General features: G+C 45.3%; 5 protein-coding genes across 10 annotated transcripts in view; 4 read left to right on the forward strand and 1 right to left on the reverse strand.

The window, feature by feature from the left end:
• Positions 1-3,345: 3,345 nt before the first annotated feature.
• On the forward strand, positions 3,346-21,297 carry reps2 (RALBP1 associated Eps domain containing 2). The gene is made up of 18 exons (XM_034531252.1): positions 3,346-3,525; positions 8,541-8,664; positions 9,782-9,960; positions 10,204-10,282; positions 11,216-11,304; positions 11,418-11,559; positions 11,670-11,733; positions 12,367-12,541; positions 12,631-12,672; positions 12,774-12,852; positions 14,041-14,115; positions 14,749-14,794; positions 14,892-15,028; positions 15,626-15,687; positions 15,765-15,857; positions 17,744-17,937; positions 18,386-18,491; positions 21,157-21,297. Exons 1-18 carry the CDS (start codon positions 3,346-3,348, stop codon positions 21,223-21,225), a joined length of 1,935 nt encoding a protein of 644 aa, XP_034387143.1. The 3' UTR covers positions 21,226-21,297.
• A 6,946-nt stretch (positions 21,298-28,243) lies between these two features.
• nhsa (Nance-Horan syndrome a (congenital cataracts and dental anomalies)) lies at positions 28,244-74,225 on the forward strand. Its single transcript, XM_034531509.1, has 9 exons — positions 28,244-28,722; positions 56,702-56,854; positions 58,493-58,620; positions 62,588-62,644; positions 64,258-64,453; positions 66,003-66,134; positions 67,046-69,637; positions 69,852-69,975; positions 70,055-74,225. Exons 1-9 carry the CDS (start codon positions 28,443-28,445, stop codon positions 70,674-70,676), a joined length of 4,284 nt encoding a protein of 1,427 aa, XP_034387400.1. The 5' UTR covers positions 28,244-28,442; the 3' UTR covers positions 70,677-74,225.
• Positions 74,226-78,233: 4,008 nt separating this feature from the next.
• zmp:0000001174 (retinoic acid-induced protein 2) lies at positions 78,234-87,107 on the forward strand. Its single transcript, XM_034531217.1, has 2 exons — positions 78,234-78,346; positions 84,400-87,107. Exon 2 carries the CDS (start codon positions 84,478-84,480, stop codon positions 86,041-86,043), a length of 1,566 nt encoding a protein of 521 aa, XP_034387108.1. The 5' UTR covers positions 78,234-78,346; positions 84,400-84,477; the 3' UTR covers positions 86,044-87,107.
• Positions 87,108-90,253: 3,146 nt separating this feature from the next.
• LOC117729811 (sex comb on midleg-like protein 2) lies at positions 90,254-104,681 on the reverse strand. 3 transcript variants are annotated; one of them, XM_034531184.1, is made up of 15 exons: positions 104,571-104,681; positions 99,833-100,271; positions 99,461-99,535; positions 99,186-99,256; positions 98,722-98,956; positions 98,544-98,632; positions 98,201-98,444; positions 96,704-96,996; positions 96,522-96,615; positions 96,221-96,424; positions 95,911-96,072; positions 95,694-95,822; positions 94,371-94,586; positions 94,162-94,295; positions 90,254-92,431 (listed from the first exon to the last, which is right to left on the reverse strand). In XM_034531184.1, the coding sequence occupies exons 2-15, from the start codon at positions 99,852-99,854 to the stop codon at positions 92,306-92,308; spliced, it is 2,094 nt and encodes a 697-aa protein (XP_034387075.1). In that variant the 5' UTR covers positions 99,855-100,271; positions 104,571-104,681; the 3' UTR covers positions 90,254-92,305. The 3 variants fall into 3 exon arrangements, with proteins under 3 accessions (XP_034387075.1, XP_034387074.1, XP_034387073.1); XM_034531183.1 differs by having other exon boundaries at positions 94,162-94,292; positions 94,371-94,589; XM_034531182.1 differs by having other exon boundaries at positions 94,371-94,589.
• Positions 104,682-114,399: 9,718 nt separating this feature from the next.
• Positions 114,400-132,500, forward strand: part of LOC117730092 (cyclin-dependent kinase-like 5) — a 34,265-nt gene continuing 16,164 nt past the window's right edge. For 3 of the 4 annotated variants that reach the window (XM_034531603.1, XM_034531600.1, XM_034531602.1), the window contains exons 1-5: positions 114,400-114,564; positions 116,338-116,536; positions 118,017-118,051; positions 131,189-131,234; positions 131,328-131,464. In XM_034531603.1, the coding sequence (XP_034387494.1) occupies positions 116,473-116,536; positions 118,017-118,051; positions 131,189-131,234; positions 131,328-131,464 (282 nt within the window). In that variant the 5' untranslated portion in view covers positions 114,400-114,564; positions 116,338-116,472. The remainder of the gene's footprint in view (positions 114,565-116,337; positions 116,537-118,016; positions 118,052-131,188; positions 131,235-131,327; positions 131,465-132,500) is intronic. The other variant, XM_034531601.1, reaches the window with a different exon arrangement.

Raw genomic sequence — 132,500 nt, forward strand, 5'->3', positions numbered from 1 at the left:
TGCTTCATACTTCCAGTCAGCTTCTTCCCTCTGTGGCTTCGTGGTAGTTCAGGAGAAACTGGTTTTCTTTTGCATAGCGTGGTTTATAACGTCATAACCTGCATAGTTTATGGCTCTTATACTGAGATTCATACCACGTATGGTCTGAAACAGCTCGCTAAACATAACTTAGTCACTAGCGTCCATTTTGTTTACTGCCAATCCCTGAATCAATATAAAGTATTGAGTCATAGTTCTCGCGGTACCTACGCTTCCTGAAGGCAACGTTGAGGCAGGTCCTCAGCCTTCACTGTTATGCTGCGTTCACACCAAAAGCGTTGCGAACGCTTTTGGTGTGAACGCAGCATAACACGCTGTCACTCATGACACCACGCCCCTTTAGTTGACACCACGCCCCTTAGTTGATACCACGCCCCTTTAGATGATACCACGCCCGTGTAGTTGAAACCACGCCCGTGTAGTTGATACCACACCCCTTTAGTTAATACCATGCACCTTTATCTGATACCACGCCCCTTTAATTGAAACCACACCCCTTTAGTTGATACCAGGTCCCTTTATTTGAAACCACGCCCCTTTAATTGAAACCACACCCCTTTAGTTGATACCAGGTCCCTTTAATTAAAACCACGCCCGTGTATTTGATACCACGCCCCTTTAATTGAAACCACGCCCGTGTATTTGATACCACGCCCCTTTAATTGAAACCACACCCGTGTAGCTATAAAATCTGCTACTGAAGAAAGAGAAAATATATTTTATTCAACAACAAAAAAACGGAACTGAATCTAAATTATATTTAAACCAACTTTTCATACACTTATTTTTATTTCGAATAGACGATCTCAACAAACGGGAGTAAAACACTGTATATTATAATTTTTCATATTTTGGAGCAGACTTTTACGCATTTATTTTGTTAGTGAGCTTCCGTATTTCTCACTTTTCCAGTTGAACCTCAGACTGCACTTCCTACCCTGACCAGATGGTGGCAGCAGAGGCCTTGATTTAATGAAGACACTAACGATGAGCAGCATTCATCATCTTAAATGTTCCTAAACACATAATGCACAATTCATATTTTATATATATTAAAAAAGAATACTATCAGACAATTAAACAGCACAAATGTATGGAAACTTTATAATGAACTAGTACCTCATAATAGGGACTTATTATCTCATAATTATGTCTTACTACCTCATATGACTTACTATCTCATAATTAAACTTAGTAACTCATAATAATGACACACTGTCACATAATTATAACTTATTACCTCATAATTATGACTTTGTATCTCTTTAGTATGATATCATAATTGTGAGACGTCATCATTTGGACCCTCTCATAAAGTGGTCTCCTCATCATGTGGACCCTCTCATGAAGTGGTCTCCTCATCATGTGGACCCTCTCATAAAGTGGTCTCCTCATCATGTGGACCCTCTCATGAAGTGGTCTCCTCATCTATGTGGACCCTCTCATAAAGTGGTCTCCTCATCTATGTGGACCCTCTCATAAAGTGGTCTCCTCATCATGTGGACCCTCTCATGAAGTGGTCTCCTCATCTATGGGGACCCTCTCATGAAGTGGTCTCCTCATCATGTGGACCCTCTCATGAAGTGGTCTCCTCATCTATGTGGACCCTCTCATAAAGTGGTCTCCTCATCTATGTGGACCCTCTCATGAAGTGGTCTCCTCATCTATGGGGACCCTCTCATGAAGTGGTCTCCTCATCATGTGGACCCTCTCATGAAGTGGTCTCCTCATCTATGTGGACCCTCTCATAAAGTGGTCTCCTCATCATGTGGACCCTCTCATAAAGTGGTCTCCTCATCTATGTGGACCCTCTCATGAAGTGGTCTCCTCATCTATGGGGACCCTCTCATGAAGTGGTCTCCTCATCATGTGGACCCTCTCATGAAGTGGTCTCCTCATCTATGGGGACCCTCTCATGAAGTGGTCTCCTCATCTATGTGGACCCTCTCATAAAGTGGTCTCCTCATCATGTGGACCCTCTCATAAAGTGGTCTCATCATGTGGACCCTCTCATAAAGTGGTCTCCTCATCTATGGGGACCCTCTCATAAAGTGGTCTCCTCATCATGTGGACCCTCTCATAAAGTGGTCTCCTCATCTATGTGGACCCTCTCATGAAGTGGTCTCCTCATCATGTGGACCCTCTCATAAAGTGGTCTCCTCATCTATGTGGACCCTCTCATAAAGTGGTCTCCTCATCTATGTGGACCCTCTCATAAAGTGGTCTCCTCATCATGTGGACCCTCTCATAAAGTGGTCTCATCATGTGGACCCTCTCATAAAGTGGTCTCCTCATCTATGGGGACCCTCTCATGAAGTGGTCTCCTCATCTATGGGGACCCTCTCATGAAGTGGTCTCCTCATCTATGTGGACCCTCTCATAAAGTGGTCTCCTCATCTATGGGGACCCTCTCATAAAGTGGTCTCCTCATCTATGTGGACCCTCTCATAAAGTGGTCTCCTCATCATGTGGACCCTCTCATAAAGTGGTCTCCTCATCATGTGGACCCTCTCATAAAGTGGTCTCCTCATCTATGTGGACCCTCTCATGAAGTGGTCTCCTCATCATGTGGACCCTCTCATAAAGTGGTCTCCTCATCATGTGGACCCTCTCATGAAGTGGTCTCCTCATCATGTGGACCCTCTCATAAAGTGGTCTCCTCATCATGTGGACCCTCTCATAAAGTGGTCTCCTCATCATGTGGACCCTCTCATAAAGTGGTCTCCTCATCTATGTGGACCCTCTCATAAAGTGGTCCCCTCATCTATGTGGACCCTCTCATAAAGTGGTCTCCTCATCATGTGGACCCTCTCATAAAGTGGTCTCCTCATCTATGTGGACCCTCTCATGAAGTGGTCTCCTCATCATGTGGACCCTCTCATAAAGTGGTCTCCTCATCATGTGGACCCTCTCATAAAGTGGTCTCCTCATCATGTGGACCCTCTCATGAAGTGGTCTCCTCATCATGTGGACCCTCTCATAAAGTGGTCTCCTCATCATGTGGACCCTCTCATAAAGTGGTCTCCTCATCTATGGGGACCTAAAAGACAACGCTGCGCTCTGGCGCCCCCAGCCGGCTCCGCTCGGTACTGCTACAACCGGCCATACCGGGGCAGTGGGAGTGGAGCCGAGCACCCGGATCTCTCTCCCCGGGAGGTGATCCCGCCCCGCGCCGCTGCCGAACGCCTCCGACTGGAACCACGAGCCGGTCTCCGGTGCGCCGGCACGCATCGACCTGTGCGCCGCTAGTGATTCCCCTCTCCAGCGGCGGTGCCCTCCATGCGTCAGCCCCCCTCCTCCTCCTCCATGGAGCCGGAATCCGGTGCGGCGGCGGCGGGCAGCTTCATCTCCCTGAGCGAGCACGAGCAGCGGTTCTACGCCGGGCTGCACAGCCGGTGCCAAGCCGACGCCTCCGGGACGCTGTCGACCGGCAAAGTGTCGGAGCTGCTGGCGGCGTCGCAGCTGCCGCCGGAGTCCCTGCGCAGGGTGAGTGTGAGCGGCGTGGAGGAGCTGCGGGAGGGGGGGTGGAGGTCTAGAGAGGAGCCTTCTGATGGGGCTTCTGGTGCATGGGGGAGAGAGAGAGAGAGAGAGACCCTGAACGCATGTGTGGCCCTGCAGCATTTCATTGGTTTGAGGTTCTGCGTCGCCTTCAGGCCTGCATATGCATGTTTTATACAAAGTTATGTTTAATGTTCTATGAACAAATATTGAATGTTCTATGAACAAATATTACAATCCAAACAAATGCTTTTTTTCATTTCAGTTTTACTTCATAATTTGGCAGCGAGTTGACGATTTGTCTGAAAAAAGAAACTCAATTGTTTGTGTTTTGTTATTTTCGTTAATATTCTGTTCACGTTGTGGTTCAGCTTACTTGAACATTTTAAGGCCGTCGGTTCCCTGATATTGTTCTCGTGACATGAACAGATGGATTATGAGGATAGCTTGTTTTTCATTTAGCATGACTCAGATCTTTACGTTATTTATTTATTTATTTTATAGTGAATCTTAGTAAATATTGAAGTTAACTGAGCTCAGCTTCACTGAACTTTCTCTACAAAGTTATTTTCAGCTAAATTTTAATGTAGAGACGCCTTATACGCCCCCTGGTGGTCAGGAGAGAGAATGCAGCTTTAACACATGACGCATAGACTTCTATACAACCAGAGGAGTCGCCCCCTGGTGGTCAGGAGAGAGAATGCAGCTTTAACACATGAAGCATAGACTTCTATACAACCAGAGGAGTCGCCCCCTGGTGGTCAGGAGAGAGAATGCAGCTTTAACACATGACGCATAGACTTCTATACAACCAGAGCTTAATGTCTGTTTTGTGGGACAGATGGTCTCTAAATCCTAAGTGATTTACAGTGATTTAAAACTGAGTAAAGTCCTCACAGATTAGAAGCTGAGACCAGGAAACATTGTGATGGTCATCCATCAAAGTAGTTCTGTCTATCAGATACATAGTTTACACTCCGTGCTGCTGTATTATTATTATTATTTCACTGCAGCTGTTGTTCTCCATCCCGGTGACCTTTAAAGGTGGACTAAAGAGGAGACGATGACACATTAAGAGTTCAATGCAAAAGCATTAAAAAAGAGAATGAATGGAAACCAATGGGTCAAGGAGCTGAAACAGGGTCCAATAACTTTAATCTATTTTATCATAAAAAGTATAATTCAAAGCTGGAAAACTGTAGGATTCCAAAATACATTTCACTTCCCGGTCTCATGGAGAAGTGTCCCTTCATGTGAGGGCTGAGCAGCCCAGAACCAGCGAGTCACGGCCGCTCTGCTGACTCATCACATGGGGATCAACAGCGCGGCCCTCGGCCCCGTTGGCCCACCGCGGCCCCATTGTGTGTCCGTGTGGGCGGCAGGAAGTTTGGCATCGAGCAGCCGCGCTTTCCTTCCTGCCCGGCCTGGACCGCCGCCACGCGGGGGTGATTGACACGCCGAGCTCTGGAGCTGCAGGATGTCTGCAGCATCGCTCCGTGACCTCTGGGTTGACCTCTGGGTTGACCTCTGGGTTGACCTCTGGGTTGACCTCTGGGTTGACCTCTGGGTCATTGTGTCACGGTCTCACAAACGCTGCGTTTCCTTCCTCCGTGTGTGTGTGTGTGTGTGTGTGTGTGTGTGTGTGTGTGTGTGAGAGTGTGTGTGAGAGTCTGTGTGTGTGAGAGTCTGTGTGTGTGTGTGTGTGTGTGTGTGTGTGTGTGTGTGTGTGAGTCACGGTTCCCTCTAAAGCGAGCAGCATCTTTACGTCATCGTGTCGGCAGTTAAATCTGTTGTTGTTGTTGTTGTTGACTTCATGGACGGCGAACGGGTCCCATAGTGATACTAATAACAACAACGTGTTTATTTATGCAGCGTCTATAAAAAGAGACGAAGCAGAAGTGAGGAAATAAAACGACAGAACGGGAAGAACCATGTGGTCAAATATTAACTTTAATAAAACGGAACAATAAGTGAGAGAATTAAACCGACAACCTTAATTTTAAATTATTTTAATTTAAACAAAAATAAATCAAAAGCAGTAAAAAAAGTGAAGTTTAAGAAGTGATTTAAATGTAAACAATAGATGAGACGATAAAACAAATCGATACAATAAGAACAACAAAAATAATGATAATAAATAAAAGCACATTTGGAGGTCGAGGCCTCCAACGTGACCTTCAGGTCTTTAAACACGTCGACGATGTGGAGGAACCGGTCCGGCTGGAGGAGGCGGGGCTTATCCAGGACACGCAACACACCTTTGATCTACTCCTCGGGGTTTAAGCAGAAGTAACGTCTCTTAAAGCGACATGAGCGCCCTTTAACCCCAATGCATCATGGGTATCAGCAGCACTTCTGTCGCTCGCATTTTCATAAAGCAGATCATTTTCTTTTTGGTAAAACTGGACTTTAAAACTTCTTTTATGTTTGTTTGTTTTTGGCCCTTTTTATGTCTTTTTATTTAGTGGAGAACTGGAGGAGATGAGGGGATGAGGAGATGAGGAGATGAGGGGATGAGGGGATGAGGAGATGAGGGGATGAGGAGATGAGGAGATGAGGGGATGAGGGGATGAGGAGATGAGGGGTTGAGGAGATGAGGAGATGAGGAGATGAGGGGATGAGGAGATGAGGGGATGAGGAGATGAGGAGATGAGGGGATGAGGGGTTGAGGAGATGAGGGGATGAGGGGATGAGGAGATGAGGAGATGAGGGGATGAGGGGATGAGGGGTTGAGGAGATGAGGAGATGAGGGGATGAGGAGATGGGATGAGGGGATGAGGAGTTGAGGGGTTGAGGAGTTGAGGGGATGAGGGGATGAGGGGATGAGGGGATGAGGAGATGAGGGGATGAGGAGATGAGATGAGGGGTTGAGGGGATGAGGGGATGAGGAGATGAGGAGATCTTTAGATCTCATTTAGAGCTCCTTTAGGACCTCCTTTAGGACCTCATTTAGACCCCCTTCAGACCCCCTTCAGACCTCCTTTAGGACCTCCTTTAGACCCCCTGTAGACCCTCTTTAGAGCTCCTTTAGGACCTCCTTTAGACCCCCTTTAGGACCTCCTCTAGACCTCCTCAGAGGGTTCATTGTGCATCCTTTAGGACCTCCTTTAGACCCCCTTTAGGACCTCCTCTAGACCTCCTCAGAGGGTTCATTGTGCATCCTTTAGGACCTCCTGTAGACCCACTTTAGGACCTCCACTAGACCTCCTCAGAGGGTTCATTGTGCATCCTTTAGGACCTCCTTTAGACCCCCTTTAGGACCTCATCTAGACCTCCTCAGAGGGGGTTCATTGTGCATCCTTTAAGACCTCCTTTAGACCCCCTTTAGGACCTCCTCTAGACCTCCTCAGAGGGTTCATTGTGCATCCTTTAGGACCTCCTTTAGACCCCCTTTAGAACCTCCTCTAGACCTTCTCAGAGGGTTCATTGTGCATCCTTTAGAACCTCCTGTAGACCCACTTTAAGACCTCCTGTAGACCCACTTTAGGACCTCCTCTAGACCTCCTCAGAGGGTTCATTGTGCATCCTTAAGGACCTCCTTTAGACCCCCTTTAGGACCTCCTCTAGACCTCCTCAGAGGGTTCATTGTGCATCCTTTAGGACCTCCTTTAGACCCACTTTAGGACCTCCTCTAGACCTCCTCAGAGGGTTCATTGTGCATCCTTTAGGACCTCCTTTAGACCCCCTTTAGGACCTCCTCTAGACCTCCTCAGAGGGTTCATTGTGCATCCTTTAGGACCTCCTTTAGACCCCCTTTAGGACCTCCTCTAGACCTCCTCAGAGGGTTCATTGTGCATCCTTTAGGACCTCCTTTAGACCCCTTTAGGACCTCCTCTAGACCTCCTCAGAGGGTTCATTGTGCATCCTTTAGGACCTCCTTTAGACCCACTTTAGGACCTCCTGTAGACCCACTTTAGGACCTCCTCTAGACCTCCTCAGAGGGTTCATTGTGCATCCTTTAGGACCTCATTTAGACCCCCTTTAGGACCTCCTCTAGACCTCCTCAGAGGGTTCATTGTGCATCCTTTAGGACCTCCTTTAGACCCACTTTAGGACCTCCTCTAGACCTCCTCAGAGGGTTCATTGTGCATCCTTTAGGACCTCATTTAGACCCCCTTTAGGACCTCCTCTAGACCTCCTCAGAGGGTTCATTGTGCATCCTTTAGGACCTCCTTTAGACCCACTTTAGGACCTCCTGTAGACCCCCTTTAGGACCTCCTCTAGACCTCCTCAGAGGGTTCATTGTGTGACCACGGGACCTCCTTGAGCTGCTGATCCCTCACTTCCTGTTCCTTTCACTGCTTCACTTTTACACATCAGCTGTTTGTGGTGAGGTCATCACGTGTTAAAGATTACCCAGAGAAACATAATATCTGCATTGTTTTGTCTGCTGTGTTTATGACTTAAGAACAGGTGAAACAAGGTTTTGACAGGATATTTCTAATTATTATTTTTTTTCAACTGTGAAAAATGTGTCTGGAAAAGTTTGACCAGGGAAAAACATGTAAATAAATTGTTCATGCGTGAAGCAGTATTGTGTGTTTGTTGTTGTAATACTCGTTTCTACCACTAGAGGCTGAAGCGCACCTCCATGTTTGAGTTTAGAGAGAAATTAAAGAAAACATGAATCCTTCTAGTTTTATGTAGAAGTGGTGCCTCTTGTGGCTGAAATGAGTATTACAACAACAAACACAAACGTTTCACCATGTTTCAGAGAAAAGGAAAACACACTTTCTGGATAACGAAAGATGAGATTTGATTTAAAGTAAATAGTATTTAATATGCGGTGGCAGATTAGTTTGGAGCTTGTTTTGTTTTTTAACTTCCAACTTGGACGGAAACAAATATGAACGACATTCAGAGAGATTAATCTTTAAACTGTATTTAAATCATAAACACGGAGAAGAAAATAACAATTATTTATTGAGTTAAGAGTTAAGAGTTTCTTGAAAGATGGAATAGTTTACATGATATTCTATTCTATTCCTTCTTCTCTCCTCCAGGTGACGGAGCTCTGTGGAGCGAAGCGTCTCGGCTTCTTCAACACGCCGCAGTTCTTTGTGGCCCTGAAGCTGCTCGCAGCCGCCCAATCAGAGCTGCCCATCCACCTGGAGAGCATCACGGCCAGTAAGGAGGGGGGGGGGAGGAGCATCAGGCCAGTAAGGAGGGGGGGGGAGGAGCATCAGGCCAGTAAGGAGGGAGGGGGGAGGAGCATCAGGCCAGTAAGGAGGGAGGGGGGAGGAGCATCAGGCCAGTAAGGAGGGAGGGGGGAGGAGCATCAGGCCAGTAAGGAGGGAGGGGGGAGGAGCATCAGGCCAGTAAGGAGGAGGGGGGGAGGAGCATCAGGCCAGTAAGGAGGGGGGGGGGAGGAGCATCAGGCCAGTAAGGAGGGAGGGGGGGGAGGAGCATCAGGCCAGTAAGGAGGGAGGGGGGAGGAGCATCAGGCCAGTAAGGAGGAGGGGGGGAGGAGCATAAGGCCAGTAAGGAGGGAGGGGGGAGGAGCATCAGGCCAGTAAGGAGGGGAGGGGGGGGAGGAGCATCAGGCCAGTAAGGAGGAGGGGGGGAGGAGCATCAGGCCAGTAAGGAGGGGGGGGGGAGGAGCATCAGGCCAGTAAGGAGGAGGGGGGGAGGAGCATCAGGCCAGTAAGGAGGGGAGGGGGGGAGGAGCATCAGGCCAGTAAGGAGGAGGGGGGGAGGAGCATCAGGCCAGTAAGGAGGGGAGGGGGGGAGGAGCATCAGGCCAGTAAGGAGGGGGGGAGGAGCAGGAGGAGGATCTAGAGCAGAAGGAGGCTCCTCCCCAGAGCGAAAGGGGATCAGGAGATTATCCCAACGTGCAGGATTTGGTCTAATCTGGATCATGAGGAGACGCAGTCACACCAGAACCTTGAGGGAGAACCTGCTTTCCACCTGGAGGATTATTATTGAAGACCCGGTGCCCTTTGACCCCTGATGTCCGTGTGCTCCTCCTGCCCTTTGACCCCTGATGTCCGTGTGCTCCTCCTGCCCTTTGACCCCTGATGTCCGTGTGCTCCTCGTGCCCTTTGACCCCTGATGTCCGTGTGCTCCTCCTGCCCTTTGACCCCTGATGTCCGTGTGCTCCTCGTGCCCTTTGACCCCTGATGTCCGTGTGCTCCTCGTGCCCTTTGACCCCTGATGTCCGTGTGCTCCTCCTGCCCTTTGACCCCTGATGTCCGTGTGCTCCTCCTGCCCTTTGACCCCTGATGTCCGTGTGCTCCTCCTGTAGATCTTCCGCTGCCCCGGTTCACCGGGCTGAAGAACGAGCCGGAGATGCGATACGCTGTCGTCCCGCCGAGTGCCGACGGCCAGGGGGCTCAGACCGGGACCGGGACCGGGACCGGGACCGGATCCGTCTCCTGGACTCCAGCGGACCGGAGACACCCGGAGGACCACGTGGACAGGAAGGTGAGCTCGGGGGGGGTCGACCTCATTCCAGCCGCAGCAGAAAGGCCTCGTTGTTGTGAGATTAGAGGCTCCTTCAGGGCTCCAGACCGTAGACCTCATGAAACCTCCATGTGGGTTCTGCTCAGCAGATTAGAAAACCAGTTGAACCAGTAGATTAAACCACGAGCCCTCCCAGTCTTTGTTAAAGAGATTCAAGTGACCTTATTGTGTTTTTAAGGGTTATATTATTTTTGTTCCCTGAAGGAACCGCGTTCTCCACCTCGATCCCCATCGGCGTACCGATGCTACCCGTACGGCCAGCAGAGGACCGACGCCCTGACCGGTAGGACCACGCCCACTACAGCAGCCTTCCTCTTCCTCTTCCTCTTCCTCACATTAGATCTGAACGTAAAGAACGCTGCTCTCTCTCTCTCTCTCTCTCTCCCTCTGTCTCTCTCTCTCTCTCTCTCTCTCTCTCTCTCTCTCTCTCCCTCTCTCTCTCTCTCTCTCTCTCTCTCTCTCTCTCTCTCTCTCTCTCTCTCTCTCTCTCTCTCTCTCTCTCTCTCTCTCCCTCTAACTCTGTCTCTCTCTCTCCCTCTCCCTCTCTCTCTCTCTCTCTCTCTCTCCCTCTGTCTCTCTCTCTCTCCCTCTCTCTCTCTCCCTCTGTCTCTCTCTCTCTCTCTCCCTCTGTCTCTCTCTCTCTCTCTCTCTCTCCCTCTAACTCTGTCTCTCTCTCTCCCTCTAACTCTGTCTCTCTCTCTCTCCCTCTAACTCTGTCTCTCTCTCTCCCTCTCCCTCTCTCTCTCTCTATAAGCACATGTTTCAGTTCAGGTCACAATCATAGTGTTTAAGTCTCAGTTGTCTTCTTCCCTCGTTCCCTCCTTCCCTCCTTCTCTCGTTCTCTCCTTCCCTCCTTCCCTTCTTCCCTCCTTCCCTCCTTCTCTCCTTCTCTCCTTCCCTCCTTCCCTTCTTCCCTCCTTCTCTCCTTCCCTCCTTCCCTCGTTCCCTCGTTCCCTCGTTCCCTCGTTCCCTCCTTCCCTCCTTCCCTCGTTCCCTCCTTCCCTCCTTCTCTCCTTCTCTCCTTCCCTCCTTCCCTCCTTCCCTTCTTCCCTTCTTCCCTCCTTCTCTCCTTCCCTCCTTCCCTCCTTCCCTTGTTCTCTTCTTCCCTCCTTCTCTCCTTCCCTCCTTTCCTCCTTCCCTCCTTCCCTTGTTCTCTTCTTCCCTTCTTCCCTCCTTCCCTCCTTCCCTCGTTCCCTCGTTCCCTTGTTCCCTGCAGCCTATGAGAGCAGGCCGTCCTCTCGGTCCATGGTTCCCCCAGAGCAGAACTCCTCTCCGGGCCGCTACGGGAGCAGAGCCGCGACGAGGGTAACGCCCCAAATCCTGAAGCTCCGCCTTCACAGTAGACGGCTGTCAGCTGTTCATGATGATTTCTGTATGTCTTCCCTCCTTGCCTCCTTGCCTCCTTGCCTCCTCCCTAGACCTCCTCGTCGGAGAGGCTGGACCAGCAGGGCCTCGTGGACTCTCCTGACGACGCCCCCTGGAGGATCACAGAGGAACAGCTGGAGTATTACACCAATCAGTTCAGGAGCCTGCAGCCCGACCTGGGGGCTCTCATCCGGGGTATGGGACCCCGCCCCCCCCCCCCCCTCCCCCGCCCACCAGCCCCCCTGCTGATGCTTCTATTTATTATTATTTTATTAATATTTTAAATCACATTCTTTCTACTAAAGGAACCATCGCCAAGAACTTCTTCACCAAATCTAAGCTCCCCATTCCAGAACTTTCCCACATTTGGTGAGTGTCTCAATCACACTTTATTTACACAAATTAATATTTAACACAAGTTTTCTAAAACAATGATGTCATAATAAGCAAATGAGGCATTACTAATTTGCTGAATTTAGGAGAAATCTAGGGACATATAAAGAGAAAGTAGTCAAATAAAGATTTTCTTTCAAGGCAATTCATATTTTTACTAAAAATTAAATACCAAATTAAACAGATTGTTTAATATAAATTTTGAATCTAAAAAAATAATCGGCTCCACTTTCATCTTTTCCAGATATTATAACATTTTCTAAATTGATTTCCTTTGAAGGAAGTTGAGGTAAAACTGATATTTTCCTATAAAGTCTCTAACTTTGCAGAAATTATTCAGAATTGTTCTTTTCCAATAAAATTATTGAATAAATTGGCAATAAATTGTCTTTTGGTTATTGCACGACAAAGACTGATCTAATGTATCTATAAATAAAAACAATTAGCTAAAAAATAAATATATATATTTTTACTGACATTAACTACCAAATTAAACACGTTGTATATAAATAAAGGAAATGATGGACCCACGTCCTGAAGCACCATTCTTTGTAGATGTTTTAAATATTATTATATTATTATTCTAATAATCTAGTGTTTCCTTTGAAGGGAGCTGAGCGACGTGGACCGAGACGGAGCGCTCAGCTTCCCCGAGTTCTGCGTGGCGTTCCACCTCATCGTGGCGCGTAAGAACGGGTTCCCCCTCCCGGAGCGCCTCCCCCCCACGCTGAGGACCGGCCTCCTGCAGTCGGACCGGGACCAGGACTCGCCGGACACCCCCGAGGTGAGGCAGCGGGGGGTCCTGAAGGTTCTGCGTGTTCTGCTTCAGGTGGAAGGTTCTTCAAGGTGGAACTCTCGTTGTTCTCTTTGCAGAGTCTGGAGCCGCTCATCGTGTTCGAGGAACCGAGTCCCGCGGTGAGGAGCTGCTGCAGTTCCTGCTCGCTGCCCGCAGGGGGCAGCAGCTCCACCTTAAAACAGTCTGCTTGTTGTCTTTGTTTGTTTGTTTGTTTGTTTAGAATCGGAGCGCCGTCGAGCGTCTCCAGCCAGATCCGACCTCAACGACCCGGGATGTGAAAGAGGAATCACGTAAACAAGGTAAACATCATGTAAACTTCACATAAACAATGTAAACATCATGTTAACCTCACGTAAACAATGTAAACATCATGTAAACTTCCCGTAAACAATGTAAACATCATGTAAACTTCACGTAAACAAGGTAAACATCATGTAAACAAGGTACACATAATGTAAACAAAGGTAACCATCATATAAACATCATGTAAACAAGGTAAACATAATGTAAACAAGGTAAAAATAATGTAAACATAATGTAAACAAGGTCAACATAATGTAAACAAGGTAAAACATAATGTAAACAAGGTAAAACATAATGTAAACATCAAGTAAACAAGGTAAACATCATGTAAACAAGGTACACATAATGTAAACAAAGGTAACCATCATATACACATCATGTAAACAAGGTAAACATAATGTAAACAAGGTAAAAAATAATGTAAACATAATGTAAACAACGTCAACATAATGTAAACAAGGTAAAACATAATGTAAACATCACGTAAATGAGGTTAACATAATGTAAACAAGGTAAACATCATGTAAACAAGGTCAACATAATGTAAACAAGGTAAAACATAATGTAAACATCAAGTAAACAAGGTAAACATCAGCGACGGCCTGTCGAGTTTATTAAGACATAAACTAGAATACTAGCATATTTCTAAAAACGAATAGAAATAGAATAATCACCTCCTTTAAAAGCTTGTTGTCGAGCAAATTCAGTGAAGTTAAGAGTTATTTATTAATTAGTAGATACAGAAGTTATTTGTGTGTGTTTCTGTCAATGTATTACTTACTTTACTAATTACTTTTTATATATATGTATATATAAATATTATGTATATATATTTATTATATATATATATATATATAATATATATATAGTATAATATATATATTTATATAATTTAATATATACAACTATTATATATATATATTTAATTATAATATATATATATATATATATATATATATATATATATATACATATAGTAGTATATCCAACTTTATTTTAATAAACTAAATGTGTTCTTTTCCTGTCTAAACACTGACCTTCTCTGTGTGAACTGGTTAATAACTATACTCTCTAGTCTACAACTCTTTGAGTCTGTGTGTTCAGTTATTAACGTAGAAACACAGACTTCGTCTTCTTCATAATGAAACCACGACTCGGCGTCCATGTTTGTTTCTCCTCTGCAGACGTCGGCGTGAAGACGGCGATGTCGTCTGCAGAGAAACGGATTCTCCATCTCGGGGCCTTCACCGAGCGGCCAGGTGGGAAGACTCGTCCGTCATCACGTTATTGATCCCGATGTGGGATCAATAACGTGATGACGGACGTAACAAATACAAGAAACCAGACTAAATAAACAATATAATCACCGGTCACATATTTATTCATCAGCAAAGTAGTAACATTATATTATATGAATACAAAAGATATATAATTACTACTCTCTCTCTCTCTACATATATATATATATATATATATATATATTATTATAATAATTTAAATATGCAGCATTCTGTAACTGTCGGGTTATTATATTATTGTTATTGTTATTATTATTATTCCTATTATTATCCAGAAGTTACCCGAGAAATAAACTGTTAAAACATTTTTTTGTAAAATGACGGATTAAAAATGAGTGAAAAGTAAAATGAAAAAAGAATGACAATTAATTTCAGTATTTAGCTGAAGGAAAAAAAAGGTCATTTCTCCTGAACGTCCAGCAGATGGCGCTCTGCTGCAACGCTTCACCTTCACTCCGGTTCTATATTTGATGAGATCAGGTTTAACCCCCGAGCTGCAGAAGGAGAAGATGAGGGTCACGTTTCAGGAGGTGCTTCTCATTTTAAAGACCTAAAGTCTGACTTGTTGGTGTCTCGTATCTGTCGTCACAACAGAGCCTCAGGACCTGGACCCACACATGAGGACGAGAACTAGACCGAGGTAAGACCCCCCCCCCCCCCCCAATTATTCCAGTCCTCTGAACTCATTTAAAACCTGTTGTTTGTTTTTTCTTCGACCCGTGTGACCTCTGGTCCAGGTCCTACTCCAGCACCTCTGTAGAAGATGCAATGAAGAAGGCAGAGGAGCCTCCCACCCCCCCACCTCGACCCCAGAAGACCCACTCCAGAGCCTCCTCGCTGGACCTCAACAAGCTCTTCCAGCAGGGAACTCCAGGTACGACAAGGAGACCACCTCCGGTTCTTCAAAGGGTCTCCTCTGGTTGTATAGAAGTCTATGCTTCATGTTAAAGCTGCATTCTCTCTCCTGACAACCAGGGGGCGACTCCTCTGGTTGTATAGAAGTCTATGCTTCATGTGTTAAGGCTGCATTCTCTCTACTGACCACCAGGGGGCGACTCCTCTGGTTGTATAGAAGTCTATGCTTCATGTGTTAAAGCTGCATTCTCTCTCCTGACCACCAGGGGGCGACTCCTCTGGTTGTATAGAAGTCTATGCTTCATGTGTTAAAGCTGCATTCTCTGTCCTGACCACCAGGAGGCGACTCCTCTGGTTGTATAGAAGTCTATATAAAATGACTCTACTCAATGAATCTGTTCGTACGGGAGGTTCTCAGATGAACTTCCTGTGGCCACAGTTCTTCTTTCACGGGTAACCAGAAAGGGGAACTGAAGCTGTTCGGGTGTCCGTCAGAGTCCGATCATGAAAATGTGGGCGATTTATTCGTGTTTTTAAAGAGTGAGAACCGACTGCCGAGAGGACCATGGAGGTGAGCCGCTGTGGTTTACTCTGTGATGTTTGGTCTTGTTTTTAGGCATAAAGAGCGGATGGCTGCCGCCTCCTCCTGCCCTCCCTCCTCGACCATCAACCTCACAGGTGAGCCCGGTTGCATCGCCCAAAGTATAAATGTCTCTGAGTCCGCGATGAGTGAAAGTCCTCTCGTCTCTCGTCAGGTTTCTCACTTCATCGTCGGCGTTTCAGAGAAAACTCCCCAGAAAAAAGTGCAGCAGCCAAACTTTGCTGACTTCAGTCACTTCAGAGAAGAGGTGAGCGCAAACATTGAGTTGTGTTTTGCAAATGAAGCGACTTGTCGCTCTGAAACAGGGAATTATAAGCAGGAAAATGAAAAGCTCCCGTCCAGATTCTCTAGCTACCCGAAAAATCACATATCAAGCAAGATATGTTTGACCCAATACCTTGAAACAGATATGCAATATTACAACTTCAAAGCTTCATGTGTTAAAGCTGCATTCTCTCTCCTGACCACCAGGGGGCGACTCCTCTGGTTGTATAGAAGTCTATGCTTCATGTGTTAAAGCTGCATTCTCTCTCCTGACCACCAGGGGGCGACTCCTCTGGTTGTATAGAAGTCTCTGCTTCATGTGTTAAAGCTGCATTCTCTCTCCTGACCACCAGGGGGCGACTTGACTTTATTTTTTTCCCACTGTACTTTACTGTATTCTACTTTACTTTACACCTATTTGCCTAACTAATGGTTCCACCCCTTCCCAGTGATCCCAGCAGGTCAGTCGTTGAGGCACTGGGCAGTCGGCCAGTAACGATGCTGCGTCTTTGGGGTTTTTCTTCTCTTTTTTCCTCTTCCAAAGCAGAACTGAATCCACATCTTCAGTCATCCGAACCCAGCGGGTTCCACTCAGCCGGACCGGCTTCCATCGTATGAATGTATTTATTTCACCTGGTCTGGACTGGCTTCCTGTTGGCGTGTTTCAGTGAAAGGAGCCCGGCAGTAAAGTCCATGTGACCTTCGTCTGACGCGACCACACAGACTGCTGATGGAGCTCCTGTGGTTAAACTACTCAAGGACCTTTTTTAAAAATGTTTCCATGCTGCGGTTGTGTTTCACATGCAGCGGCGCTCTGCATCTCAGGCTCATTATTCGTGTCTGGCAGTGGCGTTGCTCAGCAGAATGGACTTCCAGCGCGGCGTCGGCCTGTTTAAACCATCAGGAAAGACCAGGAATTTCTACTCGCCGCCGCTGTGCAGACGGCGGCGGCGAGTAGAAACGATCGGATCAAATTCACGGAGTCCGACATTAACAGATGGGAAACGATGCCGTGAAGAAGAAGGCCGAGGAGGCGCTGCCCAGTGAGAAGTGCCTTCAACTTTCCAAACGGCTTCATGGGAAATAGTCTCAAAGTGAAATGTATTGGTTTTGAGTTCAGAGACGTGAGTCGTCTGTTTTTATTCGTGTTGCTCAGCACGAAGATAAAGTCAACGGAAAGTTAAACGTGGTGAAAGGAATTAAAGGCATCCACGTCACTGAGGAACAGTCGGAACAAGAGACGTACTCTATAAGATGTTGCTGGTTGTGTTGCCTAAACCCAACTGGTGGTTGTGTTGCCTAAACCCAACTGCTGGTTGTGTTGCCTAAACCCAACTGGTGGTTGTGTTGCCTAAACCCAACTGGTGGTTGTGTTGCCTAAACCCAACTGGTGGTTGTGTTGCCTAAACCCAACTGGTGGTTGTGTTGCCTAAACCCAACTGGTGGTTGTGTTGCCTAAACCCAACTGGTGGTTGTGTTGCCTAAACCCAACTGGTGGTTGGGTTGCCTAAACCCAACTGCTGGTTGTGTTGCCTAAACCCAACTGCTGGTTGGGTTGCCTAAACCTAAGTGTTGGTGGTTTAGTTGTCTAAACCTAACTGTTGGTGGCTGTGTTGCCTAAACCTAACCAACCATGATGTATTTTCTGTGTTTAGTTTCTTTAACCTACCAGTTGGTGTCCCTGTAAACGAAACCCACAGACTGCATTCCAGTATTATTTAACTGCTGTGAGCCCGAATGAAGAACTTGACCTTCAGGTGTTCCACCGTTAACCTCTGGGGCTCCTTTAGAGAGTCCGGAGGTCAGGACTCATTCGTGATTGTGATCTTTAATTGTTCTCTTGCTCGTTTGCTTCTGTCTGTTCTGCAGGAGGAGAGCGGCGTGAAACCAGAGGATCGGGGTCCGCGCTCGAGACTCGGTCCGAGCTCCGAAGACCTGGAGACCGCTTCCAAACAGGTCCCCGACGTGGTTTCTCTCAGCCAGGCGCCACAGAAGCCGGTCCGCAGGAAGTACCACGCGGAGAGCCAGAACCTGGAGACCACGCCCACCAAACCTGCTCAGAAGTCAGTGTGACCCCCTGACCCTAAGATACAAACCAACTGATTGTATTGTGTAAAATGGACCCCAAAGAAAACAGAGAAACAAGAGTGTTACAGCTGCTCTCATCAATATTTGTATTATCACTTTATTGATAGTCAAGTGTCTAAGTGTATTGATTCAGGAAGAGAGGAACACTGATATCGTCCGTTGTAGGTAAAGTCAGCTGATATCAACCTTTCATCTGAATTGACCATTTCCTACCATATCTAAAGACATCAAAACAGGAAGTCAGTGGTTAGTTAAAGCCCGCCTCCTACTCGATTTGATTGGCCAAGTGTGACACCAGCGCTGAACATTGGTGAATGTTTATTAACATGTTTTCCTTTTTAAGTTGTGCTCTTAACAAGTTCCCCTCATGTTTTACTACTTTTTATTTATCCGGACGATTAATCCCAACATTTCGTCTCTCAGGCCGCCGTCCAAACAGAAGCGTGAGATCCAGACGGCGATCCGTAAAAACAAGGAGAGCAACGCCGTGCTGACGCGCCTCAACAGCGAGCTCCAGCAGCAGCTCAAGGTCAGCCGCCTCGTTTCTGCTCGTGCAACCGTCCCAGCATCCTGTGTGTGAACGGGCGTTGGTGGCGGACCACAGCGGCTTCCTGACATTCCCTGACCCGGGGGGGGGATATTATGACAAAGAGATTTTCACCTCCAAAGCGTGACAGCGTAGTGGCGTTCGCGGTTTGAAAGTGTTCCTCGATCACGTGTCAGAAGCTGAATTCTTTTGCTTTCAGCGTTGGCTGTTCTCTCACTCTGGAAAACATTTATGCGTTTGTTCCTTTGCAGTTTATTTGTGAACTTCAGTTCATAGTTGTGCAGAACATAACTCCATAACAGCTGCTAGAAAAGACAACAAGGTCGACAACGCCTGTAATCTGTTATCCACCTTGAAGTAACCTGGTGGTCGAACCAATAATCGAGGCTGCTAATTTGGTAAAAACTAATAAATATTCTGTTGCTGCATGGCCTATTTCTCACTTTAAATATTTTCAGAAACACATTTTAAGTTTGTCGCCCGACGTTAAAGCTAAACATTAGTTTATGGTCTCAATCTCTAGTTTCAAGTCTTCGTGATGTTCATTTAGTAAATTATGGTAATTTAGAGTCAAACAGACCATAAAGCAGGGGATGCTTTAGGGGCGGGGCTACACGGTGATTGACAGGTCGACACCAGAGACGTATACTCTACGTCGCTCCTCCTCCGTCCAAATATGGTCACTTATGTTCTCTGGTTGCAAAAAACAAGATGGCGACGACCAAATCGCCAAACTTGAGGCTTCATAACATCCACAAACCAACAAGAGAGACTACTTCTTATAGACAGTTGGGCCAGAAACGCCCCCCCCGTCACATAAAACCATAAAACCCAGTCATGTAGCGAGTGTAGCGCGACGCTCGGGCCTCAGCGTAGACATCGCGGTGGGACCAACAACCAAAGCTCCCTCTTCATTCCATTGTGGTGACGAACCCTCCAGCTCAACCGTCTGCTCCCTTCAGCCGTCACTCGAAGCCGAACTAATGGCTGTTTGCATTGGCGGGCCGCCCGTGTCTCACGCACTCCCTTTTGGAAACACATGCCGCATGCCGGTCATTCCCCTCGTCGGTGATCCGGCTTTAACCCAACGCGCGGCGAAGGAATAAAACAGTTTAAATGTCCTTTATGTTAATGTCGGCCGTCTTCCGGGACTTCGTTCATCGGCTCTAATTCTGCTGGTTACTCAAAAGCATCCGAGGAATTCTGCAGAGAAAGGCATACGTGTCTTCATATAGACTCCGGCCGTTGGCATTCACAACTGTCTTGTTTAAAATAGAGCTGGTCAGCAGGGTGTGTGAGGAAGGAAAAGCAACAGCTACCTCTTGGCTTTGCTCCACTAACGGGGAAGTTGTGTGTAGAAATAAAGTAGTAGTAGAGTCAGTAGTAGTACTTCTCTGGTTGTATAGAAGTCTATGTTGCATGTGTTAAAGCTGAAGCTGCATTCTCTCTACTGCTCACCAGGGGCGTGCACCTCCAACCCTAACTAGTAAAGTCAGTAGTAACTCTCAATCACCTTGTAGCCCCGCCCCTAAAGCATCCCCTGCTTTATGGTCTGTTTGACTCTAAATGACCATAATTTACTAAATGAACATCACGCTGTATTGAAGAAGACTTGGAACTAGAGATTGAGACCAAAAACTAATGTTTACAATGTTTACTGAGGGAATAAATCAAGAGAAGTAGAGTCATTTATATAGACTTCTATACAACCAGAGGAGTCGCCCCCTGGTGGTCAGGAGAGAGAATGCAGCTTTAACACATGAAGCATAGACTTCTATACAACCAGAGGAGTCGCCTCCTGGTAGTCAGGAGAGAGAATGCAGCTTCAACACATGAAGCATAGACTTCTATACAACCAGAGGAGTCGCCTCCTGGTGGTCAGGAGAGAGAATGCAGCTTCAACACATGAAGCATAGACTTCTATACAACCAGAGGAGTCGCCCCCTGGTGGTCAGGAGAAAGAATGTAGCTTTAACACATGAAGCATAGACTTCGATACAACCAGAGGAGTCGCCCCCTGGTGGTCAGGAGAAAGAATGTAGCTTTAACACATGAAGCATAGACTTCTATACAACCAGAGGAGTCCACACACACCAGAAGAGGCTGTTTTGGGGTGTAATTGACTTTCAGGGTTTCCTCTTCTTAAAAAGCTATTTAAAGGAATACTTCACCCACAAAATGTCATACATCAGTTACTCTCCACGGTGAACGGGGAATAAACAAGAACCATCGGAAAGATTAAAATCTGACAATAACGACAATAATTACAGCTTCTGGTTGTGATCAACGGTGTAGTTTCGGGTTTCAGCGGTACTGATTGTGTGTCTGCCTTGAAAGTGCTTGAGGACAGAGGAGTCTAGGGGGGTTGTTAGGATGGACCCCGAGTATTGTGCCCCCCCCCCCCCCCATGCTGTGTTGAGTCACAAGGTCAGATTCTAGACATGAAATGTCAGCGCTGTACATATTCTACATTCTCACAATAATCCGCTCCATGTGAGCCGGCTGATGGAGTTGTTTTCTCTGCCGCTCTCCAGGGTTCACTGTCGAGGACTCAAACAAACAAACGAGCGAGCGCCCGGGTTCCTCTGGGGTTCCTCTGGGGTTCTAAGGTCGTGTTGTATGTGTTTTCTCTGGTTTTTGGCTGCAGGTGGTTCACCAGGAGAGGGTCACCTTGGAGACCCAGCTGGAGCTCCAGCGGCCTCTGGCCTCCACGTGACGGCGCTGGGAGTCCGGTTCGAGTCCCGTTTCTGTAAAACGGGAACGTTCTTGGTCAGAAGGGTCGACGACGACGTTACTTATACCTTTAATAATGTTCTGCAGGATTAAAACAATATCCTGTCATTTATTTCTCCTCTTTTGACCCCCCCCCCCCCCCATGAATCTTCTCCCCCTCATACATGGAGCAGTTGTTCCTCTCTATGGATATCAAGTGCATTCCATGTGGTCGAAAGCAAGTAACGGTGCTACGGATTAGTTTCTAAATACCTTTTTGCACTTAAAAGATTAAAAGAAAAATGCACATTTAGCTTCGGATTTCCAGCCTTTCCATATGATTGTTGTCACAACACTGAGGACACATGAGGACACTGAGGACACTAACATATGAGGACACATGAGGCCACCGACACATGAGGACACTGACTCATGAGGACACTCAGGACAATGAGGACACTAACTCATGAGGACACATGAGGACACTGACACATGAGTACACTGACTCGTGAGGACACTGACTCATGAGGACACTCAGGACAATGAGGACACTGACTCATGAGGACACTGACAAATGAGTACACTGACTCGTGAGGACACTCAGGACAATGAGGACACTGACTCATGAGGACACATGAGGACACTGACACATGAGTACACTGACTCGTGAGGACACTGACTCGTGAGGACACTCAGGACAATGAGGACACTGACTCATGAGGACACTGACTCGTGAGGACACGTGAGGACACTGACACATGAGGGAACTGGCACATGAGGATACAAGGACATGAGGACACTGACTCGTGAGGACACTGACTCATGAGGACACTCAGGACAATGAGGACACTGAGGAAACTGACTCGTGAGGACACTGACACATAAGCACACAAGAACTTGAGGACACTGGCTCGTGAGGACACTGGCTCATGAGGACACTGACTAATGAGGACACTGACTCGTGAGGACATGTGAGGACACTGACTCGTGAGGACACCAGCTCATGAGGACACTGACTAATGAGGACACCAGCTCATGAGGACACTGACTCGTGAGGACACCGACTCGTGAGGACACTGACTCGTGAGGACACTGGCGATTGTTGACACTGTATTTATTTTGTTGACATTTTTACTTGAAGATTTGCTCCATCTTTAAATGCAGCAAAGCATTATTTTATGTTCATGATCAACGAAGAAGCTCGGGAAATTAAAAGAAATCTTTTCAAGACCAAAAAAAACTCATCTGTCCTCTCTCTAGAAAATGAAATTAAAAGAGCAGAATATTCCTGTTAATGTTTCGCAAGATAGATTTCAACCCGGTCGGATGTGGTTTTGATCTCATCTATGCAAAGATGTGGCTCCGCCTCCGCCTGCTTTAGACCACGAACCCTGGCACGCTTGATACTGCATGTTTGCTAGAATGAGCATCGGACTGTAAAGACAATAATCAAAACTAATCAATAAAGTTGTCTATTTTTATTACGTGTGATTATTTCCGTTGTACCTATTTCATGAGAGACATTCGTCAATAATGTAAAAATGTAACTTAAAGTCGCTCCGACGTGGAAAAAGAGCAACGGGAGAGGAAAGAGTGCACCGAAATACTCCAAGCGGTGTATTTCGTCTCACTTTTTAAGACTCAAAAGAAGGCGGAGCTTAAAGAGCTCCTGGTATCGCTGGAGAACCTCTGAGCAGCTGTGTGTTCTCCCACCAGACACAACAACCCGGGGGTCAAGCGGATCGCCGGCGATGGCCGTGTTCCCAGACCCTCGTCCGCCGCCGCCGCCGGCATCCAAAAATACCCGCTGACACACTTGGCTCCCACTTAGACAATCACACACACACACACACACACTCTGATAGGCCTACTTCTCACTCACTCCAAGTCCTACAAGAAGCCGCTTTGATCGCCATTCAAGGACTTTGATATCCGTCCAGACGTTATTTACAACTCGCCAAGGCGTTAAATCAACTTCCTGGTGTTCAGTTTCGAGGGTTTCGGACTTCAGTCTGACGGAAATAGCTCAAGAACTACTGCAATGAAACTTGGTACACACATTCATGTTCTCCAGAGGATGAACCCTATGGAATTCTGCAATCCCCTTAATTTTCCTTTAGCACCACCAGGAGGTCAACAGTTTCTCTTATCCTGTGAATTATGTCAACATCTAAAAAATGAATAGGCACCAGATTTGGTACAAACATTCTTGTTCTCTAGAGGATGAACCTTATTCACTTATGTGATCCCTTGACTTTTCTTCTAGTGTTATCAGCATGTTAAACATTCTTATCCTGTGAATTATGCACCAAATTTGGAGCAGACATTCATTTTCTCCAGATGATTAACCCTAATGACTTTGGTGATCCCCTGACTTTAGACACAAGAGAGAATGCAAGACCTCTGCAACGACTTCACTCGGCAGAACCGGAGGTCAGATTGCTAACGTTAGCATTTAGCTCAAAGCCTCTGCCTCACCGAGCTGTAAACTGTTACAGTTTGCAGGGTTGATATATTTTGCTTCTCATCTTTCCTGGAAATAGCAGCGTATAACTCATATTCAGGATGTGAAGAGCTGCGCAAGGGCTAGATTGAAGATAAGAGAAAAATAAATTAGGTTTTTAAATCCAAAGAAAACAGCTGAACGGTGTTTGAAGGCATTCTGGAATAAAGCGCCACTACTAACATCTGAGAAGACGAACGTAGAGAAACTGAGTTCAGACAAACGGCAACAAGGCGCTGGTACAGCTCCGCCGGGCCACAACCAACCGGCCCGGCGTGTCGGTACGCGCCGCACCGACAGGGCATCTCCTCCCATCTCCTCCCATCCTGCAGGCCTCCATTTCATCTTGTGTGTGCACATTACCTCAGTCAGACTGAGCTATAAATAACACTTAAAAGTGTTTGGCTTGCACTCCAAGATGACAGCTGCACGTGACGAGGAAACTATACGTGTCAGCCATGTGTTGCCTCTAAGTATACGCCTGTTGGGTATAATTGCCGTATGGCCATCTCTTTCACAGTCGGGCAACGTGGTCATTAGCCCGCTGCTGATTCGTCTGGCTGGAGACGTTTGGGGATCTCCGTGGAGGCCGTTGGCTATAGATTCACCGTACGGCTTCTCAGTGACTGTCGACTCCCCCGGTGGCTGAGAGTTAAAGCCGACTCTTCTCACAACAAAGATTATCAGCTTTTGTCCCGTTTCAAGTTCGGCCCTTTTTTTGTTGCGGCTCCATCACTCAAAGATGACGGCATACAGCGTTGGTCTTTTGTCCCCCGGGGGCTTTGCAAAGGTTGCACTTCTGGTGTGGGTATTAGTCAGGCCACAGGAAGGGCTTTTAGGCCGTCACCTCGGCCCATTCTGGCCCCGTCAGCTGCCGGGATTTAGTTGAAACCCTCGTTCAGCAAATGTGAATGAAGCCGGGTTTCAGGAGGAGAGAGAGAGTAAAGATTGACCGACGGGCGGCGAAGGAGGAAAAAAGAAGAGACACGGGGAATCGTTACAGTTTCATCACTGAATATCTCGACTAAAAGTGTGCGAGAAAGGTTGTGTGAAAGCCGGCAGCTCATGATCGATTCATTAACGCTTTGTCTGAACACACGTCCTCCTGCAGCTTTGGGCCAGATACCCCGCATGCTTCTGTCTGGTGGGGAAGGAATGTAAGCGGTCCGTCCCCTCAGACAATGCACCCATATTAATGCCGCCCAACCACCTGTCCAGGGCACATTGCACAATATCTGTGACATAATTTTACAATTTCTATAAATCTCTAAACCTTTTAAAATCTGAAGAAAAAATAGTCCGTCACAGATCCCCACAGCCTAATTTCACATATTTCTTTTTACTTTGAGTACACACTTCCACTACAAAGTACACACTGGTGTGTGCATACAGTTGGGACAGACTACTTCCTCATAACACCTCAAACTTTTATCCTCTCGTTCATACATCTGCTGCACAAAGGACCGCGGGTCAGAATAACCAAAAGAGCACAATGCAAAATGTGACCGGATGTCGTGAAACATCCTGGATTTGACATCCTGTGTGGTACGGTAGTATGGGTACTGGTTTGTCTGTAGTATGGGTACTGGTTTGTTTGTAGTATGGGTACTGGTATGTCTGTAGTATGGGTACTGGTTTGTCTGTAGTATGGGTACTGGTTTGTCTGTAGTATGGGTACTGGTTTGTTTGTAGTATGGGTACTGGTATGTCTGTAGTATGGGTACTGGTTTGTCTGTAGTATGGGTACTGGTTTGTTTGTAGTATGGGTACTGGTATGTCTGTAGTATGGGTACTGGTTTGTCTGTAGTATGGGTACTGGTTTGTTTGTAGTATGGGTACTGGTATGTCTGTAGTATGGGTACTGGTTTGTCTGTAGTATGGGTACTGGTTTGTTTGTAGTATGGGTACTGGTTTGTTTGTAGTATGGGTACTGGTTTGTCTGTAGTATGGGTACTGGTTTGTTTGTAGTATGGGTACTGGTTTGTCTGTAGTATGGGTACTGGTTTGTCTGTAGTATGGGTACTGGTTTGTTTGTAGTATGGGTACTGGTTTGTCTGTAGTATGGGTACTGGTTTGTTTGTAGTATGGGTACTGGTTTGTCTGTAGTATGGGTACTGGTTTGTCTGTAGTATGGGTACTGGTTTGTTTGTAGTATGGGTACTGGTTTGTCTGTAGTATGGGTACTGGTTTGTCTGTAGTATGGGTACTGGTTTGTTTGTAGTATGGGTACTGGTTTGTCTGTAGTATGGGTACTGGTTTGTCTGTAGTATGGGTACTGGTTTGTTTGTAGTATGGGTACTGGTTTGTCTGTAGTATGGGTACTGGTTTGTTTGTAGTATGGGTACTGGTTTGTCTGTAGTATGGGTACTGGTTTGTCCGTTCTGGGCTACCTTTAAATACCACACTGTACCTTTACATGTTATAAACTGTACCATTAAATGCTACACACTGTACCTTTAAATGTTATAAACTGTACCATTAAATGCTACTAACTGTACATTTTAAAAACCACACACTGTACCTTTAAATGCTACAAACTGTAACTTTAAATTCCACACACCATAACTTTAAATTCCCCACACTGTACATTTAAATGCTACACTTTAACTTTAAATACCACACTGTACCTTTAAATGCTACAAACTGTACCTTTGAATGCCAAAGTGTACCTTTAAATGCTACAAACTGTACCTTTGAATGCCACACACTGTACCTTTAAATGTAATAAACTGTACCTTTGAATGCCGCACACTGTACCTTTGAATGCTACAAACTGTACCTTTTAATGCCACACACTGTACCTTTAAATGTTATAAACTGTACCGTTGAATGCTACAAACTGTACCTTTTAATGCCACACTGTACCTTTAGATGCTACAAACTGTACCTTTGAATGCCACACACTGTACCTTTAAATGTTATAAACTGTACCTTTAACTGTACCACCTACTGCAGGGAAAGCGGAGCACGTTCTCCAACAGACTGCTTCAGCTCCGCTTCACAAGGACAGATACAGGAGAACGTTCCTGTTACAGGAGAACATTCCTGATACAGGAGAACATTCCTGCCCACTGCAATAAGACTGTACAATAAATCACATTTGGCCAGATCCTCCTCAAATTGAACATCAATAAAACTTGCACCGCTTTCATTTCATACTTTAGATACGCTGTATACACTTTAATTTTTACATTTCCTTTATTATTTAAATTCTTAAATGTAATATGTCCTGCCCTGCGATTTAATTTTATTGTATTGTATATATGTAAACATGTTTGCTCCTGCTTCAAGAAATTTCCCCGTGGGGATGAATAAAGTAATATCTTATCTATCTTATCTTAAATGCCACACACTGTACCTTTAAAAGACTTATTTAAATCAGTTATTACACTATTTACTCCTTATGGCATGTCACAGAGATCTGAAGTGAACTCACTAAAACGGTACCTTTAAATGCTACACACTGTACCTTTAAATGTAATAAACTCTACCTTTAAATGCTACACACTGTACCTTTAAATGCCGCACTTTACCTTTAAATGCTACACACTGTACCTTTAAATGTTACACACTGTACCTTTAAATACTATAAACTGTACCTTTAAATGCTACACACTGTACCTTTAAATGCCACACACTGTGCCTTTAAATGATACACACTGTACCTGTAAATGTTTAAACTGTACCTTTAAATGCCACACTATACCTTTAAATTCCCCACACTGTATCTTTAAATGCTGCACACTGTACCTTTAAATGTTATAAACTGTACATTTAAATGCCACACTATACCTTTAAATGCTACACACTATACCTTTAAATTCCCCACACTGTACCTTTAAATGCTACACACTATACCTTTAAATGCTACACACTGTACCTTTAAATGCCACACTATACCTTTAAATGCTACACACTATACCTTTAAATTCCCCACACTGTACCTTTAAATGCTACACACTATACCTTTAAATTCCCCACACTGTACCTTTAAATGCCACACTATACCTTTAAATGCTACACACTATACCTTTAAATGCCACACTATACCTTTAAATGCTACACACTATACCTTTAAATGCTACACACTATACCTTTAAATGCTACACACTATACCTTTAAATTCCCCACACTGTACCTTTAAATGCTACACACTATACCTTTAAATGCTACACACTATACCTTTAAATTCCCCACACTGTACCTTTAAAAGACTTGTTTAAATACTATTCTCTCCTTAAGTCAGAGATCTGAAGTGAACTCACTTCCTTGCACACTGTGACGTATTTCCCGTTTCCCCACCACGTGACTTTAACTTGAACGTGATTGTTCAGTTTATTGTATTTTATAGTATATTGTCATTCTTTCCGTGGACTCTGAAGCCAACACGCTCAGCCGCTCGGGGAGTCCTGGTCCAGCCAGACCTGGTACTCCAGTCCGGGTTTCACCGCCGCCCGCAGTCCCTTTTTTAAAAACCACCTCTCGCTGCCGGACCAGTGGAGACCCCAGTCCGCCTCAGTGGAGCAGATGACCCGGCGCAGCGGCCAGGAGCGCAGCAGTCCAGGAGAGGATGGGGGGCATCGGCAGCAGCTGAACCCCGCGGACCCGGACCAGGGGCCGAGGAGGGGCCAGAACCGCTCACTCTTTGGGTCACTTTTTCTTTCTTTTCTTTGGATTTACCCTCCGGTCCTGAACCGATCCGGTCCTGAACCGACGACATGCCGTTCGCCAAACGGCTCGTGGAGCCGCAGCTGCTCTGCAGGCGGCGGCCCGCGGACCCGGAGGCTCCGCCGGTCGAGGACCTGGTCTCCGTGAGTAACGTGGCTCTGTCCCGGACCCTGCGCCAGCTGTCGGACCTGGCCAAGCACGCGTGCTCCGTGTTCCAGGAGCTGGAGGACGAGCTGGCGGCCACCGGCCTGCGGGTCCGCGGGCTGCAGAGCCGGATCACCGGAGTCCAGCAGGGCTGCGCCGAGCTGGACCCGAAGCAGGAGGCAGTGCGTGAGTGGACTTTCTGTCTTACAGTGGGGGGGGGGTTACCTGAAGTTATACATCAAGTTAAACTACTACATTCACTCTTTCATTAAGTCGTTATTATTATTATATGTTCCCACGCTGAGGGGCGTGGTCTACACGGTAGTTACAGGCAGTACAGGTTGGGCTTTAATTGCATTATCTTTTAAATGACATCATTGAGTACACAAATAGAACAATACGTACATAATAATATAGATAAAACATGCAGATATTAACGGGCTTGTTGTTTGTAGTGGCACACGTTGCTTAACATGCTTCAGGAAAACCAAAGTATGTATTTTCTACTGCAAAAGGTAAAATTATGTATGAATGTACGATATAAATATATTGTATACTCCTCTTATTTTTCTTTAAATAATGTTAAGTCTTTAAAAATGAGCTTGATGGCAGAATTAATAAGCGTGAGAACCAAAACTGAATATTCGTCACAGAATTGTTTTGTGGGGATTTCTGCTTTGACGGGGTAATCCATTTTTATTTTACTGATCTTTAAATATAGTATATAACCAGTTAACTCATCTCTTTTTAAACAAACATTTAAAACTATTGTATTATCGTTATTACCTGTGTCTCTCGCTGTGACCTCCATCAATAGTTCACGTGGTTTCTGATATAATATTGATTATAGATCAAAACACAAGTTCTGTTGCTTCTCATGTTGAACTTTGTTTGGCCCACTGGTGAGAATTCATTACCCTGATAACACAGCATGTGGCCTGCCCCCCCCCCCGAGTGACAGGAGGGGGTATTTATGTTTAAACTCTCCAGGAAGCACTTAGGGAACCTGTGTGCCCCCTCCTCCCAGATATCCCCCCCCTAGCTGGGACAAACCCCGGTGGATTCACCCTGTTTTAGTTGAGGTTCAGCAAGTCCATGCATGCCCCCCCCACCCCCGAGTCTCCCCCCATCTCTGGTCTGGTGGTCTGGGACTGGGTTAGTCCGCCTGTAGGTATTTATCAAAAACCAGGACCTGACCCCTCTTAAACCTGGTTTAAGCTGCTAGACGTCTGCAGAGCGTTTCGGAGTTCTTGTTTATGTCGAGATTTGTAGAATCTTTCTTCACGCGGTCATAAAAAGAAGCAGCTGGACATCTCAACACCTGTGCTGCTGGTTTGAGTCCGAAGAGCCGGGACGCAGAACCAGATGAGAGACTTCTGGTTCCACGTACTCTGTTTCTACGTGTCGAGTACTCTGTTTCTACGTGTCTCGTACTCTGTTTCTACGTGTCTCGTACTCTTGTTTCTACGTGTCACTCTGTTTCTACGTGTCACGTACTCTGTTTCTACGTGTCACTCTGTTTCCTCGTGTCACGTTGTCTGTTTCTACGTGTCACGTACTCTGTTTCTACGTGTCGCGTTGTCTGTTTCCTCGTGTCACGTACTCTGTTTCTACGTGTCACTCTGTTTCTACGTGTCGCGTTGTCTGTTTCCTCGTGTCACGTACTCCGTTTCTACGTGTCACGTACTCTGTTTCCTCGTGTCACGTACTCCGTTTCTACGTGTCACGTACTCTGTTTCTACGTGTCGCGTTGTCTGTTTCCTCGTGTCACGTACTCTGTTTCTACGTGTCACGTACTCTGTTTCCTCGTGTCACGTACTCCGTTTCTACGTGTCACGTACTCTGTTTCCTCGTGTCACGTTGTCTGTTTCTACGTGTCACGTACTCTGTTTCTACGTGTCTCGTACTCTTGTTTCTACGTGTCACGTACTCTTGTTTCTACGTGTCACTCTGTTTCTACGTGTCACGTACTCTGTTTCTACGTGTCACTCTGTTTCCTCGTGTCACGTTGTCTGTTTCTACGTGTCACGTACTCTGTTTCTACGTGTCGCGTTGTCTGTTTCCTCGTGTCACGTACTCCGTTTCTACGTGTCACGTACTCTGTTTCCTCGTGTCACGTTGTCTGTTTCTACGTGTCACGTACTCTGTTTCTACGTGTCACGTACTCTGTTTTTACGTGTCACGTACTCTGTTTCCTCGTGTCACGTTGTCTGTTTCTACGTGTCACGTACTCTGTTTCTACGTGTCACGTGGTCTGTTTTTACGTGTCACGTACTCTGTTTCTACGTGTCACGTACTCTGTTTCCTCGTGTCACGTACTCTGTTTCTACGTGTCACGTTGTCTGTTTCTACGTGTCACGTACTCTTGTTTCTACGTGTCACGTACTCTGTTTCTACGTGTCACGTACTCTTGTTTCTACGTGTCACGTTGTCTGTTTCTACGTGTCACGTACTCTGTTTCCTCGTGTCGAGTACTCTGTTTCTACGTGTCACGTACTCTGTTTCCTCGTGTCACGTACTCTGTTTCTACGTGTCACGTACTCTGTTTCCTCGTGTCGAGTACTCTGTTTCTACGTGTCACGTACTCTGTTTCCTCGTGTCGAGTACTCTGTTTCTACGTGTCACGTACTCTTGTTTCTACGTGTCACGTACTCTGTTTCTACGTGTCACGTACTCTTGTTTCTACGTGTCACGTACTCTGTTTCTACGTGTCACGTACTCTGTTTCTACGTGTCGCGTTGTCTGTTTCTACGTGTCACGTACTCTTGTTTCTACGTGTCACGTTGTCTGTTTCTACGTGTCACGTACTCTGTTTCTACGTGTCGCGTACTCTGTTTCTACGTGTCGCGTTGTCTGTTTCTACGTGTCACGTACTCTGTTTCTACGTGTCACGTACTCTTGTTTCTACGTGTCGCGTACTCTTGTTTCTACGTGTCGCGTACTCCGTTTCTACGTGTCACGTACTCCGTTTCTACGTGTCGCGTACTCTGTTTCTACGTGTCGCGTACTCTGTTTCTACGTGTCGCGTACTCTGTTTCTACGTGTCACGTACTCCGTTTCTACGTGTCACGTACTCTGTTTCTACGTGTCACGTACTCGGTTTCTACGTGTCGAGTACTCTATTACCAACAACAGAACCTCCTCATCTGAGTAACAATCGGTGTAAATGGGGCAGTTCAAGGCCCCGAGAGCTTATCAGAAGGGGGGCAGGGGGGCTTTTATTGTGATTCGTCTCTACTGCTTTGGATTCAGCCATCTTGGATTATTGTCGATATCAGATATGGACCCCATTGGTGGGTTCGCCGTGCCGCCCGGCTGTCTGCTGCCGAGCCGTCGGTGGGATATTTGTGTTGTGTGAAGTGTCTCTTTCACTTTAAGTCTTTACCAACAGCACCAGCTGGATGACAGCCGCCGGCCCGTATTATATATACAGTATATATAAATAAAGGATTTCAAAGCTTGTTCAACAATTGGAAGGCTGGAGGAGAGATGCAGCTTTTTGCAGAGCTTTGGAAACAACTTGGTGGAAATATTGTGTTTTGAGAGAAAAAAGGAAAATCTTGTGTCGTCTCACACACACACAGACACACACACACACACACACCCCATTGCTGTCTGTGTTTACGACCATCAGGGCTCCGTAGTGCCGTCCCATGTTCGAGCACTCTGCTGGGTCTTAGGTTACACCGGCCCGGGGTGGGGGGGTGGTGTGGTGTGGGGGGGTGGAGGTTCACCACATTCCTTCAACAGGCTCCAGAGACGGTCTCTCAATCCAAACACAGGAAAGTCTCCACAGAGACGAGGAAGCAGCTGCTCTGAGCTCTGAACATTCAAACAGAATATAAATAATAAGTCGGAATCGTTCTACAGATATTATGTTCTACCGTCCTCTTTCTGACGCTTCAGAGCCGTTCCTCCGGTTTTACCCATCATGCATCAGTCGTCTCACAGGAGAGACTTTATCGTAATAAATAGAAATGTTTTGTTGTTGTTTGTGGAACATAAACCTTTTAATTTACTGACGTGTGCATGATTTACATAACAATGCACACTAATGTTCACCAAGAATCAATATTATCAATATTATTTTTTTAAGATGAAACATTTAAGGTAGAAATGACCAAGTGATGAGTTATTAACCAGCCGCCTGACTGACTTTAATATTCCAGTCTATTTGTAACTGTCACATCGGCTTTAAACTCGTACCCTTCGTGTTGCGCAACACTCAAGAAGCCCGCGGCGGGTGGAGCGACCGGAGCAGCTTCGGCCTTCCTTCCTCTCGTAAGGTGGAGGAAGACCTGCCTCCCCTCTCGTGGTGAAGGCCTTCCTCCCTCTCGTGAGGCATTCGAGCGGCGTCCGTCCTCCACGTGTCTTCATCCTCTTTATGCTCCTCTGCATGGCCCAGGGGTCGGGGTCGGTCGATGGCGGTCGGCGGCTCTGGCTAATGCAGGAATTAAAAGGTTTTTATCAGGAATACAAAATCAATTTAAATGCAGCAGTTTTGCCAAAAGGCTTTTTGTCATCCGTCACCTTTTAAAAACAGAATATACGATTTAAAATGACGACATTCTGCATCTTTTATCCTGTTTATAAACATGCAGGAGCGATAATAACTGAAGAGAGAATATTAATATGACAGCACTGTACTACTTTAAGTACGATGTTAAGCTCATAAAACAGCAGCTTGATCGTTCTGTTCATTATTAAAGACGATGCTGTGAGACAGAAGCAAAAAACATCTAATAAATATTTACATATTTTTTAGCTGCTTCAGAAACAGGAAGAGTGGAAGAACATGAGTGGAAGAACATGAGCGGATGAACGTGAGCGGATGAACGTGAGCGGATGAACGTGAGCGGATGAACGTGAGCGGATGAACATGAGCTGAAGAACATGAGCGGATGAACATGACGTGGATGAACATGAGTGGAAGAACATGAGCGGATGAACATGACGTGGATGAACATGAGCTGATGAACATGAGCGGATGAACGTGAGCGGATGAACGTGAGCGGATGAACGTGAGCTGAAGAACATGAGCGGATGAACATGAGCGGATGAACATGACGTGGATGAACATGACGTGGATGAACATGAGCTGATGAACATGAGCAGATGAACATGAGCGGATGAACATGAGCGGATGAACATGAGCGGATGAACATGAGCTGATGAACATGAGCTGATGAACATGAGCGGATGAACATGAGCTGATGAACATGAGCGGATGAACATGAGCTGATGAACATGAGCGGATGAACATGAGCGGATGAACATGAGCGGATGAACATGACGTGGATGAACATGAGCTGATGAACGTGAGCGGATGAACGTGGGCGGATGAACGTGAGCGGATGAACGTGAGCGGATGAACGTGGGCGGATGAACGTGAGCGGATGAACGTGAGCGGATGAACGTGAGCGGATGAACGTGAGCGGATGAACGTGGGCGGATGAACGTGGGCGGATGAACGTGGGCGGATGAACGTGAGCGGATGAACGTGAGCGGATGAACGTGGGCGGATGAACGTGAGCGGATGAACGTGGGCGGATGAACGTGAGCGGATGAACGTGGGCGGATGAACGTGGGCGGATGAACGTGGGCGGATGAACGTGGGCGGATGAACGTGAGCGGATGAACGTGAGCGGATGAACGTGAGCGGATGAACATGAGCGGATGAACATGACGTGGATGAACGTGAGCGGATGAACATGAGCGGATGAACATGAGCGGATGAACATGACGTGGATGAACGTGAGCGGATGAACGTGAGCGGATGAACATGAGCTGATGAACATGAGCGGATGAACGTGGGCGGATGAACGTGGGCGGATGAACATGAGCGGATGAACATGAGTGGATGAACATGGCGTGGAGCTCCTTCAAAGAGCTGCTGCTCCTCGTCTCTCTTTCATTACCAGAACCGTGAGCAGACCTCTGCAGGTCCAGACAACCTGCCGATGATATCGTACCCGGATAATTACAGAGCGCGTTTCAAAGGCAGCCCGCCCCCCCACACCCCGCCCCCCCAGACAGACAGGGGGACGGCCCAGACCTCCGCTATGGGGATCGGCCCGGGGCCAAACACAACTCCACTCAGGGGAAGTCGAGTCAGACGGAGACAATGGTGGCCATGATTCAATACCATAATAACTAATAAGGCATCTTCTATCGCGATGACATCAGACATCGAGACATCGTGATTGGTCAGAACAAGCTCGCACGCTTATCTCTCATAAAAGATGATTTATTTGTGCACGCGATTTCTGAACGAAATGAGTAAATATTCTGATCTGTTTTAGATTATTGGACTAATCGGTTGAAAGAAGTCAATATTTGACGGTTTCTTTAAACTGGATAAAACAATTTTTGTGGCTTTCGGGAAACAACTTTCTCACATTTTATGAAGAATCTTAATAATCTTCAAACTCTCGTGGTTATTTTATATCAACGATTTATTCATTTATTTATCAGAAAACACGCCCAGTTCGAGATGGAAGCAGCTCATGTGACGTCCTGTTGTTGTTGTTGTTGTTGTTGTCTCCCCCCTCACACACACACACACTCTCACTCTCCACACACATTAGCTCTGCATGCGTCCCGCTCGTTGAAGTAGTTTTCTGCTTGTCAAGTCAAGCATTCCAGAAAGATGGTGACCAGGAAACCACAGCCCCCCCCCCCCCCCCCCCCACACACACACACACACACACAGCCCCCCCCCCCCCCACACACACACACACACACACACAGCCCCCCCCCTCTCCTTTAAGTTGTCCTCGGTGGCTTGTGTGATTAGGGGGAGATGAGAAAGGTGAGAGGGGTTTGTGTGTTTATCAAAGGAGACCCGACACGAGAACTACAAGTCCCTCTGCAGGTCCTCTGGGTTCTTAGGGAACCCATGCTTGAGGGATTCTTCGGGTTCCTGCAGGGGAACCCATGCACGAGGGTTTCTTTGGGTTCCTGCAGGGGAACCCATGCACGAGGGTTTCTTCGGGTTCCTGCAGGGGAACCCATGCACGAGGGTTTCTTCACGCTTCTGCAGGGGAATCCATGCATGAGGGTTTCTTCAGGTTCCTGCAGGGCAACCCATGCACGAGGGTTTCTTCGGGTTCCTGCAGGGGAACCCATGCACGAGGGTTTCTTCAGGTTCCTGCAGGGGAACCCATGCACGAGGGTTTCTTCAGGTTCCTGCAGGGGAACCCATGCACAAGGGTTTCTTCAGGTTCCTGCAGGGGAACCCATGCACGAGGGTTTCTTCGGGTTCCTGCAGGGGAACCCATGCACGAGGGTTTCTTTGGGTTCCTGCAGGGGAACCCATGCACGAGGGTTTCTTCAGGTTCCTGCAGGGGAACCCATGCACAAGGGTTTCTTCAGGTTCCTGCAGGGGAACCCATGCACGAGGGTTTCTTCAGGTTCCTGCAGGGGAACCCATGCATGAGGGTTTCTTCACGCTTCTGCAGGGGAATCCATGCATGAGGGTTTCTTCGGGTTCCTGCAGGGGAACCCATGCATGAGGGTTTCTTCGGGTTCCTGCAGGGGAACCCATGCACGAGGGTTTCTTCGAGTTCCTGCAGGGCAACCCATGCACAAGGGTTTCTTCAGGTTCCTGCAGGGGAACCCATGCACGAGGGTTTCTTCAGGTTCCTGCAGGGCAACCCATGCACGAGGGTTTCTTCAGGTTCCTGCAGGGGAACCCATGCACGAGGGTTTGTTGCTACGCTCCTGGTTTGTTGTTTCCGGGCCCACGGTGAGCTCGGCCTGAGGTGTTTTATTCAATAACATTCTCCAGGAGTCATTACTCTTTATGGAGTGGAGAATGTGGGGGGGCAAGTCATTTACCCCCTGACCTCAAAAGCCTGCTGACCCCCTCCGCCCCCCCCCCCCTTCAAAAACACAAAAGAGCAAACACCCCGCCCTCCATCTTGCTCCTCAATGGGCTTCTAAAGACTTGACCAGCCAATTAGAGAAGATCTACCGTGTGACATGACACGCTAACAATGATTAAACCCTCAAAGTCAAACAGAGGTCGTCACTGAGCCGCGAACCGATAACCAGGGATGGTTTATTACTTCCTCATCCGGCTGCAGAAACAGTCGGGCGGAAACCTTGGATAATATATATATATATGTGTATAAGAAATACTAAACCAATGACAAAAAATGTTGAGCAGTAAATAAATCCTAAATTGATCGATCTCATTTGTGTTGTGCTGTGAATTACAACATTTTTGTTAGATTTAAAAGATTATTTTTGCACATCAAGAAAGTCGCAGTTACTTTTTTACTTTGAGTCACAAAAACAGAAGAGGACGTAGTCATGGTTACGTCAGCCGGTGGTTTGTTGATGCTATGAAGCCTCGAGTTCATCGATTTAGTCGTCGCCATCTTGTATTTTTTTGCAACCAGTGAACAGGAAGTGACCAAATGTGGACTGAGGAGGAATGCAGCTTTAACACATGAAGCATGGACTTCTATACAACCAGAGGAGTCTCCCCCTGGTGGTCAGGAGAGAGAATGCAGCTTTAACACATGAAGCATAGACTTCTATACAACCAGAGGAGTCGCCCCCTGGTGGTCAGGAGAGAGAATGCAGCTTTAACACATGAAGCATAGACTTCTATACAACCAGAGGAGTTGCCCCCTGGTGGTCAGGAGAGAGAATGCAGCTTTAACACATGAAGCATAGACTTCTATACAACCAGAGGAGTCGCCCCCTGGTGGTCAGGAGAGAGAATGCAGCTTTAACACATGAAGCATAGACTTCTATACAACCAGAGGAGTCGCCCCCTGGTGGTCAGGAGAGAGAATGCAGCTTTAACATGAAGCATAGAATTCTATACAACCAAAGGAGTCTGTTGTGTATTTTCAGAATAAAGGTCGGTGTGACCTCTTCATCCAGCAGACATACTCTCCACAACATCTGCTCAGACTGTCTGAACCCACATGTGTCTGTTATTGTTAATACTGAAGCTGAGACTGAAGGCTTATTTAAATAAACACCGGTCCGGTCAGACCGTCGTTCCCGTAGCGTTGAGCTTTACGACCTCGTCACCACATTCCTTCTGCGTGGCAACCCGGAGAAAAAAACATTGACGGCTCGGAGGCCAGTGAAGCTCCTCAGGGCCACCTGCGTGGATCTCCCCTCCCGACTCAGACTCTTGTCTTTTAAATGATATGATCTCAACAACACCCCCCCCCCCCCACCCTCACACACCCTCACAAAGACAGACTTAAGTATTACGCAATGGAATTAGTTTGAAAGGAATTGTTAAGACGCATCTCGGGATTGTTACAGGAAGAGAAGATCAGTGCAATTCTTATGAAGTCATTTATTACATTTGTTATTGCACTTATGAAGTCTATCTGGAGAGATAAAAGATCAGCAGTAGTAAATCCTCCCGTAATAAAGTCCCCGTTGACGGTGAGACTCCCTGAGGGGCGAAGCACTTCAAACAGGAAGGAAACGTGAACTTGTAGTCTTTTCTTTCCGTGCAGGTGTTTGGACACTGGGATCTACTGGAATGTGAGCTCACCTGGGTCAGACTGGTTCGGCCTCTTTTCGTCCGACCCACACAAACAGCAGAAAGAAGAAAAGGAAACACCTGAAGCTGTGAAGACGGTTCTCTCTCCGAGCTCGCACACTAAAGCTGAAACCTTTATTTTGAAGGAAAAGCTTGGGGGAAGCTTTTGAGAGCGAGGTCGGAATACGTTAGCTTAGCATAAAGACATAGCTTAGCATCAGAGCAAACAAACAAGATCAAACAAACAAGATCAAGTACTTTGTTCTTCTCTTCTGCCTCTGAGCTTCTATGTCTCTCTCTCTCTCTCTGTTACACTTTTAATTAAACAGGAAGTGATCACAAATCAATATTGATTTGGAGAAGGGCACAACGGCCCCAGTGCATTCTGGTCGTTGTAGGTCCACCACCTCTTTTCCTCTGGTCATGTAGCACCAATCTGATGAAAAACATGATCTCCTCCTCAACCTCTCCCACGCGTTTCAGAGGAATGGATTCTCACGGGGAGTCGTGACCTGGAGGCCAGGCCATGAACTTGACTCCAGTGAGTCCACGCTCGGTTTACTGGGCTCACTGGGGACGGACGGACTGGGAACTAAACCCAGTTTGATATCCGCCAGTCACAGAGCGACGTCACGCTTCATTTCCAGCCAGACAGTGTTCCATGAATCACTACGGAGTTACCTGGAAACTTAACAATCATGTCTGAAAGGAAGCACAGATATGAACAATCCTCTGGTTGCGTAACAACGAGGCCAAAGGTCGCGTCGGCCTTTTTGTTTTCACGTCTCGTTTCTGTTTCAGTCTGCGTCGGCTCGTACGTCACCGGTTCGTCTAGAGACGTGCTCCTGGAAATAGATTTAGTTCATGGGAAAGGCTGTTGAACAGAACTAATGAGGGGGGGGGGGGGCGGTACCAGCTGATCAGACCCGTCTGTTGGAGCTCCTGCAGGAAGAGTTGCTCGAGTGTGACCACGCGGTCCTGAATGTGTCTTCATGATAAAGATGTTGTTCTGAAACTGTATCTTCTGTGCAGCCGGACGAGACCGGGCCCGAAGCCGGACCACCTCCCAACGTGACCATTAGCATCCCAGTCTTGAACAGAACCGGCTCCATCAAAAGTCTCGCCCGGCCCCCCAGACGACCGCTCTGGAAACCGGAGAAGCACACGAAGTGCAAATAAAACTGCAAAGCGGGCCTTTGAGCGCCCGGCGCCGGTCCGTTCCAGCCACTCGGATCTCTTTTGTGCCGGAGAGCTTCGTGCCAGCTGGCCGGCTGCTGGGAAGTTTTTTTTATTGTGTGACTCATTACCTCCTCCATTGAGGGAACACAAAGCTCGCACTCGCCGTCCTCTCACCTCCGCGGCGGGGTCAAGGTCGCGGAGGGGGGGAAGGGGCCAATCGGTGCGCAGCGATCAGGGTCACGGGACTCCTGTGAATCGTTAGGAAGTGTCTCCGTTCACCCGGTGTTTGCATAGTTACCCCGGCAACGCGGCGGCCATTGATTTGAACGTCCTCAAAGTCTCATTTCGTTCTTTTATGGCCCCTCGTGTTTGTTTGAACTGAACACTGAACGCCTCGTTTATCTCCTCCATGATGTCTTTATTCATTCAGCTCGTTGTTCAGTTGAAGAAGAAGAAGATGTTTTTAGTTTGGTGTGTTTTATTTTGAAAGGGCCTTTCGAGGCGGATCAAAGACTGCTTTATTCTGACGGATCAGAATAACACAATGAAATCAAAAGCACATGCAGGTAGTCGACAGAGAGGCCAGGATGAAGGTGCAGGGGGGGGGGGGGGGGGGGGGGGGGGGGGGGGGGGGGGTAGCTGCTGTGTTGTTCTGGACCTGGAAACATAATAAACCGCATACCGAGGCAGATTACGACGGCTTATCTGAAGCAGCGACCGTTTCTCAGCTTTTCTTTGAGCTCGTCTGTTTTGGATTCCTGGTCTCCGGTAAAAAGCCGAGCTCGCGTCCGGTTCATGTGGGGCGTCGCCGGGGCCATCTGGGACTCTGCAGATGGCCCCGCTCGGTAAAGTGGGCCACGGTTAGGACCCCGTGGTCTACCGAGGACGAGACAATGGAGATTACGGGTGTCTGATCTCTTGGTTTTTAAGGACGGGGGGGGGGGGGGACAGTGCCCTGATTTTTGCATCACAACCACTGTTTTATCCACATCAAGGATGTTGGACACGGTGATGTGATTATATAATCAATAAATCATAAACAGGGGTGCTGGGCAATAATTGTAATTTATTAACGTGAAACCCACCAGACATAAACAAACACATCTAAAGCATCTTTGTTAATCTCTGAGTTATATATGAAAAGAAAGAGCCACCGGACTCCGTTGACAGAAAGGTCATTTCACCTCTCTTATTATTGTAAAACACACCTCCTTGTTGTTTTTTATATGTTTTAAATTAGGACTACATAACCCTTGAGAAGAAACAGACCTCATTCGCTCCCCTCAGAGACACCAGACTCCGTAAAGCCAACTTCTTTCAAACTGGACAGAAACAAAATGAAACTCATCAGCGTCTCTGTTGGTCTTTCCACTGTACCAACAGAGGAAGAGTTTGAATACGCAACGTCATAAAAACTGTTTTTGTGTGTTTAAAGAACTGCTCGTACAGTTTCTGGTGTAAGAATAGAGAGGCGGAGTTATGTCGTGTTGCAGCTCTGGAAGCTTCTCGTGTTCGGAGGCCGTTTGTCCTTCAGCGTCCTTTTGTTGTGTCTTTTTTATAGAGGCTTTGTTTTCTTTTTGTGAGGCTCAAGAAGACGAGAGCGTTGAATAAAACGTGATCGTTCACAGAGCAAATGTTAGCATGTTGGTTCTTCTTCACATTGCCACACCCCGTAAAGACGCCGTAAAGTGGGCGTAACGTTAAGTTGATGTAATGTAAAGTTGATGTAATGTAAAGTTGTTGTGATGTGCCGTGACTTAAAATTTGATGTAATGTAAAGTTGGCGTAAAGTTGATGTAAAGTAAAGTTGACGTAATGTAAAGTAAAGTTGACGTAAATTAAAGTTGATGTAATGTAAAGTTGACGTTAAGTTGATTTAAAGTTGGCGTAAAGTAAAGTTGATGTAACGTTAAGTTGACGTAAAGTCGACGTAAAGTAAAGTTGGCGTGACGTTAAGTTGACATAAAGTCGACATAAAGTAAAGTTGGTGTAACGTTAAGTTGACGTAAAGTAAAGTTGGCATAACGTTAAGTTGATGTAAATTGACGTAAAGTAAAGTTGGCGTGACGCTGACTAAACTTTTCTTTAACCTTTTCATTGATATGTTGTTTTCAGAAAGGACTTTTCTTTTGAAAATACACTTCCTGTTTGACTGCGCTGGCACAGAGTGAAAGCTGCCGAGCAGGAGAAGATGGACCTCTCCGTTGTGGTCGTGGAGAACACTCGCTGAGAGTTCTTCATCTTCTTCCCACAGACTTGTTTTAATGACCTCTGACCCCAGAATACCTGAGAAACGTGATCCAGGATGAAGGTATCCAGTGAGGAGGAGTGATCCACCTTCACGCTCCTGATCCGTGGGGCACCTTTTTGATTCATGGCCTCGTGTGAAGGCCACAGATCTCAAGTTATCGTATCCTGGACTCGGAGAGTGAAGATTTTCATAATAACGAACCGATGAGCGGAGTTACGGTCGGATCCGATTCCTTTGAGATGTTTGGAGCGACACTTTAAACCTTTTGATCGTATCGGATTGCGTCACACGCAGCTCAGATTTCCTGCTGAACAGACGGTTATGAAAGGAAAGGTATCACCATGAACCTTCACCAGATTATTTATTGTATTACAAGTTTTACGAGATGTTGTGTGTAAATATGCAAATGAGGCGTCATGTAATGGTGAATGTAGGATAAATACAGACACAAATAAATGTTTTCCTTCCTCGAGTGTGAAAGAAGACGAGTTATGAAGGAAACATAGATACTCCTGACTGGAGCCTCTTCTGTCTTCTTCTCAGAGCTTCAGCTCTGCTGCAGACAACAAAGCTTCAAATGAAGCGCAGACAGAAGTCAAAGCTTCTTCTGTGACGAGGTCGCCGCGGCGACAGCTGCTTCCTCGCTCTCCCATCTGTGAAATGTATACGCTCGGGGGGCGCGGGCCCTTTTGTTGCTCGGCGGCGGCGGCGCTGACCCCGGGGGTCGGGGGTTCGAATCCCACCGTGGATGAACCCATTGAGCGCTCCGTCTCTGCTCATCAAACGCTTCGATGAGTCGTTGCCCGTCTCCGGCTCTCGGGAAGTCTCTGCAGCTGTCGGCACAGACGGCTTTATTTACCCTTCAAGTCTATTTAGACGATATGCGGCTAAACAGAAGGTCCATAAATCATCTTTACTTCGATACGACTTCCTGCTATTAAAACTGTTATCCTCTTTATCAATGTGTTATCATCTGATGTCATGCAGATTTTAATATTAGTAAAATATGTGTTGAATATTGATGTTGACGCAAAGTTGACATGACGTGTTGTGTACATGGCGTAAAGTTGACATAAAGTTGACATGACATAAAGTTGACGTGACGTAAAATTGCTGTGACGTATTGTTGATGCTGACTTGATGTCAACGTAACGTTGCCGTCTCGGTCCCGGCAGCTTTTATCTCCTCATTCACTTTATGTTTTATCACTAAATATAAATCGGTGTGTTTTTCAGCTCCATCGAGCTTCTATTCCTCCTTTTATTGACTCGCAACTTCTGACGTCTGTTGATGTCTGTTGATGTCTGTTTGAGTCTGTTGATGTCTATTTGAGTCTGTTGATGTCTGTTTGAGTCTGTTGACATCTGTTGATGTCTGTTTGAGTGTTGACGTATGTTGATGTCTGTTGATGTCTGTTGTCTGTTTGAGTCTGTTGACGTCTGTTGATGTCTGTTTGAGTGTTGACGTATGTTGATGTCTGTTGATGTCTGTTTGAGTCTGTTGTCTGTTTGAGTCTGTTGATGTCTGTTGTTGTCTGTTGATGTCTGTTTGAGTCTGTTGTCTGTTGATGTCTGTTTGAGTCTGTTGATGTCTATTGACATCTGTTGATGTCTGTTTGAGTCTGTTGATGTCTGTTTGAGTCTGTTGATGTCTATTGACATCTGTTGATGTCTGTTTGAGTGTTGACGTATGTTGATGTCTGTTGTCTGTTTGAGTCTGTTGATGTCTGTTTGAGTCTGTTGATGTCTATTGACGTCTGTTGATGTCTGTTTGAGTCTGTTGACGTCTGTTTGAGTGTTGACGTATGTTGATGTCTGTTTGAGTCTGTTGTCTGTTTGAGTGTTGACGTATGTTGATGTCTGTTTGAGTCTGTTGTCTGTTTGAGTGTTGACGTATGTTGATGTCTGTTTGAGTCTGTTGATGTCTGTTGATGTCTGTTGATGTCTGTTTGAGTCTGTTGACATCAGTTGACGTCTGCGTGCAGGAAACGTGCTCATCGCGATGAATTCAACAGGTTGCCGGTGACGATCTGTTGCTCGTTGCTCGTTGAGTGAGTTGCCGCGTTGCTCTGACACAAAGACACTTCTCACCTTCAGAAGAGCGTCTCTATGACGCCACGGAGGTCAGGGGTCAGACGGGGCATCTCACATCCAACTTGACTGTGAGGACGTTTTCAGAGTCTCATTTAAAGGTGCAGTGAATAACCTCCCTGGCTCCCCTGGGTGCTGGTGTTTTATGTATCTCCATGACGACGGGGCCTCTTCCTCCTGAGAGCGTTTTCATTTGTTAACATGTTCTCTGTAACCTCTGCAGACGTGTTCCCGTCACGCCGGTCCAGGGATAACCTTTACGGTTCTGGCGTTCCCCGAGCCCTCGGGGTGAAAGAGGGGGGGTGGGGGGACCAGATGTGACCCCGTTGCTCTCCTGCGAGGTCACAGAGCCGTGAAAGGCGTCTCTCCCTTTCATTTCACTCGTGTTTACTGTCGCTTTTCGCACCTCGAACGCGACGGTTTTCGCGCCGAGCAGAGACCTCGTTTCCCCCGGTAAACAAACACACACACACACACACACACACACTACTGGCTCTCATCAGTCACAAGACGAGCAGCAGCCTTGATTACCGATCGACGACCAACGCCAGATTATTTCATCTTTGCTTCTTTCTCGTCTCTGAGAGCTGCACATGCTCAGTGCGAACCGGCTAGCTTGTGTAGCATGAATGAACTTTTCTGTCTTTTCTGATACTTATCGGAACTATCGCTTTCATTTCATTTTTATATAAAAATATCAATTTTTTTTAATCTATCTATAAAAATATATATATTTTTAAATTAAAATATATTTAAAAATAACATTCAAATATAATTTTTTTAATTATTTGTATTATTTTGTCATTGTTTTTCATTTTTGTGCGTATTAATTTAGATGCAGGACAACGAGGAACGTAACCTGTCATGTGACATGAGGGCAAACAATAAGAGACACAAACGAGCGTTATTGACCTCAGACTTTAATCCTAATCGCTCCCCGAGGTGACACACTTCTGTGAAGTCGGTGTCACTGCCGGTGACAAAGACAAAGCATCTGTCTCCGTAATTAATATTCAATCACAAACCAGCGAGAGTGACATCTGGTGCATTGTGGGTCACCGACCTAAGCCACCTTTTAATGTTTTATTCACACACAACACAACTTGCACTCGGAAACAATGTGTTTGTACTTCGATGCATTTCAAAATACTCTGTATTTTATTTATTTTATATTTTACTGTAACAAGTTGTGAAACATAATTTTCTTTCAACATATTTTAATTGAGCTGAGCAGCTTTTATGAATCTTTTAAGTTAAATATGTCTTGTTGGCGTCCTCGTGTCCGTACAGTTAACCCTTTAATATTAGAGGAGATAATTATGAACAAACTGTACTCGGAGATGGTCGCTAGTATTTAAAAACACCGTTAAAAATACATTTTGGGCTTTTTGATGTAAATGTATGTAAGAAATAACACAGAAAAAACTACTTTTTACACAATTTAACGGTGAAAAACTAAAAAAGTGCAAAAGACTTTTTAGTTTTTGCATAAAAACACAAATAATTATGAAATAAAGTATTTTATTCTGAAACATTTTCCTCGATTCGATCGACTTTTAGAGCCGGATGAACCCGAACGAGGAAAATTAAAAATCTTTTGAACCGGACAGAAGATTAAATGCAAATAAATCCACAACGTAAACATCGTCCTTCATTTATTAAACGGTTCCCTCTGGACCTCCACCGCTCCGTCGGAGGAGAAGAAGAAGAAGTTCCACTGGAGGGAAACGGGCTTCATTGGTTTCATCTGGGAATCGAACCGCCGGCTCATCTGCGTTCACGACGTCATCCGGAGGCGGAGAATAAACGCCTTCACCTGGGGTTCAATTACAATGGACGGGTAAAAGAAAAGATGCAGAAATAACTTCACACGGATGCAGATTTGTTGTCGGCTCTGTCGTCACGACGACGACGAGCGGGCGTCGCCGAGCTCCTTCCAGGAAACGTGTCACCAATCGTCACGACGACGTCGTCACTTCGTGCCGTCTTCGTCCGTCCACCGCGGCTCCGTGAGGTCGTAGGAAAACCAGCCGCCTTGGCGTCGGCATCGAACGCCCGGCTCTGGTCCGCCCGACGTCGACCCGCAGACTCAAGACGCTCTTCCACCGCGTTGTGTCTTCAAACGAGTCCGAGTGGCTCGAGCTTCTCTAAAAGCATCGTTGGCTCTCTGCTCACATTCCTGATGCTCGCTCTCCTTCCTGACCACACGAGGAGGAGGAGGAGAAGGAATAGGAGGAGGAGGAACAAGAAGGAGGAGGAGGAGGAAGAAGAAGAGGAGGAGGAGGAGGAGATCTTTGCCCGGTAGTGTTTATTGTGTTTTTGAGGATCCGAGCCGTCTGGCGGTCCGTTGGGTTCCATCAAAAGGAACCGGGTTCCTCGACGACGATGGAACCGACCGCACAAACGAGCCGACGTTCCCGTTCAGAAGCCTCAGAAGAGAGAGAAGGGGGGGGGTCATGTGGAGAAAGGACCTCTTTACCCTCCATGTGGTTCAGGAGGTCCTCCTTCTGGACTCCTTCTACCTGCAGCTCCAGAGTGAAGGAACACCTGACTAGCAATATTTATATTTATTAACTGGTGGTTTTTATCATGAATACTTATATTAAAAAGTGCTAAACCTTGGATGAAGGCATCGTTCAATCACGTTGTGAGGAACGGTCGTGTTCAAAGCGTCCACGACAGCGTACGACAACAACAACAACAACGACAACGCAGCCTTTAGGATCCACGTCCTCCTTTCCTATCTTTCACAATAAAAGCCAGAGACAATCAAACATCCTGCTAGTCGGTCCTCTGCCTGAATAAATATAAATATAATACTAATAATAAGAAGAGTTGCATACTCACATCTATTTTTATTTGCAGTATTTTGCATGTTGTTGTTGTTGTTTATCACCCGGCCTCAAAGAGTGCACCTTGAAGCTCTTGTTTCCTGGATGTTCTCGTCTCAAGAGGCTCAGAGCGTTTCATTTAGAGGACGAGGAGCAGAGGAGCTGTAACGTGGTCCTCCACATGAGGCCCTAGTTTCTTTACTTTCTTTAAGTTTCTTTACTTTCTTTAAGTTTCTTTAAGTTTCTTTACTTTCTTTAAGTTTCTTTACTTTCTTTAAGTTTGTTAAGTTTCTTTACTTTAAGTTTCTTTACTTTCTTTAAGTTTCTTTACTTTCTTTACTTTCTTTAAGTTTCCTTACTTTCTTTAAGTTTCATTACTTTCTTTACTTTCTTTAAGTTTCTTTACTTTCTTTACTTTCCTTACTTTATTTAAGTTTCTTTACTTTCTTTACTTTCCTTACTTTCTTTAAGTTTCTTTACTTTCTTTAACTTTCTTTAAGTTTCTTTACTTTCCTTACTTTCTTTAAGTTTCTTTACTTTCTTTAACTTTCTTTAAGTTTCTTTACTTTCCTTACTTTCTTTAAGTTTCTTTACTTTCTTTAACTTTCTTTAAGTTTCTTTACTTTCTTTAACTTTCTTTAAGTTTCTTTACTTTCCTTACTTTATTTAAGTTTCTTTACTTTCCTTACTTTCTTTAAGTTTCTTTACTTTCTTTAACTTTCTTTAAGTTTCTTTACTTTCCTTACTTTCTTTAAGTTTCTTTACTTTCTTTAACTTTCTTTAAGTTTCTTTACTTTCCTTACTTTCTTTAAGTTTCTTTACTTTCTTTAACTTTCTTTAAGTTTCTTTACTTTCTTTAACTTTCTTTAAGTTTCTTTACTTTCTTTAAGTTTCTTTTCTTCCAACACTTTGACGTCAGCAGACGGTTGTGATCACTGAGCTTGAAGGTCACTCTGGATTCAAATGTTTAAAACACAGAAGAAGAAAGAAAGAAGAAGGAGGAGTAATTGTACCCAGATTGGCTGCTACTTTCTCTCTCTCTCTCTCTCTCTATGTCTCTCTCTCTCTCTCTCTCTCTCTATGTCTCTCTCTCTATGTCTCTCTCTCTCTATCTCTCTATGTCTCTCTCTATCTCTCTATGTCTCTCTCTCTCTCTCTCTCTCTCTGTGTCTCTATCTCTCTATGTCTCTTTCTCTATGTCTCTCGCTCTATGTGTCTCTATCTCTCTATGTCTCTCTCTCTCTCTCTCTCTCTCTCTCTGTGTCTCTATCTCTCTATGTCTCTTTCTCTATGTCTCTCGCTCTCTCTCTCTCTCTCACAAGTTAAAGGAGGAGAGAAGGAATCTCCGGGTTAGGATCCGTGTGATAATCTGGAGTGTGTGTGTGTGTGTGTGTGTGTGTGTGTGCGTGCGTGCGTGTGTGTGTGTGTTGCCGGGCAGGTTGAGCTGCTGGTGTGTTACTGGGGTTTGTGCTGCAGTGATGACTGCACACACACACACACACACACACACACACGTGTTTTCAGAATAAGAGCAAACAACAAAAACTTTTCTTTAAGTGCTGATTCTGTTTTTATTTGTTCTGCGTGCGAGTAAAGAGAATAAATATATTTAGAATGTTTATTTAATATCTTTATTTAAGTAAATATGACGGGAAACGAGGAAACAATCGGAGGAGACAATGAAATCATCTTGCTTGGTTGGCTTCGGTATGGAGGTCAAACCCCCATAAAGACACACACACACGCACACACACACACACACACGCGGCAGAGGGACGAGGATGACCGAACACACACACACACACACACACACTGTAACAATGCAGAGCGACGCCATTGGCTGACAGGCCACGCACTCCCGGCCAATAGCGTCACACGGCTGAGAATGTGCAGCCTCACTTTTTTTTTAAAAACATGAATAAATATTTATATAACCAATCAAAACCATCCTCCTCTCTCAGTGAAGTGGGACTTATTTGTATTTTATTATTTTAAATGCAATGGAACAATCAATAAGCCGTCGAGGGGGGGGGTGTTGTTCTGTCCTGTGGTTTTACCTTCGGTTACATAACGTGGGAGCAGTCTGTGGGGGGATGGTGGTGGGGGGGGGGGGGGGGGGGGGGGAGTCCACTTCAGAGGAAGTTTCTGGGAAGCTGGCTGTGTCTTTGAAACGCGAGAGCTGTGGAGGAAATACCCTGAAACGTGTCTTTAGTGACGAGAGCAGGAGCTACAGGTGGAGAGGGAAACTTACTACGACCTCAAAGGCATCACCGCGGCTTTGTGTCACTCTTATGAACAATTTAAAACCCCAAGAACTGTTACAGTTAACTTTCATGACGTGAAAAAACACTGAAAGGGTGAAAGTTGTAAGACCTGTCAATCACCTGGTAGCCCCGCCCCTAAAGCATCCCCTGCTTTATGGTCTGTTTGACTCTAAATGACCATAATTTACTAAATGAACATCACGCTGTATTGAAGAAGACTTGAAACTAGAGATTGAGACCAAAAACTAATGTTTACAATGTTTACTGAGGGAATACATCAAGAGAAGTAGAGTCATTTATATAGACTTCTATACAACCAGAGGAGTCGCCCCCTGGTGGTCAGGAGAGAGAATGCAGCTTTAACACATGAAGCATAGACTTCTATACAACCAGAGGAGTCGCCCCCTGGTGGTCAGGAGAGAGAATGCAGCTTTAACACATGAAGCATAGACTTCTATACAACCAGAGGAGTCGCCCCCTGGTGGTCAGGAGAGAGAATGCAGCTTTAACACATGAAGCATAGACTTCTATACAACCAGAGGAGTCGCCCCCTGGTGGTCAGGAGAGAGAATGCAGCTTTAACACATGAAGCATAGACTTCTATACAACCAGAGGAGTCGCCCCCATGTGGTCAGGAGAGAGAATGCAGCTTTAACACATGAAGCATAGACTTCTATACAACCAGAGGAGTCGCCCCCTGGTGGTCAGGAGAGAGAATGCAGCTTTAACACATGAAGCATGGACTTCTATACAACCAGAGGAGTCGCCCCCTGGTGGTCAATGGAGAGAGGAGGGTTGATGCTTATTTGCTGAACCAGATCTGATTATCCACTCAACCTGACTATCTGTGTATCAGAGGAGTTTATAGAGATCGTTCCTGCACATCAAAAGGACTCGTGTTTCTTTTATCTGCCCAACCCCCCCCCCCCCCACTATGAAGGCTTGTTTCCTTTACCTTATATAGATAACACTTGGCTCCTTCACGTATGAGCTGAGGCTTGGAGGACTCTCAGGAATACGGCCCTGCCCATAACATCAAGATCAACGAGGCACAGGAGGCCAGTAAAAGAGAAAGAAAAGGGGGAGGAGGGCATCTACAAACGGAGGAGAGGAATTTCTTCATTACTTTCTCCAACTTCTGAAGCGTCATCTGGTTTCCCCCTCAGAGAAAGTCGCCACGCTTGTCGGACTTCTACTTAATATGTGTTGCGCCGCGTAGAGTTCACACATTATCTCACGGCCGTACGCACACACACACACACACACACACACACAGTGTTTTTAATGGATTCCTTGGCTCGGGATTTAAATGCCGACTGGGCAGAGCTCCGCGCCAAGTCCGACCGCAGATTCCTGCAGTGAGATCACAGCAGTGAAGCGTCACCGAGGAGAGCCGAGTCCAACCAGGCGACTCCTCTGGTTGTATAGAAGTCTATGCTTCATATGTTAAAGCTGCATTCTCTCTAGTGACCACCAGGGGGTGACTCCTCTGGTTGTATAGAAGTCTATGCTTCATGTGTTAAAGCTGCATTCTCTCTCCTGACCACCAGGGGGCGACTCCTCTGGTTGTATAGAAGTCTATATAAATGACTCTACTTCTCTTGATTTATTCCCTCAGTAAACATTGTAAACATTAGTTTTTGGTCTCAATCTCTAGTTTCAAGTCTTCTTCAATACAGAATGATGTTTATTTAGTAAATTATGGTCAAACTAAAGATCTCATCCTCAGCTCCCGGTGGTTCTTAGCTCCGCCCCTCTCATGTCACGGCCTCTGCTTTAAAGATCGTTCTGCTTATGGTTCTCAACCTGAGAATAAAGGACTAGAAATTGAACCGTGATCAGAGCGTTTTAAAGGCAACACCCCCCCCCCCCCCCCCCCCCTCTGGAAACTCGATCCGCTCGCAGCCGGAGGTTCAGGACAGGCAGCCGAGGGGACGCCCGTCGGTTGAGTGCAGACCCGGTTCCTGGAAAACAATCTCCCACTTTATGTTTTATTTTTAAACAACAAATCATCAGAAAATCAACATAAACATTCGGTTGAATTAAACAATAATGATTTTAAGCATTAACACATACAGTATATCCTTGTCAGAGGCAATACATTTACTCACACTAATACTGATCCATCCGCTGCAGGAAATAGTCCCTCAACTAAATGCATGTTTTATGGAATTTAGCCATATATATATATATATATATATATATATATATATATATATATATATATTCTCTTATTGGCAAACACATATATAGTTTTTTCTATGATAATAAACTGTGTTATCAGTGCTGAAGGTCAGAAGGTTGAGACACACACACACGTGTCTCTAGATGTTTGTTTGTTCAGCTGCAGAGGAGATCCTCCTCTTCCTCCTCCTCCTCTTACTCTTCCTCCTCCTCTTCTTCCTCCTCTTCTTCTCCACTTCCTTTTCTTCCTCCTCATCCTCTTCCTCCTCCTCTTCATCTTCTTCCTCCTCTTCCTCTTCCTCCTCCTCTTCATCTTCTTCCTCCTCCTCTTCTTACTTCTTCCTCCTCTTCCTCTTCTTCTCCTCCTTCTCTTCCTCCTCTTCCTCTTCTCCCTCCTCTTCCTCTTCTTCCTCCTCTTCTTCTCCTCTTCCTTCTCCTCTTGCTCTTCTTCCTCCTCTTCTTCCTCTTCTTACTTCTTCCTCCTCTTCCTCTTCTTCCTCCTCCTCTTCCTCCTCTTCCTCTTCTTCCTCTTCCTCTTCTTCTTCCTCCTACTCTTCCTCCTCTTCCTCTTCTTCCTCCTCCTCCTCCTCCAGTTAGTTTCCATAGTTCTTTTAGGGGGCGGAGCCTAACGCGCTGGTTATTAATATCACGGCTCGACTCTTCATGAAAACGTTCTCTTTGGTTCTTTGTGACCACACGACGGCGTAGAAACAACGGGAAATATCCTGAAGAGTTTCCACCGTGATAACGTATCTTTTACCACAGACACACACACACACACACACGCACACACACACACACACACACACACACACTTCCTTTAGGGGGGAGATGATTGACAGGAGGAGACGGGTCTCTCTCTTCCTCTGGAGATTCATCTATTAATCATCAACACTATTAAATCATAACAATATGTTTCTTCTTCATGTCTTCTGCTGCTCGTGGTCACATGGTCACGTGATCACATGACGTTCTCTCTGCATCTGGAACAGTCACACACACACACACACACACACACACACACAGACTCCAGATCAGTTACTGCGTCTTCGTCTCTTCTGGCCTGTTTCAGTTCTCAGATGTATCAGATGTTTTGTGTGTCCTCAGTCTCCCGGCAACACGCCACAATAACAAACACGTTGTCGGACGCTTAATCACAACAACAACAATAACAACAACAAGATGCTCTTTGGTGGCGTTCAGGGGCGGTTGTTTATCTGAGTTCTGTGGTCCAAAGTCTCCTTTAACTCAGTTCTTCTCCTTCTCCTTCTCCTCCTCCTTCTCCTCCTTCTTCTTCTTCTTGGCTTCTTGTCGCCATGGAAACATAACTTCTCTCTTCGTGTCTGGACACTTTAGTCTCACCTTTCTTTTCTTTTCTTCTTTTTTTTGAAAGCCGACATATTCCCGTAAACTGATGGAGCAGAAGCCGCTCACATGATCTGTGCTCCTCCTCTTTCTCCTCCTCTTCCTCCTCTTTCTCCTCCTCTTTCTCCTCCTTCTCCTCCTCTTCCTACTCCTCCACCTCCTCCTCCTTCTCTTCCTCCTCTTCCTCCTCCTCTTCTCCTCCTCCTCCTCCTTCTCTTCCTCCTCTTCCTCCACCTTCTCTTCCTTCTCTTCCTCCTCCTCCTCTTCCTCCACCTCGTCTTCCTCCTCTTCTTCTTCCTCCTCCTCTTACACCTCTTCCTCCTCCTCCTCCACCTCTTCCTTCTCCTCCTCCTCCTCCTCCTGGTTTACTCCTTCCTTTAAAACCAGGAGCTCTTACTTTTTTCTCGAGACGCGACGGGAGTGCAGTGAACAAAGGCAGGAGGTCAAAGGTCACACCTTTTCATTTGTGAGACGACGAGACCAGCTGTACCTGGAGGGTATGGGTGTGTGTGTGTGTGTGTGTGTGTGTGTGTGTGTGTGTGTGGGTATGTGTGTGTGGGTATGTGTGTGTGTGTGTGTGTGTGTGTGTGGGTATGTGTGTGTGTGTGTCAGCACTTCAAAGGACCAGAGAAAGCCCAGCAGGAGTCAGCTGGGATGTGAGACTCTGGCAGCCAATCAGGAGGTGGAGCTGTAAAATAAACCCTGTGCTGATTTAAGGGGCAGAGGAATTTTTAGTGTTCTTAGGAGGCTAGTTTCTTTTTACTCTCTCGCTCTCTCTTTATGTATATATGTGTATATATACACAAATGTATAGTTTCCTTAGGCCAGTAATATCATTAGTATTGCTAAAATTATTCTTATTTATTATTCTTATTTCATTTTTATTCTTATTTTTTTAAATTATTATTCTTATTGTAAAACCCTCTTCTCATGATCTGAACACAACACAGCATGCGCACACCGTATCCCACAATGCATTGCGGTAGCGATGACGTCGTTCTCAAACAGACGCTCTGATGTTAAAGTGGAAGTTTACCTTTATCTCGTATATATTATTAATATTATTATTATTATTATACATGTTTTACGTTGACAGGCGACCGAATGAAACGCACCTTTTACTTTGAGTAAAATTACTGATTTTCTTCTGATTTTAAAAACAATAAATATAGAAAATATAAAATAAGTCTGTTCGGTTTTTTACACAATTTTATGTGGGACATTTTTTCCCGTGACCCGGAGTGAATGAGTGACTCTGTGTTTACTGCAGAGGTCACGACGAAGTGTGCGGAGGTCACGGGGTCAACGGGGTCCGAATGACCTCCGACCTCGCAGAGGCCGGAGAACAAAAAGCAACGTTTGATCAGAGTCAATGTGATCAATATTAATCAGTTTGATGAGATTAGACGGATCAATGAGAGAGAGAGGTGTGAGGGGGTCTGAGTGGGCCCCCGGTTCGTGGTATCTGATCCGTGCTCCTTGGGCATGGACCCCCTCCAACATGCCTCTGGACCCCCTCTGGTCCTCCACGGTGGGTTAGGGAGGCGGTCCGCGTTGTTTCAGAGGTTTGAATTAGCGCTCCTTCTCTGCAGACCATAAACAGATTAGTGTGGGGGGGGGGGGGCGAGGCCATCTGGGGGGGGGCATTACGGGAGTAGGGGCAGCAGATGCTACTGTGGAGCTCTGAGGTCAGTGTGGCAGGAGGGGGGGCGGGGCTCTGTGCTCAAGTCACATGGTGGTGTTCGATTCCCCCGAGGCTGCAGAGATGCTTTCACCTCGTCACACGTCTGCACTCTTCCTCCTCAGCTAGTTCCTCAGCTTCCTCCTCAGCTTCCTCCTCAGCTAGTTCCTCAGCTTCCTCCTCAGCTTCCTCCTTAGCTTCCTCCTCAACTTCCTCCTCAGCTAGTTCCTCAGCTTCCTCCTCAGCTTCCTCCTCAGCTTCCTCCTCAACTTCCTCTTCAGCTTCCTCTTCAGCTAGTTCCTCAGCTTCCTCCTCAGCTAGTTCCTCAGCTAGTTCCTCAGCTTCCTCTTCAGCTTCCTCTTCAGCTTCTTCTTCAGCTTCTTCTTCAGCTTCCTCCTCAGCTTCCTCCTCAGGTTCCTCCTAAGCTTCCTCTTCAGCTTCCTTCTCAGCTAGTTCCTCAGCTTTCTCCTCAGCTTCTTCTTCAGCTTCTTCTTCAAGCTTCCTCCTCAGCTTCCTCCTCAGCTTCCTCCTCAACTTTCTCTTCAGCTTCCTCTTCAGCTTCCTCTTCAGCTTTCTCTTCAGCTTCCTCCTCAGGTTCCTCCTAAGCTTCCTCTTCAGCTTCCTTCTCAGCTAGTTCCTCAGCTTTCTCCTCAGCTTCTTCTTCAGCTTCCTCTTCAGCTTTCTCTTCAGCTTTCTCTTCAGCTTTCTCTTCAGCTTCCTCCTCAGCTTCCTCTTCAGCTTCCTCTTCAGCTTCATTCTCAGCTAGTTCCTCAGCTTTCTCCTCAACTTTCTCTTCAGCTTCCTCCTCAGCGTCCTCCTCAGCTTCCTCCTAAGCTTCCTCCTAAGCTTCCTTCTCAGCTAGTTCCTCAGCTTCCTCCTCAGCTAGTTCCTCAGCTTTCTCCTCAGCTAGTTCCTCAGCTTTCTCCTCAGCTTCTTCTTCAGCTTCCTCAAAGTGATGCTGCTGGGTTTTCTCAGACCGGTGTTGGAGAGCTTGAAGGCGTTCGGGGAGATTACAAGGCAGAGGAGTCCTGCTCCACGGCCTGCAGGCTGAGGAGGAGGAGGAGGAGGAGGAGGAGGAGGAGGAGGAGGAGTTGATTGATGGGTGGGCGTCACCTTTTGGGGAAAGTTCACAGGGTGAATCTTAATGAAAGAGAAGACTCGACGTGTTGCTTTGGTCTCGTTGTTCTGGGCCTCCATGTTTTCTTTGGGCAACAGCTGACCCCGTTAACAGCTCTGTCCTCCCCCCATGACTCCTCCCCTCAGGACTCCTCCCCCCATGACTCCTCCCCTCAGGACTCCTCCCCAATGACTCCTCCCCCTCAGGACTAAACGCTGCCTTGTTTACGTTATTGTGAGCGTCGATGCAGCTGCTACAATGTTAGCGTAGCTTAGCATCAAACTCCATTCAGAAAAGAAGCATTTTAAACACTTAAATTAAGTTATTTCTGCATCTTTTTTCATCCGTTTTATTGTAATTTAAATCAAGATGAATGTGTTTATTTGGGGTCGGTGGTCACGGCCTGAGTTTGGCTCAATGGTTGTTGTTGTTGTTGTTGTTGTGGTTGTTGTTGTTGTCGTCAGATGGGCCTTTTATTTTGGCGGTGCTGTCCAAACGCTCCTGATGACTCACTCACCAACAGGAAGTGATCAAAATCAAATATTTTACAGGATATTGAACCTTTATTTCTTTATAACATTTAATCCTTGTTTCTCTACAGGGTTTGTTTAAAGGTAATAAAGTAGTTTATTAATATAAGATAAGAGTGTATAGATGATTCATTTATAATCCCTCCTCTTATATACTAATAAAAGGTCTTGTTTAATAATTAATATTTATCAAACTGCAGATCAAACCAACAGGAAGTAGTTTGAATGTAACCGGAGAGTCTGACCTTTTGTTAATTTAATTATTATTTTAAAATATGTAGTATTTGATCTGATGGAATTGTGATTCTGATCTTTGAGATCTCTGTGTGTGTGTGTGTGTGTGTGTGTGTGTGTGTGTGTGTGTGAAAGTGTGTGTGTGTGTGTGTGTGTGTGTGAGAGACAAAGGAAGAGTTGTTGTTTTTGGGGGAGGGGTTTAGTTCTCGACATAAACGTGATAATTGGTTCTTTACTGCTATGTTTATCTTGTTTATTGCATTCAGCACCTCTTTTTATATTTAATTTCATCTAATTAAAGAAAACAATAATATATATGTGAATAATCACAATTTCAACAACTGTTTTTAATTTTATTTGTTTTATTCATATAAATGTCCATAGAAACATTTTATTTCACTAGATTCTTCCTCAAAACATAAATGGGTATATATTATATATATATATATATATATATATATATATATATATATATATATATATATATATATAAATGGTCTTTTACCTGCAAACGTTCTGCTGATTCTCAGATTTAACGACGTCTGTAACTCGACTCAGTCTGAAAGTCTGACCTGTGGGGGGGTGGGGCTGGGGGGGCGAGACCAGACCAGGTCCTGGTCAGTGTCTAGATCGGGTTACTTTGCCCTGTTGTCTGACTGACAGGTGACAGCAGCACATTAGTGAGCAGGCTCTGTCTCGCTAACAGCTGATCGCTGTTACATTTATTAATAAAAACTATATATTATGAAGCTTTATGCAGAGGGGTTAGTTCACACAGCATTCAGAGACTCATTTATACACATTTATTAATAAAAACTATGTATTATGAAGCTTTATGCAGAGGGGTTTGTTCACACAGCATTCAGAGACTCATTTATACACATTTATTAATAATAGATGTGTTATGTTCCCCCCTCAGCGGTGTCTAACCTGGATGTGGAGAGTAAGCTGACGTCACACTACCGATCCCCGTGGCTCCAGCAGAGGAACGTCCTCCGACCGTCCAGCCGGCCGGCATGCGTGGTGGACCTCCACAGGCAGGCCGGCCTCAGCCTGTGGACCCCCCACCGAGGTGAGGCCCCTGCAGGACACCCTGGTGTTGTTCTGACCCCTGGTGGAGATCTGGAGCTACTGCACTCACTTTATTTATTTTTCTTTTGTGGTTGTTTAAATTACATTTTTTAAGTTATTTTGTTGGTCAGATTAACAGGAATACACTTAAAGGACCAGTACCGATGTTCTGAAGTGTTTCTGTGCGCTTCCTTAAAGGACCAGTACCGATGTTCTGAAGTGTTTCTCTGAGCTTCCTTAAAGGGCCAGTACCGATGTTCTGAAGTGTTTCTGTGAGCTTCCTTAAAGGACCAGTACCGATGTTCTGAAGTGTTTCTGTGAGCTTCCTTAAAGGGCCAGTACCGATGTTCTGAAGTGTTTCTGTGAGCTTCCTTAAAGGGCCAGTACCGATGTTCTGAAGTGTTTCTGTGAGCTTCCTTAAAGGGCCAGTACCGATGTTCTGAAGTGTTTCTGTGAGCTTCCTTAAAGGGACAGTACCGATGTTCTGAAGTGTTTCTGTGAGCTTCTTTAAAGGGCCAGTACCGATGTTCTGAAGTGTTTCTGTGAGCTTCCTTAAAGGGCCAGTACCGATGTTCTGAAGTGTTTCTGTGAGCTTCCTTAAAGGGCCAGTACCGATGTTCTGAAGTGTTTCTGTGAACTTCCTTAAAGGGCCAGTACCGATGTTCTGAAGTGTTTCTGTGAGCTTCCTTAAAGGGCCAGTACCGATGTTCTGAAGTGTTTCTGTGAGCTTCCTTAAAGGACCAGTACCGATGTTCTGAAGTGTTTCTGTGAGCTTCCTTAAAGGGCCAGTACCGATGTTCTGAAGTGTTTCTGTGAGCTTCCTTAAAGGGCCAGTACCGATGTTCTGAAGTGTTTCTGTGAGCTTCCTTAAAGGGCCAGTACCGATGTTCTGAAGTGTTTCTGTGAGCTTCCTTAAAGGGACAGTACCGATGTTCTGAAGTGTTTCTGTGAGCTTCTTTAAAGGGCCAGTACCGATGTTCTGAAGTGTTTCTGTGAGCTTCCTTAAAGGGCCAGTACCGATGTTCTGAAGTGTTTCTGTGAGCTTCCTTAAAGGGCCAGTACCGATGTTCTGAAGTGTTTCTGTGAACTTCCTTAAAGGGCCAGTACCGATGTTCTGAAGTGTTTCTGTGAGCTTCCTTAAAGGGCCAGTACCGATGTTCTGAAGTGTTTCTGTGAGCTTCCTTAAAGGGCCAGTACCGATGTTCTGAAGTGTTTCTGTGAGCTTCCTTAAAGGGCCAGTACCGATGTTCTGAAGTGTTTCTGTGAGCTTCCTTAAAGGGACAGTACCGATGTTCTGAAGTGTTTCTGTGAGCTTCTTTAAAGGGCCAGTACCGATGTTCTGAAGTGTTTCTGTGAGCTTCCTTAAAGGGCCAGTACCGATGTTCTGAAGTGTTTCTGTGAGCTTCCTTAAAGGGCCAGTACCGATGTTCTGAAGTGTTTCTGTGAGCTTCCTTAAAGGGACAGTACCGATGTTCTGAAGTGTTTCTGTGAGCTTCCTTAAAGGGCCAGTACCGATGTTCTGAAGTGTTTCTGTGAGCTTCCTTAAAGGGCCAGTACCGATGTTCTGAAGTGTTTCTGTGAGTTTCTTCTTCTCCAGAGTTTTCACTGCAGCAGATGAAGCATGTGGATAATGTTTCAGATCTCCAGAGGAGACGATCGGGCAGCAGAGAGCGCAGAGTAACCATCTCCATCCCGCCGGTGACCCCGATGCCCTCTCGCCCCCCCGCACCCACCGACCGGCGCCCGGAGAGCCCCGACTCGACGGCGGTGAGGAGACTCACTTCATATTTCGTTTTTAATCAGAATTTTAGGAAGTCAGGGAAGCAGATAAAATGTGGTTCTTTATTCATTATGATATTAATATTTATTTGTGACGAAATATCATTTAATGTTAATGTACTTATTGTAACATTTGACACAGTTCCGTTTAAAAAAATAATAATTCACATTTTATTTAGGACATTTATTAATTTATTTGTTGGTCTTTTATTCCATTTGTTTTTCTGTTTTTTTCTCCTTTTATTTTGGGAATATTTACAGAATAATCTATTTTTTCAGCTTTTGCAATGAATTAAAAAAAAGAAAATAGAAGAAATAAAGACATAAATAAACAGATTTTAACAAAAGAACAGCGTTTTACGGGGGAAAATGTCCTCAAATTGAATTTCCTGATTGGTTTACTTGCCATTACAATTATTTCATTAATGATACCGGTTCTCTGGAGACGAGGGTTCTGCTGGGTTAGGATTACTTTGAGGAATCTTTACTGTGAGGAACCTTTACTGTGAGGAACCTTTACTATGAGGAACCTTTACCTTGATGAACCTTTACTGTGAGGAACCTTTACTGTAAGGAACCTTTACCTTGAGGAACCTTTACTGTGAAGAACCTTTACTGTGAGGAACCTTTACTATGAGGAACCTTTACTGTGAGTAACCTTTACTGTGAGGAACCTTTACTATGAGGAACCTTTACTGTGAGGAACCGTTACTGTGAGGAACCTTTACCTTGAGGAACCTTTACTGTGAGAAACCTTTACTAAACCTTTACTGTGAGGAACCTTTACTGTGAGGAACCTTTACTTTGAGGAACCTTTACTGTGAGGAACCTTTACTGTAAGGAACCTTTACCTTGAGGAACCTTTACTGTGAGAAACCTTTACTAAACCTTTACTGTGAGGAACCTTTACTGTGAGGAACCTTTACTGTGAGTAACCTTTACTATGAGGAACCTTTACTTTGAGGAACCTTTACTGTGAGGAACCTTTACTGTAAGGAACCTTTACCTTGAGGAACCTTTACTGTGAAGAAGCTTTACTGTGAGGAACCTTTACTATGAGGAACCTTTACCTTGAGGAACCTTTACTGTGAGGAACCTTTACTGTAAGGAACCTTTACCTTGAGGAACCTTTACTGTGAATAACCTTTACTGTGAGGAACCTTTACTGTGAAGAACCTTTACTGTGAGGAACCTTTACTAAACCTTTACTGTGAGGAACCTTTACTATGAGGAACCTTTACTGTGAGGAACCTTTACTGTGAGGAACCTTTACTATGAGGAACCTTTACTGTGAGAAACCTTTACTAAACCTTTACTGTGAGGAACCTTTACTGTGAGGAACCTTTACTATGAGGAACCTTTACCTTGAGGAACCTTTACTGTGAAGAACCTTTACTGTGAGGAACCTTTACTGTGAATAACCTTTACTGTGAGGAACCTTTACTAAACCTTTACTGTGAGGAACCTTTACTGTGAGGAACCTTTACTATGAGGAACCTTTACTGTGAGGAACCTTTACTGTGAGGAACCTTTACTATGAGGAACCTTTATTGTGAGGAACCGTTACTGTGAGGAACCTTTACCTTGAGGAACCTTTACTGTGAGAAACCTTTACTAAACCTTTACTGTGAGGAACCTTTACTGTGAGGAACCTTTACTGTGAGGAACCTTTACTATGAGGAACCTTTATTGTGAGGAACCGTTACTGTGAGGAACCTTTACCTTGAGGAACCTTTACTGTGAGAAACCTTTACTAAACCTTTACTGTGAGGAACCTTTACTGTGAGGAACCTTTACTATGAGGAACCTTTACTGTGAGGAACCGTTACTGTGAGGAACCTTTACCTTGAGGAACCTTTACTGTGAGAAACCTTTACTAAACCTTTACTGTGAGGAACCTTTACTGTGAGGAACCTTTACTGTGAGGAACCTTTACTATGAGGAACCTTTACCTTGAGGAACCTTTACTGTGAGGAACCTTTACTGTAAGGAACCTTTACCTTGAGGAACCTTTACTGTGAAGAACCTTTACTGTGAGGAACCTTTACTGTGAAGAAACTTTACCTTGAGGAACCTTTACTGTGAAGAACCTTTACTGTGAGGAACCTGGTCCAGAACCGGTCTCAGTTTAGTCCTGATCCAATCAGGAAATTAACTTTGAGGAAATTTTTAAAGGGCACTACCGCTTTGGTCCACAGGGGGCGCCAGAATCAACACAAAGTCAAAGTCATTTTTGTGACGTTGAGCTCCTCCGTTAAAGGAGATCCAGTCTTCCTGTGGAACGGTTGGTTCCTGGTTTTTAAAGGAGATCCAGACTTCCTGTGGAACGGTTGGTTCCTGGTTTTTAAAGGAGATCCAGTCTTCCTGTGGAACGGTTGGTTCCTGGTTTTTAAAGGAGATCCAGTCTTCCTGTGGAACGGTTGGTTCCTGGTTTTTAAAGGAGATCCAGTCTGGACTTCCTGTGGAACGGTTGGTTCCTGGTTCTTAAAGGAGATCCAGTCTTCCTGTGGAACGGTTGGTTCCTGGTTTTTAAAGGAGATCCAGTCTTCCTGTGGAACGGTTGGTTCCTGGTTCTTAAAGGAGATCCAGTCTTCCTGTGGAACGGTTGGTTCCTGGTTTTTAAAGGAGATCCAGTCTGGACTTCCTGTGGAACGGTTGGTTCCTGGTTCTTAAAGGAGATCCAGTCTTCCTGTGGAACGGTTGGTTCCTGGTTTTTAAAGGAGATCCAGTCTTCCTGTGGAACGTTTGTTTCCTGGTTTTTAAAGGAGATCCAGACTTCCTGTGGAACGGTTGGTTCCTGGTTTTTAAAGGAGATCCAGTCTTCCTGTGGAACGGTTGGTTCCTGGTTTTTAAAGGAGATCCAGTCTGGACTTCCTGTGGAACGGTTGGTTCCTGGTTTTTAAAGGAGATCCAGTCTGGACTTCCTGTGGAACGGTTGGTTCCTGGTTTTTAAAGGAGATCCAGTCTGGACTTCCTGTGGAACGGTTCCTGGTTTTTAAAGGAGATCCAGTCTGGACTTCCTGTGGAACGGTTGGTTCCTGGTTTTTAAAGGAGATCCAGTCTGGACTTCCTGTGGAACGGTTGGTTCCTGGTTTTTAAAGGAGATCCAGTCTGGACTTCCTGTGGAACGGTTGGTTCCTGGTTTTTAAAGGAGATCCAGTCTGGACTTCCTGTGGAACGGTTAGTTCCAGGTTTTTAAAGGAGATCCAGTCTGGACTTCCTGTGGAACGGTTGGTTCCTGGTTTTTAAAGGAGATCCAGTCTTCCTGTGGAACGGTTGGTTCCTGGTTTTTAAAGGAGATCCAGTCTTCCCGTGGAATGGTTGGTTCCTGGTTTTTAAAGGAGATCCAGTCTTCCTGTGGAACTGTTGGTTCCTGGTTTTTAAAGGAGATCCAGTCTTCCTGTGGAACGGTTGGTTCCTGGTTTTTAAAGGAGATCCAGTCTTCCTGTGGAACGGTTGGTTCCTGGTTTTTAAAGGAGATCCAGTCTTCCTGTGGAACGGTTGGTTCCTGGTTTTTAAAGGAGATCCAGTCTTCCTGTGGAACGGTTGGTTCCTGGTTTTTAAAGGAGATCCAGTCTTCCTGTGGAACGGTTGGTTCCTGGTTCTTAAAGGAGATCCAGTCTTCCTGTGGAACGGTTGGTTCCTGGTTTTTAAAGGAGATCCAGTCTTCCTGTGGAACGGTTGGTTCCTGGTTTTTAAAGGAGATCCAGTCTTCCTGTGGAACGGTTGGTTCCTGGTTTTGTTTCATGGAAGTTATTCTTGCTTCTTTAATCTTAAACAGAGTCTTGAATATAAATGTATCAATATTTCTTTATTACATTATATTGTATTACATTACATGTCATTATATTACATTATATATAACATGTCCCCCAGTGTTGTTGTTGTTGTTGTTGTTGTTTGTTCCTGTTCAATATCTCCTTGTTCATTAGTTTTTGGTTGTTTTGTTTTTTAGTTCACCCGCTCATCCTCCCCTACCGAATGTTGCAGCTTCTCCCCCTGGAGCAGAAAGGTAGTGGTTCCTCCCTCCTCCCTCCTACATCCTACATCCTACCCCCTACCTCCTCCCTCCTACCCCCTCTCTCCTTACTCCTACATCCTACCCCTACCCCCTACCTCCTCCCTCCTTCCTCCTACATCCTACCCACTACCCCCTACCTCCTCCCTCCTTCCTCCTACATCCTACCCACTACCCCCTACCTCCTCCCTCCTTCCTCCTACATCCTACCTACTACCCCCTACCTCCTTCCTCCTTCCTCCTACATCCTACCCCCTACCACCTCCCTTCTCTCTCCTCCCTCCTTCCTCCTACATCCTACCCCCTACCACCTCCCTTCTCTCTCCTCCCTCCTTCCTCCTACATCCTACCCCCTACCTCCTCCCTTCTCTCTCCTCCCTCCTTCCTCCTACATCCTACCCCCTACCTCCTCCCTCCTTCCTCCTACATCCTACCCACTACCCCCTACCTCCTCCCTCCTTCCTCCTTCCTCCTACATCCTACCCCCTACCTCCTCCCTTCTCTCTCCTCCCTCCTTCCTCCTACATCCTACCCCCTACCTCCTCCCTTCTCTCTCCTCCCTCCTTCCTCCTACATCCTACCCCTACCCCCTCTGTCCTTCCTCCTACATCCTACCCCCTACCTCCTCCCTCCTCTCTCCTCTCTCCTCCCTCCTTCCTCCTACATCCTACCCCCTACCCCCTACCCCCTCTCTCCTCCCTCCTTCCTCCTCCCTCCTCCCTCCTCTCTCCTCTCTCCTCCCTCCTCCCTCTTCCTCCTACATCATTCCTCCTTCCTGCCTCCTCTCTCCTCTACTCTCCTCTCCTCTCTCCTCACTCCTCCTCCCTGCTTCCTCTCTCCTCCCTGTGTGTGTGTGTGTGTGTGTGTGTGTGTGTGTGTGTGTGTGTGTGTGTGTGTGTGTGTGTGTGTGTGTGTGTGTGTGTGTGTGTGTGTGTGTGTGTGTGTGTGTGTGTGTGTGTGTGTGTGTGTGTGTGATGTAATGATAGGGGTTAACTTCAGGAGTTATTACCCATGATCCCTTGGGTGCTGACATGTTTCACTAAATCGTTGGATGCCCGCTGTGACGTCAATCCCTCGTTTCCTTTCCTTCATCCTTCATCTTTCCTCTCGCCTTGAAACAAATCAGCAAAAAAAAGTTCTCTCCTTTTTCTTTCCTCTGACTGGTCGGGAGAAGTTTCCACGGAAACCAGTTTTCTCTCTCTTGACCTTTCTTTGTGTGCCGGCCTCTGATTGGTCGGCTGGGAACAGAGCGCACAAAGGGGCTGCTGGCTTTAATGGGAGGGAGGGGTGGGAACCAGTTGAGCCTGAGAATCACTCCCAGTGGCACATGTTCCCCTCTGGAGGAACCTCAAGGTAAGAACCGAAGACGCTGAACCGGTGCGTGGGAAGAAACCGGGGGTTCGAGTCCAGAGACTTTCTTTTTTTGGAAACAATATTTCCTTTTTAACTTTCTTTCTGAGCTTTTCCATGTTTCTGTCTCTCTAAAGCTTCTTTAAAACTGAAACTGTAGAAGAAGAAGCGTGTGCACGGATCAATAACACCGCATGTTTCTGGCTCTGCGGCCTCAACGCCGCCTCGCCACCTAACCGAACATCCACCTGTTGCAGGCCGCGCCCCCCGACGCCGTCGATGAGGAGGAGGCGTCTCTGGGCCACCGGCACAAGTCCCCCGTCCCCAACCCCCCCACCACCCTGGACCGGCAGACCAACTGGTCCGGCGCCCTGCCGCTGCCCACCCCGGAGGAGCGAATGAAGACCAGTTCCCTGGTGGTCCCCTCGTGTGTCATCCCCATCAACGTGACGGGTAAGACGCCTTCTTCAGCTCCTCTGGAGGAACGTTGTTGCACACGCCCCTCCCACGTCACGTCCGTTAGCTTAGCTTAGCATAAATGAAACCGGGCGAAACTAAAAAACGACGTCATCTTTTCCTTTAAAAACACGACGTGCTGCTCAGAGCCAGGCTAGCTGTTTCCCTCTGTTTCCAGCATCTATGCTAAGCTAAGCTAGCCGCCGTCCTGCCAACGCTCCGCGTTAAGCGAGAGGAACCGATCTGACGAGCGAACTCTGAGCGCAGGAAGCTAACGAGTTTAACAACATCTCCCTTATCCAGTCGTATGATTACTCCTTCATAAACACGTCCATAAGAGGGATTCGACTTTCAAAAACAAACAGATATTTCTCGTAAAGATGCACAATTAATAAAAATGTAAAAAGCAGAACGTGGCACAATGTGTGTTGGATTAATAAGAAATGAAATACGGTGGCGCTGCGGAGGCGTCCTGTTCTACACACTTAATAAAACATCTTTGCATCATAATCGGTCATAAGAAGCTTCGTCGGCACCGGGCAGCTCTTGGTGTGCAAGTCATGCTTCGTGCCCTTTAGTTCGTCTGAAAAGGCTGAAGCGTCGTTATTTACTGTCGCTGTCCCCGAGTCAAAGGAAGAGTTGTCCTGAGGGGGGCGGGGCGTTGGGGGGGGGGGGGGTGTCCATGTGCATTTACTGCTCTGGAGCTCAGAGGCCTGAGCTGCTGTCACATGAGAGTCACAACGGAGGAAGCATTCGTTTGTTTCATAGTCGTATTAATAACTTTCTGCAGAACACGTGAGAGAGACTCAAAGGAGGAGGAAGGAGGTGCAGCTTTAGTGGAGCATTAGACTCAAAGGAGGAGGAAGGAGGTGCAGCTTTAGTGTGAGAGACTCAAAGGAGGAGGTGCAGCTTTAGTCCAGCGCTAGACTTAAAGGAGGAGGTGCAGCTTTAGTCCAGCGTGAGACTTAAAGGAGGAGGTGCAGCTTTAGTCCAGCGCTAGACTTAAAGGAGGAGGTGCAGCTTTAGTCTAGCGTGAGACTCAAAGGAGGAGGTGCAGCTTTAGTCCAGCGCTAGACTTAAAGGAGGAGGTGCAGCTTTAGTCCAGCGTGAGACTCAAAGGAGGAGGTGCAGCTTTAGTCCAGCGTGAGACTTAAAGGAGGAGGTGCAGCTTTAGTCCAGCGTGAGACTTAAAGGAGGAGGTGCAGCTTTAGTCCAGCGTGAGACTTAAAGGAGGAGGTGCAGCTTTAGTCCAGCACTAGACTTAAAGAAGGAGGAGGTGCAGCTTTAGTCCAGCGTGAGACTCAAAGGAGGAGGAGGTGCAGCTTTAGTCCAGCGTGAGACTCAAAGGAGGAGGAGGTGCAGCTTTAGTCCAGCGTGAGACTCAAAGGAGGAGGAGGTGCAGCTTTAGTCCAGCGTGAGACTTACAGGAGGAGGTGCAGCTTTAGTCCAGCGTGAGTTTAAAGGAGGAGGTGCAGCTTTAGTCCAGCACTCAAAGGAGGAGGTGCAGCTCATCACAGATTCCTCTGGCGTCCCGTCTGTGTTGCAGGCGTCGGCTTTGACAGAGACGCCAGTGTGCGCTGCTCGCTCGTCCACTCGCAGTCGCTGCTTCAGAGGAGGAGGAAGCTGAGGAGGAGGAGGACCGTGGCCGGCGTTCCCCGACAGGTGCAGCGAGATCTGGGTATGTAGCTCCTCTCTCTCTCTAACGGGACGTTCCACTCACAGCTAAACTAAAGGTATTCACGTGTTCTTGAACAACTGAAGCAAAACGCTTCTGATTCCCACGTTTCAGCTCATGAAGATCGTGTTCTTCTCTTGGTCTCTGAAGTAGGTTGAGAGACGTCGACCAGTGAGACGTCTCCTCGGCGTTGTTTTTGGGGCATTTCGTGCTTTTATTAGAAGACAGAGATGACAGGAAATGAGAGAAGAAGAAAGACATGAAAGAAAAGTTACCAGACTGGTTTGAACTGGCAATGTGGTCGACACTTAAATAAGAAGAGATAAGATGAGATGATATGATATGAGAGATATAAGAGATATAAGATGAGATAATATGAGATCAGATATGAGATAAGATGAGATGAGATATGATATGAGATGAGATATGATATGATATGAGAGATATAAGAGATATAAGATGAGATAATATGAGATAAGATGAGATGGGATATGATATGAGAGATATGAGGTGAGATAATATGAGATCAGATATGAGATAAGATGAGATGGGATATGATATAAGAGATATAAGATGAGATAATATGAGATCAGATATGAGATGAGATGAGATATGATATGAGAGATATAAGATGAGATAATATGAGATCAGATATGAGATAAGATGAGATGGGATATGATATGAGAGATATGAGGTGAGATAATGTAGAACTTTCTTTATCCTGAAGCTTCACAGAAGTACAAACGTAATCATATATGAACACTAGAGTAATTATTAAGTGTAAAAGCAGTAATCCTGATACCAGTGGGGAATGAAATATAAATATAGTGATAAATACAACAAAAGATTTCAAACTAATATCAATAATATGAAATAGATCCCAAAGTAATATTGCACATCGTGTCTCCTCCCAGACTCCGACGGCTCTCCTGGCTCCAGAGAGCGAGCGGTGGTCGTTCGCAGTGCCGGCGCCGCGCCCTCCACCGAGGAGCTGGACGGACACCCCACCCGAGACTCCGGCTGCCAGACCGAAGACTTCCTGGTCTCGGGACCGCCGTCTCGGAGGAGGATCAGGTCCCAGAGAGGCCAGGCCGTCTCCCTCTCGGTGGGCGACATCCTGTTCCTGTCGGACGACGCCGACGCCATGTTCACCGCCTCCGTGGGCGCACGCCTGCGCTCCCGGAGTCTGCCCAGAGACGGGAGCCGGGCGACGGACGACGGGCGCAGCGATGAAGACGACGACGAGGAGGAGGAGGAGGAGGACCTGTCGCCCTTCGACGCCGAGGACTTCCTGCCCAGACCCGGGGATCTGATCCTGAAGGACGGAGAGGAGAGCGTGGGCGACCGGGCCGCGTCCGACCGCCAGCTGAAGTACAAGCAGCTGTCAGAGAGTCCGGAACGCAGCTGGATGGCGAGGACCAGGTCCCGGCTGCCCAGGAAGACCGACATGGGCAGCTGCGAGATCTCGTCCAGCTCGGACACCTTCAGCAGCCCCGTCCATTCCGTCTCCGCCGCGGGGGTCCGGATGGACCACAAGGAGGACCACCAGTCCTCGAGCGGGAACTGGAGCGGGAGCAGCTCCACCTGCCCCTCTCAGACCTCGGAGACGATCCCGCCGGCGGCCTCCCCGCCGCTGACGGGCTCCTCACACTGCGACTCGGAGCTCTCGCTGAACGCCGCCGCTCACCACCAAGACGACCACACTGGCTTTCTGCTGGACCACTACCAGGGTCTCAGGACTCAGCGGGCGGGCTCCTTCTCCTCCACGGCTATGGACATATTGGAGGAGGCGGGGGTCAGCGCTCCCATGGAGGAGGAGTGGAATTACCCCGATGTGGAGTCCCGGCGGCCTCGGGACTTCAGCCCTGAGCCCAACCGGGAGGTGGAGAGCAGCCTGGGCTGCCCCAGCTTCACCAGCATGGCCACTTGCGAGAGCAGCTTCTCCGACAAGCCGCCCTCGGAGAAGGCGGACGCCGTCTCGCACTACTCCGTGGACACCGAGGGCTACTACACCTCAATGCACTTTGACTGCGGCATCCAAGGAAGCCGGAGCTTCTCCTACGGCTGCGAGTCGGACTTTGGCGGTCACATGACCCTGGGGCGGCGCTGCCTCTCTTTGAGGAAACCAAAGGCCAAGCCGAGTCCGCCGAAGAGGAGCTCGTCCTTGAGAAAGATATGCAGCGAGGGACACATCCCCGACGACAAAGAACCAAATATGTCTTCTAAGGAGAGGAAACTGCAGCTGGTTTTGTCCAACCCGGTGGTCAAAGAGCCTCTCGTGGTCTGGGGCGTCGAGGGCTTCGCCAATCTGCCCGACTTGGGAGCGTTCGGCGCCACGGACGCTCGTTCGTTTAAGGACGAGGGCGTCGTGCAGTCGGACTACGCAGATCTGTGGCTCCTGAACGATTTAAAGTCCAGTGACCCGTACCGGTCGCTGTCGAACTCCAGCACGGCGACGGGCACAACCGTCGTCGAGTGCGTCAAGTCGCAGGAGAGCTCCGGGTCTCAGTCGTCGCAGTCCGGCTCCAGGGCCACTACCCCTTCTCTCCCGCCGGCGGAGGGAGACTTCAAGCTGCCGTCTCCGGAGAAGCTGACGGGCCTGACCAGCCCCTCCAGCGGATACTCCAGCCAGTCGGAGACCCCGACTTCCTCGTTCCCCTCCGCCTTCTTCCCCGGACCGCTGTCGCCGTCCAGCGGCAAGAGGAAGCCCAAAGTCCCCGAGAGGAAGTCGTCTCTTTCGTCGCTGTCGCTGCAGCCGCTCTCCTCCTCCAGGAGGGACCTGGAGCTGCCCATCATCCCTCCCTCCCACCTCGATTTCAGTGCCCTACCGGGTGTCTGCGTACCCAAGTCCTCGGCGTCCAGGACCCAGATTCAATTCCTTCACCAAAACAAACTCAAACCTCCTGTGTCACCCAAACCCGCTCATCCCATGTTCATCACCCCCACGGCGCTGCAGTCGGTGCAGCTCCGATCCATCGGCAAGGGGCACGAGGAACGCCGCGAGGACAAAAACCCTCCGGCGGTCACCGAGAACTTACCCGGCACACTTCTTCTCTGTGGTAACTCTGCGGAGTTCAGGAGTCCCTCGCATCTGCATCGTCCGCCCTCCGACGGGTCGTGTGAATCCTTGTTCACCTCCAACGAGGAGCTCGCGGTTGAGGAGTGTCGGAGTGAGACGAGGGACTCGCCGGACCGAGAGGAGGTGGCGTCCAGACCGCGGTCGGAGACGTCGGCGGACGGGTACGAAGGAGAGACATGCACAGAGTCGGCAGAAACACCCGAGGCTTTACAGCTGCAAAGAAGTGAGGAAGAAGAAGAAGAGGTGGCGGCTCTCTGTTCATCCAACGGTCCTGATAAAGCACCTTCGTCTGACGGCCAATCGGAGTCGTGGGAGGGGAGTCCAATCGGCGACGAAGGTAGCAGAGAGGAGGAGTGTGAGTCCCCAGGTGCTTCAGCCCAAAGTGCCTCGCAGGACGGCAGGGAGGAGTCCACACCAGTCAGTGGAGGTACGTTGGTGCTTTTAACCCATGACGTCATGGCGCTCGTGGTCCAAGTGCAGCAGAAGTTCCCGACCAATCAGACTTTGAAGTTCTTTAGTCACTGAACAATTCAAAGGTTCCCCTTTGAGTTTGAGCTCTTTCTTGATAAACATCATCCACGGCTGTCGTACACGAGTCCAAAGTGTTTGCAGCTAATTGAAATGTTGATTTGTGTCGACAGACTCAACGGCCGGTGACAACTTGGCGTCTCCTCTGGTGGACGAGTCCCGGCCCGAGGAGGACCACGTGTTCCTGTCCCCCACCAAGGCTCGGACCACCGAGGATCTGTTCGCTATGATTCACAGGTGGGCAGTTTGTTTCTCGGTCCTCTTTTGCCTCTCCGTTTACAGAGAGTCTTGATTTGGATTTCTCCGTTTGTTGCAGGTCCAAGAGGAAAGTGTTGGGCAGGAAGGATTCCACAGAGCCGAACGCGAGGAACCGCCTCGCCGCCGCACCGGGGAACACGCCGCCCGGCAGCACTGGGAGCTCCCCGGTCTCGCTGGTGTCGCCGCCCTCCGCCGTAACCCCGCCGGGCCTGCACAGAGTGTCCGGAGCCATCTTCAGGAGCGCCAAGAAGTCCAGTACCTCCAACGAGGAGTTCAAACTGCTGCTCCTGAAAAAGGGCAGCCGCTCCGAGACCAGCTACCGCATGTCGGCGACGGAGATCCTCAAAAGTCCCGTCGCTCCTAAATCCCCGGCAGACTCCCCGATGGATTCACCCAGACGGCCCGAGGAGCCCGACTCCCCCTTGCAGCACCAGTCGGGACCGGATCGGCTCTCCAGCCCCTACCCCAAAGCCAACGCCGAGGGCTTCTCCCCGAAATCCTTCCCCTCGTCTGCCGCCTCCAGGCAGGGCCGCCCCAGAATCCCGCCGCCTGCCAACAGCAGCCGGTACGGCGCCCGCGGCAGACTGTACCCGGCGCCCATGCAGGCCATCTCCGAGGGCGAGGCGGAGAACTCTGACGGAAGTCCTCAAGACGACCGCTCGCCTCGGGGCTCCACGTAGAAAACGGAGAGAGAGGTATGGAATGGTGTTAGTTTACAGTAAACAAGTTTAAAAAAATGGACCAGAATGAGTTCTAATATATATTTAATAACAGTTTGTTTAAAAGAATAATCATAGTTTGACTAATTTTTAAAGATGTCTCCTTTTGGTTATTCTGTGTTTAAAACTTTAAAACTATTTTATACACGGTATGTATCAGAATTACACTCGTGATATGAACACATGATTGACGAATGCAAACGATAAGCAAACCGTTATTTAATAAAGAACAGGCTTACGTCAGAGTCCTGCACGGGCCGGATTTTCAAGAATAGAAAAGCAGATCTTATCGTAACCGACGCTCTAATAATGGTCATGCGTGTCGGGCGGAGATCGGATATTTTACAACGAAGGAAAATTCCAGAGGTGACCCAGATTCAAATCCTTCACCAAAACAAATGCAGACAAATTAAATGTATATTTTTTTGCTCCTTCTTATGAAATTGAGGAGCACATAATGCGTGAATAATGGATCCATTAAAATGAAATGTTTACTCGTTTAGCGGCTGGCTACTTAGCTAGCTATTCTGCTAATCCCACCACCATGCCATGCTACGGTTGCAGAACATAGAACATGAACTGCTGGACTTTACTTTAACATGTCGCCACACGTCATTGTTTTTAAACTTACCGTTTAATTAGCTTATGCTTATTTATAGTGCTAATGCTAATCACTAGCATGCAGACTATTGCTGTAAAGGGTCTTTTATGGGGACAAAACACCTTATAAACTCTTATTAACGTTTGTGAATTTGAGTTTGTGTGAGGAAAGCTGCCTCCAGATCAGCCAATAGCTAAATACAAGTGCATTAGCCCGTTTAAACCAGTAGGGGGCAGCCGCGATACATATTTACAACACATTGTCGATATTCAAACACTTTGCACTAAAATGTGCAGTTTAGGACCTGCATCCATCACAACACTACGAAATACAGAAAGACAACGTGGTTTGAGGGTTTAGTTACTCTTTAAATAGAACTTTCTGATTATTATTTTTAATAATTCTATTTGATATTAATTCAAAACCTGCCATCCGACCTGCATGTTCTTTAAATCACTCGCAGCCAAACACGGAAATGAAACGAAGACAAAATCCGACCCGGTGCAGAACTTTAAGAAACGTGTATTTAGTGCTTAGTGTTTAGTGTTTAGTTTATGGCACATTACTCAAGCCTTCCTTCAGTATGTTAATGTCCAATCTGCTGTCAGTCTCAGAGTTTTTATCTTGGAAAACTAGAAGAAATATATTGTCTGTATAACTATGTATTCTGTGAATACCTATGCAATTATAGACAGACACAATTTTACAAATCATTTTGATAACCCCCCCCAACTGATTGAGAAACAGCAGTGGAAAAATAAATGTAAAAGCCTCAATGCATCTATTATCTATTCACACGGGTGCGTTTGTATATTTTACTTTTAAAAAGAACTATCGTAAATGAAATCAAAGATGACTCTTACTATATTTTTAAGGATTCTCATGCAATAAGACGAGTAATTAAAGGTCGCCAATCTGAGGAGGCGTTAACATGGGAGATAAAACAAGTGATCAAAGAGTCCGAGGAGGTGCAACACGAGAGCTGTAAGAGAACAAGGAGGTCATGTGTTGGGGTCAAAGGTCATGTCATGGTTCGTGAATTGTTGAAGGAGGCGAGTGGAAAAGTGTTCAGGAGGATCAAATATGATTATTTTACTCAGCCAGAGACAGGAAGTGGTTTTCTGGGTTTGTTTTGTAGAAGATGTTAAATCTGGAGCCGGGTTTTCATCTGTGATGAAGCAGAAGGAAGTTCTGGATTCAGAGACGTGGCATTTGTTGCTTGTCTTGTTTTTTTTGTTTTTCTTATTCCAAATCGAAAATACGACCGGCGCCGGTTTCTGTGTCGCAACAATCGAAATATATTTATTTTTTGTAACCGACACAGAAGCTCCCTCATCTTGGATGAACCCCCAACTTTAAATGCAACAAAATGCTTGTATTATTAATAACAGATAGTTCAGGTAGTTATTTTGTTTATAACAGGAAATGATACATAAGCCAAGAACCGCTATTTTTATGGGGATCATAAGTTAATTGTGTCGTTATCTCAAAACAACATAACGTTGTTGCTTCATGAGCACAAGGCCAGCTAAAGATGACTGAGGTCATCAGCTGACACTAAAACATATAATAATACATATTATATACACACTACTTCCGGTTTTCAAAAAGGATGCAAAACAAAATACACGTATGGAAATGAGATTTATTGGATCATATTTACAAGGAGGATAAAAGATGTTGCTTGTGCCTCTTTAGATATTAAAAAGAAAATACCACAACATTTTGAGGGTAAATGTCTTTCATCTTAGAAATTAAATGACTAATTCCCGATAATGACGGATTTAGTTTTTACCATATGAAGTTGGAGGTGTTCCAAAGTGGAAGTCGCACATCATCTACCAATCATCCAATTAATCTTATTGCCAAATGTGTATTTTGTGATCACTTATTACGATTTTACACAATTTTGATGCCATCTTGAAAACCGTGACGTCAGGATGTCGGAGAAAGCGACGACTCGACCGCGTCCATCGACGCTCGCCTTTAAGTTTGAAGAGGAAACGACAATTCCTCCAGAAAACAAGTCGATTATCTCGGTAAAGAAACAATTACCTCGTTAACTTGAGACGACGGCATGAAGCCGCTCATTGATGCCATTAAAAGATGATGAGGTTGTAGTTGTTGACCTCTTTGTTCTGTCCCACACATTCACAGTTATATGGTAGTAAATGGCGTTTATTGCAGCGATGCTACTCAATCTCTATGCAGACGATTACGCAGTCTCTGTCGCCGTGCCGCCGTACAGGTACGCTGTCAACATCAATAAACATCAACGCTGTAAACATCAATAAACGTCAACGCTGTAAACATCAATAAACGTCAACGCTGTAAACATCACCTTCTTCTCGGGCCCAATGACACTCCTTACTGACGCCCACTGACAGGGTGGACGATATGTCTGAACCTTCATTCCAACCGTTTTGGGGTTTTTTTTGCACTGATACAGTGAAGTTTGTGAAGATGCGTCTGTCTCTCGCTGTACCTGCAGATATTTATAGATTTAAAAAAGCTGTTTTAATAATATCCACACTCTGAGCGGCATTGAACTGTTATTTCTGTGAAGAAAGACTTCTGGTACTCGATGCATTTTCAGATTCCAGACCCAACGGACAGACTTCAGATCTGTTTGGTGTCAGCTTTGTATTTTCTTTTCTTTTTAATGTACAAACTTGTAAATACAATAACTTTTGGAATTGTCACAAAAGGTTGAATTGTTTCTTATGTAAAAAAAACAAAAAACAAACAAGAAAGATGTTTTCAACGTTTACATAGATTTTCAAACCTTTGTATATTTTTTCGAGCTGTGGAACACTTGGTCTTGTATTTATTTTTTAGTAAGCATTGTGGGCATCCCATAGTAAATCCTATCAAAGTGCTCACAGGACAGGTTAGCAAATGTGTTAAAAGATGAATAAATGTGACTCTTTGGCTCAGTTGTTCTTATTTGAAAGGTCTTTTTTTTACAAACATATGGCTGAAAGTAACCTAATACTTTACTTTGTTATATTTGTATTCCACTACATTTATTTGGAGTTACTAGTTACTTTACATACTATGCTTTTACATAAAAATATATCATAACTGTATGAAAAAGGGAAAGTTATGGATCAAATTACCCATCGAATATAAAATAGTAAAACATTTGCTCCATCTCAGGCAGCTACAACAGTAAAATGTGATACCTTAATAATCTAATAATATTTAAAAAAAGATATAACATGGTTGAATTTGTCTACGTTGAGTACTTTCACTTGTTGTCCTTTTTACATTTTAAATATTATACTTGCATCCTTAAAGAATATTTTTAATGCTGGTCTTCTCCTTATTCACGCATGTAGTTACTTAAAGGGACAGGAGCATTTAGTTTTCAGTTGGTTGCAACCTGCATCTTCACCACTGGATGGCGCCAGATTCTACACACTGGCCCTTTAAGAAAGTAAAGGATGGTAATTGTTCCTGGTTCTCTTAAATCAATTGGTTACGATATTATTAAAACTGGATAAGTGGTAAAAAAAACAGTTTGATATTGTCTCATAGATTAATATCCAAAGAGTATTTTTTTACAACTTTCTAAAGAAAGAAATGTTCTATTTTTCTACAGAGGGGTTTGTTCACACAGCATTCAGAGCCTCATTTATACACATTTATTAATAAAACTATACATTATGAAGCTTTATGCAGAGGGGTTTGTTCACACAGCATTCAGATACTCATTTATACACATTTATTAATAAAAACTATATATTATGAAGCTTTATGCAGAGGGGTTTGTTCACACAGCATTCAGAGACTCATTTATACACATTTATTAATAAAAACTATATATTATGAAGCTTTATGCAGAGGGGTTAGTTCACACAGCATTCAGATACTCATTTATACACATTTATTAATATAAACTATACATTATGAAGCTTTATGCAGAGGGGTTAGTTCACACAGCATTCAGAGGCTCAATTATACACATTTATTAATAAAAACGTGGAGAGATTTGCATATTTTTTGCAAAACATTGATTAAAAGGCGACGTTTTGGGTGATATTTATTAGTTATTAATCTGTACATATAAATAAATATTCTGAATCGGCCACTGATTCAAGAGGAAGGTTCCTCAGATGCATGCACAGGAGGATGCTGGGTAATTTAATGCAAATTCAAAGCAGGCGTCTGTCTCTCTTCACTCCTCACTCTTCACTCCTCACTCCTCACTCTTCACTCTTCACTCCTCACTCCTCACTCTTCACTCCTCACTCCTCACTCTTCACTCTTCACTCCTCACTCTTCACTCTTCACTCCTCACTCTTCACTCTTCACTCCTCACTCTTCACTCCTCACTCCTCACTCCTCACTCTTCACTCCTCACTCCTCACTCTTCACTCTTCACTCTTCACTCCTCACTCTTCACTCTTCACTCTTCACTCCTCACTCCTCACTCTTCACTCTTCACTCTTCACTCCTCACTCCTCACTCCTCACTCTTCACTCCTCACTCCTCACTCTTCACTCTTCACTCTTCACTCCTCACTCTTCACTCCTCACTCCTCACTCCTCACTCTTCACTCCTCACTCTTCACTCTTCACAGCTCAGTTATTAACGAGTCTCTTCCAGACGCTCTGGAGAACGGACAAGAAACCGCCTCGTTGTGTCGACCGAGCCGAGAGAAGGAAAGAAAAGAAAGAAAGGAAAGAAAGGAAAGAAAAGAAAAGGTAAACAAAGTGCCTGTTTGGAACAACGACCTCGACTTCGACCCCTATCGCAAACAATAAAAGTCCTTTTTTGTTTGTTATTGTTTTTGTTATTAATGTAAATTATTACATTATTATATCATTCTGCCTCTTTGTCATTTGTTTGGATGCTCCTTTTAGTTTTCTTATGACTGATGCACACAAATAAAATAATGAATACAAATGAATGAGTCTGGCTTGTACAAGTGAATTGTTTGTGAAAATGTAACAATAATAATTATAATTATATAATAAAAAAATATGTAAAAATCATCCCATACTCTTTTTAAGAAATAAAAAAAATCTGCTTAATCCTTCTCCTTTGTCTCGCCAATAATACAATTATTTATTCACACTGTGTTTTATCATTATTGTTTTAATGTTTATGTATATATATATATAAAAATGGTAGTAACATGTACTGTACTCCACGCTAAGTAAAACTTTATAGAAATATGTATATGAAGGTTTACTTAGCCTGGTATATGTATATATTATATATATATATATTAAAATATTATATATATATTACAAAATATATATATATATATATTTTAATATATATAATATATATATATATATTAAAATATATATATATATATATATATTACAAAATATATATATATATATACATTTTTTAATATCTATAAATATTTTTTTCTTTTTAAATATATTTATGTATATATATTTACATATATACAGTATATATATATGTATATATATATTTACATATATATACATCTATATAAGTATATATATATATATGCAAATATATATATATAGGTTTACTTAGCGTGGTATGTATAAATATATAAATAATGTAGCTGACATGGGCATATGGCCTCGTCTCACCTCGTGTGAGTCACCGTGGCTGCATATTATATATATATATATATACATGTACATATATATATACATGTACATATATATATATATGTACATGTATATATATATATATATATATGTACGTATATATATATGTATGTATATATATAATGTAGCTGACATGGGCATATGGCCTCGTCTCACCTCCTCGTGGGGGGAGGAGCGCCGAGAGGAGGTCCCCTCACCAGAGCCCACCGGGCCACCAGGGTGCATTGTGAGGCTCATTACGGAGCATTAAACAGCCTCCCTGTGGAAACAATGAGAGGCCCCCGGGGGCCCCCCGAGGCCGAGCCCCGGGCTGGCTGGGACTGATATGGAGACCCAGGGGATCCTGCTCACCCACAGCTGCCGACTCCCTTCTCCTCTTCCTCGGCCACCAGGGTTACACTGAATGTGCCTCCAGAGAGAGGAGCAATAAGACCTCCCTGTTGCTCCTACTAGGCCCAGCTGTGCATTCACACGTTTTAATATGGGAGACTGTATTTGAGGTTGATCATATTTCTGAGCTTTAAATTCACAAGAAAGATTGAAAAAGATTGAAAAGGAAAAGCCAGAAAAGAAATGAGCAGCGTTTCTTTTATTTCCTGCCTTCATATCCTGTTAATAATCTCGCAATCCCTTACGACTTAACCCGTGACCCCCGGTGGGGGTCCCGACCCTCAGGTTGGGAACCACGGCTGCACTGAGGGGATTTAATTCCCTACGAGGAGGACAGAAGGACATTCTTCCCCTCTGGGAACCATCTTTTTTAAATAAAGTGCTACCTCTCCTGTCTTATTTTCACAACGCGTTTCATTTACAACCATGTGGAGAAACTTTGGTTTTTTTCAACATAAATATTATGTTTATGAGAAAAAAGTAGGTAGAGACACACAAAAACTAATAATATTAAATACATACATACATATATTGTATATATATATATATATATATATGTATAATTAATAAGTAGATGAAGGGCAAAACAGAAGGATACTCATTATACTAATAGTACTAGCAGTATTATACAGCTAGTAGTATAATGATAATAATAATACATTTTATTAATTTAGTACTTTTCTTAACAATGTTACAAAGTGCTTCACAGAAAGAACAAATACGTTCAAACAATAAAAAAATATTATATTTGTACTTTTTAGTTACCTCTGCTATACCTCTGTCTGTTAATGTCACGTGTCCACCTTTAATTATCATTATTTATTAATGTGTGCAGAAGAGGAGGAGGAGGAGGGAGGGGAGGACCCCGCTGACGGAGCTGCGCGCGCAGCTGCAGTCTGGAGTCGCTCTCTCCGTGGAGACCGCAATGAGGAGATAATAAATAGAAGTCTATTCTATCTATTGATGTTAACGCGTTCCGGTTCCCCCGCCGCCGATTACCGAGGAGTGGCGGCCGCACCGGAAAGCTGCCGACGCGCTCGGTGAGTAAACGTGTAAAAAAACGTTGTTTTCACGGCAGAAAGAACGGAATTAACGGATGAAACGGGCTGAGCCGACGCGTTTTCCTCTGATCTCGCCGTCGCCTTTAACACGTTTGATTCCTTCTATCAGCGCGTGGATTCACCGGAGAAATGTTCATGTAGTGGCACGAGCTCGGGTTAAAAAAAAAAAAAAGAAATGCAATTAATTAAATGTATTTTTTATTTTTAATCAGATTTAGAGGTGATAGAGCTGCTGCTGCCTGTCAGCGCGAGCTCTCTTCTTTTTCTTTAATTTATGTATTTATTTTTTACAAAATATATTACGCGCAGTTTAGAAATAAAATTTAATTTAATTTATTAAAAAAGCATGTTATGATATTTGCGTCTTTAAGGATGCCCTTCATGTCGCCGCCGTGCGCATTCACGGCGAACCGGGGGGCTGGTCGAGGGGACCGGATACCGGTGACCGGCTCATAGTACTAATACTACAATAGTACGACTGGTACTACTACTACAATACTAGTACTAGTGTAGTATTATTGAATCTCTCTAGGAAAAGAGCCCAAATATCTTCACATGAACCCGGTACGGTGTGACGTTCAGGGCCCTTTTAGCCGCCTGTGCTTTTGCCTTTTTTTTTTATTGACGTCCCGTCCTCCCATGTGCAGTGACAGCCCTGGTGGAAGGAGGTGGTTCACCCCCCCCCCCAACCAGAAGCACCCTCACACGTGACCTCACCACCAGCTTGTTTACATTGAAGCAGGAAGCCTCCATTGAGAGGTTGTTTTGAACATGCATCACTTGAGGTGCATGCATGTGTTTTAATGTGGTTCAATGTCGCTATTTAAACAAGATTCATCAATGGCAAGTCTTGTTAAACGGGGACGCGTTGTTACGCAATGATGGAGACCATTCCAATAGGCCGATAGGTACTCTATTGATCTGCAGGCGTCTAGACTTCTATACAACCAGAGGAGTCGCCCCCCGGTGGTCAGGAGAGAGAATGCAGCTTTAACACATGAAGCATAGACTTCTATACAACCAGAGGAGTCGCCCCCTGGTGGTCAGTAGAGAGAATGCAGCTTCAACACATGAAGCAGAGACTTCTATACAACCAGAGGAGTTGCCCCCTGGTGGTCAGTAGAGAGAATGCAGCTTTAACACATGAAGCACAGACTTCTATACAACCAGAAGAGTCGCCCCCTGGTGGTCAGGAGAGAGAATGCAGCTCTAACACATGAAGCAGAGACTTCTATACAACCAGAAGAGTCGCCCCCTGGTGGTCAGGAGAGAGAATGCAGCTTTAACACATGAAGCAGAGACTTCTATACAACCAGAGGAGTCGCCCCCTGGTGGTCAGGAGAGAGAATGCAGCTTTAACACATGAAGCAGAGACTTCTATACAACCGGAAGAGTCGCCCCCTGGTGGTCAGGAGAGAGAATGTAGCTTTAACACATGAAGCATAGACTTCTATACAACCAGAGGAGTCGCCCCCTGGTGGTCAGTAGAGAGAATGCAGCTTTAACACATGAAGCATAGCCTTCTATACAACCAGAGGAGTCGCCCCCTGGTGGTCCGGAGAGAGAATGCAGCTTTAACACATGAAGCATAGCCTTCTATACAACCAGAGGAGTCGCCCCCTGGTGGTCAGTAGAGAGAATGCAGCTTTAACACATGAAGCATAGACTTCTATGCGCTAATGTGACTACAGAGTAATTTAAATTAAAGGTAAATATATGAACAAATGCAGATTGTGGGGCTGAAACCAGCTGATGTTGAAAATGAATCAGTCTGAGGACGTGAAGCTCATGATGAGGTTCCATGTGACTCCGTTATGAGATGTAATTGGCTATTGGAGCGGATGGGTGTTTTAGGGGGGGGGGGTGACCTTTAGATCCTCAGCTGTCTGCTGCTTTGTTCTCCTCGTGGTCTCCAAATAAAACAGAACAAGGATGAAGAAAATTATAAAGAGACTCGTAATATTTGTTTATTGTTGAAGGCGTTGTTGCTCTCTCACTGCTGTTGACTTACCACAGCGTACACATTCCATCGGGAGGAGGAGGAGGAGGGAGGAGGAGGGAGGAGGAGGGAGAAGGGAGGGAGGAGAGGAGGAGGAGAGGAGGAGAGAGGAAGAGGGAGGGAGGGAGGAGAGGAGGAGGAGGAGAGGAGAGGAGGAGGGAAGGAGGGAGGAGGAGGAGGGAGAAGGGAGGGAGGAGAGAGGGAGGAGAGGAGGAGGAGGGAGAAGGGAGGAGGGAAGAGGAGGAGAGGAGAGGAGGAAGAGGAGGTAGGAGGGAGGAGGAGGAAATGTGGAAATCATTACATAACGGGGGAGGGATTTCATGTGGCTCTGCTGCGTCTCCTCCATTCACTCAATTAGCCGTCACTCCTGCAGAAGAGGAGGCTTGAGGGTTCTTTCTCCTAATTTAAAGAAAACGTTAAAAACATTACAGCTGCACACCTGATGGACACACCTGATGGACACACTTGATGGACACACCTGATGGACACACCTGATGGACACACTTGATGGACACACCTGATGGACACACCTGATGGACACACCTGATGGACACACTTGATGGACACACTTGATGGACACACCTGATGGACACACCTGATGGACACACTTGATGGACACACCTGATGGACACACTTGATGGACACACCTGATGGACACACCTGATGGACACACTTGATGGACACACTTGATGGACACACTTGATGGACTCACCTGATGGACACACCTGATGGACACACTTGATGGACACACTTGATGGACACACCTGATGGACACACTTGATGGACACACTTGATGGACACACCTGATGGACACACCTGATGGACACACCTGATGGACACACTTGATGGACACACTTGATGGACACACTTGATGGACACACCTGATGGACACACTTGATGGACACACTTGATGGACACACTTGATGGACACACTTGATGGACACACCTGATGGACACACTTGATGGACACACCTGATGGACTCACCTGATGGACACACCTGATGGACACACCTGATGGACACACCTGATGGACACACCTGATGGACACACTTGATGGACACACTTGATGAACACACTTGATGGACACACCTGATGGACACACTTGATGGACACACTTGATGGACACACTTGATGGACACACCTGATGGACACACTTGATGGACACACCTGATGGACACACCTGATGGACACACTTGATGGACACACTTGATGGACACACCTGATGGACACACTTGATGGACACACTTGATGGACACACCTGATGGACACACTTGATGGACACACTTGATGGACACACCTGATGGACACACTTGATGGACACACCTGATGGACACACCTGATGGACACACCTGATGGACACACTTGATGGACACACCTGATGGACACACCTGATGGACACACTTGATGGACACACTTGATGGACACACTTGATGGACACACCTGATGGACACACCTGATGGACACACCTGATGGACACACTTGTGACGAGGAACTCTGTCAAACCGCTGGATTTAAGACGATCCATACGTTTAATTAAGTTCAGACGTTTATGTAAACAAGCTGTCCAATCACAGTGCAGGGGCGGGACAAACACCACAAAGGCCAACCGGCATGAAGGCTGATATTTGTGATATTTATTCTTTTTGCATGTTGTGCAATATTCACTTTATACATATTCACAACTAGAATAATCATTGTCATTTAAAAGGCAACAATATAACTATTAATAATAATGTAACACCTATAGCTAATATAATAATATTAAAGCTTATATAGCACCTAGGTGAGGATGTTCAGTGTCCACTGATGGCAGCCAGAAGGACAGTCTGCTCCTCTCAGTCCTGGTTCTGGTTCTCCCGTGGCCCCCCTTCCCTCCAACAATGCGTCCTGAGTCTCCAGCTGAGTGGTGTCAGCTCCCAGAGAGGAGGAGGAGGAGGAGGAGGAGGAGGAGGAGGAGTCTGTGTTGAAGGAGGTTCTGGTGAACCTGCATGATGTCATCTGGTTTCACCAGAATCTGACCCGGTGGCTCTGATGAGGAGCTTTAAGAAGAACTCTTTAGAACCAGACCACCTTCTCTCTGGTGGTCTGTTTACTGATGGAGGTCTCTATAGGACCAGGACTAAACTGAGGTCTATAGAGGACCAGGACTAGACTGAGGTCTATACAGGACCAGGACTAGACTGAGGTCTATACAGGACCAGGACTACACTGAGGTCTATAGAGGACCAGGACTAGATTGAGATCTATAGAGGACAAGGACTACACTAAGACTGGTTCAGGACCAGTTAAAAGTTCCTCTAAAGACACAGATTCCGCTGAGTCGTGGTTTGATGGGTCGTGTGACCTCGTCGTGTGACCTCGTCGTGTGACCTCGTCGTGTGACCTCGTCATGTGACCTCGTCATGTGACCTCTTCATGTGACCTCACCGCTCTGTGAAAACAGGAGACAAAGTGTCACCATGTCTCTGAGGGAAAGACAAACAAAGATGAGCCCACGAGGGTCGTTGTGTACTTTACTGGTTAAACATCCTCCTTGTCACATGACTGAGGGGGATGGGGGGGGGGGGGGGACACAACCGGGCCGAACCACTAGAGCCTGTGACAGGAGGGGAGTCTTTAGATAATATGTTGTCACGGTAACGCCTCACGAGGAAGCTCTCGACTCAAACTTCCTGGAAAGCGAGTGAGGCTTTTATTCTTGTAGAAAGCCTTTGACTCAATGAGTCTTCCCCGCGAGCTCCTTCATAATTAATATTTATTATGAGCTCCTTCATAATCAATATTTATTATGAGCTCCTTCATAATCAATATTTATTATGAGCTCCTTCATAATTAATATTTATTATGAGCTCCTTCATAATTAATGTCACAATAAACAACCATGAGCTGCAGGTGCATCGGTCAGGGAACCACCCTCTTCCTGTGTGAACCCTTAAAGGGCCAGCGTGCAGCATTTCAGTCAACTTGGGGGAGCAGGAGGCGGAGTCCGCCACGTTTCTACGGTAGCCCAGAACGGACAAACTAACCACCGTAGACAGAGAGACGTTCAGGTGTTTACGTTCCCTGCAGGCCACCGTAGTTCTCTACAGGCCTGTGAAACATACTGAAAACCAGACTCCATTCACAGAAACAGGGATGTCAACATCACAAACACACCTCTAAACAACAGTACTGTCCCTTTAAGTGAAAACCAGCACAGAAGCCTGAAGCCATAAAGGCACAGAAGCCTTTCTTGGGATCTCGTGCATGTGTGAAACAGACGAGGTTATCAGCCGACCGTCTGGCTGCAGATTCCTCCGTGTAATCCATCACAGCCACATTACAAGGTCTCATCTATGCTCCGGAACAATATAAAACCAGCCTGGGGGGGCAGAGGGCGCTCAGGGAGGCAACCCAACACCACACGAAGCTGGTGAAAGGGGGGGTGGGGGGGTCACGCTTTGGCATGTGTGCATTTAATTGAGTTTTATTTATTGATGTCAAATGTACGGCCTACTTTGTTGTTGCTCGGTTGTCTTAAAGAACGGCTCGTATTGATATGAATAATTGACCTTGCTTGGCCCCCGAGGGATGTTTCATCACTGTAGACGGATGTTATATATATATATATATATATATATATATATATATATATATGGATTTTATCCATCTCACGCTAGACAGAGACGGAGATACAGGGATACAAAGAGACAAGGAGAGAGAGAGACAAAGAGACAGAGAGACAAAGATTCAGAGCGACCGGGAGATGGAGAGACAAAGATAGAGAGACGAAGAGACAGGGAGACGGAGAGAGTGAAACAAAGAGAGAGAGAGAGAGGAGCTTTGAGACGAGGACGTCTCACTCTGGAGTTCAGAATATCAACTCCTCTCACTTGTCACTGGCATCATGGACGAAAAATAATAACGTATTAATTTGTTCTATCGCCATCAAAAGGTTTTCAGTCGACTGCAGTCGTTATATTTTGGCGTTTGACATTTTCGGGTTTATTCGAACAAACGGCTGAAATGTATTAACCCTTGTTTCCCGTTTCAGGGCCGCCCGGAGGAACAATGGATGAGACCCGTCAGTAGCACTTGGACGAAGACTTCGACGGACCCCTCAAACTGAACGATGGAGGGAAGTGACGACGCGTCCATCGCCGTCGCTCAGTCTGACGGGGGCAGCGCCGAGGTGGGAGGAGGAGGAGCCCCGGGCAAAGTGGAGGAAGGAGCGAACCCGCTCGCTGTTGCTTCCCGCGGCAGCAAAGGGGTGGAGCCTCCTGCGACGACGGCGGCGAGTCCCGCTGCCGAATCTCCGGGAGGCGTGGCGCTCAAAGTCGCCACGGCCGTCTTGCACCCGGTGTGCCTGGGCGACGGCCCGCTGATGCTGCCCATTCACCTCCAGATGGCCGGAGCGGCCGGCGCCCAGCTCGGCCAAATGGGGGCGGCGCCGTACCTGATAGCGAGCCAGACCCCGGTTTCGCTCCCTTTGGTCTTGGATCAGCAGGTCCTCCAGCACATGGGCCCCTCCGTGATGCCCCAGAACGCCGGCTGCCCTCAGCTCCAGGGCAACGTCCTGTGTCAGAACCCGTTCGGTTTGCCTCCGGCACTTGACCACAAGTCGGCGGGGCAGACGCAGGACGCCAATCTGCTCTCGCTCCTGCAGAATCCGGCTTTCGCGGCCATCCTGCAGGATCTCTTCCCCTCCCAGGCCGGCGCATCCGCCTGCCAGTCACCGGGCTCTGCCTTCTTCCCACTTCCTCCCATTGCACCCTCTTACGCCTCCCCTCTGGCCCCCCTGGTGCCCCCCGCCACACTTCTAGTCCCCTACCCGGTCATCATCCCGCTGCCCGTCCCGCTGCCCGTCCCTCTGCCCATCCCCATGCCCGCCCCCCAGGCCGAGGACTCAAAGGGGAACATGCCAAAACCGGTTTGCACTGCGAGTAAAAGCACTCAGACGTCTCCTAGAGATACTACCTCTCCTCCGTCCTCGCGCAGATGCGTGCCTTCGCTCGCGCCGCGACACGCGCCGCCGCCGCCGTCCTCGCTCCCTGTCGACGACGGACAGGCGTTAGACCTTTCGGTCCGGGCGTGCCCGGTTGTACCGAAACAGGAATACCCGAGTCCCCAGCAGGACGACGTGCTCGACCTGTCGGTGCCGGCTACTGTGAGGAGGAAGTGCGTCCAGTCCGACGGGGAAGTGTCTTTCCGTGCCGGTCCGGACGGCGGCGGCGCTTCTTTGTCTCTGGGCGTTGACTCCAAACTCCTGGGCAGTCTGGCGCAGCTGGAGTTCAGTCGGCAGCACAAGTGGGTGGTTGACAGTGCCGCTGGCGGGTCCGGCTCCCTTAGTCAGCAGAGCGCCGCCGGGAACCTGGAGATCGTCAGCACCTCGCAGACGGCCAAGGTCATCGTCTCGGTGAAGGACGCCATCCCCGCCATCCTCTGTGCGAAGATTAAAGGCCTCTCGGGAGTCTCAACCAAGAACTTTTCCATCAAACGGGACGGCAGCCAGGCGGCGTCCCTGCAGCAGCTCTGCAGCGTGCCGGTGGCGTCCCACGGGGAGCAGCACGACCCCAACAACCCACTTAAGAAGCTCCCCAAGAACAGGGCCATCAAACTGAAGAAGGTCAGCTCGCAGGAGATCCACTTCCTTCCCATCAAGAAGCAGAGACTTGCAGCGCTGCTTCCCAGGAAGTGAAGGCACTCGTTGGCGGGGGTTGGGGGCGGGGCTTTGGACGCTCTGGTAATCCGTCCAAAACGTGAAACATAAAACACATGTGGGGACATTCTGTCATCCATCTCATCCACTATATGTCCAATCAGGGTGTCTGAGGCTCATGAATGTCTCACAGTGAACCAGAAGGTACCGAGATGCTTTCTGACTTCCTGTGTTTGTTTGTAACGCACTGATCCACACCGGGAAACTAAACCAAGGGTTGTTGTTGTTGTTGTTGTTGTTGTTGTCTGCCATCTTAAAGGGACAGTACTTTTTAATGGGTTCTCCGTGGCTTTGAAGATTGTCTTTTATAAATCAGAGGCGTTGAGGAGCAGCAAAGACACTTTGGTTCCAGTTCTCCAGTTGGGATCATAGTTTGTTTTTTAATTTAAAACCTAAAGTGACGCTTGAGGTTCTCGCTGCTCCGAGCAGCAGATTCCCTCTCTTCTGATTGGTCGGGGGTTTCAGCACGAGAACACACTCTCGCTTCCAGAACTTTCTTTGGGCTCTGAAGAAACATGTGAGGAAAGAGATTAACGTGCATGAAGCACCAGAACCCTCTAACGGACCAATGCAGGTTCTCATGTGGACATTTGAAGACCAGATTAAAGACCAGGACGTCCCGTTGGTAATATTAGTGAAGTGTTATAGTTCCAAGTGGTTTGGTGTCTTTTTTATTTCTTTAAAATATTTAGTGTTCCACGATGATGACCGGAGTCGTGGACGTGTTTCATTGAACCGTGGAGTGCACTTTGTCATAGTTTAGTTGAATCTGTGAACGTCTGGAGGAACAGAGGAGGGGCGGAACTTCTTCTTTTGCTTTATTTATATTCATGAACTTTATTAACACGTCTTTCTGCTTGTGTCCGTTGGACCTGAGCCCGTTTGGTCGTACAGGGTTCCCACTCTAATTTATTCACTTTGCAACTGTTATTTATACGATCTGAACAGAGAGAAGCCGAGTCCTGCTGCCGAGTCCTGAAGCTCTTTTCCTGCTTCAGAGATCTGTTGTTTGGATTGAAACGTGCCGCCGGCTAAATGTTTTCTTTCTGTGCAGTTTGTGTTCTTTTCATATGAACTTAAACATCTCCAAAGGGTCTGACTGTGTCTCCTTTTTATTTGTTCATGTCTCTAAATGTGTTTGTTTGTGTTCATGGAACTGGTTTGAAATCAGAGAAACATTTTCTGAATTCACTCATTAAAAAAGTTCTGAGAAAAAATAAAAATCGAAATATTCTCCTGGTGTCCACTAGGGGCATAAATACTGTATTATAGAGATAATACATGTTGATCTCCTGGTGTCCACTAGGGGCATTAATACTCTATTATAGAGATAATACATGTTATTCTCCTGGTGTCCACTAGGGGCATTAATACTCTATTATAGAGATAATACATGTTATTCTCCTGGTGTCCACTAGGGGCATTAATACTCTATTATAGAGATAATACATGTTGATCTCCTGGTGTCCACTAGGGGCATTAATACTCTATTATAGAGATAATACATGTTATTCTCCTGGTGTCCACTAGGGGCATCAATACTGTATTATAGAGATAATACATGTTATTCTCCTGGTGTCCACTAGGGGCATTAATACTCTATTATAGAGATAATACATGTTATTCTCCTGGTGTCCACTAGGGGCATTAATACTGTATTATAGAGATAATACATGTTGTTCTCCTGGTGTCCACTAGGGGCATCAATACTGTATTATAGAGATAATACATGTTATTCTCCTGGTGTCCACTAGGGGCATCAATACTGTATTATAGAGATAATACATGTTATTCTCCTGGTGTCCACTAGGGGCATCAATACTGTATTATGGAGATAATACATGTTGTTCTCCTGGTGTCCACTAGGGGCATCAATACTGTATTATGGAGATTATACATGTTGTTCTCCTGGTGTCCACTAGGGGCATTAATACTGTATTATAGAGATAATACATGTTGTTCACCTGGTGTCCACTAGGGGCATCAATACTGTATTATGGAGATTATACATGTTGTTCTCCTGGTGTCCACTAGGGGCATTAATACTGTATTATAGAGATAATACATGTTATTCTCCTGGTGTCCACTAGGGGCATCAATACTGTATTATGGAGATAATACATGTTGTTCTCCTGGTGTCCACTAGGGGCATTAATACTGTATTATGGAGATAATACATGTTATTTTCCTGGTGTCCACTAGGAGCATCAATACTGTATTCTAGAGATAATACATGTTGTTCTCCTGGTGTCCACTAGGGGCATCAATACTGTATTATAGAGACAATACACGTTATTCTCCTGGTGTCCACTAGGGGCATTAATACTGTATGATAGAGATAATACATGTTATTCTCCTGGTGTCCACTAGGAGCATCAATACTGTATTATAGAGATAATACATGTTATTCTCCTGGTGTCCACTAGGAGCATCAATACTGTATTATAGAGATAATACATGTTGTTCTCCTGGTGTCCACTAGGGGCATCAATACTGTATTATGGAGATAATATATCTTTCTACACATGAGGTGATGGTATGCACCTTTAAATATGTTTTTTACTCTGCACAGAAGATGCAATGCACTAAATCCATCATTCAATGTGTCTTTATTGGCATTAAAGTTTCAAAATAATCAAAAGCATCAAAATACAAAAGTATAATATTGCGTAATTTTAATATGAATATTAACACATTATGATTGTTATATAATAATTATATATATAAATATAATTATATATATAATTATTATAAATAAAAATAATTATTATATATAATGTGTACACATTAATATATATATAACTCACTGTTTTTTTAATTTTGAGAGTTACAAAGTCATTAGTCAAAATAAATGTTCCTTATATATAAAAATCATTTTCATTTTTTATCCACGTGTCTTGGCACACTGTCTCGCTATTGGCTGTCAGGCTGGGAGGGGGCGGGGCCCACCTGCTCTCTTCGCCGTATGGTTTGAAAAGGGGGCGTGTCTTAGTGGTTGATCGGGATCAGGTGGATGAGCCGAGTTCTCGGAGAGGAAACGTTTCTCTTTTAACCCTTCAAAGTTTAGTTTCTCTGGTTTCTGTCCGCGCGCTTCACGTGCACGAGTGTGTACAATGTGTGTACAAGTGTGTACAATGTGTGTACAAGTGTGTACAATGTGTGTACAAGTGTGTACAATGTGTGTACAATGTGTACAATGTGTGTACAATAAACTGGAGAGCCGGCGCCAGGTGAGTGACCCGGATGGACGCAGATAGATTCACTGGAGCAGTTTGTCAAATAATAATAAGAAAACAACATTATTGAATTAATAACAGCAGTATTTATACTCAAAATTAAAGGGTTTACGTTTTGAAATTAATTAATATTTGGTGGTTAAGATCAAGACTTGTGTTGGTTTTAATGGACATTTTATGTATTCAGTCCGATTATATCATATTTCAAATTTTAAACATTTATTTTGTGTTTCTGCGGCTTTATTTACAAATTACAAATGTGGGACTAATGAAGGATTCTTTCTGATATATAATATATATTTATATTTCTGATATATTAATCTGATCCTCGACACCACTGGTTCCCAACATGAGGGTCCCGACCCCACTGGGGGTCCTCAGAGCTCCACATGGGGGTCTGGAGCATTTCATTCGTTTCTTTGAGGAAACTTAATTAAATAGTTATATTTTTATAGATTTGATTGTTATTTTAAACACAAACATTTTACAGTTTTAATAGTTCCTAAAACCTATCAGAAAGAGAAATAATCTGCTCATAAATTCATCCAAATCGCTCGTTTTAAATAAACTTCCTGGAGGTGTATTATATATTATATTGCTCATTTTTAGGTTTATTATCAGTTGTTCTCTGTGTTCAATATAATATGAAATATACATTAAAAATGTCTCCAAAAAGTCAGATTCATGTTAAATAAATAAATAATTGGTCTAATAATCTGCTGCAGTCAGTAAAAACACATGTTTTAGTTTTTGGTAGGTTTATACAAAAAAAAAAGCAAAATGAAATACACAGCGTCATAAACACACATCGTTTATCTGGCGAAATGGACTCATGACAAGAAGAAGAAAGAAGAGTTTCAGTGTTTTAAGTCCCGGAGGAAAAGAAACGGGAAACTTCTTCATAAACAGTTTGCTACAAAAAGATCAAACTAACAAAGACCACGAAGACCTGAGAGATGTCGTCTGGAGTTTAATACCATTTAAAAACAGCTTTTCATCTTCACATTTCTAACTCGGTATATGATCTCCTTTTTAAAATATTAGGTTTCTACAAAAATGTACATTCTGTCGCCGATATTCATGGTGAAACCCATAAAAACTGTACACACACAACCGAGAGAGCCCTTTTCATCAGAAACGAGTCCACGGAGCAACGAGTCCACGGAGCTACGAGTCCACAAAGCTACGAGTCCACGGAGCTACGAGTCCACGAAGCTACGAGTGCACGGAGCTACGAGTCCACGAAGCTACGAGTCCACGAAACAACGAGTCCACGAAGCAACGAGTCCACGAAGCTACGAGTCCACGAAGCAACGAGTCCACGAAGCAACGAGTCCACGAAGCAACGAGTCCACGAAGCAACGAGTCCACGAAGCAACGAGTCCACGAAGCAACGAGTCCAAGAAGCAACGAGTCCACGAAGCTACGAGTCCACGAAGCAACGAGTCCACGAAGCAACGAGTCCACGAAGCTACGAGTCCACGAAGCAACGAGTCCACAAAGCAACGAGTCCACGAAGCAACGAGTCCACGAAGCTACGAAGCAACGAGTCCACGAAGCAACGAGTCCACGAAGCAACGAAGCAACGAGGCCACGAAGCTACGAACCAACGAGTCCACGAAGCAACGAGTCCACGAAGCTACGAAGCAACAAGTCCACGAAGCTACGAAGCAACAAGTCCACGAAGCTACGAAGCAACAAGTCCACGAAGCTACGAAGCAACGAGTCCACGAAGCTACGAAGCAACGAAGCAACGAGTCCACGAAGCTACGAGTCCACGAAGCTACGAGTCCACGAAGCTACGAAGCAACGAGTCCACGAAGCTACGAGTCCACGAAGCAACCGCCATCGACCTGGATCAGAAGAGGGGCGGTGATCATGGTGATGAAGATGATGATGAAGGTGGTGACGATGACTCGTGAGGTTCGATCTGAGCGGTCATGACGAAGCCGACGCCCCCCTTTTCCTTTTTTAACGAAGCCGACGCCCCCTTTGTCTTCTAACGAAGCCGACGCCTCCTTCGTCTTCCCTTAACAAAGCCGACGCCCCCTTTGCTAGCGAAGCCGACGCCCCCTTCGTACGAAGCCAACGCCCCCTCCAATTTCCTCTAACCTAGCCGAGGCCCTCTTTGCTAATGAAGCCGACGCCCCCTTCGTCTTTAACGAGGAACGCGGCAGGAAGAATAATTAATTGATTAATCAATTAGTTGTCAACTATTAATTTAATCACCAACTTTCTTGATAATCGATTAATCGGTTAGAGTGATTTTACAAGTCAGTGTGAATATTTAGTTTTCTTTGAGTCGTGGACTAAAAACGTAATTCATCAATTAATCGATAATTTTAACGGATTAGTCGTCGATGACGATCGGTCGACCACTAAATGAATTAGCAGCTGTTAATTGATTAATGATGGCATATAAAAAGTACAAATTCTCTGATTCCAGTTTCTTAAACTGAAACTAAAAATCTTTTGATTTGAGGACAATATTTTGGACTTAAAAAACACTTATGGACATTTTTTTTCTACAACTAGTTAATTAAATCGAGAAAATAATTAAATTAATGGCTATTTGCAGGTGAAAAATTAATAGTAAAATATGCTATTTATTTAAAAAATCCACGAATACTGCAGGGAGGAAGAGAAAAGCTGCAGAAATAACGCGGGACTTTTATTGTGAAAGAATCAACAGGAAATTAAATGGTTTTTTTATATATCTGCCGTTTCACAGCCGCTCTCTCTCTTTTTTTTTTTTTAAACCACAAAATAAATATGCGAGGGACATCCGGCCTCCTGGAGGAAGAACTTCTGACGGGTCTCAGAAGAAACCTTGTTTTTTTGAGAAGAAACATTCTCCATCTTTGGGGGATCCAAACAGTTCGGATCAGAAGATTTCATCTCGCTGAGCAGAATGTCAACACTGCAGGGGTTCTGGTCCTTTGAGGGGGGGTGGGGGGGTACTGTGTCGGCCCCCCACCCCCCCTGAGTCCTGGTCCTGGTCCTGCTCACGGTTTGACGTGTTTCAGCCGCTCGATGTGGTGACACAGCTTCAGGGCGGGGCCCAGTTTCAGACCCATGTACTTCATGATCATGTCGCTCCGCAGCAGCATCAGAGCTTTGCCATCGATCTCCTGGAGGAAACATCAATCAATCAATCAATCAATCAATCAATCAATCAATCAATCAATCAATCAATCAATCAATGTAACGAGACGCAACCTGCTGTCAATCAATGTAACAAGACCTGCTGTCAATCAATTAATCAATGTAACGAGACCTGCTGCCAATCAATGAAACGAGACCTGCTGTCAATCAATCAATGTAACGAGACGCAACCTGCTGTCAATCAATCAATCAATGTAACGAGACGCAACCTGCTATCAATCAATGTAGAGACGTAACCTGCTGTCAATCAATCAATGTAACAAGACGCGACCTGCTATCAATCAATCAATATAATGAGACGCAACCTGCTGTCAATCAATCAATCAATGTAACAAGACGCGACCTGCTATCAATCAATCAATGAATGTAACGAGTAACAACCTGCTGTCAATCAAATCAATCAATGTAACGAGACCTGCTGTCAATCAATGAAACAAGACCTGCTGTCAATCAATCAATGAAACGAGACCTGCTGTCAATCAATCAATCAATCAATGTAACAAGACGCAACCTGCTGTCAATCAATCAATGTAACGAGACGCAACCTGCTGTCAATCAATCAATGTAACGAGACCTGCTGTCAATCAATCAATCAATCAATGTAACGAGACGCAACCTGCTGTCAATCAATGTAACGAGACCTGCTGTCAATCAATCAATGTAACGAGACGCGACTTGCTGTCAATCAATCAATCAATGTAACGAGACCTGCTGTCAATCAATCAATCAATCAATGTAACGAGACCTGCTGTCAATCAATCAATCAATCAATGTAACGAGACGCAACCTGCTGTCAATCAATGTAACGAGACCTGCTGTCAATCAATCAATGTAACGAGACGCGACCTGCTATCAATCAATCAATGAATGTAACAAGTAACAACCTGCTGTCAATCAAATCAATCAATGTAACGAGACCTGCTGTCAATCAATGAAACAAGACCTGCTGTCAATCAATCAATGAAACGAGACCTGCTGTCAATCAATCAATCAATCAATGTAACAAGACGCAACCTGCTGTCAATCAATCAATGTAACGAGACGCAACCTGCTGTCAATCAATCAATGTAACGAGACCTGCTGTTAATCAATCAATCAATCAATGTAACGAGACGCAACCTGCTGTCAATCAATGTAACGAGACCTGCTGTCAATCAATCAATGTAACGAGACGCGACTTGCTGTCAATCAATCAATCAATGTAACGAGGCCTGCTGTCAATCAATGTAACGAGGCCTGCTGTCAATCAATAAAATCAATGTAACGAGACCTGCTGTCAATCAATCAATGTAACGAGACGCAACCTGCTGTCAATCAATCAATCAATCAATGTAACGAGACCTGCTGTCAATCAATCAATGAAACGAGATCTGCTGTCAATCAATGAAACGAGGCCTGCTGTCAATCCATCAATGTAACGAGACGCAACCTGCTGTCAATCAATCAATCAAAGTTTTATTGATTCTGAACTTTTCAAAAGGTCGACTAAAAGAAAGAGGATGATTTTTTAATTAAATTAATTTATTGGTTAATTTACTTAATTTAGTGCATTAGTCTCTTCATAGTTTTTTGTCTTTAATAATAATAATAATAAAGATCAAACTAATGGTCGAACCGTAAAAAAAAATAATGAATAAATAAATGTATAAAGTGTACAAAATAAATCAAAGCGCCTAGAACTCGAGGCTGAACTCACGTGTTTCCTGAACAGCTCGGCGTGCGGCGCCAACGCCGTGGGGTCGGCGTCCCTCACGAACTGCATCACCTCCTCGATGGACCAGCAGGACGGCGGTTTGCCGGGCGCCTCGGGGCCGGTGGTGGAGCTGGCTGCTGCGGGGGCACAACGGACACACTGAGCACCGGCGCCGTCACACGCACACACAACCACGCCGGCTCTCAGCGTACCTTCTACTCGTCTGAGCGGCGGCTTGGAGCCGGGCTCCGCCGCCGGGTTGGACGAGGGGCGCCGCGTGGCCGTCGAGCCGTGGCGGTAGCGGGCGCCGGCGTGGTACTCCGAGGAGCTGCGCGCCGCCGCCTGGGGTCGAGGGGTCATGGAGTTGGAGGCCGAGTCCATGAAGCGCTGTTCCTTTAAGAGGCCGTTCTCTTCATGAGGCAGAGTCTCTGCTGGAGAGACAACAGCTGACACACTTTAATATATACTAGTGTTGTTATATTATTTTATATATATATATATTATGGCTTTATGGTCTGTTTGACTCTAAATGACCATATTTCTATTCACGCTGTATTGAAGAAGACTTGAAACTAGAGATTGAGACCAAAAACTAATGTTTACAATGTTTACTGAGGGAATAAATCAAGAGAAGTAGAGTCATTTATATAGACTTCTATACAACCAGAGGAGTCGCCCCCTGGTGGTCAGGAGAGAGAATGCAGCTTTAACACACGAAGCATAGACTTCTATACAACCAGAGGAGTCGCCCCCTGGTGGTCAGGAGAGAGAATGCAGCTTTAACACATGAAGCATAGACTTCCATACAACCAGAGGAGTCGCCCCCTGGTGGTCAGGAGAGAGAATGCAGCTTTATTACATGAAGCACATACTTCTATACAACCAGAGGAGTCGCCCCCTGGTGGTCAGGAGAGAGAATGCAGCTTTAACACATGAAGCATAGACTTCTATACAACCAGAGGAGTCGCGCCCTGGTGGTCAGGAGAGAGAATGCAGCTTTAAGACATGAAGCATAGACTTCTATACAACCAGAGGAGTCGCCCCCTGGTGGTCAGGAGAGAGAATGCAGCTTTAACACATGAAGCATAGACTTCTATACAACCAGAGGAGTCGGCCCCTGGTGGTCAGGAGAGAGAATGCAGCTTTAACACATGAAGCATAGACTTCTATACAACCAGAGGAATCGCCCCCTGGTGGTCAGGAGAGAGAATGCAGCTTTAACACATGAAGCATAGACTTCTATACAACCAGAGGAGTCGCCCCCTGGTGGTCAGGAGAGAGAATGCAGCTTTAACACATGAAGCATAGACTTCTATACAACCAGAGTAGTCACCCCCTGGTGGTCAGGAGAGAGAATGCAGCTTTAACACATGAAGCATAGACTTCTATACAACCAGAGGAGTCGCCCCCTGGTGGTCAGGAGAGAGAATGCAGCTCTAACACATGAAGCATAGACTTCTATACAACCAGAGGAGTCGCCTCCTGGTGGTCAGGAGAGAGAATGCAGGGAACCGACGGGGTGAAGTGAGCCGTACCTTCTGACGGGTGAGCTTCGGTGCGTAAATGTTTGGGCGACAGAGGAGCCGTGTACGGCGGCGAGACCCCCGAGAGACTCCGCTTGGCCCCCCGAGCCAGAGACGGAGCGTCCGGCGCCTCTTCTTTCACTGGAACACAGGACAGAGGGCGTGACCATCTGGCAGGGTTTCTAAACATTACCGTCGGCGCTCCGGTGGGGGGGGGGCGGGGCGTCACCTGACTTGGTCCGGTCGTAGGCGGCGAAGTGGCTGAACGGCTGGCTGCTGAACAGGTTGTCACACTGCAGGTGGCGGCACATCGTCTCCAGGAAGCGCAGCACGAAGGACGCGCTGGAGGCCGCCGGCAGCTTCACCACGCGGACGCCGCCGTCGGCTCTCACTGCGGGCGATATTAACATGATGAAAATACACCGAACAAAAGGCAACGAGACAAACTTAAAATCAAATAAACAACAATGACCATAAAACGACGTCAGTAAACAAACGGGCCACTATGATGAAGATGAAGATGAAGGACCGGGACGTACCTCTGACCGCCTCTCCTCCTCCCGAGTGGGTCTGCAGGGCGCCCAGCAGGACCTTGGGCTGGTACGCGCAGTCGATGCAGGACTGGACCACCTGCTGCAGCACGGCGTTCACCGGGCCCGGGCCGAAGTGGTCCGGGAGGCGCTGCATCTGCTTCCTGTCCAGGTGGGGGCCGCAGACCCCCTGTTTGTTCACGTACACGCAGACTGGAACAACACGGGAAGAGGGGAAGGGGGGGGAGTGAGACATGCTAATGGTTTTAAATGCATAGGTGGTTATAGGGGGTCTGGGGGTCTGGGGTACCTGTTGAAACCACCGAGTTGAGGCTGCCGGAGCTTTCTAGAGGAACCTGGATGCTCGCCAGCTGTGCCGAGCTTTGGAGGATCTTAGACTTCCTCTGAAAAAAGGACGCATTCATTAGTAAAAGAGTGACGTCATCATGGAGGTGGGGGGGGTTTGGGGGGTTATGTGCAGCAGGGCCTCACCTTGCTTCCGGGCTTGGGGCCCCTCTTCTTGTAAAGTCGGGGTACGAGCGTCGTGCCTTCGGGCGCGGCTCCGTTGCAGCTGCTGCTGCCGGCGGCGGCGGCGGCGGCCGCTGCTGCTTCCGTCACGGCTTTGAGCAGAGCGATGGTCTCGCTCTTGGGCCGCCGGCCTCTGACCCCCTTCCTAACGGGCAGAGCGGGCAGAGGGTTGGGCAGCCGGTAGGGCGACTGCATGGAGCGCCTGCTGGGCTTGGAGGGCGACGTCGGGAGAATGGACACGGCCTTGGGGAGGCTGGCTGGAGGAGGAACGGCACGGTTTAGTGGTCACCAGAGTAAATACAGTGTATCCTCCAGTATCCAGGAGATCATGTGACTTTGTAAACAACCAATCAGTGTTTAGACCAACAGGAGTAGTAACGTTAGCAGCACCGCTAACGGAGAACCAGCGGAGTTTCACTTCAGTTACATGGTGATGCGTTCAGGCTCCGCTCAGTGAACATGAGTACTGCCTGAAGGTAAATGATAACGTTCTCATGATGCGTTCAGGCTCCGCTCAGTGAACATGAGTACTGGCTGAAGGTAAATGATAACGTTCTCATGATGCGTTCAGGCTCCGCTCAGTGAACATGAGTACTGGCTGAAGGTAAATGATAACGTTCTCATGATGCGTTCAGGCTCCGCTCAGTGAACATGAGTACTGGCTGAAGGTGAATGATAACGTTCTCATGGTGCGTTCAGGCTCCGCTCAGTGAACATGAGTACTGGCTGAAGGTAAATGATAACGTTCTCATGATGCGTTCAGGCTCCGCTCAGTGAACATGAGTACTGGCTGAAGGTAAATGATCACGTTCTCATGATGCGTTCAGGCTCTGCTCAGTGAACATGAGTACTGGCTGAAGGTAAATGATAACGTTCTCATGATGCGTTCAGGCTCTGCTCAGTGAACATGAGTACTGGCTGAAGGTAAATGATAACGTTCTCATGATGCGTTCAGGCTCTGCTCAGTGAACATGAGTACTGGCTGAAGGTAAATGATAACGTTCTCATGATGCGTTCAGGCTCTGCTCAGTGAACATGAGTACTGGCTGAAGGTAAATGATAACGTTCTCATGATGCGTTCAGGCTCCGCTCAGTGAACATAAGTACTGGCTGAAGGTAAATGATAATGTTCTCATGATGCGTTCAGGTGTAATCTAGTAAAATGTAGTGTTGGTGATAAACTAGAATAAATCCAGATGTTTTCAAATGAATATAAAATAGATATTAGATTAATTATGATCTTTAACTTCCTAAAGCTCTGAGCTCATTATTAACTTCATTAACACCAAGTTAATATAAGTATAAATAAAATATTTTATTTAATTATCATTTGAATTGTGTTTTAATGAAGGAATAAAACCACTATAAATGACTTTAACAAAGTAAAAGTACAACATGTCCTTGCGGACCAGCTGCAATAATCAATAATCAATAATCAAAACAAGTAAAACACCCTCTTACCGCTGTTGCCCGGCAACTGGAGGCTGTGCTTGGTGAGCGAGCACCAGCCCACGGGGAACACGTCCCGGGACTCGTGCCGGCACCAGTAGTCGAAGGCGCCGCGCCACCCGTCGAACATGACGAAGACCTCGTCGCCCTTCACCTCCCCGATGGTGGCGGGGCAGATGAGGTACGGGTTCTTCTTGTCCACGGCCTCCAGCTTCATGCCGAACTTGAAGAGGTTCTGCGGGGGCCTCGACGGTTCCTTAAGGAACAGACAAGACGTGTTCTGCGTTTGGGCTTTTTTTTTTTTTTTAAATCGGGTGTTTGTTTTTTCTCTCATTATTTTTGGAGCGTCGCAAACCTTTTTGAAGGCGGCGGCCGGCGCCATCTCGGCTCCGTTTAGGGTCCTCAACAGGAACATGGGCCACGAGGAGGCGTTCATCCGGAAGCCTGCAGGGGGCGGTACAGCGTAAAGATGACGCCTGCTGCGTATTCATTGATCCTCACCCCCGTGTCATTGATCGGTTCCCCCGGCTCACCCAGCGGCGGCTGCAGCATGTCTCCGTTCTTCTCGCAGCTGCCGATCGGCTGGATGTCCGACGAGTCCACGAGCCTCCAGAAGTCGTTGCTGTTGTCGCTGCCGTCCAGGCGGAGGCGGAGCCGGACCCCCGTCAGGCCCATCACCGTGGCGATGCACACGGAGGTGGAGTTGCGCGGGTCGTGGGCCTCGAGCTTCATGCCCACCTTGAAGTCGTTGGAGGGCGGGACTCGAGCCTGGGGGGAGGGGCAGCGTTGCATTCACAGTCGTGAATATATATATATATATATATATATATATATATATATATATATATGACGTTTGAGTGACGCACAAAACATTCAGCAGGATTTGAAAAACACATTTACTATAAACGATCGTTAAAACGAAACTGTAAAAAACGACGGTTTCTGGCGGTCCTTGAACGCGTCATGAGGAAAAACAACCAAATTGAAGAAGTCGTACCTGTCGAAAACAGCCTGGTGGAGCCGGTAGAGAAGAAGTCTCTTTTAGATATTCTTCCCAGCTGAAAGCATCTAAATAAATAAATACAAATAATTACTGTTAAACGCAAAATATTATTTTCTTTTATATAGTTTTGTTATATAGATATTTAAACATAAAATAGTGTATATTGTAAGCACAATACACTAACATACTCTAGTACGGAGATAATATTGTAATATCTACTGTATGAATCACATAAAATCCAGTAAATGCTTCCATCCCATAATAATCACCTTTAGCTGTTGCAGGAGTCGCTCCTGTTAGTGGAACCATTCTTCCTGGTTTCTCTTTTTTGACGTCTTTCTGATCTAAAAATGAATTGTTTATATTAAATATACATTTGATACGTGTATGTAAATACAAAAAGATCAACAACTTTTGAACTATCAACATTTTTCATTTGTAAAAACTTTTCTCGTCCGTCAACTTCAACAAGAAATAACAGTTTGAAAAAATGGTAATAAATTTTGATTTCTGGGGGATTTATTGTCAAACTTTGAATAAAATACTAAAAATATCAAATTTAACTCTGAAACGCTTTAAACATTAAAACGAGACGTCACATTATGGATCAACAACTTAAATAATACAAATAACCGGTCTACCTTTTAGCTGCGTTTTCCCCATGGTGACTGACGACCAATGGCAACGCTCCTGCGATGACGGACCAATGGTGACGCTTCTTAGACGACCAACCAATGGAGACGCTTCTTAGACGACCAACCAATGGAGAGCAACCAATGGAGACCAACCAATGGAGACGATTCTTAGAGGACCGACCAATGGAGAGCGACCAATGGAGAGCAACCAATGGAGACCAACCAATGGAGACCAACCAATGGAGACCAACCAATGGAGACCAACCAATGGAGACGCTTCTTACACGACCAACCAATGGAAACGCTTCTTAGAGGACCGACCAATGGAGACCAACCAATGGAGACCAACCAATGGAGACGCTTCTTAGAGGACCGACCAATGGCGGCGCTTCTACGGTGACGCCCGACAACGACCAGGTCAGCGTCTGTCGCTTCCAGTTGTTTTCTAAAAATAAAACATCAAAAGGGGAAATGATGTCAACCAAAATGCAGCACACACAGAGCTTCATTGGTCCATTCATCATCATCATTCATCATCATCATCATTCATTGGTCCATTCATCATCATCATCATTCATTGGTCCATTCATCATCATCATTCATCATCATCATCATTCATTGGTCCATTCATCATCATCATTCATCATCATCATCATTCATTGGTCCATTCATCATCATCATTCATTGGTCCATTCATCATCATCATCATTCATTGGTCCATTCATCATCATCCTCATCATTCATTGGTCCATTCATCATCATTGGTCCATTCATCATCATCATCATTCATTGGTCCATTCATCATCATCATCATTCATTGGTCCATTCATCATCATCATTCATTGGTCCATTCATCATCATCATCATCATTCATTGGTCCATTCATCATCATTGGTCCATTCATCATCATTGGTCCATTCATCATCATCATCATTCATTCATTGGTCCATTCATCATCATTGGTCCATTCATCATCATCATCATCATTCATTGGTCCATTCATCATCATCATCATCATTCATTGGTCCATTCATCATCATCATTCATTGGTCCATTCATCATCATCATCATTCATTGGTCCATTCATCATCATCATTCATTGGTCCATTCATCATCATCATCATTCATTGGTCCATTCATCATCATCATTCATTGGTCCATTCATCATCATCATTCATTGGTCCATTCATCATCATCATCATTCATTGGTCCATTCATCATCATCATTCATTGGTCCATTCATCATCATCATTCATTGGTCCATTCATCATCATCATTCATTGGTCCATTCATCATCATCATCATCATTCATTGGTCCATTCATCATCATCATCATTCATTGGTCCATTCATCATCATCATTCATCATCATCATCATTCATTGGTCCATTCATCATCATCATTCATCATCATCATCATTCATTGGTCCATTCATCATCATCATTCATTGGTCCATTCATCATCATCATCATTCATTGGTCCATTCATCATCATCCTCATCATTCATTGGTCCATTCATCATCATTGGTCCATTCATCATCATCATCATTCATTGGTCCATTCATCATCATCATCATTCATTGGTCCATTCATCATCATCATTCATTGGTCCATTCATCATCATCATCATCATTCATTGGTCCATTCATCATCATTGGTCCATTCATCATCATTGGTCCATTCATCATCATCATCATTCATTCATTGGTCCATTCATCATCATTGGTCCATTCATCATCATCATCATCATTCATTGGTCCATTCATCATCATCATCATCATTCATTGGTCCATTCATCATCATCATTCATTGGTCCATTCATCATCATCATCATTCATTGGTCCATTCATCATCATCATTCATTGGTCCATTCATCATCATCATCATTCATTGGTCCATTCATCATCATCATTCATTGGTCCATTCATCATCATCATTCATTGGTCCATTCATCATCATCATCATTCATTGGTCCATTCATCATCATCATTCATTGGTCCATTCATCATCATCATTCATTGGTCCATTCATCATCATCATTCATTGGTCCATTCATCATCATCATCATCATTCATTGGTCCATTCATCATCATCATTCATTGGTCCATTCATCATCATTGGTCCATTCATCATCATCATCATTCATTGGTCCATTCATCATCATCATTCATTGGTCCATTCATCATCATCATCATCATTCATTGGTCCATTCATCCTCATCATTCATTGGTCCATTCATCATCATTGGTCCATTCATCATCATCATTCATTGGTCCATTCATCATCATCATCATTCATTGGTCCATTCATCATCATCATTCATTGGTCCATTCATCATCATTGGTCCATTCATCATCATCATCATTCATTGGTCCATTCATCATCATCATCATCATTCATTGGTCCATTCATCATCATCATTCATTGGTCCATTCATCATCATTGGTCCATTCATCATCATCATCATTCATTGGTCCATTCATCATCCTCATCATTCATTGGTCCATTCATCATCATTGGTCCATTCATCATCATCCTCATCATTCATTGGTCCATTCATCATCATCATCATCATTCATTGGTCCATTCATCATCATTGGTCCATTCATCATCCTCATCATTCATTGGTCCATTCATCATCATCCTCATCATTCATTGGTCCATATAAGTTAAAGTGACCACGTCTCTCAATATAAAGAACGAATGTTTTGATGAATATGACTTTTGGGGAATTGGGAAGAAAATATGAATCAGCCACGTTTGCATATGAATACGAGTGTTTGTGTTGAAAATGTGCATTTGTTTGTTTGTTGTTTTACAAGCGGATCAGATGCATGTGGACCAGTTACAGTAAACACCATCAAGTAATCGCTCAATTATCACCAGAAACTTAAATATCAGAAACTGGAGAACTGGAAGCAGAAAAGAGAAGAAACCACATGAAAGCTTCTGTATGGATGAAGCCAGACAACAAACAAAGAAAACATGAATGAAGACAGACAACAAACAAAGAAAACATGAATGAAGACAGACAACAAACAAAGAAAACATGAATGAAGACAGACAACAAACAAAGAAAACATGAATGAAGACAGACAACAAACAAAGAAAACATGAATGAAGACAGACAACAAAGAAAGAAAACATGAATGAAGACAGACAACAAACAAAGAAAACATGAATGAAGACAGACAACAAACAAAGAAAACATGAATGAAGACAGACAACAAAGAAAGAAAACATGAATGAAGACAGACAACAAACAAAGAAAACATGAATGAAGACAGACAACAAACAAAGAAAACATGAATGAAGCGTCTCCTCTGGGTTTCCATCCAGGAATCAACAACAACAAACTGAAACGGGTCCTTCTCCATAACGAGTAGTTTGAACTTAAGCACATATTGATCGTACTTTTGATTCTGATTCTACTGTGTAGTAATACAAGTACAGCAGAGTACTTATACTGTGTAGTAATACAAGTACAACAGAGTACTTATACTGTGTAGTAATACAAGTACAGCAGAGTACTTCTACTGTGTAGTAATACAAGTACAGCAGAGTACTTCTACTGTGTAGTAATACAAGTACAGCAGAGTACTTCTACTGTGTAGTAATACAAGTACAGCAGAGTACTTCTACTGTGTAGTAATACAAGTACAGCAGAGTACTTCTACTGTGTAGTAATACAAGTACAGCAGAGTACTTCTACTGTGTAGTAATACAAGTACAGCAGAGTACTTCTACTGTGTAGTAATACAAGTACAACAGAGTACTTATACTGTGTAGTAATACAAGTACAGCAGAGTACTTCTACTGTGTAGTAATACAAGTACAACAGAGTACTTATACTGTGTAGTAATACAAGTACAGCAGAGTACTTCTACTGTGTAGTAATACAAGTACAACGGAGTACTTCTTCCACCAGCGGAGTTGCGCAATAAGTAAATAAAACGTCCCTTCTTTGGGGGAAAACATGAGTGACAATAACAGTAAAAACACCAACTAAACAATAAATAACGTTGGTTATTTAAGGTTAACGGTTGAAATAACAACCGTTAATATAGATAAATAGATTAATGGTTACTTTTTTAATCCTGCAAGAGGACATGTTTAGTAAACAGCATTTATAGATATGGGGAAACAATAAAATATAACAAATACATACAAAAATAAAATAGAATAGAATAAGAAAAATGCACAATATATAATACAATAGAATAAGAAAAATGTACAATAGAAAAAAATTGTATAGAAAAATGCACAATTAAAAACAGAATAGAATAATATTACTTAATTATTTAATTAAATGTAATTAATGAAGCTAAATAACTGCGAGTCAAACAGCATATTCAGGGGTTGTATTATTACATCTAACATCGTATCTTAATACACATGTTGATATAAATACATATCTGGAGACAATAGTCTGCAGACTTTACAATGTTTTTCCCAGCCAGCTAACGTTAAACCACCTGGTGACGTCACCTCAACAGCCCTCAGATGACACCTGAGCTCCAAGCCGAGGTGAGTGCAACAACACTTTGTTTACTACGAAAGAAAACACAAATAAACCACTTATTGTTGTTTTTAACTCTGCTTCTTCTGCTGCGACGCAACGCGGCTCCAGGTGATAGTCTGGGCCTCAATGTTGACAACATGGGGTCGTCTAACCCCCGCGTCGATAACCTCTCGCGTTCTCCCCGGAAGTCTTTTAACGTTTGAGTCCGAAGAAAGAAACTTACACGTGGCGTGTTTTTGTTGTTGTTTTTGTTGTTGTTTTTCCTCCTCCGAGCGAAGATCCTCACACTTCTCTCTAATCGTCAGCTGCCATTTTTTTTTCTTCACCACGAATGATATTTTGTAGGAGGAGCAAAAGATAGTGTACTTCCGCGTGCCGAGCGGTCGACCAATCGGGTGGCGCGATACTCTCGCTAACAGCCAATCGGGCGACGGCTTGCTCGTTTTTAACCAATCGGTGTCTGTTCCACTCGGGCCGTATATTGGGATCCCAGAAAGTCAGAGGAGTTATCCATCTTCGCGGCCGCATCCTTTGAAAGATCTTTCTGACGCTGTGGCTAAAAATGTATTTAAAATAAATGATGTCAACTTCATTTCTCAGAAATAAAGAAACATTAACATACGAAAGTAATCTTATAGTTTCTTTAAAAAAAATGTTTTTAATTCAATTTAAAAAAAATATATATAGCTATAGCATCGCCTTTTAATACTATTGACCACAATTATGTTATATCATTTAATTAGTTTTATATTCTATTTTTTTGTTTTGTTTGTGTGTATATAATTTGGTACTAATGTTGGATTTGTTTTTGTATTTCTGTGAGGATTCTTTATCCCGTCAGAATCAGAATAATATTTGGACTTTGCCTTCTAATAAAGCGTATTCTGATTGTGTGAACAATAAACACGTTAAGAGGAAATCAAAATGCAGGCAAAGTGCTGCAAAGGTCAAGAGCATAAATATAACATTACAATGTATATATGAAATATATGCCATAACAATACTGTAACACATGAAATATAACTCATTTAGAATCATAGTCTTTTGTAGGTGATAGTTTTGTTAGTGTAAAGATCTGTTGTTGTGTTATTGGAGGAACGTTGATTATCATTTGTATTTACAAACTAATAAAATTGTTTGTTTTTTTAAATCTAGCGACTAGACAAAAGGCTGTTATTTAAAAAATGTTTTATTAATTAAAATACAATTTAATAAGTTAACAAAGTGAATTAAACAAAAAAGCTGTTTTCATTCAATAAAGAAGAGTAGATCTCATATGATAAAACATGTTTAAATTATAAAATAATATAAAATAATAAAAAAGAGATGACGTGGATATTAAATCCTAAAACTGATGTTAACATTTTTTTTTCAAAAGATAAAATCCTAAATGAAAACAGAAAGTTTGGAACTCGCTCTCGGTTCCATGTTCACAGGAAGCAAAACAACATATCATATCATATCGGTTTCCAGTCTGGATTATTCTCACCACGCATGTGTAATAATATGAATTGAGGCTACTTTCAGGTGACTGAGAACTATCTGTGGTTTATTTTTAAATGGTTTAATTTGCTTTATGGTTTTCAGACTTCATCCAGACAGTTCATGACAACGGTGGAATGCAACAGACAGTAAAACACAAATGGAACGTACTTGTAGTTTATGCTCATTTTAAACTGAGGGCAATATCTTTTGTGGCAGAAATCATTTACAATTCAAGATTCAGGTCATCTGATCATCTCATAAAATATCGAGCGCTTTAATGGAACTGACAACCCACAACGGACTCTGAACCTGTCCGTCGCAACATCCGCTCTCTCTCTCCCTCTCTCCCTCTCACCCTCTCGCCCTCTCTCCCTCTCACCCTCTCTCCCTCTCACCCTCTCGCCCTCTCTCCCTCTCACCCTCTCTCCCTTTCACCCTCCCTCCCTCTCTCCCTCTCATCCTCCTCTCTGGCCTCCTCTGTTCTGTCAGTCCTCCCTTCAACTGATTCTTTCTCACTCATGCATCCTAACTTCGCCACTAACACTCTTCTCTCTCCTCTGTCTTCCTCTCTTGATTCTCTCTGTCCTCTTAGGACTCTAAAAGTCCTCAAGTCCTCTTACGACTCTAAAGGTCCTCAAGTCCTCTTAGGACTCTAAAGGTCCTCAAGTCCTCTTAGGACTCTAAAGGTCCTCAAGTCCTCTTACGACTCTAAAGGTCCTCAAGTCCTCTTATGACTCTAAAGGTCCTCAAGTCCTCTTACGACTCTAAAGGTCCTCAAGTCCTCTTATGACTCTAAAGGTCCTCAAGTCCTCTTATGACTCTAAAGGTCCTCAAGTCCTCTTACGACTCTAAAGGTCCTTAAGTCCTCTTACTACTCTAAAGGTCCTCAAGTCCTCTTACGACTCGAAAGGTCCTCAAGTCCTCTTACGACTCTAAAGGTCCTCAAGTCCTCTTACGACTCGAAAGGTCCTCAAGTCCTCTTACGACTCAAAAGGTCCTCAAGTCCTCTTACGACTCTAAAAGTCCTCAAGTCCTCTTACGACTCTAAAGGTCCTCAAGTCCTCTTACGACTCTAAAAGTCCTCAAGTCCTCTTACGACTCGAAAGGTCCTCAAGTCCTCTTATGACTCGAAAGGTCCTCAAGTCCTCTTATGACTCTAAAGGTCCTCAAGTCCTCTTACGACTCTAAAGGTCCTCAAGTCCTCTTACGACTCGAAAGGTCCTCAAGTCCTGTTACGACTCTAAAAGTCCTCAAGTCCTCTTATGACTCTAAAGGTCCTCAAGTCCTCTTATGACTCTAAAGGTCCTCAAGTCCTGTTACGACTCTAAAGGTCCTCAAGTCCTCTTATGACTCTAAAGGTCATCAAGTCCTCTTACGACTCTAAAGGTCCTCAAGTCCTCTTATGACTCTAAAGGTCCTCAAGTCCTCTTACGACTCTAAAGGTCCTCAAGTCCTCTTACGACTCTAAAGGTCCTCAAGTCCTCTTATGACTCTAAAGGTCCTCAAGTCCTCTTACGACTCTAAAGGTCCTCAAGTCCTCTCCGGCTCCGTGGTTGTCTGAACCGGTGCGCACCAAGAGAGCCACTATGCGAGCATCAGAAAGGAAATGGAGAAAATCCAAACACGCCAGCGACCTGCTCTCCTATCACTCTCTTCTCTCCTCCTTCTCTGCGTCCATCGCTGCAGCCAAAAGTCTGTTCTACCAATCCAGAATCGAATCCTCTTTATCTAACCCCAAAAAGCTCTTCTCAATTTTTTCCAACCTCCTTGACCCCCCTAGTCCCCCCCCCCCTCCCCCCTTTGTTGACTACTTCACTAAAAAGATAGACGACATACGCTCTTCATTTACTAATCCATCTTCCTCAACTACACCTCCAGTAACTTCACCTTCTTCCCCCTTGTTTTCCTCTTTTATCTCCCTGTCTCCTAATCAAGTTCTTACCTTGGTAACCTCTGACCCCCCAACCACCTGCCCCCTTGACCCCATCCCGTCTCACATTCTCCAGTCCATTGCTCCGGACCTTCTTCCCTTTCTCATCCATCTTATTAACACCTCCCTCTCAACCGGCTGTTTCCCTAACTCTCTGAAGGAGGCGGAATCAACCCTCTCCTGAAGAAACCCACTCTCGACCCATCTGAAGTCAATAACTACAGACCTGAAGTCAACAACCACAGACCTGAAGTCAACAACTACAGACCTGAAGTCAATAACTACAGACCTGAAGTCAATAACTACAGACCTGAAGTCAACAACTACAGATCTGAAGTCAATAACTACAGACCTGAAGTCAATAACTACAGACCTGAAGTCAACAACTACAGACCTGAAGTCAATAACTACAGACCTGTCTCTTTCCTCCCCTTCCTTTCCAAAACTCTAGAGCGAGCTATCTTTAACCAAGTCTCCTCCTTTCTCCACAGTAACAACCTTCTAGACCCCCACCAGTCTGGATTCAAGGCCACTCAACAGAGACTGCCCTCCTTGCTGTCCCTGAGCAGCTTCACACTGCTAGAGCAGTCTCTCTCTCCTCTGTCCTCATCCTTCTAGACCTTTCCGCTGCCTTTGACACAGTGAACCACCAGATCCTCATGTCCTCCCTCCAGGACCTGGTATCTCAGGCTCTGCTCTCACTCTTCTCATCCTACCTCACCGACCGCTCTTACCGGGTAACCTGGAGAGGATCTGTGTCTGAGCCTTGTCCTCTGACTACTGGGGTCCCTCAGGGCTCAGTCCTTGGTCCTCTACTCTTCTCTCTGTACACCAACTCTCTCTCTCTGTCATTCTCTCATGGCTTCTCCTACCACAGCTATGCTGACGACACCCAACTGATCCTCTCGTTTCCACAATCTGAAACACAGGTAGCAGCACAAATCTCTGCCTGTCTGACTGACATCTCTCAGTGGATGTCTGACTGACATCTCTCAGTGGATGTCTGACTGACATCTCTCAGTGGATGTCTGACCGACATCTCTCAGTGGATGTCTGACTGACATCTCTCAGTGGATGTCTGACCAACATCTCTCAGTGGATGTCTGACCGACATCTCTCAGTGGATGTCTGACTGACATCTCTCAGTGGATGTCTGACCAACATCTCTCAGTGGATGTCTGACTGACATCTCTCAGTGGATGTCTGATTGACATCTCTCAGTGGATGTTTGACTGACATCTCTCAGTGGATGTTTGACTGACATCTCTCAGTGGATGTTTGACTGACATCTCTCAGTGGATGTCTGACTGACATCTCTCAGTGGATGTCTGACCGACATCTCTCAGTGGATGTCTGACCGACATCTCTCAGTGGATGTTTGACTGACATCTCTCAGTGGATGTTTGACTGACATCTCTCAGTGGATGTTTGACTGACATCTCTCAGTGGATGTCTGACTGACATCTCTCAGTGGATGTCTGACTGACATCTCTCAGTGGATGTTTGACTGACATCTCTCAGTGGATGTTTGACTGACATCTCTCAGTGGATGTCTGACTGACATCTCTCAGTGGATGTCCGCTCACCACCTGAAAATTAACCCGGACAAGACTGAACTTCTCCTCCTTCCAGGAAAAGGCTCTCCCACCCACGACCTGACTATTAACTTCAACAACTCAGTGTTGGCTCCGACTCTGACTGCCAGGAACCTCGGAGTGACACCTGTCAGTCAACTCTCCCTGACTGCCAACATTACCACAACAACACGCTCCTGTAGGTACATGCTGTACAACATCAGGAGAAGACGACCTCTTCTCACTCAGAAGGCGGCACAGGTTCTGGTCCAGGTCCTGGTCCAGGTTCTGGTCCAGGTCCTGGTCCAGGTTCTGGTCCAGGTTCTGGTCCAGGCTGTGATCATCTCACGGCTAGACTACTGTAACTCCCTCCTTCAGGTCTACCTGCTAATGCCATTCAACCTCTGTAGCTCCAGAATGCAGCTGCTCGACTGGTCTTCAACCTCCTAAATTTACCCACAATCCTCCGCGACCTTCACTGGTTACCAGGACATGGTCTAACCTCACACCAGGACATGGTCTAACCTCACATCCAGGACATGGTCTAACCTCACATCCAGGACATGGTCTAACCTCACACCCAGGACATGGTCTAACCTCACATCCAGGACATGGTCTAACCTCACACCCAGGACATGGTCTAACCTCACATCCAGGACATGGTCTAACCGTACACCCAGGACATGGTCTAACCTGACACCCAGGACATGGTCTAACCTCACACCCAGGACATGGTCTAACCTCACACCCAGGACATGGTCTAACCTCACATCCAGGACATGGTCTAACCTCACATCCAGGACATGGTCTAACCTCACATCCAGGACATGGTCTAACCTCACACCCAGGACATGGTCTAACCTCACATCCAGGACATGGTCTAACCTCACATCCAGGACATGGTCTAACCTCACACCCAGGACATGGTCTAACCTCACATCCAGGACATGGTCTAACCTCACATCCAGGACATGGTCTAACCTCACACCCAGGACATGGTCTAACCGTACACCCAGGACATGGTCTAACCTCACACCCAGGACATGGTCTAACCTCACATCCAGGACATGGTCTAACCTCACACCCAGGACATGGTCTAACCTCACATCCAGGACATGGTCTAACCTCACACCCAGGACATGGTCTAACCTCACATCCAGGACATGGTCTAACCTGACACCCAGGACATGGTCTAACCTCACACCCAGGACATGGTCTAACCTGACACCCAGGACATGGTCTAACCTCACACCCAGGACATGGTCTAACCTCACACCCAGGACATGGTCTAACCTCACACCAGGACATGGTCTAACCTCACATCCAGGACATGGTCTAACCTCACACCCAGGACATGGTCTAACCTCACATCCAGGACATGGTCTAACCTCACACCCAGGACATGGTCTAACCTCACACCCAGGACATGGTCTAACCTCACATCCAGGACATGGTCTAACCTCACATCCAGGACATGGTCTAACCTCACATCCAGGACATGGTCTAACCTCACACCCAAGACATGGTCTAACCTCACACCCAGGACATGGTCTAACCTCACACCCAGGACATGGTCTAACCGTACACCCAGGACATGGTCTAACCTGACACCCAGGACATGGTTTAACCGTACACCCAGGACATGGTCTAACCTGACACCCAGGACATGGTCTAACCGTACACCCAGGACATGGTCTAACCTGACACCCAGGACATGGTCTAACCTCACACCCAGGACATGGTCTAACCTCACACCAGGACATGGTCTAACCTCACACCCAGGACATGGTTTAACCGTACACCCAGGACATGGTCTAACCGTACACCCAGGACATGGTCTAACCTGACACCCAGGACATGGTTTAACCGTACACCCAGGACATGGTCTAACCTGACACCCAGGACATGGCCTAACCGTACACCCAGGACATGGTCTAACCTGACACCCAAGACATGGTTTAACCGTACACCCAGGACATGGTCTAACCTCACACCCAGGACATGGTCTAACCTGACACCCAGGACATGGTCTAACCTCAGACCAAGGACATGGTCTAACCTCACACCCAGGACATGGTCTAACCTCACACCCAGGACATGGTCTAACCGTACACCCAGGACATGGTCTAACCTGACACCCAGGACATGGTTTAACCGTACACCCAGGACATGGTCTAACCTGACACCCAGGACATGGTCTAACCTGACACCCAGGACATGGTCTAACCTGACACCCAGGACATGGTCTAACCTCACATCCAGGACATGGTCTAACCTCACACCCAGGACATGGTCTAACCGTACACCCAGGACATGGTCTAACCTCACACCCAGGACATGGTCTAACCTGACACCCAGGACATGGTCTAACCTCACACCCAGGACATGGTCTAACCTCACACCCAGGACATGGTCTAACCGTACACCCAGGACATGGTCTAACCTCACACCCAGGACATGGTCTAACCTCACACCCAGGACATGGTCTAACCGTACACCCAGGACATGGTCTAACCTCACACCCAGGACATGGTCTAACCTCACACCCAGGACATGGTCTAACCTCACACCAGGACATGGTCTAACCTCACACCCAGGACATGGTCTAACCTCACATCCAGGACATGGTCTAACCTCCACCAATCAGCTTGTAGCTCCTTCACTTCGAGCTAAACACTCAAAGTCACGACTGTTTGCTGTGCTGGCTCCTGATTGGTGGAACGAGCTCCCCATTGACATCAGGACAGGAAGTCTCTTCAGACTAAAAACACATCTTAGTGACTACACCTTGAATAGGGAAGGTAGAGCTGTAGTAGCCCTTAAATGTCTCTTACTGATAGCACTTTGTAGTTTAACGTTATTGAAGAAATTGTACTTGCTTGATTCTTGTTGTTCTGAGTTTGGACTCATGGTTTAATCACTTATTGTAAGTCTCTTTGGATAAAAGCGTCAGCTAAATGACATGTAATGTAATGTAATGTAATGTAATGTAATGTAATGTAATGTTAATGGATTAAACCCCCCGAAAGGTCAAATAACCACAGGTCCATCTCAAACTAAAATAAATGCTACTTACATATTAATGCTTCAGTAATACTAATTAAATATGTATTTACACTTACAGGGTCATTTCCCTGCATTCTGCCTTTTTACTTTTCATGCTTCAACTACATTTCACTGATTAATTCAGTCATTTTGCTTAATTAACCTTTTGAATGCAGGACTTTTACTCTAATGGTTGTCTTGCTATTTGTACTTAAGGATCTGAATATTCCCACAGTGACATTTAGGGTTGAGGTGACCCGTTATTAATGTTATTATTATTATTATTAATGTTATTATTAGATTTAATCAATCAAGAAAACCTTATGGAAATACTGAAATAAACTGCACATAACCGACTCTTCAGATACAGTCTCAGGTTCATCCACTAGGTGGCAACATAGATTCACGTGAAGCCACAAACATGGAACAAGCTGTAAATATCCTTTAATGTTTTAAATATCAATAGTTCATATTTGGTTTTAATGACGTAACCATAGCTTTGAAATGAAACTTTGGATGAAACACGAGACTGAAAAGAGTGAAAGAAGAAACAGAAAACCTTTTGTAGCGGTTTGTGATTATAAACCATTTCATCAGAGGGAACCGACAGTGTGAAGAAGTGTCCACTACTGCCCTTCAAGTGGAGAAAACGGGATGAAGTGTCCACTAGTGTGCCTTTGAGCGGAGAAAACGGGATGAAGTGCATTCTAGTGTGCCCTTGAGCGGAGAAAACGGGATGAAGTGCATTCTAGTGTGACCTTGAGCGGAGAAAACGGGATGAAGTGCATTCTAGTGTAACCTTGAGCGGAGAAAACGGGATGAAGTGCATTCTAGTGTAACCTTGAGCGGAGAAAACGGGATAACGTGTGTGTTCTAGTGTGCCCTTGATTGGAGAAAACAGGATGAAGTGTCCACTAGTCGGGATGAAGTGCATTCTAGTGTGACCTTGAGCGGAGAAAACGGGATAACGTGTGTGTTCTAGTGTGCCCTTGAGTGGAGAAAACGCGATGAAGTGTCCACTAGTGTGCCCTTGAGCGGAGAAAACGGGATGAAATGCATTCTAGTGTGACCTTGAGCGGAGAAAACGGGATAACGTGTGTGTTCTAGTGTGCCCTTGAGTGGAGAAAACGGGATAAAGTGTCCACTAGTGTGCCCTTGAGCGGAGAAAACGGGATAAAGTGAGTTCTGGAGTGCCCTTGAGCGGAGAAAACGGGATAAAGTGAGTTCTGGTGTGCCCTTGAGTAAGGGCGCTCTTCCAGTGGAGAAAACGAGAGAGTGGCCTGTAGAGTGCCCTTTCACTCGAGAAAGTGTGAGAAGGTGCCGTCTAGTTTGCCCTTTTAGTAGAGAAAACAGGATGGAGAGCCCTAGGGTTCTTTCTTAGTGGAGAATATGTATTAAAGTGCCCTCTAGTGTGCCCTTCCAGTAGAGACAACGTGATGGTGTCCACTGAGGCGCTCTTCCAGCGTAGAAGATGCGGCCCTGATGGAGAGCGGGTGATTGAGCACCCTGCAGCCCGCCCACGCAGTGGAGAAAACACTGCGTGTCAGATGGAGGCTTCCCCGTCCACTAGCTAGTAAACTTAGTGAGGGCTGCAGCGCCCACGACGTGCAGCTGCTGCCCTTTACAAACGATCCTCCCCCTCAGACTCAGCCCCGCCCCTTTAGTGAGGGTTGAAATGAGACATGCTGCCCATGAGCAAGGCAGATAAAAAAAATAAAAAAATGTTGTCTGTCTGTGAATCGTGCTGCTTTATATTTGCAGTGACGTTATGTTCAGCGTAGATGATGTAGATGATGCAGGGTGGGATCTTGTGGATTATGTAATTGAGAAATTAGAACAATAATATCCCACCTCATGCGAAACACCCTCAGACCGCAACACTGCCCCCCCTCCCACACACCCCCTGCTCTTTGATTGGTTCAAACGAAAGGGGGCGTCCGCATAAACAAGCGCTTCTCCGCTCTGATTGGCCGTCGCCGTGCCACTCGCTCTGTTGCCTGGTGACCCGCTCGCGCAGCTCGTCACCGGAGCCGCTGCTGCACCACCTCCGCTGGTGGGTGGAGGGCTCACGGGCCCGGTTCCGTCGCGTTCCCCCGGAGAAGGCACCGAGTGAGTAGCTTCATCTTCTCTCCTCACGCACAAAGGACCGAAAGCATGTCGACACCTTCACGTCACAGCCGGAGGTTTGTTTTCATTGTTATGTGTTTGTTTCATGTGCTTTATGTCAGAACAACACGTTAACGTCTTATTCATAACCGACCAGGCTGCAGAGACTCGGGGAGGCTGAGTGTCGCCATCCGCGTTTTTATTGCTGCTCGCTCTGCGTTGGAAGATGGTCCTTCTGAGGGGAAGTCGTAGTTAACGCATGCACCTGAACGCAACGTTACAGTAAAAACAATCATTTTAAAGCTGCTCAAGGATGTGAGGAGCAGAGTGAGTGACATCCAACAGGGAGCATTGTTGTCATTTTAAATCTTAATGTAGCATTTAATCATACATGTCAATGTTTGCTGGCTGTTTTACATTTTGTTGTTGTTGTTGTTGTTGTTGTCAAAGTACCTCCAATGGCAGTGGCGTAGGCTGGATGGCAACAACTCACTCTGACCACTGTGTCGTTTCTCCTGATCACAAAACCATATTCAGGTATCGATAACCAGTGCCATTGATCACACGAGGAGGCTTCACCCGTCCGTTACCGCATGAGTCATGTTGATGGACACGATACGCTCTGCACAGTCCGGGTCGGGCCTGCAGACAATCTGCTCTGAACAAACAGGCTGCATGCCACTGTGTAGGTTGTGAAAGGCTTCTCTTTCTTCTTCTTCTTCTTCTTCTTCTTCTTCTTCTTCTTCTTCTTCTTCTTCTTCTTCTTCTTCTTCTTCTCCTCCTCCTCCTGCAGCCATTGTCTTGCATCATCATCCTCCTCACGTTCACCTACAGTTTGCTATCAGTTCACTGGCGTTGACGTCTGAGATAAGGAGGAACAGAGGGGGTTCTGGGTCATGAGATGGTTTTCTTTGTGGGGGGGTTGAACCCCCGAGGTTACAGTCTCCTCCAGAGAGGAGGAGGAATGGAGAAGGTGGTGTGGGGCGTCCGGTCTGATTCGATAGGAGGAGCTTTGGTCACATTACCGCTTGGCACCGATTCACCCAAACAAACTAAAAGAAGAAGCTGGGAGCGACTTGGTATCTTCTCCCATTATTTTCATAATGTACAGTAAATTGTTAAAGGAATAAAATATGAAGCTTTTAAAAAGAAATGCATATTATTCTAATTATAGGGGCGCATGACTGAGAGGAATCGGTTGTGTAATCAGATCTTTTCTGTGGCTCTGAGGGAAGATTACTGAAATCTGTCTGGCAAGATATCCTCAGAATATATGAAACAAAAGCCTCGTTAATTGCTCGGTGTGATGAAGTTTGACAGGTGGGGAAGATGTGAGGAAGTGTAATCCTCTTTAAAGTGCATTATGGGATGCAGTGCTGTTTGACTCACGTTTTCTATTTGATTTAACTGTTTCCTGTACAGAAGAAAATGTCCATTGCTGGAGCGACCGTTAGCCCGCCGGACGTTAAGCATGGTGGAAGGAGCTAGGTAGCTAGCTAGCTAGCTAGCTTGTTGTTTCCACCATGCTTTAGTGCTGCACTGGTTACAGAAAATTAGCCTCACAAAGTTGTTGCCGTTGTCGCTAGTTAGCTTACTGATTGCACGGACTGCCGCTGGAGAGCAGCTCGCTGTTGGCAAATTTCCATTGTAGCACTAAAGCATGTTGGAATTAGCAAGCTAGCTAACTTTATTTATTTAAATGAAAGTCAAGTCAGGATATCTCCGCCTCTCTTGAGTCCCTGGAGAGCCTTTAACTCCAGGACAGTTTTGTTCCGGCCGCTAGCTGATGCTCTCTCAGAGCTACTCGGGGAATCTGCACATGTGTACATAAGTTGTTTTCCTTCTTCCAGGTGACCACTGAAGGAGGCATGTGGAGGATATTCCGGCTTCCAGCCGGCGCGCGTCCCTCCGGTACCGACAGCCGGCCGCCTCGCGCCGCCCTGTAGCCGGACCAGAGCTCCTCGCGCCGCCCACCTTTTGACTTCATGAAGATCCCCGACATCGGTGATGTGATGAATAAATTTGAAGTCCTTGGGATTGTGGGTGAAGGTGAGAGTTCTGCTTTTGATGCCACGTTCTGGGTTCAAGCCGCGGCGGCTGTTTCAGATCATCTGATGTTTGTTTTTCATTCAATTTGCCCGCTGAACAAAACGCGATAAGGTCAAGGAGGCTTTGTTTTGTTTTTAAATCATGCAAAACATTGAAGACGCTTTGACCTGAGAGTTCATACGCTTTGTGTTGTCGTTGTTGTAGATATGAAGAGGTGCATTGTGGGATACCGTTTCATTGTTGTGAATATCAATGGGGGCATGCTGATTTTAATACTTCAGCTTCTTTTTTTCCTCGAGCCACTTGGTGTGTGTGTGTGTGTGTGTGTGTGTGTCACGGCTCGTTGCTAATTATTGTGGCCGACCAATCCGATGCAATTTTCTTTATTTATGTATATATTTACGTGTGTATGTGTGTATATATCCACGTGTGTGTATGTGTGTATGCATGTGAGGTGGTTTCTGTTGGGTACTATGCTGCTCTGTCCAAGAACTCCCATTGAACCCTGGGGGGGAGGGGGGGGAGGGGTTGATAACATCAGAACTACAGTAGCTTGCCAACACTTGTGTCCTACTTTCTGAGCCACCTGTTCTTTCTTTCTTTTGATAGCGGGGATGTTTTTCTTTAATTCATGTCAACATGTGAGAAGCTTTTCTTTTTAAGCGGATTCCCCCTGAACCCCAAAGGGAATGCATGTTTGCTTTAAACAATCGGCAACATTACACAGTTTATCACAGCAGGAAGCTGTAAAAACAGAATCATCAGATGTTCATCCTACGGCCGAGGCTTAATAATTGTAAACATTTTATTCTACATTTCTCTTTATTCTCATTTACAATCTTGCCCCCCAAAATCATGTAAAAAACATTATGATTTATTTAATTCTAACTGTTATTCTGAACAAAAGACATGTTTTAGTTCTCTCTACTTTCAGTCGTGATGGTTTTGTTCACAGAGAGAAATGTGTGAAAAACACCTTGAAACTGCTTTTGGGGTTCAGAGGATTTAAAGCACTTAATACATAAATATAAATGTCTGCTGGAGACTTGTTAGCTTTGTTAACTTTGTTAGCTCTGCTAGCTTTGTTAACTTAGTTGGCTTTGTTAGGTCTGTTAGCTCTGTTAGCTTTGTTAGCTATGTTGGCTTTGTTAGCTTTTTTAGCTCTGTTGGCATTGTTAGCTTTGTTAGCTCTGTTGGCTTTGTTAGCTCTGTTAGCTCTGTTAGCTCTGTTGGCTTTGTTAGCTTTGTTAGCTTTGTTAGCTCTGTTCATCGACTAAAACTGTTCATCGATCCAGCATTTGGGGTCACAAATTGTACATTTTAAAGCTGAATGTATGATGCAATTGTAATTATCTTCTCACGTGGGTCTCATTTGAAAGGACAAATAAGAGTTTGAAATGCATGAATACTTTGAATGTTCATGAAAACATTAGCTGTGGTGAATGTAATTTTTAACATACCGTTTACTTCTTTCTTTAAGGTGCCTACGGTGTTGTTTTGAAGTGCCGACACAAGGTAAGAATCTTACGTTGATGTAATCACCTGGTTACTCATTGGTCCAATCATCACTTGTTTTAATATAGTGTTACTCTTTAAAACCATTGTTGTCTTTCTGGTATAAGTCTGCAGAACTCCATTGTTGTCCAAAAAAAGGATTATCACAATCATGAATATCCTCCACTATAAAGTTTACTCTTTTGTTTATTAATTATACAACCAGAAGTCCATAGAAGTCTATGAGAAAATGACTGAGTCATTTATATAGACTTCTATACAACCAGAGGAGTCGCCCCCTGGTGGTCAGGAGAGAGAATGCAGCTTTAACACATGAAGCATAGACTTCTATACAACCAGAGGAGTCGCCCCCTGGTGGTCAGTAGAGAGAATGCAGCTTTAACACATGAAGCATAGACTTCTATACAACCAGAGGAGTCGCCCCCTGGTGGTCAGTAGAGAGAATGCAGCTTTAACACATAAAGCATAGACTTCTATACAACCAGAAGAGTCGCCCCCCTGGTGGTCAGGAGAGAGAATGCAAAAGGAACTCTGACATGTCATCTTAAATCAGTTCTTTCTTTAGCACAAGAACAAGGAAACAAGTAAACAAACAAACAAAAAGAACAGCAGTCCACCTGCACTGCAGTAATGAGCCTCGTCACCTCGGCCTATTTAAGGACGAGGCCGTTTCAGGAAAAGGCAGCGCTTCTATACTGACGAAGGTTTTTCTGACGGTTCCTCGACGTCTTTTACGATGTTTTCATTCCACCCGTGAACCTCACCCGGTGTTTCCGTTAGCCGTGTTTCCATCGAGCTCGCCGTCGTGTGAGAACTGAGACCCGATGTTGAGGTCGCACATTCAGAACCGAGGGAAAAGAGAAGAAAGCAGCCTCTAATTACGGGGCTTCGTTATTCAGACTGAGGCAGCTGCAAAATGCCAAATGTCTCTGTTTTCTCCCACTGAACTCTCGTCAGTCACACAACAGACGGAGGCTGTTGCTTTGTCTGCAACACATTATCTTCCACTGTGTTTATTTGTGCCCAAACGCATCGTCGTCATCGCGAATGTTTCTCACTCCGAGTGTCTGCAGGCTTTTTCAGAGCAGGTAGCTCTAAGGCCAGACAGCATTAATACATATTGGCAGGTTATTTCATCACATTTCTTATGTATTGATTTTGATGTCTGACTCAATATTCCAGTTTTTGGCCTGTTGATTAAATAGTTTTGTTACACTCTTTATATTTCCACATTGAATTTGTGAAGGTTCATTCAGTTTCAGGGTTTGTTTGTTGATCAGTTTGCTGTAAGTAACACAATTTGTGTTCTGGCTTTAGATGCTGTTGACAAAATGTTGTTGTTTCCATGTTTTTGCCTGCCTTAAGCACAATGTATCTTGTTTCCTGCTTTGAGATGAGATGCTTTTCTTTTTTAAGGTGGCTCGCCGAGTTTAAAAGGAAGTTGCGTTGTGTGCAGATTTAATGTAAAAGGTACAGACTCAGTGGATTTTGAAGGCAAATAGAGACGTATAGGTATTATAGAGACACAAGGTTAGTTCACGTTGTAATAACTGTGTTAACATTAAAATGGTTAGCTCTTTAAGGACTTATTATACTGTTTATTGATCTGTCAAAAGCATTTGACACAGTTGACCGTGATGTTTTAAGGCTCCTCAACTCGGGGCTCTCGGAGCAAGCGGTCTACCTGGACAATAGGTCTCAGTGCATCAGGTATGAGGGTCTATCCTCTGTGAAGGTGTGCCACAAGGCTCTGTATTAGGGCTACTTTTATTTACTGTTTATATAAATAATCTGGACCAAAATGTGGTGGACGCTAACTGTCACTTCTATGCTGATGACACTGTGATATATTGCTCTTGTGCAGGCAAAACGCTTTTAATGTTGTTCAAAATACTATATTTCGACTGATAAGACAGATAAGACAAAACTTATGTTGTTTTCAAAATCACATGTGCAGTACCTGGTGAACAAGTTGAGGTTAAAACTGTGGTGGTCTTCTTTACCTGTGTTGGACTATGGTGGTCTTCTTAACCTGTGGTGGACTATGGTGGTCTTCTTTACCTGTGTTGGACTATGGTGGTCTTCTTTACCTGTGTTGGACTATGGTGGTCTTCTTAACCTGTGGTGGACTATGGTGGTCTTCTTTACCTGTGTTGGACTATGGTGGTCTTCTTTACCTGTGGTGGACTATGGTGGTCTTCTTAACCTGTGGTGGACTATGGTGGTCTTCTTTACCTGTGTTGGACTATGGTGGTCTTATTTACCTGTGGTGGACTATGGTGGTCTTCTTTACCTGTGTTGGACTATGGTGGTCTTCTTAACCTGTGGTGGACTATGGTGGTCTTCTTTACCTGTGTTGGACTATGGTGGTCTTCTTTACCTGTGGTAGACTATGGTGGTCTTCTTAACCTGTGTTGGACTATGGTGGTCTTCTTTACCTGTGTTGGACTATGGTGGTCTTCTTTACCTGTGTTGGACTATGGTGGTCTTATTTACCTGTGGTGGACTATGGTGGTCTTCTTTACCTGTGTTGGACTATGGTGGTCTTCTTTACCTGTGGTGGACTATGGTGGTCTTCTTTACCTGTGTTGGACTATGGTGGTCTTCTTTACCTGTGTTGGTAGAAATCAGCTCTTATATCGCTCACTGCAACGTATCTTTTGTTGTTGTAATACTCATATCGGCCACAAGAGGCTGAAGTGCACCGCGACTCCATGTTTTAAACTAAAATCCTTCACGTTTTCTTTCAGGTGTTTTTTTAATTTACAGAACAACGCAACAGAACGCACAAATACCTTGTGTTTAGAGTGCATGGAGGATAACACTGCCTCGTGTGGTCGGTATGAGTATTACAACCACAACAAATGAAGGACTAGGTGTTCCCTGCAGGACTCCTAAACTATTTCTCATCAGATTAAGAATGACTTGTTTTCTATCTTTCCTCTGAGGATTAAAGTGCTTCCCTCCTCTACAACCGGGCTGTGATTGGACTTTAGTTTAAAAAGCTAATTTGTCTTTTTAATTAGCTCGTTACACTTTCATTATGTCTCTGGCACACACCAAAAGAACAGCAATCCCCCCGTGTGTGTGTGTGTGTGTGTGTGTGTGTGTGTGTGTGTGTGTGTGTGTGTGTGTGTGTGTGTGTGTGTGTGTGTGTGTGTGTGTGTGTGTGTGTGTTGCATTGCTCGATGTGTGAATAAAGCTCAGATATGGGCCAGTGCCATCTGGAAAGTAGCATATTTTTGGTGTGAATGAACAAAAGGGCTAACTCGCAGCTCTATGCTGCATAATTATGTGTGTGTGTGTGTATATCTATATATACACGCACACACACACACACACACACACATATTTACAAAGCACAACAACACACAAGCTTACCGAGGGCTCACTGACCGGAGGACAAACGTCTGTATTTGTGCAACAACTCGCTCGCAGCTGCTCGCGCTCACAGGACGCAGACACGCCCCTCACATTTGGTTCGTACATGTATTTACCGGGAATAATTAGATGCAAGCGAGGGGACGTTGGGACGGATTTAGAAAGGATGGAAGCGGCAGAACGCCATTCAGCGGAGTCTATTTACGAGGCGCTGGATGCGTCCGCCCCCTCGGGCATCAGAACGCCACGTGGTGAGATATGATGATCGATAAGCCCCGACTGGTGTGGCCATTTGTCATGAAAGGTCTAAATCAAAGAGCCGCTGATGCATCATGGGTATGTGTTCACTGTGTCGTTTAGGATTTTTGTTCCTACAAAAAACAATCAAGCAAACTTAAATACAGTCATGTGGAGTCGCAGTGCAATATATATATATATATATATATATATATATATATATATACATATAAACCGGCGGATTGCTCCCTCCAGGTGGGGGCAAACTGCCTACCCCAAGCGAAGGAGTTCAAGTATCTTGGGGTCTTGTTCACGAGTGAGGGTAAGGTGGAGCGGGAGATCGACAGGCGGATCGGTGCGGCTGCAGCAGTAAAACAGGCGCTGTACCGGTCCGTCTTGGTGAAGAGGGAGCTGAGCCGGAAGGCAAAGCTCTCCATTTACTGGTCGGTCTACGTTCCAACCCTCACCTATGGTCACGAACTCTGGGTCGTGACCGAAAGAACGAGATCTCGGATACAAGCGGCCGAAATGAGCTTCCTCCGTAGGGTGGCCGGGCTCAGCCTTAGAGATAGGGTAAGGAGCTCAGACATCAGGGGGGAGCTCGGAGTCGAGTCGCTGCTCCTTCGTGTCCAAAGGAGTCAGCTGAGGTGGTTCATCTAGTCAGGATGCCTCCTGGACGCCTCCCATTAGAGGTTTTCCGGGCACGTCCAACTGGTAGGAGGCCCCGGGGAAGACCGAGGACACGCTGGAGGGATTATATCTCCCGGTGGAGGGATTATATCTCCCGGTGGAGGGATTATATCTCCCGGCTGGCCTTGGAACGCCTCGGGATCCCCCAGAATGAGCTGGAAAGTGCTGCGGGTGAGAGGGAAGCCTGGGTCGGCCTGCTGAACCTGCTGCCACCGCGACCCGACCCCGGATAAGAGGTCATAATGGATGGATGGATATATATATATATATATATATATATTTATTTTTTTATTTTTTTATTTCAAATATAATATTTTAATATTTTTTTTTATTGTATTATTTTGAATGTTTAACATTTTTATTTTTATAAAAAGAAAGAAAAAATAATTAATTCATTATTCAATGTAAAACACCCAGACTGCAACTGCAACTGCAACAAAGCTTTGTATCTAGTTTATATAGTTCTGGCTCATCAATGCATCATCAAAAGAACAAGTTTGGGTTTTCTGATCATCTTAGTGGAGCCTCAGTGAGGATGGTGACATGCAGCTGTTCTTCAGTAGCCAGTTAGCCCTGTTAGCATCAGTTAGCCCTGCTAGCATATGTTAGCCCTGCTAGCATATGTTAGCCCTGCTAGAATCTGTTAGCCCCGTTAGTGCATGTTAGCCCTGTTGATGCCTGTTAGCCCTGCTAGCATCTGTTAGCATCCATCAAGTTGCTCCAGGCTGAAATATCTGAACTATTTGTGAATTTCTTTGGTGGAACAAAAAATAAATAAATAAACCGCACGCGTGACCTCGTTAAAAAACAAACAACAAACTTTTAGCACTATATATGCTCTTAAATTTCAATATTACAGAACAAACAGTCTCTACGTCTTCTGTGTTCTTAATCAGCAAATTAAAAATCTGGTCAATACTTTGCCGGCGTTTCGCTGAAACTGGAGATGTCATTGCTGAGAGGAAACCGGCCTTTTGCCCTTTGAGGTCGTTGACATGAAGGAACGTCTACAGACCCCCACGCGCTCTGTTTGAGTTCACACGCTCTTTACTTGTTGTTGGAAAAGAGCAAATTGAATATTAACAGAACACCGAAACCTAAAATCGATCAGATCCCAGAGTTTAATCAATAAGACTGTGGGTCAGTGGTTAGCACTGTCTTTCAACCAGGGGGTTGGTGGTTCAATCCCCGCCCTAGTCCATGTGTCCTTCATCAACACACTTAACCCTGAATTGTTCCCTGTAGCTGTTCTACTCTGTATGAATGTATCATGGTTGTAAGTCGCTTTGGATAAAAGCGTCAGCTAAATGACATGTAATGTAATGTAAAAGACTGGGATTGTTCTCTTATTATGAGTGAGGAAATACTTTGGTAAATTAAATGATCTATATATTTAGATTCCTATTTTTTTTTAAATAATTATATATAATATATATATATGTATATAATATATTTGGTATATATTTTTGATTTTATATACGTAAATATATATATATATACATTTATACATATATATTTATATTATATTTTAAAATATATATTGTATATACATATTTTTATATACTATACTATATACAATATATACAATTTTGATTATAAAATATATATATATAAAAAAAAAATATTATTTATAAAAAAGATTATATATATATATATATATATATATATATAAATATATATAAAATGTACTGTCAAATAGAAAGTGATGGTGTCTCATGTTGATGTGACGGCGCCTCACGTCAGCATAGTGGAGGAGTAGGAGGAGCAGCTGATGACCTACATCAGTGATGCTCTTCACGTGATCACATGACTCACCTCCGCCTGTCACGTGATCACATGACTCACCTCCGCCTGTCACGTGATCACATGACTCACCTCCGCCTGTCACGTGATCACATGACTCACCTCCGCCTGTCACGTGATCATATGACTCACCTCCGCCTGTCACGTGATCACATGACTCACCTCCGCCTGTCACGTGATCACATGACTCACCTCCGCCTGTCACGTGATCACATGACTCACCTCCGCCTGTCACGTGATCATATGACTCACCTCCGCCTGTCACGTGATCACATGACTCACCTCCGCCTGTCACGTGATCACATGACTCACCTCCGCCTGTCACGTGATCACATGACTCACCTCCGCCTGTCACGTGATCACATGACTCACCTCCGCCTGTCACGTGATCACATGACTCACCTCCGCCTGTCACGTGATCACATGACTCACCTCCGCCTGTCACGTGCCTCCTCTTTTCCTGGCACGGTTCGGGTTCACAGAAACCCTGAAGGTGAAAGACGGGCCGCCAACACAGAGGCGTTCTTACAGCCAATCGGAAGGCAGCATGTATGAAACGTGGTGTGTGTGTGTGTGTCTGTTGACGCACCAAACTGCACCCTGATGAGTGCTACTATTACTATTAAAAGACCAGCTTCCATGGATATTTGTTTTCACCGTTATTTGACGGTTTAAAGTCTGAGATGTTTTGGTGATTTTGGGCCTCAAAGACTTTAAATCTGCACCGCTGATGTAGAAAAAAGAGAACGGAGAGCTTTACTGATTTTAATATTATTATTATTACTTTGCATACATTACAAGCTTCATGTGTTAAAGCTACATTCTCTCTCCTGACCACCAGGGGGCGACTCCTCTGGTTGTATAGAAGTCTATGCTTCATGTGTTAAAGCTGCATTCTCTCTCCTGACCACCAGGGGGCGACTCCTCTGGTTGTATAGAAGTCTATGCTTCATGTGTTAAAGCTGCATTCTCTCTACTGACCACCAGGGTGCGACTCCTCTGGTTGTATAGAAGTCTATGCTTCATGTGTTAAAGCTGCATTCTCTCTACTGACCACCAGGGGGCAACTTCTCTGGTTGTATAGAAGTCTATGCTTCATGTGTTAAAGCTGCATTCTCTCTACTGACCACCAGGGGGCGACTCCTCTGGTTGTATAGAAGTCCATGCTTCATGTGTTGAAGCTGCATTCTCTCTCCTGACCACCAGGGGTCGACTCCTCTGGTTGTATAGAAGTCTATGCTTCATGTGTTAAAGCTGCATTCTCTCTAGTGACCACCAGGGGGCGACTCCTCTGGTTGTATAGAAGTCTATGCTTCATGTGTTAAAGCTGCATTCTCTCTACTGACCACCAGGGTGCGACTCCTCTGGTTGTATAGAAGTCTATGCTTCATGTGTTAAAGCTGCATTCTCTCTCCTGACCACCAGGGGGCGACTCCTCTGGTTGTATAGAAGTCTATGCTTCATGTGTTAAAGCTGCATTCTCTCTACTGACCACCAGGGGTCGACTCCTCTGGTTGTATAGAAGTCTATGCTTCATGTGTTAAAGCTGCATTCTCTCTCCTGACCACCAGGGGGCGACTCCTCTGGTTGTATAGAAGTCTATATAAATGACTCTACTTCTCTTGATGTATTCCCTCAGTAAACATTGTAAACATTAGTTTTTGGTCTCAATCTCTAGTTCCAAGTCTTCAATACAGCGTGATGTTCATTTAGTAAATTATGGTCATTTAGAGTCAAACAGACCATAAAGCAGGGGATGCTTTAGGGGCGGGGCTACAAGGTGATTGACAGGTCTCTACGTCACTCCTCCTCAGTCCAAATATGGTCACTCCCTGTAAATTGGTTGCAAAAGAAACAAGATGGCGACGGCCAAAACGCAGAACGTCCACCTCTCATAAACGGTTTGTTAAGAAAGACGTGAAGTTAAAAGATAAAACAACGGAATCGTAGCACGTGTTGCTTCAAAGGTAAAAAATGACTTCAAGACGACAATTGGAGTAGAAGCGTCAGTAATTAGTTCACAAACATAATAAATATATAATAATAAATAGTGTGGTGTAAGACGCTGCGTGGCCTTCTGGAGACGGTTCCTTCACGTTGTTCATGCAGAGCCCCCACGAGGAGCATCGAGCGCCTCGATTCAGGCAGCAACCAGTGAGTCACCTCCTGTCTGTGCTGCGCCATCAGAAACGCTCCTTTAAAAATAATAATCTTTTATTCTAGCGCCGCTTCAGCGTCAAATTTTGGGGTTGCGTCACCGATGGCGCGTTTCCCTCAGATAATAGAAATGATGCTGGTGGCTTAAATTAGGTTCCTCCTAAATAAGCTTGAGTGGCTGTCAGAAACATCTAGATGTATTTAGAGGACATAAAAACAACAAAAAGCCTGTCTGTCCGCCCCCTTTTTGAAGGGAACAGTTATTTTTTGGTCCCAGTGAACAGAAACTGGGACAGCAGAGAGAGAAGCCATCCGGCATTAAATGGGTCACCTCGAGTGGAGCAGCGTGGGGTCCTATCGCTCGTCTTCCACCCGGGAGACCAAGTCTAATTCTGAAGGCTCGTCCACCTGGTGTGACTCACGAGGTCAATAATAATAATACAAATAATAAAATAATAATGATACAAAATATATAGAAATATAATAATGATATGAATTAATACATAAATAAAATAAAGATGATAATGGACAATAAAAAATATTAACTCTTGAATTTAAAAGACTAATAAAGTCAAAGAAAAAACTTGATTATGATACTAAAACAAGCACAATTTAAATATGTCACAGTTTAAGTAAAACAGCATAAATATATTAAGAGGAAGAAATATGAAGTGATACTGGAAAAAGAAGCCATGTAAAAGTTTCTGATGTTAGCTCCGTTAGCTTCTAGCCGGTAGCTAACAGCTAACACCACTAACGTCGCTAACGTCACTAACGGTGCTAACATCGCTAACGGTGCTAACGTTAGCCTCACCTGTGGGTCCTCTGCTTCCACCTGAAGTCGATGCGTCTCCATTTGGGCTTCAGGGCTTTTCAGAAAGAAGTGAGCGCTGACTAACCGTGTGAATAACTTGGTGATGAATTATGGTCTTTTATCAGTTCCAGTGGGTGATATTTACATAATTATAAAACTGATGCATCCGCTGTGAATTGTGGGGAAACTGACAAATGATCTCAAAGTACAAGATTTAGTCACAACTTAACCTTTTAAAATGACTCGTTTGCGCTGACTCATCATCTTTCAACTTAATCACCTGAAACTTTCCACCGTTTGGTTTTCTTTTGCTCGGCTTATGACCGTTTCCTCTGGACTGTAATGTTGTGGACGTGGGTCCTGAGACTTCAGGAGGCATTGAACATGTGACCCGGGGGCTGGAGCCGGTCGTGGGAGATGTTCATAGTAAATATGGATTTTCTTTTGGTTTTCTCTCCCACACAAACGAGCCTCGGAGTCCGTCGGCACGCGGGAATTCCTGAAGAGCTTAAAATAAATCATTGCACAAAAAGGTTGAGAGCCGCCGGTGTTCTGCACGTGCACGCTCACGTGCACGCTCACGTGAGTGCGCACGTGAGCGTGCACACGCAATCACTGTGGCTGTTAACAAAGGAGATATTAATGCAAACACAAGTGACTTCAGGGTCTCACAACTCCTGCAAGTTGTTATAATGAGAAATGTTTTAAATGGTAATAGTTAGAAAATATCTGAACATAAGGGTTTATAAATACTTTGCTTTATTGGATAAGGGACAAAAATACTTCTGTAAATGAGTTATTAGTGAAGAGGCTATTTTTCATTTGTGGTCACAAAACAAACTAAAAACAGAGATAAGATGATGGTCGACCAGCAAAGACAACAGACAGACAGACACCTGACAACAGACAGAGAGACAACAGACAGACAGTCAACAACGAACAACAGACAGACAACAGACAGACAGACAGAGAGACAACAGACAGACAGTCAACAATGAACAACAGACAGTCAACAGACAGACACCTGACAACAAACAACAGACAGACAGACACCTGACAACAGACAGACAGTCCACAACAGACAGACAGACAGACAACAGACAGAGACACCTGACAACAGACAGACAGTCAACAACGAACAACAGACAGACAACAGACAGACAGAGAGACAACAGACAGACAGTCAACAATGAACAACAGACAGACAACAGACAGACACCTGACAACAAACAACAGACAGACAGACACCTGACAACAGACAGAGAGACAACAGACAGACAGTCAACAATGAACAACAGACAGACAACAGACAGACACCTGACAACAGACAGACACCTGACAACAAACAACAGACAGACAGACACCTGACAACAGACAGACAGTCCACAACAGACAGACAGTCAACAACAAACAACAGACAGACAACAGACAGACAGACACCTGACAACAGACAGAGAGACAACAGACAGACAGTCAACAACGAACAACAGACAGACAACAGACAGGCAGACAACAGACAGAGAGACACCTGACAACAGACAGACAGTAGACAGCAGACAGACAGTCAACAACAAACAACAGACAGACAACAGACAGACATACACCTGACAACAGACAGAGAGACAACAGACAGACAGTCAACAACGAACAACAGACAGACAACAGACAGAGAGACACCTGACAAGAGACAGACAGTAGACAGCAGACAGAGAGACAGACAACAGACAGAGACACCTGACAACAGACAGACAGTAGACAGCAGACAGAGAGACAGACAACAGACAGAGACACCTGACAACAGACAGACAGTAGACAGCAGACAGACAGTCAACAACAAACAGACAGACAACAGACAGACATACACCTGACAACAGACAGAGAGACAACAGACAGACAGTCAACAACGAACAACAGACAGACAACAGACAGAGAGACACCTGACAACAGACAGACAGTAGACAGCAGACAGAGAGACAGACAACAGACAGAGACACCTGACAACAGACAGACAGTCCACAACATACAGACATATGTAATCATGTTCTCCCAACTAAACAAGTTATTTTTTAGTACAGGACAATGATGAGAGAGAACAGGTTCAACCTTTAGCCTCTCCCCAGATATGAAAACATCCGGTTCTACACGACCAGAGTTTGTTTTGGTAAAAAACATACATACTGTTTTGGATACATTAAGTTGTGAACAGCATTGCTTTAACCAAGTAGTTACATGAAGCATGGAGTTAGTGAGTTCATTTGCAACTTCTCCAATTTGTTACCATGCAAGTAAATTACAGTGTCATCAGCATACATTTGAATATTGGTATCAGGACATACTGGTGGCAGATCAATAATATATAAAGAAAATAGTAATGGGCCCAGGACAGATCCTTGTGGGACGCCTGTGGACAAGTGGAGGGAAGTGGATTGATAGTTCTGAATTTGGACATACTGTGATCTATTTAGCAGATATGATTCAATCCATTTAAGATTACCTGAGGAGAAATTGTAACTGTGCAACTTGGACAAAATAATTCCATGATTAACTGTCAAATGCCTTCTTGAGATCCAGAAACACAACTCCAACAACACCCCCTTTGTCCAGTAGGAAGCAGGTGGCGGTCTCAGTAGAATAATTGTCTCTGAAAGGCAAAAGGAAAAGGTATTTAAATGGAGGATCATTTGCTCAGCTACCAACTTCTCTGCAACCTTGAGAGTGATGGAAAGCTTTTGCTACTTCAACTGGATTATTTGACAGGTTTCCATGTATGTTAAGTTCCTGCAGCTTCCTTCCTTTGTTGAAATGCCCCGTTAGCTCCTGTAACTGATCCCAGATCATTTTATTTTGACCTCTCGCCTTAGCTTTTCTTAATTTCTTTACCTTTTTCTTTCTCAGCATAGCAACATGTTCTGTTGCTCGATTTATTTTTAATTGCAGTTTTTAATACACAATCCCGTTCTTTCATTTCATTAATCTTAAGAGATCATCATTTATTAAAGGAACAGAGTGTTGATATTTGTGTGGCTACATTTGAAACTAAAATCTTTGATAGTGTTCTCTAATGTATCTGATAATTGTTGACTGTCTTCCTCAATGTCTGTTCCCAACAGCAGTTCATCCCAATCAATTAGTTGAACAGTGTGTTGAAAGTTCTCTTGATTGTTTTGGGGTATTCTAATGACTTAGTATCTCAAATGAATGACTTAGTATCTCAAAATAATGACTTAGTATCTCAAATGAATGACTTAGTATCTCAAAATAATGACTTAGTATCTCAAATGAATGACTTAGTATCTCAAATGAATGACTTAGTATCTCAAAATAATGACTTAGTATCTCAAAATAATGACTTAGTATCTCAAATGAATGACTTAGTATCTCAAAATAATGACTTGGTATCTCAAATGAATGACGGCCGCTCCTGATCTCTTCTGATTTCCTTCCTCCTTCAACGTTCAGTCGTGTAACAGGTTGTTTAACTCGCTCCACTCGGCGAGCGGCGCTGGAGGCGTCGACCCGGCTGCGAGTCACCTCGTGGTCCTCGTGAGGAGGGGCTCGCTGTTCACCGCGGTGCTGCCTTTGGCTTCCTGGCGGGGGAACTGGAGCACGGCTGTGAGCCAGAGGCAGAAATACCAGGCCTAACTGGGACAAGTCGAGAAACGGGGCTAATGGCGGGAGGCGTGTCCACGGGGGGAGGACGAAGGGTCTCGTGAAGCGGGGGCTTCTTTGTTTGCTCAGAGTGTTTTGTGTCACTCATGCTTAGAAACAAGGGACAAAAGATTGTTTCTGCAGAATTCTTGAGGTCCTGTTCGCACTACAGTTCAGCAGTGAATCATTCAGCTTAAAAATAGAATCCACTAATTGTTACAGCGCCACATCAGACTGGTTCAGGGTAAAGCATGAACTATTTTGACGAGGGGAAAGAAATTCCTGTCAGGCGCTACTCTGGGTCTACAGGATCCTCTCAGTTGATCAACTGCCTGTCAGACGCTGCCCTGGGTCACAGGACCAGTTAAACAATTGCATTGATTGATGTTTTTCTCTGTTTTTTTTAGGACACTAATGAAATCGTGGCCATAAAGAAATTCAAGGACAGCGAAGGTAAGTGGACCTCAAAGGAAATGCATCACCTTCATCTCATCTTCATCACCACGCGGTGATCCTGACTCCGCCTTCTGTCTCATGTCCAATCAGAAAATGAGGAGGTCAAAGAAACGACGCTGCGGGAGCTCAAGATGCTCCGCACCCTGAAACAGGAGAACATCGTGGAGTTGAAAGAGGCGTTCCGAAGACGAGGGAAGCTGTATCTCGTCTTTGAGTATGTGGAGAAGGTGAGCCTCTTCTTCTGCTAACCCTCAGGACCCCAAAACACGGCAAAACGACACCGATTATCAGCCAGAAGCTGGAAGGAATATCATTATCGTGTCAGGTCTTCATCTTTACGACGGTCCTTGAACATACCATCCGTAAACAAATGAAAGAACATTTTCATTCTACGTGTCTCGTTAAAAATCTCACCACAAATAAACCATTTGATGAAACGAGATTCTGTAAAAAACATAAAATTCTGAGTTTTTCAACAGAACTATGAAGCCATGATTGATTCACCTGAGACCAACAGTCACGTGACAACAAATCAGAGAAACCTTGACTGAACTGCAGGGAGTGAACAGAGCGGAACAGTGAGAATAGTTCAATGTATAAAATATGTGGAGCCTCCATTTTGTTTTCCAACATTAATAACACTTGTTGGATATTTAGATTATATTGTCTTACAATTTCTGTAAAATAAATGATCAAAGAATTTTTACTTGCGTTTTTCTTCTTTTTTTAATGATTTATGTCACAACTGAGTTATTCTGCACTAAAGACGTGTTCTAGTTCTCTAGTTCTAGTCCTGATGGTTCTGTTTCTAGAGAGGAGCAGAACTTTAGACCACAGAGAGAAGATTGTGACTAAACGCGCCTGAAAACCGCTCCGGGGTTCAGAGGTCGCCATGGCCTCACGTGTCGGTTCTCCTGATTGTGTGTGTGTCGGTTCTCCTGATTGTGTGCGTGTCGGTTCTCCTGATTGTGTCTGTGTGTGTTGGTTCTCCTGATTGTATGCGTGTTGGTTCTCCTGAATGTGTCTGTGTGTGTTGGTTCTTCTGATTGTGTGTGTGTTGGTTCTCCTGATTGCGTGCGTGTCGGTTCTCCTGATTGTGTGCGTGTTGGTTCTCCTGATTGTGTGCGTGTTGGTTCTCCTGACTGTCTGTGTGTGTGTGTGCGTGTTGGTTCTCCTGACTGTCTGTGTGTGTGTGTGTTGGTTCTCCTGATTGTGTCTGTGTGTGTTAGTTCTCCTGATAGTGTGCGTGTCGGTTCTCCTGAG

Source organism: Cyclopterus lumpus, chromosome 4, assembly GCF_009769545.1.
Source record: "Cyclopterus lumpus isolate fCycLum1 chromosome 4, fCycLum1.pri, whole genome shotgun sequence".
Classification (NCBI taxonomy): Eukaryota; Metazoa; Chordata; class Actinopteri; order Perciformes; family Cyclopteridae; genus Cyclopterus; species Cyclopterus lumpus.

What these genes read in the sequence shown, in the direction of transcription:
- reps2 (XM_034531252.1), top strand. Translation starts at nt 3,346, where the DNA reads ATGGAGCCGGAATCCGGTGCGGCGGCGGCGGGCAGCTTCATCTCCCTG. An exon ending in ACTCGCCGGACACCCCCGAG is followed by an intron (nt 12,542 to 12,630) that starts GTGAGGCAGCGG and finishes TTCTCTTTGCAG; the next exon opens with AGTCTGGAGCCGCTCATCGT. An exon ending in AGGACGAGAACTAGACCGAG is followed by an intron (nt 14,795 to 14,891) that starts GTAAGACCCCCC and finishes CCTCTGGTCCAG; the next exon opens with GTCCTACTCCAGCACCTCTG.
- nhsa (XM_034531509.1), top strand. Translation starts at nt 28,443, where the DNA reads ATGCCGTTCGCCAAACGGCTCGTGGAGCCGCAGCTGCTCTGCAGGCGG. An exon ending in CCTGTGGACCCCCCACCGAG is followed by an intron (nt 56,855 to 58,492) that starts GTGAGGCCCCTG and finishes ATAATGTTTCAG; the next exon opens with ATCTCCAGAGGAGACGATCG. An exon ending in AGAGCCCCGACTCGACGGCG is followed by an intron (nt 58,621 to 62,587) that starts GTGAGGAGACTC and finishes TTTGTTTTTTAG; the next exon opens with TTCACCCGCTCATCCTCCCC.
- zmp:0000001174 (XM_034531217.1), top strand. Translation starts at nt 84,478, where the DNA reads ATGGAGGGAAGTGACGACGCGTCCATCGCCGTCGCTCAGTCTGACGGG.
- LOC117729811 (XM_034531182.1), bottom strand. Translation starts at nt 99,854, where the DNA reads ATGGGGAAAACGCAGCTAAAAG. An exon ending in CCAGTTGCCGGGCAACAGCG is followed by an intron (nt 96,997 to 98,200) that starts GTAAGAGGGTGT and finishes TTCCTCCTCCAG; the next exon opens with CCAGCCTCCCCAAGGCCGTG. An exon ending in CTACGACCGGACCAAGTCAG is followed by an intron (nt 95,823 to 95,910) that starts GTGACGCCCCGC and finishes CCTGTGTTCCAG; the next exon opens with TGAAAGAAGAGGCGCCGGAC.